At 46.6% G+C, this 137,500-nt stretch overlaps 4 protein-coding genes across 5 annotated transcripts in view; 2 read left to right on the forward strand and 2 right to left on the reverse strand.

Annotated features, from left to right (window-relative positions):
* The first annotated feature begins 37,754 nt into the window (after positions 1 to 37,754).
* LOC144146266 (uncharacterized) lies at positions 37,755 to 59,866 on the forward strand. The gene is made up of 7 exons (XM_077678228.1): positions 37,755 to 37,936; positions 41,441 to 42,582; positions 43,814 to 44,037; positions 51,023 to 51,180; positions 55,352 to 55,394; positions 57,411 to 57,527; positions 59,746 to 59,866. Exons 2-7 carry the CDS (start codon positions 42,229 to 42,231, stop codon positions 59,864 to 59,866), a joined length of 1,017 nt encoding a protein of 338 aa, XP_077534354.1. The 5' UTR covers positions 37,755 to 37,936; positions 41,441 to 42,228.
* A 4,280-nt stretch (positions 59,867 to 64,146) lies between these two features.
* On the forward strand, positions 64,147 to 76,338 carry LOC144147413 (Na(+)/citrate cotransporter-like). Of its 2 annotated transcripts, XM_077679541.1 has the most exons (6): positions 64,147 to 64,221; positions 65,379 to 65,462; positions 69,734 to 69,896; positions 71,842 to 72,009; positions 73,561 to 73,695; positions 75,837 to 76,338. In XM_077679541.1, the coding sequence occupies exons 1-6, from the start codon at positions 64,154 to 64,156 to the stop codon at positions 75,951 to 75,953; spliced, it is 735 nt and encodes a 244-aa protein (XP_077535667.1). In that variant the 5' UTR covers positions 64,147 to 64,153; the 3' UTR covers positions 75,954 to 76,338. The 2 variants fall into 2 exon arrangements, with proteins under 2 accessions (XP_077535667.1, XP_077535668.1); XM_077679542.1 differs by lacking the exon at positions 73,561 to 73,695.
* A 4,524-nt stretch (positions 76,339 to 80,862) lies between these two features.
* Positions 80,863 to 109,207, reverse strand: LOC144145314 (uncharacterized). Its single transcript, XM_077676881.1, has 10 exons — positions 109,082 to 109,207; positions 105,582 to 105,725; positions 103,244 to 103,328; positions 97,311 to 97,397; positions 94,723 to 94,770; positions 93,292 to 93,347; positions 93,127 to 93,205; positions 92,774 to 92,902; positions 91,292 to 91,369; positions 80,863 to 88,135 (listed from the first exon to the last, which is right to left on the reverse strand). The coding sequence occupies exons 2-10, from the start codon at positions 105,683 to 105,685 to the stop codon at positions 88,007 to 88,009; spliced, it is 795 nt and encodes a 264-aa protein (XP_077533007.1). The 5' UTR covers positions 105,686 to 105,725; positions 109,082 to 109,207; the 3' UTR covers positions 80,863 to 88,006.
* A 17,323-nt stretch (positions 109,208 to 126,530) lies between these two features.
* Positions 126,531 to 137,500, reverse strand: part of LOC144145320 (uncharacterized) — a 38,820-nt gene continuing 27,850 nt past the window's right edge. The window contains exons 5-7 of the mRNA XM_077676890.1: positions 136,239 to 136,377; positions 128,908 to 129,043; positions 126,531 to 126,698 (exon numbers count right to left, since the gene is read on the reverse strand). Coding sequence (XP_077533016.1) covers positions 126,604 to 126,698; positions 128,908 to 129,043; positions 136,239 to 136,377 — 370 coding nt within the window. The 3' untranslated portion in view covers positions 126,531 to 126,603. The remainder of the gene's footprint in view (positions 126,699 to 128,907; positions 129,044 to 136,238; positions 136,378 to 137,500) is intronic.

Below are 137,500 nucleotides of genomic sequence, written 5' to 3' on the forward strand. Positions count from 1 at the left end.
ACAGTTAATGCGTATTTCATTTGCTATCGCAGAAACCAAGCATTCATGATTTTTTTAAAATAACGGGACACTGCAAATATCACTTATGAATTGATTTTCTGCCTCACATTTGCGTAATGTTTCGTTCTTGTTCAACAATGTTGACAAGTATGAACATTGACACCGTACATAGACGTTTAGATTTGGCTGTGAGTATACAAGACTATTGCGCAGACTTTGTTTCACTTTGGCCGGGTGGCTGAATCGAGTTACAGACAGACAGACAGACAGACAGACAGACAGACAGACAGACAGACAGACATACAGACAGACCAAAATTTCTGCGTTTAAGTAGCCCAAGAAATATTATCGTCTTTAAAAGGACAGCGTCCACCTAGGACGTAAACTTCAATTGCCCCAGCAAAATGGTTTAACCACGCCTGAAAGAACCCTTCGACACTGTACGAAAGACAAAACAACGTTTGTTGATATTCATGTCATGAACTGAGGTGGTTGTAGGTTACGAAAGTCAATGGGGCCAACTAGACCGCACGAAACTACTCGCCCGAGTACGCGGAGCAGCTTCTAGTAATGATTCTCGCTGCTGCGGTGTGCCGCGTTTGTATAAGAACCCTGCATTGAGGTTCAGGTGCGCGTATGACTAACCAATCGAGAGTAACAGCGACGAAGCATGACGTCACCGAAAACAAGAGGCACCTGTTATCGACGTGGGCTGCTGAAGTTTCCTGTCGTCCGGGCTAGCAGCATGGCCGTGAATTTTTGGGAAGCTCATAGTGCCAAGGGTAACAATACCATTCTTTCGCTTTGCCTGCGATGAGTGCCCACAGGCAAGGATAGAATCACGGTGCGCGCAATGCATGCCGATGGTCTGCCCACTTGCCAAGGTCCTGTTTTAGGGGACCGTATGCGGTGCTGGAAATTACCGCCACTGAAAACGTCTTCAGGCGGATGACATGAATGCAAGTAAAAAAAATATCCAAGCCTAAAATAGCTTATCCATTACTACTGGTGGTAGGACAGGGGTTGTGCGTTTGCTCACGAAATATGCTTGCGTTTCCCTTTTTTTAATGCCCCAGAACGTAATAGTAATTTCCTACGACTAGTAGAATATGGAGGGTTTTCCTAACCACAATGGCAACGATAATGTCTGAGGGACGAGCTCAGCTTATGCACGACAACGTGCTACGGATACAGGCACCCCAGACTAGGTGCACTCACCGAGAGGAAGTGCGTGAAGAGCTCCTCCACGCTCATCACGCTCAGTAGGGGCAAGTCGACGGCGTGCAGGAGGGCGATGGCCGGCTTGGGCGCCGAGTTGCACAGCCACATGAGCGGCACCAGCAGAAGGCAGTAGGCGCACGAACTGGGCTGCGCGGACGAGGACGACAGCGGCAACGACACGTCTTATGCACGTGTGGGCACGCACGTTTGGTGTCGTTAGCGCCGACAGCTCCCTATGGTGTCATGCCACGATTTCGCACGAGGCGTATCGAATAGTGGCAGTACCAATGGGAAGAACAAAAACAAGTGGGGCTGGTAGAAAAAAAAAAACTGTGGTTGATTCCTCTGTCATAGGAATCGGTAAAACACGAAAGTGAAATGTGCAGTGAAATCGGCAGCTGAGCCTGATTTTCGGGTCGGCGGCTGTCTTGTGGGTGTGCTTGGCGAGCGACGTCCGGCTGGCGGGTCGCTTCGGCAAAGGTGTACTGGCGTCATTTCCGTGACGGATATGGCGTCAGTGAAATCTTGGGGTACCGCGGCATAAAACACTTTCGTGTTAAAATACAAAACTCGAAAACGAACAAACCCTAAGTATAACGTGCTCTTTAATACTAAAGGTTGCTTCGCCGCAACAAGACCCGGTGTACAGGCCGCTTGTTCGTTGTACTGGCGTCACTTCCGTGACGAATATGACGACAGCGAAATCTTCGTGTATCCGAGAATAAAACATTCGTGTTAAAAAAGTAAACCCAGTCCCAGCCAATGTGAAATCTGCTGAAACAGTCGAGCATTGGTTTTCTTGTGTCGGCGCGGACGTCAACGGGCGCTCGTCCAGGAACAGCAGCGCCGTCGCCGCGAAATTGTAAGGGTCGCGCAAGGGGATCGGCAGCTAAACTATGGTGGATAGAAGTGGCCACTATAGCTAAACTTCAACGGTGGGAGGCTCCCTCTCTCTGCCCTGTGAGACCAATGCGTCCTCTGTCGGTGGGTCTGGGAACTGGTTTCTCCGAAACCGCCTGTGGTGAGACCACTACACCGTCTATCGGTACCCGCCGCGGTGGCTCAGTGGCTAAGGCGTTGCGCTGCTGAGCACGAGGTCGCGGGTTCGATTCCCGGCCGCGGCGACCGCTTTTCTGATGGAGGCGAAAAGCAAAAACGCCCGTGTGTACAAGATTTCGGCGCACGTTAAAGATCCCCAGGTGGTCAAAATTAATCCGGAGCCCTCCACTACGGCGCGCCTCATCGCCTGCGTTGCGTCGGCGCGTTAAACCCCACAATCAATCAAATCAAACCGTCTATCGGTGGGACTGGAAACCGTTATCTGCGAGGCCGCCGGCTCCGATTGCAACTACAAGCGGCTCTAGGTGTGAAGCGTCCACACATTCCTCAGCGTTGGTCCAGGAAATGGCCCACTATCGTTCACAGGATTATAATGGATCGGCGAGAACACCACACTTTCGCGCTACGAGATACGGCAGTCTAGATGATCCCGATTGTTCACGGTGCTCAGCCAATAACGACACTGCACACATCCTGTGGGACTGCCCTCGCTTGCCCACTGTCGACAAAAAGCCATCAAAAATGTATGATGCGCAAGCCCACCCAGCCTTAATGATTGGCTTAATTTATCCAAGTCGTTCCAATCAGAGCAAAGAACGGCGCCTGCTCACCGCTCTACGAAACTTCCTCGAGACGTCTGACCTTCACCATATCCTTGAATTTCATACCCCTTTCGATGTATCATACTTTTTCCCCAGCTCCCATTACCTAATCCCGCTCCCCTAGACACCAAAATTCGATAAACCGTAACATTGTGTCTTTGTATCCCTTGTACATAAAATAAATGCTTGTTACCACCACCACAACCGATGATGATGATGATGGTGTGGCTGTCCTCTTTATATCGGGTGGACGCAAGTTTTGCATTCCTAGCAGTCGCTTCAAACTATCTACAGGAAGAATAAATTAGTAAAAAATTACGCCCACCTCCCATCGCGGGAACCCTGGTGTGATGCAATGCATCTCATGGAGGGTTCCATTGGCGTTTTTCATCGTATTGATTACGCTTATAGCAGAGATTCTCACGCGAAGGGGAGGTGGGCGGACGACCGTCGACTGAGACCGCCGGAGCGCGGCATGCCGCTTTATATTCACAGCGCCCGAAGGAGAGGAGAGCGCCGGAGAGAGAGAGTACTACACATGCGCAGCGCCGCCCACCAGCGCCTAGCAACGGAGTGAGAGCGCGCTGCGCCAACCCGCAGCTGTTTGGGAGAGAGTGTTCGCTATCGGAGAGAGGAGAGGAGGAGAGGCGCAGCTGTGCGGACAACGCCGGACAGACGCAGGAAGGACAGAGGGGCGAGCATGAGATGCGTTGCATCTAAAAAGGATAGGAGGTTTGACGCGTACCGCGGTTTGGAATAACAGCACGGGGGACAGAAAGATGGGCATGGCCACACCGATGTGCGACAGGAGGCGCCACCGTCCCTGCTGGTTCAGCGGTTCGTCATGCAGCGAGTAGGCGGACGCATTGACCGGCTGCGTTGGGCCGGTTGGGCTGCCCGGTGACCCCGGGCTGAGGCAGGGGCTGCCGACCTCATCGGCACTTGTGCGACACGGTCCTCCTTCCTCGGGCGGCCAGGATGGGGCCGGCCGCTTCTTCCCACTCGATGCGTCGTCTGCAAGCGCACGAGCAGGGGGAGCGCAAGTCTGTCAGACAGGAAGACTTCAACCTTGGCATTGTCAATACTAGGTCATGTTGAGATTGAACCCCCGACCTCACTTCAAATTTAAGCAGCCATGGGCGTCAGCTCAATATTTCTCGGGCACTCAAGTCTGCGATGTGCTTTGAAGGTTAAATCCTGGTGTACTATTGCGACGGGTACCTTTCATATACATGACCAATGCTATTTAACCGTCGTTAATCTATCTTAATTCACCTTATAATAACGCCACCTCAGCCAATTCAATGCACGCCTTAATACATTTTCGTCGACCTTATTCCAACCTTAGTAATCATTACTATCAATCACCAATTCATCGTTAATTACTTTCGATGACCATTAATCATTTCTCCTACATGGCTGCCATGAACTGAGTTCGCTTTTGGCCTCCCCTACATTTTTGTATCGTTCTAGTTCGTGTCGAATAAGGGCCTAGTCTCAGCTTTTACTCTGACTTTGCACCACTAAGATCTGAAACTGGGTCATAGATAAGTATGGTGTGTACTTGAAAATTGTATTGGATTGAAAAAGAACTGTATTTAAAAAAGTTTTAATATTTCATTGAGTGAGACAGTGGGCGGCAGCGAGTAATAATCAGGCGATGCTTCGTAATACAATTAAAATAGAACGTTTCATTAAAATCGCTGCTTTTTGAGTCTTCTAGAGCGACTCGCTTTTGCCAGCTTTGGTCTGGAAAAATCACGACGGATACTGGCGCAACCAGTTCGCCCAGAAAGGGAAGCGCGTGAGATGTGGCAAATAATCGCAACAAAGTTACGCAGCTTGAGGGTTCTTGGATCCACATTGTTCAGGGATATGCTTCGGTTCCATCTGCATGACACTCGTGTAGTTAAAAGGACCCTGCAACACTTTATTCAACTTTTTTCAAAGAAGAATGCGCCGGCAAAATATCCCTATTAGCTAAACCGGCCTCCGGCAGTATGTACACTTCCAGACCCAAAACGAAAACGCTGGTGTCCACATTTCGGCGCACGTCGAAGATTCCCGGTCAAAATGAAAGGCCAACTGCGCTCAAAATTTCCACCTGCTGAAAACACTATTTCCGTATAGTCTGCTGTAAAAAAAAAAAAAGCAAGATTCAAAATACAACAGCTGAAATACGCGCGTGGACGCCGCAAGCGTTCAGCAAAAATCGGCGATTTTGAAACCGAAATCGAGGAGAGCGCGAACATAAAAATGACGTTGCACCCGGCAAGCGAGCGGCCGGACGGTCAGCTGCTCGGGAGCAAGCCTGCGCGCAGGCTCTACGCACGCACGGGGCAGCAAATTGGTGAAGCGTTCGTGAGCTCGACCGGTTCTCCAGCTGCGTGGCTGGCCAGGAGGAGAAGGACCCGTCTACTGCAGCGTACGTCTCAGGCGCGTCAGGGCTATTTACGCGATCCGCCGACAGGTGCAGCGTGGTCTGCGGCGGAGGTTTTTCAACGCTTCTGACTGATTAACGAGGCATTTCACGGGGCTACCACTCGGTGTGCCAGCTGATTTGGTTGCACTTGCTACACATGAAGAATAAATTTGGTAGGGGTGAAATCTGAGTGCAGCTGGCCTTTCATGCTTAACCTTCTACCACGGCGCACCTGATTGCCCGTGTGTCACTTTGGCGCGCTGAAGCTCTAAAATTCGAAACATCCCCTCCGTCGCTTGAGCCGTGGGGGGGCGAACTGAACATCTGCTGCTGATCCTGTGCGTGAGAATTTCGGCTACTAAATAATGGCGTTTCTCGCATCGCATCACAACGACCCTGAAGTGCTGCCTTTTCGACTCCGGAGGGCAGCGCTTCGAAGCTGTGCCTGACTACAAAGGCGGCTTTGCCACACGTGCACAGCTCTACCAGGATCTGAAGGATGGTTCAACGAAGACACTCCGGCTATATCACCCTCATAGCCTCCTACTTACCGGGGGCGGCAGAGGGGTTCTTCATGCGTCCTTCTGAAGCTGTCTTCTTCAATGCTTGGAGAGGCTGTAATGATGACGAGCGTTGGGGTAATGATGGTGGCGCTGCAGAGAAGGCGCTCATACCCTTTCAGGGAGAGTGGCCAAGAAAAGGCCTCTCAACAAGAGGAACAATGCGAAGAAAAAAAATGATGACTGATAAAAACAAGCTACATTAATGCGTCGCTGGCTGTTGCTTTTCAGGCTTCTTTTACTCTAAGCCATGTGAACGCTCCCATGACTTTATTCGCCCGCCATGAATGAGACTTTCATCTCCGATTATCATGGGAGAAGCGCCGAATATAGGCCGCAAAACTCATTGGCGTTCGTGTATTGTACATTTGCTCCTATGCAGCGCCACTTATTAGAGCGATCTATCTACTAATCCAGGTACAAACCCAGAAAATGCTACGTTACATAAATCTGACCTTCAAGCTCAGCCAAGGTCAAACTTGGATCCATCCAGTGGAAAATGAACAGCGGGTAAAGGTTAGTCCTCCGTGCCGCCACCGCCGGAGGCGCTTCCTTCATCCAAGTTTCTTGCACATTCGCGGTGGGAGCCGACAGCGCCAAACAGCGTCTGCGTTTTGTATGCGATGCAATTCTAGATGCGGTGGTTGCCGTTGCAAAAGCGGCCTTCTCTATAAATCAATGGTTTCGTTAGCACAGCAGCTTAATTTAGGCAAGTTGGTTCTGTATATGTACTGTAAAACAAAGCGCACAAAAATTAGCAGTGGCTTAGCTCGGTTATGCCAGGATATACGTAGCGTGAGCTAGGGTTCAGCTGGTTATTCTTAGGTTTCCTGATTGTCTAGGATTAGATGATTATCATGCTTACTGCTGCTAAAACAATTTCCAAGCCAATTCAATCCAATTTAATCCAATCCAATCCAATCGCGGAGGCGGCGGCTCTGGCCATATATTAGTATGAAACTCTATGGCTCCGGCGCGCCAGCTGTGCGCCGTGAGACGTCATTGCTCCTCGCGCATGCGCAGCACGGCTCTCCTGGAGCCATGCGAAACTGCTCAACCTCGGCTAGTGTAGCTCAAGCTACAAAACACGGACGACGCCTTGTTGTTGTTGATCCTGATAATTAATGGCGCCTACCCAATCAGGGGATCGGCCAATCAACAGAGGATGGTAAAAATGAATGGAATTCTTATCAAATCACGATACGCCTAGGAAAGATAATTTAGATCAGTTGGTTTCGAAAAAAAAACTGGAAAATCCAAGCGAGGATGAGCAATCTCAATCATAAAGAGAATCTCTGTCGGGATCGTTTTCCTCTTCGTCCGTGTTATTAGCGCCTTTAGTTTTAATGCAACGGTATCGTCATTTCCCTAAACAAGCCGAACCAAACCACGGCTTGACAAACTTGGTTTAATCGCGTTCAACCACGGCGATTTTCGCGCTGAGAAGAGTGGAAGCTTGATGATGATCGTTGGATGTTTATGGCGCAAGGCAAGAGTGGAAGCTTGGGCGTGTTGGTAATTCATTTCGGAAAAAGGTTCACAGCGCGGGAGACGAGGACGAAGAAAAAAAACAGGACAAGCGCTGACAAGAGCTTTTACATTTCGTGCAAAAGGAGTTTTCCTTTACATGTGTGCTTACAGTTCTCCGTTTCTTAATTTTTGTGTGTGGGATGCTGATTTGCTAATTCGAACACTTTTCGGCATATTCGAATTAGGTTGGGTACTGTTTCCTTTAATACTGCACGGACGACTTTTGAGTCCGTGATGGCGGATGATTTTTGTATTTAGGTTAAGTCGAATAATCAGCATGATTCGTTATCTCGTTATTGAACCTTGTTTGGTTGGTGTATAACGCACAGGTGTGTTCACAGGGATCAGAATGGCGCACAGCTGAATTATATGATGAGGTGCAAGCTTGTTAGCTTCGTAATATGGAAAACTTTCCAAAATTGATTGATTGATTGATTGATTGATTGATTGATTGATTGATTGATTGATTGATTGATTGATTGATTGATTGATTGATTGATTGATTGATTGATTGATTGATTGATTGATTGTGAGGTTTAACGCGCCGACGCCGCACAGGGCATGAGGCGCGCCGTAGTGGAGGGCTCCGGATTAATTTTGGCCACCTGGGGATTTTTAACGTGCTCCGAAATCTGTGTTTTCGCTTTTCGCCTCCCTCAGAGAAGCGGCCGCCGCGGCCGGGAATCGTACCCGCGCCCTTGGGCTCAGCAGCAGAACGCATTAGCAATTGAGCCACGGCGGCAATTTTCCAAAAAAAAAAGAAAGGAATAATGGTCGATTTGACGCTCGTCTGTGGCATGCATGGCCCTCGTGTTGAAAAAACCGAGGCGCGGGCGTGTGGTCGGGAGGATGCTGAAAATATTACGGACGAAAAAGAGGTGGCTACTCGCAGCTGCCTCGTACTATCATTATCATTGTAAAATAGCCGCTTTATCTTCCCGTGAACAAAATCACTCACGTACCCGCGACCCACGCCCCAGTTTCTTCAAAACCTCGTGCTAATGTGGGCTAATGCACACCACAGCGTGGTGATATCGCCGACGAGACCTTTTAATACGGAACAAGGCGTTTGATGTTATCGCCACAGAAATCATTGCCTTTTGCGAGGAAAAAAAAAACGAAAAATCATGGCCTCGCATCCGTGTCATTGTACGCGGAACTACCACATCTTTTACGCATGGAACTACCACATCTTTTACCCCCATTCAGGGGGCCTTATGTGGCGCCCCTATACAAGCCTCGCATGGGGCGTTATTCTTATTTCATACTACGCAGTTTTCCCGAGTTTTTACGGAACAAGCAGGTGAAAGTTTTCCAGCTGTCATTTCCTACCGCGTCGTTGAACCATGCACCATTTCTGCGCAAGTTGTGGCTAGTCATATTCAGAGGAGCCATCGTTGGTAGAAGACGACGACAGCGAGCCCGCCATTCGCGAGCCGCTCCGCGTGCCGCTCCGAGTAACCTGTTCCGAAGAGCCATGAAGCCCAACCGGGAGCCATCAAACGCCCGCAGTGAGTAAACGAATGCGATATTTTAGGCTGCAGTGATACGAGACAGTCACAGCCAAGTGGAATGCATTGCTGCTGAAGAAGCCAAATCCGTATCGGGAAGAATAAATCGAGAGACGTGATATCTACTTCCCCCCCCCCCCCCCCCCCCCATATGAGATACAAAGCGACCGACGACATAAAATCATTAACATCATGGTATTCTTTCACCTTGCTCGCGTTGTAACAGAAGAAAGTGACAGAGCCTACATTGGTAGTGGGATTTTGGAAGCACGACTTGGTGACATGCTTCGGTGTGGAAGCATCGCCAGGGGAATGCCGGTATCATAACTGGTTTAGTCTTGCAGCCTTTACGATCGCGGCTTCGTTTCGAATATATACGGCGTAGAAAAATTTGTCTCGGGGATGGGATTACCCAATACCTGACAACAACTTGTTCCTTTTAAGGGAAGGTACTGTCTATTATCCCGACAACCATGAGGATTGCCGTCAAATTTCTCACGGCAGTCGCCTCTCATTGGCTGAGTGCGCTACGCGGAGGTTCAATGGGATAAATATTCCCTAAAAAGCCGTGTTCGCAACTGTCCCTGTGGTATAGTACTTTGTTCTAAGCGAGAAGGCGCAGGTTCGAGTCCGACATTGCGATATATTTTTTTTAGCTTCCGGAATTTTTTGGTCATCGTGATTTCTTTAATGCTTTTTTTTACTCTGGTTTTTTACTATCTCAAGAGATCGACGCACAGGACGTCTAGAATGGGTTGAGTTACGTTTAATATAGGTTGTGTTCCGTGTCGTGGGGCTGGGTCAGATTAGGTTTATTGCGGTGTCCTGGTTTTGGGTAGGTTATGACGCGTTCGGTTAGGTTGCGCTAGGTTCAGTGAGGTTATGTGATGTTAGGTTACGTTGGGACTTAATATTATTCAGCAAAAATTTTAGGCCAGCCAGCTTTTACGGAAACTGCCGTGAGAATTTCCCGGAGGTAATTCTCACGGCTGCCGTGAGATTAGACGCAGCATTTTTTTTTTTTTATCTGGCCACCTATGTAACAACAAACTTGCGAAGCACACGGGCGTGTTCGACCCGGGAAACTAAATTTTGATGGTGTGAATTTCAATTTCTGGCCACCCTGCATATTCGCGGTATCCGGTATATCTGGTTTTTGTGTCATCGCCGCTTTCACTGCCTCCTTCGAGGTTTCGTGGCCCGACTGAAAGTGAGAAGCCCGCAGAGCCCATACAGGACCGAACTGATCCACACTTTTGTTACGTGCAATGGTATACATGTTAAGAGTCGCGCATTATGAGCCATGCAAAATTTCGGCATGACCACTGAAATTAATAAGTCGCTAGTCAGGTAGCCTTGACAACGACACTTTCCCTCGCAGCAGCGCAAGTAAGGCATCAACTAAACGCGTCCCCAAAGGTGCTCCTTGTTATGCTCTCTATAGGAGTCGTTCTAGATGTTGTGCAAACACATGAAAGGCAAAAAACAAAATCCAATTTTTCGATTACAGTCGAACTTGGTTATAACGAAGTGGTATCGAGGCAGTAATTGTGTTCGTTATATCCGATGTTCATTGTAACAGTAGAGCTAAAAATAAGCTGAAATCAATCCGTAATCTGGTTCCCGTAGAATCCTTGATACAAAAACGTATTATTTTAATCTTTGAACCCACTATAAACAAGGTAACCCTTACCTTTCTCGTTGTGGCATTTCAAGCTCAATGAACGAGCACATGAAACGCGAAATTACAACAGAACAAAATTTATTTCAAAAAAAAAAAAAAAACAGGCCTGCTTTTCTATTTTTTTCAAGGAATAGTGTGATCTTTGTTTGGTGGCAATTGATAGCACTGTGGAGGAAAAACGTTTTCCACAGTGTCCACAAACTGAAGGGCCTTCTCTAATTCTGCAGTTTCGGACGCCGGGAGTTCTTCCAAGTAGCTTCCCATCCTACTGTTCAAATATTTCTTCGTTATATCCGGTGGTGCGCGCGGCTATCACGGCTTTTGTTTCGTTATAAAAGATAAGTGTCATTGAAGTGAAGCGAAACGAACCAAAGTTCGTATTTCGTTCGCTATAGCCGATAATTCGCTACATCAGTGTTCGCTATAACGAGGTTCAACTGCATTTTGCCCTTTACCGTTTCTTTCCTTTTGTTGGCCTCGGCATCCCCCTGACTTAATCTGGAGATGCAATCGTTGTTACTGTCCATACGATCATCAGGGTCAAGGCGTGACTATAGCCACAACTGGAAAAACTGCCTCTTATAACAGCCCCGAGTCAGGGGCAAAGACCCACGCTATGAGTAACTGTTGAATGTTGATGAATGAAAAGAGTTTTGACACCATTGTGACCATCTAAATCTATTGAGAGTGACCTGATCCGGCAGATGACGGCTTTGCACTTGCGGATTTTTGGGCTTTTGGCATGACAGGGTGCACAGGCTAAACTTATAACCTCTCACTGTGCCAGTATCACGTCTAAACGAGGCGACAATAGAATTCACTTGTGCCTGACGTGTTCGGAGGTGACAGTGGTGATGTGCTGCTTGCCGTCGCTGACGCCCGTAAGAGCGGCCAGGAAGCGCGCAGAACCGTGTCCCCGTAAACTTTTGATGGCGTTAGAGCATTCTACCAAGCCGCACCTGGGTTTTTTTTTTTTTTTTTTCCCTAAACGTACTATTTGCTTACAAGCATGACAATAACAAATTGTTGAGGGGGCGGGAAGGCAAAAAGGAGCGAAAGAGAACTGAAACATTGCATAAGCCCCCTATCAGTCACTCAGCGCTCGTGCCGTGACGCCACGGAGAAGCGGCGGCAGGCGGCGCGGCCATCGCGAAGCTCGAGGCGTATATATCCAACAGCCAGCTGTAAAAGTCACATGCTATTAGCGACAGTCGACTGTTATGCTGGATGGCCATCGGCTTCATGAATGGTCAACTGCACATGCATTTTCTGCACCTTCTACCAGGCGGCAGCACAAAATAACTTACCTAGGAGCGGGGCTCGATTCCCGCGCGGTCTAGGTCGATTCGCGGTCGATTCTCGCGCAGTCTTCCTACAGCTTGTTCCGACAAAGGCAATGAAAAGGTATAATTTTGGCGCTATGTTGTATGGTCGCGTCCCGGCCAAGTTGAGAATATGGCCGCTGCTCGCTGTGGGCGCGTTGTGACTTGCTTTTGAAAGATAAGACAAAAACTGACGGTGAAGCTGGAGAGGGTACTGTCAGCTTCGATCGTTTATTTCTAAGCCAACAAGCATCGTTGGCCGACGAACAAAAGCTGGGAGACGGGCACGAAAGGTACGATCTTTCAGTCCAAACAAGGAGTTGTTCAGGATTTATCGTCCATTCGTGCTTTCTTTCCTGCAGAGGACGGGGCCCAGCTTCGTTCGTCTTGCGCAGCGGGTTCCTCGCCTAAAACACGGCGGAAGCAGCAGCGTCATCCGGCGGCTGATATCGAGGCCGGCTCTATTCACGAGGAGCTGAATATGGTGCCGATGAAACTGCGCAGGGACTCGGTCTACTCGTTACGCAAATGGTCGCCTGTTGAGGACGACCGCTGCCGCAGCCTGTCGCACTTGGGCCTGCTCATGCCGATCTACCTGTCGCCCTTGATGCTGTTCGGAACAGCGGTACGCCTGCAGTTGTGTGTCCGAGCAAGAAGGGTCTAACTAGTGTCACTAGATCTGGTGACACTAGGTCCAACCATCCACTGCACCATTTTTACCCAATTGGCCGCAAAATGATAGCCGCGCGCTAATGAGCGTGATCTTCAGTGGATGCGATAACTGTTGTAAATACGTGCACGGTTGTGCCGTGCAAGTCCTGCATTCTGCCCATATTGCACCCATCTTTGCACGGTTAAAAGGCCTAACCTGCCTCATGGAATCATCGCGAAGATGCGTCGTTGTGGATGCGGCTCCCAAAGTGCAGACTCTGAGTCTCAGTTCAGAAATGTAGCGGAATTGTTTCAGGGAAAATGGAGCTCAGCAGGGAAGATGCCAGCGGAAAAAGTGGCGAATAATTGTTGGCAACCGCCCATTTATGCTTCCCGCATTAAAATGACACGATTGGTCCTTTCAGGATATATGCAACCTGTACTTCATAATGCGTAATTAGGAGCTGAAGAGTCGGAAAACAACATGCAAGTGTAAACCCTGCTCCCTCCCACGAACGATGTCATCTAAATCGCCCCGTATTGCTGCGGGTTGTACCACGAAGGCATTTAGAGGGGCCATGCAGCCAACATGCAAGTTTGGTTCATTCGGATGATTCCCTCGTTAGGATAGCACTGACACCACTTTTAACGCAAACTTCCCTAAAACAAGTTATATGTTTAGGAAAAAAGACAATGGCAAGCGACCCACTAGCTCATTTTTCGCACTAGAACCTATGACGTATTATGGGCAGCTGAGCGATTTGCTACGGCCGGCAAAATCCAACGAAAATTCAACGGGGGTTATAAGCTTGCAGAACAGCAATTTGCGCTTAAATTTAATGCATATTGTGACGTGGCGGCAGATGACTCCAACCATGTAGCGATGAAGCGATGCATTTACATAAGCGAAGAACTATTTACATAGAGCCAGGGTTGCCAGATGTGGCTACTTTACGCCAAACTGGGTAGTTTTAGCAGGCCGCGGCGACTAAAAAAAAAGCGCTGGTAACTTGTCTAGTTTGTGGCTATTGTTCTGGCGCTGGTGTCAACAGCTACCGTCGCTAAAATACGTGAAAACATTCACAAAATAGGTGGCGTCTATTTATTCTGCAAGCAACGGCTTCGTCAGAGTACTGATGACTGTGCTCTCTTTATTCCGAAAGCATTTGCCTGCACCGGAAACACGACATGGGCGGCATGACAGCAAGGTTCGGCAACATTGTAACACAGCTTGTGCAGTGTCTTTCTAGCCTCGTTTTGCGTTGCCGGTTGCGCCGTGCACGTGCACCAGGAAGGTATACGCTGGCATACACGGCTTCGCCATGGGCAAGAATGCCACTGCACGGAGGATGTTTCGGCAGCAGACATTGCAGACAGCGCAATGAAGCTCCTTGTTCTACCTATATCGAACGCAGAAGCAGAAAGGGTGTTTTCAGCCGTCGATCTCACAAAAAGTGACTTGCGGAATAGAATGTCCCACGACCGACTCCTCGCGATCCTCAGAATCAAGTTTAGACTGCGGCTGAAAGGAGTCACAAGCTCTACATTTTCGGTGCCGCGGGAAATGCTGGAGAAAGTCGACTCGAGTATGTACACCTGGGTTTTCTGGTCTAGTCGACTCTCTAGTCTAATGTGATGTGACAAAAGTGGTGATTATGTTCTTTAGTGTTTTTGTAATGCGACAAGTCAAGCTGATGTGTGTGATTGTTTTTTTGTGTGTGTGGCCAACGCCGCCTGTATAAACATTGCCTAACGCGTGAGCGAAAAATGGCCAACAGCCACTCTCGTGTTGCTCTCTCCTACCCTTCCCCGCTCCGTAGCCTTCCAGCGTGCTTTCGTGTCCGTCAGCCAGCGCCGCTTCTCGGACACTATGCAAAATAGTGGAAAGTTTGTTTAGCGTTCCCGAGGCGGCGCTGCTACGCCTTCTTGTTTTTCACCATGCCTGTCTGTCTTGGTCTGTCACTGATAAAACTTCCTTTGTCACGAAGCAAAATCCCTTGCGCTGCCCTAGGCTGATGCCGGCTTTGCGCGCTTGAAATTTTCTGAGTGGGGCATCCCACCTCTATCCCCTCCGCATTTAGGTATTGTTTTGACCCCGCTGTTCGCACTCCGCATCTGTACGCACTTCTAAAATTGAGGACTGTACTGTAGAAACGCCCGGACAGCGTGGCAGGATCCCAGCTGCTTATCCTTTTGTTTCCTATAATTTTCTGAAGTTTACAAGCACGCGGTATTATTGGAAAGTAATCGTAGAAGTGAGCGCCTGAAAAAAAAAAACGTGCACGCAATTTTTCCTTCTCTAAATACTCCAGAAAGAAAAATATCAGTAAAATAAAGGTTGCCCTATCTGAAAATATCGTTTTTCTGTTAGCTATATGTCTACCCGACAATCATTATGTTCTTACACTATTTCAGTCCGCCTCCGTCTTTATCTTTGGAAAAATGCAGCAAGTATGAAGCGAGCGACACGTTGAACGAGATCCCCAGTGCGCCACAGAACTAGCGCCCCGTCGCGGCTAAGATGTAAGTGAAACGGCCCTTCAAGCCCAACAGGCAAGCTGACAGACACACGTCGTAGAAGTGGGTGCAGCGTTCGCGACTCGCGAGCAGTGACGTAAGGCGAAATGTCCGCCGGCACGCGCCACATAGCGGATCAGTGCCTGAACTAAGCGCCTACCCTTCCCATTGAAAAGCGCGCGACGCGTCAGGCAATGTTAATACAGGCGGCGTTGGTGTGGCGATGCGCAAACAAGCTTAAACTACACTTGGTTACTTTTCTGGCTCCGAAATAAATCGACCGCGGCCAGTTGGCTCCTTTTCTGATTACTTTGGTCAATTTTCTGGCTACTTTTTTCTTCGAGGATCTGGCAACCCTGCGTGGAGCCGTAACTGAGCCCGGGCTGGCTGCGCCCCGCACACAGATTTTTTTCTCATCGTCGGCGACGAGAATTGTCCACCACGTCCCGTGACATCATGCCCCCCCCCCCCCCCCCCCCTGGTCTAGGACGACCGTCCCGGTCGAGGCCGAAGCAAGCTGGCGATCGGATGCGGATGAGTCTTGCGATGAAAAATGCAGTGACGAATCGCTTGCCGCCACGGATGACGACGACGACGATGATGATGATGATACCTGGCCCCAAATACTGAAATTATCAGTGTGTTAGATACAATTTAGCATTGAAGGATCATGAAACGAAAGTGCAGAATGACCACTAGAACCGCAGTCATGCTTCTCGGCGGTGGCTTTGGTCGGTGGGTATCGATTACACAATGAATTCTTTCGGACCTCAACGGGCTGGGCAACAAGTGGCTAGTTAATCTCATGTACTTAATCTCGTTTTTTAGGGGCGAAGCCCCTGAGGGACTTGGGCAGTCGGTGTCTCCTGTCGTCGTCGTCGTTGTCGTTTCATGTAGTCACGGTAAGAAACACCGCGACACTCGTTTTCCAACGCCTCACGCTAGAAGGCGTCGTGCTTCAGACACGAGACTCTTACAGCAAAGCTGTATACCTCTACCCCCAACGGTTTCATCTCCGTGGGCAAAAACGACAAGGCGCCAAGAAAACACTTATACACTGCATGCTTCCCCCCTCCCCGGGTTTCACATTAGTGGAGATGGCCCGGTTTTTTATTCTAAAGATTATCGTTTAAAGTTTGCGTTAAAATAGCAGCATCGTTATTTCTGCAAAGCAGTTTTCTTTATGACCCAAACTTGTATTTTACCTTTGCGGTCTCTTTATAGACGTACGTTGCACCAAAACGAACTACTAATAGTGGTAGTATACCTGCCTCGTCGCTTCATTGTAATGAGAAACTCAGCCTAAATGTTACTATATTCCGAGTGATGCGTGTTTCCTTGCGCACAGTTCACGGTTTTAAAAGGTTTGTTGCTTCGTCGACAAACCTGACACGATCCTTTACCTCGGAAAACGCTCCGCCGTGAAAGCCGCGGCAATAGGTTACTGGTAAAAAGCGCAAAGGCTCATGGGTACATTGTTTTCCCCGCGGAGTTTCGCCACTTGCAGTTCGGAGCTCTCCTGGCCTCCCGTACGCCAGCGGCTTTCACGCGCGTGTGTACTTATTGTTTATCTTTTTACACCGAAAAAAAAAACGGGTATTCAATAAATACCAGCGATTGACCCTACCAAAGGTTCCTCTGAGAGGTAAGCACCCTGTGACAAATAAACAACACGCACACACGCACGTGAAAGCCGCCGGCATACGGGAGGCAGGGGAGCTTTCGAACCGGAAGTGGCGGGAGCAGACGACGTACCCGTGAGCCCTTGCACTTTTTACCGGCTACCTATCGCTGCTCTGCGGAGTTGCAAACGGCGCGAAGTTTGGCTGTACGGCGGGAGATGAACAAGCAAGCTCGTCATTCGTGTGAAATCCGTGTTCGCTCCGTCGTCGTCCCAATGCAGCCCAGTTCGTGCGCCTACTGCCTTCTTCTGGTGCTGCTCATGTGGGCGCTGAACTCGGCGCCCAAGCCGGCCATCGCCCTCCTGCACCTCGCCAACTTGCCGCTGCTCAAACTTATCGGTACAGAGGAGCTCGCCGCGGAGCTACTCTCCGTGAGTACGACGACGCGCATATATGTTCAGGACGTCGTTTAAAACATTGTGTCCTTCGGCAAGGTACCAAACATGTTCTCTCAAAGCCACTGCTTTGAGATCGGAACGTGGCGGCAACTTTTCGAGGAGGCGAAGCAATATTGGATTGCGCTTTCGATATTATGAGAGCCCTCCTAAAAAGTTCCGTATGCACGTAATTGCGGGATTTCCCACCTAGCCTGACTCAAAGCTGCCATTAAAGGAGGGATATTTTTGACTAACACATTGTAATAAAATAGTGCACACCCTTACAGGCAGTTGGCACCGTTTTTCCTTCTGTATTACTGTCAGAAACGCCAAATCATTGTCAATTTGAATAATTTGTATACGCAGTTACACGGATAACATACGGAGCCCGATTTCGCCCTTTATTGAAGATGAAAACATGAAAAATTGGCCACACATTCTTATTGTGAGACATCGCCTGATTACACTGTATTTGGAAGGAATATTTTCTTCGAAGTTCAAAGCAGCATTTATTCAGCATTGTACTCTCATACAAACTGGAAATAATAAGGGCAGAAACAAAAAGCTGCTAAGAAGCAACTTGACAGGGTTTCTGCCCCGGTTTTGACAGCAAAAGAACAGCAGAAAAATGAATACAAATGGTTGAACTTTTTTGGATAAAAAGTGCATACACAAAAGAATAATTGTCACGTGGATGCATCTGAATACAAATAAAAATGTACATAAGCAGTCATATGTACACTGGGATATACATATATAATAAGAAAGTAGATACGAACATACATTACATATACATACACCCATTTAAAATATTACAAATATTTGTTTAATGTACCTGATGCAGTGGTAGGTACCAAAGAATATCTGTACCAAGTGGAAAAACAAACAACCTGTGTAGTAAAAAGATACAGCCAGAGAAATAATAGGCTCATGTAACAAACTAAAAGAGAACATTTTCGGTGAACGAAAAACAGGGGAAACAAATTGCATTATAGGAAATGTTTCGGAGAGAAATCCATTCAAAAGAATATAATTGCGGCGTGCGTGGCCATCACAAATTTATTAGTGTCATAAGCGAATACCCACTTCTATGACGTGCTCTTTCCATTTTCTGGCGGAGATAATATTTACGTGGATATTTTTGCTTGCTAAATTATTTAAGAGACTGGGCGTACAGTACTGTAGCCTGCGAAATCCATGGTTTGTACGGGAGAAAAAAGTCATCCAAGGATTTTCATGTCTGATATTATACATAACTTCCAAAGGTGGTGTAAGGTTGGATAAAGTGAGGAAACATTTGTTATTGTAGTGGACAGCCTGTTTGTATTTCATCCCAAGATTATATAACCAGTTCAGCTTCTCACGCATTTATGGTTCCACGCATGCCTTTAATTCATCTGCCCTCCCACGTGCAATACGCCTTTGGAACGATCTCCCCGACATTATCGCATCTGTTTCATGCCACGAAACCTTTCGACGCCATTTATCTGATCATTACGCACCGTAATGTTTTCACTATACAATTTTTGTTTACCTTTTATTTTATATGTTTCTGGCTTTTAGCGATATTCATTATCTCCGAAATGCGCATGTTGGCTGTGTCTTTCATGAATTCCTGTACCTTTGATTGTATACATACCTACGTGGAGTAGCTATAATACCATTTTTGTTAACTTCAGTTCACATTCTTGACTTGTGTTTTTCCTTCTTCAAACATTGTATTTGCTGTGTTTTGACTTCTTACTTGTGTTTATTTTCTTGCCTTGTGGCATTTTTTTGTTTCTCTGTCGGTAGTTCCCCTTTACAAATTATGTGCTCCCCCTTACGCTATGCCCTTCCATGGGCCTGTAAGGTATCCTGAATAAATAAATAAATAAGCTCGGCAGAGGCCACACCTCAAATTCTGAAAAAAGGTTCTGCAGTGTGGGCGTCGTATGAAACGTTTGCAATATGGCGAAGTGCTTTCTTTTGCAGTAAAAATAATTTAGTTATGTTTGCTTGAGATGTGGTGCCCCATACAAGATGGCAGTAATTTAGGTGGGGGGGGTGAAAACTGCGTTGTATAGGAGCAGTTTCGTTTTGGTGGGGATAACATGTCGCAGTCTGGAAAGAATACCGCAAGCCTTAGCCAAGCTTCCTCCTACGCGTTGAACGTGTGTATCCCAAAACAAATGTTCATTGAAGGTTACTCCCAGGGTTTTGACTTCTTTTACAACCTCTACGTTCTCGGATCCAAGGTATAGTTCAACTCCGAAGTAATGTTTTTTTGTGCAGTAGAAAATAGTACAGCTTTCGTTTTTCTTATGTTTATTTCGAGGGCGCGCGTTTAACTCACACCACTCCAGGAAATTTTTAAGGGTCATATTGGCTGAGTTTGAAAGTTCATTTAGGTCATCAGACTGAAAAAAGAGGCTGGTATCGTCAGCGTAGACGACATAATGGGCACATTCACTAATATTGAATATATCATTTATAAAAATATTAAATAAAATAGGACCGAGAATGCTACCTTGCGGAACTCCCGCTGTTACGTACCTTAGCGAAGATCTAGTTTCTTTGATCCTGACACATTGTTTCCTGAAATTCAGAAAAGGCTTTATAAGTTCTAGAGTAACGCCACGAAAACCGTAGTGTTCTAGCTTGGTTAACTTAATTTCATGGTTTATCCTGTCAAAAGCTTTCGACAAATCGATAAAAATGCCTAAAGTAATTTTTTTTTATTTTCGAATCCGGTAAGTATGTGTTCTTTTTTAGTTAGCAGGGCGAGTTCTGTAGACATACCTCTTCGGAAGCCAAATTGATTCGGTGATATAATGCAATGTTTCTCACAGAAGGACAGAATGCGGTTACAAATTATTTTTTCCAATCCTTTCGACATTACAGGCAATATAGAAATAGGTCGATAATTGCCAAATTCATTTTGGTTTCCAGATTTAAACAACACCGTAACTGAGGCGTGCTGCATATTTTTTGGAAAAGCACCCGTGGATGAAGATAGGTTAAAAATATGGCAAAGCACGGGCACCAACAGGTCAAGTACAAATTTTAGCGGTTTTATTTGAAGGTCATCAATATCGCGCGCTGTGCTATTCTTTAGGGACATGAAGACTGAATAAACCCCAGAGGGAGTAGTTGGCTCGAAAAAGGCCGAGTAACTGTTTGGTGGACCCAAAAACTGTTTAGAACCGTTTGTATTAAGACTTGGCACTAAGGTTGTAAAATATGTATTGAAACTGTTCGCCAGCTCGACACCCTGTATCGTTCTATCACCGATTAATAATTCAAGTTTTTCAGCCTCCCTTGACCCACGGTTTAGGAGCTTGTTTATTTCACGCCATATGACGTCATTATGGGAGCGAGAAAAAATATTCTCAAAGTAAGTTTTTTTCGCTTTACGCAGGAACTTCGACACAAAATTGCGATACTTCTTAAAAGTTTTGAAATCATCCGGCTTCTTTGTTTCGATGAACTTCGAAAAAAGGGAGTTTTTCGTTCTAATAATTTCAAGGCATTCATTTGTTAATCATGCTTTCCTTATTTTTTTAGATGTTCGTACTGTCTTTAGATTAAAGCAGTTATGATAAACTTCCTTAACTTCCTTAAGACTATGCATAAATTTGTCATAAGCATCGTCTGCACTGTTTAATTGAAATACTGGGTTCCAGTTTATTCTTTCTATTTCCTTCCAGAACTTTACTAAATTTTTGGTACTGGTGGTACTCCAATGGTACTCCAATCACTTTAGTACTCCAATCACACAGCAAACTGTGTGATTGGAGATCAGCTTTTACTTTTCCGAGTGTTTCGTTGCGCTATGAAACATGTAGATGGGAAAATGATCGCTCAAGTCCGACATAATATTCCCAGATACTATGCTATCAGACATGTTATTTGTCACAAACAAGTCCAAAAGGCTTTCAGAGTGGCAGGTGATACGCGTTAGCCTCGGCGCGCTATAATCCGCATGAACTCCGTATTCTCATAATTTCCTATATACGACACGCTTCAGCATGGACGTGTTATAAAATGAAAAAAATCCCGGGCCATCTTCACTGATGTGAAACCCGGCGAGGGGCGAACCATGTAGTGTATAAGTGTACTCAAAGATTGTAAGTCTCTCTTTATCCACACGGCGCGCGATGATTGGGCGCTGGAGAAGCGCCGGTGGAAGAAGCAATCGTGAGCTTGCTGATGCGGTGGCGCCCTCTCTTGCGTTGAACCGGATTTAAGCAATTAACCGAGACAGGCTGGCCGTAAATTGTCTTCGTGTCACACGCCGCGGCATGCTAAGAAATATGCTTTGTAGGAGAAAACCTGGCGTTTGAAACAAATTTCGAGTGAGAATTTAGCAAATTTTTGTCATTAATGCAAATAAATCCTGATTATTCCTGTATTTTAAATCAGTTCAAATCATGTTAGTTTATTCTGAACCGGTTTTACCCATTATACACGTGTTTTTATTTACTATCGCTTGACAACTTGATTTACCGTGACGACATGAGACGACGACAGGAGATGCCGACAGCCCGCGTTCCTGAGGTGCTTCGCCCCTAATATGAAGGTCCAAGAAGCTTGTATACCTCCATAAGACCCCATGCAACGAGTTCCTTTCAAGACATCTTCGCTGCCATACACATGCATTGCTGGGAAGGCATTACTTAGGTGCAATATAAAGGAGTCTTATATCAAACATTTTTTCCTGGACAATATAACAAGTTTTATATTAAAATATGAAAAGCGGTGGCGTAGAGGTAGAGAATCCGCCTCGCGTGCAGAAGGACCGTGGTTCGAATCCCGATGCCGGACAATTCCTATTGTATTTGAAAAAATCCGCGTGTTGGTGGAATTGCAGAATGAGACTTAAAGTGCGGCCTGACCCCGGCGACCGTTGCCGGTAACGCAATCCCTCACCAGAGCAGGATTGACCACCATGGCATAGTAATGACTACAACCTCCCACGAATACGCCAATTAGCCTACGGCCCTCAGTCTCCAGTGGCTGCGAAGCAACTGACCATGGCGGCGGTCAGACCTGTGACACAGCAGAGGGTGCTAAGAATCCCCGGAGCCGGACAGGCCGTCATTGGAATCTGAACCTGGCAGCGTTTAACACGAGAACTTTGACTAGCGAAGCGAGTCTAGAGGTTGTGTTCTAGGAACTAGGGGCATTAAATGGGATGTAATAGGGCTTAGTGAGGTTAGGAGGACATGTGAAGCCTTTACGGTGCTGAAAAATGGACACGTTTTATGTTACCGTGGTCTAGTGGACAGAAGAGAAGTGGGAATGGGATTTCTACTCAATAAAAGCATAGCTGGCAACATAGACGAATATTATAGCATTAACGAAAGGGTAGCCGCTCTTGTAATTAGGCTTAATAAGAGGTTCAAACTCAAGTTGGTACAGGGCTACGCGCCTACATCCAGCCACGGCGACCAGCTATTTTAACGCAATGGCTAAAGTAAAAACACAGTATATATACCGTAGTTATGGGAGACCTCAATGCTAAAGTAGCCAAGAATCAGGCTGGAGACAAGGCAGTTTGGAACTATGGTCTGGGCTGTAGGAATAGCACGGGGGACCTTCTAGTCGATTTCGCAGAACGGAATAATCTACGCATCATGAACACCTTCTTCTGCAAACGGGAGAGCCGGATGTGGACACGGAGGAGCCCGAATGGGGAGCATAAAAATGAAATAGACTTCATATTATGCGATAACCCTGGCGTCGTGCAGGATGTGGTAGTGCTCTGAAGGGTAAGGTGTAGTGACCACCGTATGGTAAGATCTCGAATTAGGCTAGATTTGAGGAGGGACCGCAACAAGCTAGTACAAAAGAAGCCGATCAATGAGCGACCAGTAACACGTAAAGATGAAGAATTCGGGTTCGCGCTGCAGAACCGATATTCAGCTCTAACCGAGGAAGCAGAGCTTAGGACATAGGAAGCCAGTGACAATCTTACACGCATTATCACGGAGTGTGCATTAGAAGTCGGGGGCTCGATGGCCAGACAGGATACTGGTAATAAACTTTCCAAGGAGGCGAAAGATCTAATTAGGAAACGGCAAACCATGACAATCTCCACCCCAGCTGACAGAATAGAACTAGCGGAGCTTTCGAAGTTAATCAATAAGCGTAAGACAGCTGGCATACGGAAGTATAATATGGAGAGTATCGAATACGCTGTAAAGAACGGAGGTAGCCTGAAAGCAGTGAAGAGGCGTCTAGGCGTGGGGAATAACAAGATGTATGCACATAAAGACAAAAAAGGCAATTTCATCACAAATATGGATGAAATAGTCATAGTAGCCGAGGAGTTCTATAGAAATCTGTACAGCAGCCGGGACATCCAGGATAGTGCCGAACGAGAAAGTAGTTCAGAGGAGATAGACATCCCACCAGTAACGACAGAAGGAAGGAAGGCTTTGAAAAAAATGAAAGGGGGCAAAACACCTGGTGAAGATCAGATAACAGCAGACTTCTTGAAGGATGGCGGGCAAATTGTACTAGCAAAACTGGCAAACCTGTACATGCAATGCCTAATGAACGCGAGTGTACCGGAATCTTGGAAGAACGCGAGCATCATCCTAATGCATAAGAAAGGTGACATGAAGGACTTCAAAAATTAAAGGCCGATCAACTTACTGTCAGTCGTCTACAAGGTACTTACCAAGGTAATCGCTAACAGAATTTCTGCCACCTTAAGTTTAAGTCAACCTAAAGAACAAGCTGGGTTTCGCAAAGGCTATTCAACAATGGACCATATTCACATGATCAATCAGGTGATAGAGAAGTGCGCGGAGTATACTGAACCCCTATATATAGCCTTCATAGATTATGAAAAAGCATTTGACTCGGTCGAAACCTCAGCAGTCATTCAGGCATTACGGAACCAGGGTGTAAACGAGCATTATGTAAGAATACTAGAGGATATTTACAATGGGTCCACAGCTATGATCCCCCTCCATAAGGAGAGCAGTAAAATACCAATAAAGAAGGGCGTCAGACAAGGAGACACAATTTCTCCAATGTTATTTACAGCATGTTTACAAGAAGTATTCAGAGCATTGGATTGGGAACAGGTTGGAGTAACGGTTAATGGAGAATACCTCAGTAATCTTAGATTTGCTGATGACGTTGCCTCGCTAAGTAGCTCGGGGGACGAATTGCAAAACGTGCTTTCCGCACTGGAAAAACAGAGTAGAACTGTGGGCCTGAAAATTAATATGCACAAAACCAAAGTAATGATCAATAACCTCTGAACAGCACAGCGGTTTGAGATAGGTGGCGAGGCAGTGGAAGTGGTAAGCGAATATATCTACTTAGGCCAAGTTGTGACCCCGGATCCCAACCATGAGGCAGAGATAATCAGAAGGATCAGAATGGGGTGGAGTGCATTCGGCCAGCATTCTAAGATAATGAATGGCAGCCTACCATTATCCCTGAAGAAGAAAGTGTATGGCAGCTGCATCTTACCGGTACTCACCTACGGGTCAGAAACTTGAAGGCTCACTAAGAGGGTTCAACTTAAATTGAGGACGACTCAGCGAGCAATGTAGCGGAAGATGATAGGTGTAACGTCAAGGGTCATGAATAGAGCGGAGTTGGTCAGGGAACAAACGCGTGTTAAGGACATATTAGTAGAAATTAAGAAGAAGAAATGGGCGTGGGCAGGGCATGTAATGCGAAGGCTAGATAACCGCTGGTCATTAAGGGTAACAGAGTGGATCCCTAGAGAAGGCAAGCGTGGCAGGGAGCGGCAGAAAGTTAGACGGGCACATGGGATCAAGAAGTTTGCGGGGATCAATTGGTCGCAGTTAGCACAGGACCGGGATAATTGTAGATCAATGGGAGGGGCCTTTGCCCTGCAGTGGGCGTAGATAGTCTGGTGATGATGATGATGATGATGATGATGATGATGACGATGATGATTATGGTGGTGGTGGTGGTGGTAGTGGTGGTGGTATGAAAATATGGAGGCTCTAGGGACTAACATTGAATACCTCGAAACAACCCATGCATCCATAAAAAGCACTATACACCAAACTCCTTTAGAGCCGGCTTCGCTACTATACACAAGTGCGTTGCTGAGAAAACATTTTTGTTCCGGAGGAGACATGAAGAGTACGAAAGCATGAGCTCCGGATACATGGACTCGACGATAAAGGGTCGAGTACTGGCGGGTTCAGCTACCTCGACCCCTCCCTCGTTTATATGAACCCCGTTCAAAGAATCGAGGTGAGGGGAGCGGAGGGGTCCCGGAAAAAGATTTACCGTATTTTCACGATTCTAATGCGCACCCTCTTTTGATAAAAGGTAGCCTAAATATTTGTGTGCACGTTATAATCGGGCTCAAAACCGAAATAGGCTTTAAAGCGGCCAGCGAAATTGCCATGCGGTGGACACGAAGTCCTCCAAAAATCCAACGCAATCCAATAAAAACAATCTTTGAACACCACGTGAGTGAATTTCGGCGCATTAATTCCTCAATGGCATGCCGCATACCTTGGTCAGCTGTTGCACATTTTTTGTGCTGCTGAAATTACCCTGTAACGCCTAGAATTATGAAGATCAAGGCACTTGAAATCGCAAACAGCTTCAGTGTTTCCCGCTATAACTTTATTTCCACCAGGAGCTGGGTAAGCAATCTTATGAAGCACAATCATTTTTGGCTTCCACAGCTGCATATGTCAAATAAAATCTACCTCTTCCAGGTACGTGGTATCATGTCTTTTCCATCTGCGCAGTACCGTCAGAGTCAAATTATTTTTTTTTCGAATTTTCCTGCGTGAACTTACCCATGTGTTACGATTGGGGGCGCGTTAGAACCGCGCAAATACGGTATTCTGCTCCCCACGGCCCGCCGACTCAGCCCGACGAACGAGCCGGGAGGTTCCCGTTTGAACCCATTCCCATTTCGCCCTTCCCGCTTGTTCCGTCCCGTTTGAACCCGGCGCAAAACGACCTTCCCGCTTCGCCCTTTCCCACTTCGCCCGTTCCCGTTTGAACCCATTACCATTTCAACCTCCCCGTTTGTTCCTTCCCATTTCAACCCGGGGCGAAAGAACCTTCCGGTTTCGTATTTTCCTATTTAGTCCGTTCCCAGAATATCGTACCCAGTTTATGAAACGTTATAAAAACATTTCCATATTGTTTTTCATTTGGTTACAATTCAAGTCATACCAATTAACAAATATTTTAATCTTGTAAATTAACAAAGCCTAACAAACAAATTAACAGTTAACAAATTAACAAACAAATCTTTTAAATTAACAAACAAATCTTTTAAATTAACACACCAATTAACAACAAATTAACAAACACGTTGCTTATGAAAACGAAAACAGCAAAATACCTAAATGCACTTAACTAAATGTATTTAGGTCGCGAGGGTCGCCCTGCGTCTGCCATCGTTTGCACTTGTTCGGTCGACTGACTCGTCTCTAGCTTCTTTAGATCCGCCCCCAAAACACCAGGCCCTTGAGTTTTATTACATTAAAAGGACGCCATCATGGCCGTGTCCCGAAAGAGTGTGAGGAGGAACTACTAACACACACGATCAACCAAAGGTTTATACACAAACATATATTTTATCCACACTCTAGAGCTAACTTTAACTCAAGCTTCAAGATATTCCTCAAAGGACGAGTAAATAACTAATAAAAACAAATATTTGAACCCCCCCCCCCCTCCAGAAAAGACAACAAATGTTAAAAGTGAACTAAATAAATGAAAACTATCTGATACTCCGTTACCAAAAATGGTAAAATCAATGAGCCCAGAAAAGCGCCGCGGAAGCACAAATAAAAAATTGCAAGATCACCCTCACTTTGAAAGAAATCGTATTTGGCGGGCTAACACATTTAATTGTTATAATAGCGCAAGTGTACATCAGTGTCGAAAAGAAACAGATGAAAACTACAAAAGATAAAAAGATGTATAAAAAAAAGTAACCCTATGTATCGGGATACATAGGTCACATCTGGCTATAAAAAATCGCAGTCATGAGAAGCGGCGAAAATTATAAACTTAGCTTTGCGTTTTATTGATTCTGTTTATTCCCGTCACTCTAGTATACTCAATTTGCATAATAGAACAAACCTTCAGAACCTTAAGCAGCGCCGAGTCGTCTCTAGCCTAATTTTTTTTTTTACTACAGAAACTTAAAATTGTCGCGGGAATACTACCTCCAAGGGCCTTTCAGACGTTTAGCGAGAAGTCATCATAGTAGGAATATTAGGCAGCCAATCAGCTGAATTACTATTCGAAAGTTCTCTTTGTTTCCTCGGGCAATTTCTTGCTGGAATAAGTTAGGTGAACGAACAGGAACTCGGTATCATTAGAAGAATTTTCCCCACGTATTGGAAATGTGTGTTCTGGTTGAATCGTGGTGTTTTAAAATTGGTGTAAGGTCCACTTATGAGATTAGCGGCCAGGTGCCCGGGCTGCGCGTGAGAACGCGCCGCTCTGTCTGGCGACGTAGCACTGCCGACACTGCGCTGCAACCACCGCTAATTCGTCGCGGCGTGCGCGGGAGACGGATTGTCTGGCCCTCCACATTCCTCAAGGATAATCCCCCATTGAGAAGGCAGACTGCGGCGCCGGATTCCAGGAACGCCTGCCAGACCCGCTGGGATTACCGGCGTGTCTCTATTGTTGTCGCGTCCTGGTCAGCATGACGCACTGTCGCCGCCTTTCGTTTTCACCCCGCGGTGTCGCTCGAACCTGCTCGTCTGCGGATGTGCCGTTGACCATTAGCTGGCGGCACCTAAATGAATATTCCGTGGCGTGCTGAGTGACAGCTGTCTACGTGTATTTGGGCACGCCCATACGCGTGCACGAACGCTACAGGGGCGTTCCCGAGAGAGGGTGATCTCGAGGTTTTAAAAGGCCGAACTTGGCCGTTGGAAAGGGGTTCTTGTCTGAGCGCTGAGCTGGCAGTTCCCGGCGAGACAAGGAGTCTCGACCGTTAACGCTAGGTTGGGATTTGTGAGCCCCCTAGTCGAGGTTAAGATCGCGTCGGAGGTTAAGGGTGCAGCGCCGCACCGGGCAACTAGACGGATCTTGCGGCGAGACAGGGTCTCGGCCGTTGTTTCTCGAGCGGTTTGTGGGCGCTCCGAGAGTAGGAGAGTTAGACGAAGCTGAGGAGCTCGAGTGATTTGTGCACACTCGGAGCTAGCGTCTAGCTGAAGTTTGCAGTTTTTCTTTTTATTACTCATGTTCCCAGTTTTCATACTGTAAATAGCTGTACATAAACTTCCGTTTCACTTAATCAACTTCAACGCCTCGAGTTCGTCAATTCGACCGCCATCTCCAAGAACTTCAACACCATCACCCAGCCAGCCTCCTGCCAAATCAACCGGAGCCCGGGCGATTGGGTTCCTGATCGACACCGGACTTCGGGGAAACGATCTTCACTATCGGAATACATTACGAATGCATATCGTTGTTCGGACCCCGTTGCGTTCGGACCTCTTTGCGTCTATTACATATTTATGTCTTTTACTTATTTGTGTTTGGCGTTTTTAAACTACGCCAACCAATACTGATGTGTTTTTATGTTCACTCCTGCATGAGCCCGACCAGGCCGTAAAGTATCGGTAAATAAATAAAAAAATCTGCCCATTACTCACGCAGGAAAGGCATTAGTAGCCAATTCTCAGATTTATGCACATGTTTTTTTTTTAAGTCTCTCCTACGGGCATCTTTGATCTAGATCTCTCGAACCCGAAGACAAAGCTACGCTCCAAACAATGAGCATACTAGAGGCTCATAAATAAATTTCTGCCGCACGTACGAACACCAACTGCAGAAAAATCCAATGCGTGCATTACTCAAGATATTGGGTATCTTTCTAGTACACTTTCCCCGCTACAAATTTTGTGTCAAGAGGGCAGTGTGGTCCTAAGGCATTCAGAAACTTTCGGCCGGAGGCATTCGGCCGGAAATATCGGTCGATTCCAGAAAATTTCCTGCATTCAAGTTTTCAGTGCATGACTCGTTGCTTGTAAGCACATTTTGGAGAACAGTTTCGAAGACGGTAACGCATATTTTCAGAAATACAAATGGGTTGGAACGATGCGGGTTCAAATGAGAAGGGCGCTTTGGGAGCGGGTTGTAACGGGAAGGGCGTTTTGGGAACGGGCTGAAACAGGAAGCGCCCAACCGGGAAGGTCGTTTCGGGAACGGGCGCACACGGGACGGGTCAAGCCGGAAGGGCGTTTCGGGAATGGGTTCAAACGGGAAGGGGTCAAACGGGAATGGGTTCTTTCGGGCTACACCCAACGAGCCAACCCACCCCACCCCCTGCCTCCGAGCCGACTGGACTCGACGCGACGGCTCCCCGACCCAACCCGTCCGCTTATACATGGGGAGGGGGGGGGTGTTGAGTCCAGAAAACCTGTTTATTTCGACTCAACGCGTCCTCGTCGGGTCAATGTAAACGGGGCTATGGAGTCCTTAGCGCCCTGTTTTAATAGAGAGTTTTGGCACTCTGTATGATCCGTCTGTCCCGTAGTTACCGTGTTCACCGGGATCCCACTGCGCCTGCGCGCACGGGAAGGGCGAGGAAGCGAAGCACGAAGCGTTCTGCCGCGAAGCGTAGAAAAACAACTGTGCCCGTATGAGTCCTTTGAGGACGCGTTTTTGCCCATGGAGATAAAACGTTCTAGCGCGAGGCGTAGGAAAACAAGTGTCCCGGTGTGTTCTTTTAGTACGCGTTTTTGCCCATAGAGATAAAACGTTCTAGCGCGAGGCGTTGGAAAACTAGTGTCCAGATGTGTTCTTTTAGTACGAGTTTTTGCCCACGGAGACGAAACCTTCTAGCGCGAGAGAGAGAGAGAGAGAAAAACTTTTATTGAGCGACTGGGGTTAGGGAAGCGTGGTGGCCGCCGGTTGGAGGTCGGCGGCGACGATGGCAGCTCGTTCCACCAAGGCGATCTGAACGCCCGGGTCGGAGCTACCCAGCGCACCCTCCCATTGCTCGTCACGGGTGATTAAAGGGAAGGGATTGGATGGACAGGCCCACATAGAGTGGGGAAGTGTGGCGCGCTGGCCACATGCGGGGCAATGAGGTGAGGGGTAGAGGGAAGGGTGTATGTGATGGAGCACCGCCCTGCAGGGAAAGGATTGAACCTGCAGAAGTCGCCAGGTACGCGCTTGCTCATTGCTGAGCTGGGGATGCGCCGGGGGGTATTTTCGGCGGGCGAGGCGGTAATGTGTGAGTATGTCATGATACGCAATTAGGCGGTCTCTGGCGGATCGGGCCCCGTGGTAAGGAACTAGGCTGGCTCCCGCTCGGATTGTGAATCCTCGAGCCGCGTCATGGGCCGCCTCGTTCCCCCCGAGTCCCGAGTGCGCCGGGGTCCATAGCAGTTCTACCGGGGAAGTTGGAGGATTTTGAGAGATAATTTTGAGTGCCAGTGGCGAAATGAGACCACGGGCGAAATTTTGAACGGCCGTCTTTGAATCAGAGATTACGATCGTGGGGGTCGGCCTTTGTGACAGGGCGAGTGCAATTGCCGCCTCCTCCGCCGTGGCAGGGCAAGGGGTGCGAACTGTGAGGAAGCACAACGGGGGGTCGTCAGGCCGATTCACAATGGCCAGAGCATAAGCATCACGGTGACGGTATTCTGCCGCGTCCACGTATAAAATATCTGGTCTTACAGGTAGGCGTCGCTGAAGAGCCTGCGCTCGTTGCATTCTGCGTCCCGCATGATACACAGGGTGCATGTTGCGTGGTACAGGACGGACTACAAGTCGAGCGTGAATAGCGCGAGGAATGGGGTATTTATGAGCGGGCAAAGTAGGGGCACGAATCCCGAGTCGGTCTAGGATGTGCAGACCGGTTGAGGTAGTGGATAGGCGGGCTATTTGTCCTGTCAGGTGCGCCTCCACAAGCTCCTCGGCATTATTATGGATACCCAGACGGTCTAATCTGGCAGTGGAAGAGTACAGGGGTATTTGAAGTGCCGCTTTGTAGGCTTTTCTGATAAGGCAATTGATTTTTTGAAACTCAGCAGCACTGGCATGAAGGTAGGGGAGGGAGTATGTTATTCTGCTGATCACGAAGGCCTGAATGAGTCGCGATCTCTCACTCTCACAGAGCCCATGCCGGCGGTTGGCAATCCTTTTTATGAAACCAATTGTTTGGACAACATGCTTAGTTAACTGGGTAACGAATTGTGTATTGGATCGATTCCGTTGTATAAGGAGCCCGAGAACTTTTAGTGTTTGAACTTCCGGGACCGAATAACCACTAATAGAGATAGAGATATCTGACGTTGGGCGGGCTGCTCTTTTGGGTGGCAGAACGAGCAGCTCGGACTTGTTAGGAGAACATGTAAGGCCTGCTAACTCTGCTTGTTTAACTACAATATTTGCACCTATTTGTAAGGTCTCTTCAATGTGCGCATCACTGCCACCTGTCACCCAGAGAGTGATGTCATCGGCGTACATACTGAAGCGTAGACGGGGAACTTTCTGTAATTCTTTGGGGATATTTAGCAAGGCCAGATTAAAGAGCATGGGTGATAACACAGCCCCTTGCGGCGTACCTATCGATGGCAAATTCAAGGTGTCTGATGTGATGTGTCCGATTTGGAGGATTGCCGTGCGTTCCGTGAGAAAGCTGCGAACGTAGTTGTATGTGCGCTGTCCCGGGTTTACAGATTCTAATCCGCGCAGAATGGCGGTGTGCGAAACTCTATCAAAAGCCTTTGTGAGATCCAAGGCCAGGATGGCGGCCGAATCGAGCCTACTGGGGGGAGTTATCACCTCGCGGGATAGCTGAAAGAGGACGTCCTGTGGGGATAAGCCGGGGCGAAAGCCAATCATAGAATGCGGAAGCGCGTCTGTGGAAGTGAGATGATTGGTGAGACGCGTGAGGATGACGTGTTCGAGGACTTTTCCCAAACAGGAGGTAAGGGAAATGGGCCGGAGATGTTCGATGGAAAGTGGCTTTCCTGGCTTGGGGATGAGGGTGATTTTAGCATGCTTCCAATCCCGAGGCAGGGTTCCCTGCTTCCAGCAATGATTAAAGTACGCTGTAAGGGCCGAAATTGAACTATCGTCAAGGTTGCGAAGCATTTTATTAGTGATACAGTCCGGCCCCGGTGCCGAGCCGGGTCTGAGTTGGACGAGAGCCCCCCGCACCTCCGACTCAGTAATATCAGAGTCCAGACTGTCATTGGTGAGACCTTTATACTCTGGTAGGGGCTGTTTTTCACCGGTAGGTACGTATAGGGAACAAATTTTGTCTACGAGTTCCTCATCCGTGCCGGGAAAGTTGTGAATGATTGTGGTGAGGCGGTGATTTTGTTCTGTTTTAGAACGACCGGGGTCAAGGAGGTGTTTAAGTAGGGCCCATGTTCTCTTCATGCCTAGGTTCCCTCTCATTTGGTCACATACTTGTCCCCACTGATCGCGGGCGAGACGGTCAGCGTGATCGCGGATTTTGATATCTAATTCTGACAATTTGCGGCGAAGTTTGCGATTGTGCTTTCTTGCTTTCCACCGGCGCTGTATGCTTCCGTATGCCGCCCACAAGTGTTGCAGACGGGAGTCCACAGCGTCTGATGGAAGGTCAGGATCCACCTGTTTGCTGGCATTGCGCGCGTCCGTCAGTAACTGGTGAACCCAGCCTTCGAGGTTGTTAGTATCTATTTCAAGTACGGTATTCTCATCTTGAGTGCGAATATGCCTGAATTCATCCCAGTCGGTGATGTATGACTGCTTGGGGTGCGGCTTCATACGCTGAGCGAGAGTGAGCTCAATCTGAATGATATAATGATCACTACCAAGCGAATGGTCCGTGCAGTGCCAATTAACATTGGTGACGTGATGAGTGAAGGTGAGGTCAGGAGTGGAATCGCGTTGGACGCTGTTTCCGACCCTGGTCGGGACGAGGGGATCCGTTTCTAGAGTGAGACGATGCGCTTGTACTTGATCCCACAAGAGGCGGCCTTTCTTGGTGCAGTGCGAGTATCCCCATGCAGTATGAGGCGCGTTGAAATCACCCACGATTAGGAGCATATGTTTTTGAGATTCTTTTTTAGCAAGGGAAAATAGGAGATTAAAATTGTGGCTGTGGGCCTTAGGATTGCTGTATACGTTCAGTATGTAAACTCTGGTTGCGGACCGCTTAGTGGGATACAGAACAACAAAATCATGAGGGATATTAATACTCTCGAATTCAAGCCTTTCGGCTGGGATATTTCGTTGAATTAAAACTGCCGTTTTAGGGTCATGAGAGCTTTGAAAAGCTTTGTACCCGGGGAGTTTAACGTTCGTGCCGGTTTCCTGCAATGCTATGATTTCTGGGGGTTTCTCTAGCGTTTGGGAATGCATTTGCAAGGTACTGCGCTTTTGTTTATAGCCCCTGCAGTTCCACTGCCAGACGCGTAGGGACTCTGTGGTGTTATTGAAGGGTCTCGTCATACTGCTGGGCGACAACGGGGGCATACGGAATTGGATTATTAACTCCAGTGACCATCCCGCGAATGTACGAGCGCATTTCTTCGATGTTCGCCTGCAGCGTCGAGAAGCTGGTCTGGAGGATTTGACAGATATTGGTATACTCAGTTTTTTGCTCGAGTAACGCCGCTCTGCAAGAATTCTCGATAGCTTCAAATCGAGCATCTATTTGCTCGTCTTGGCGAGGGATCGCAGGGGCGGAATGGGATTCTTCCGTTGTCGCCTTGCGTTTCGGCGGCGGTGGGTTACTGATTGAGGATTCAGCGGCGTTAGTGTCGAGCTTAAGTCGGAGGGATGCATTTTCTCGGCGAAGCGCCGCGTTTTCCTGGCGGAGTATAGTGATTTCTGCTCGTATGGCAGCAAGTTCCTTTAGTATATCGGTAGAGGGGGCAAGGGGCGGGAAGGCTGATTGTGACGAGCTCTGAGAGAGTGCGCTAGAGTAGCTCACCTTCTTGAGTTCTTTGTCGGAGTTCGCTTGCTCTGGCGGTGGCTGCTTCCGGACCTTGGAGCTCCCAGGCGGGCTGTAGGTCGAGTCCCGAACCTCTCGGGGTTGTGATCGAGGGGTGTTTGCGAGCCCCTCTTGTCGGGAGTTCGGAGGGGTAGCGGGTTTGCTGCTGCCGGTGGGTCCGTGGCCCTGGTCTTTTGCTTCCACCTGGGCGTAGGTGGGATTCCGTTTGCGCGGTTGGAAACGGCGAGGACAGTCTGCTGAGCCCGTCAGGTGCGGACCCTCACACACAATGCAGCGAGGGAAACACTCGTGGGGATCTGGCGGGTTCACAGTACCGCACGTGGAACACCGGGTGGTTGACTGGGCACTGGGACACACATCCGGCCTGTGGCCGGCTTGCCAACAGAGGGAGCACGCTTCTGTTTTACGACGGAAAGGCTTGCATCGGTATACGGCAGAACGATAGCGGACCCAAAAAGGAACTTTCTGGCCATCAAACAAGATTTGCACGATGTTTGAAGTGTTTAGGCGTTTAGCACTGAGGATCTTCAAGTCGGGGTTGTAGTTGTGGACACTGTCGAATATTTGCTCGGGCGTGTCTTCTTCCGGAATATTGAATATTACGCCTGTGACCGTGTTGGCAGGCGCTGAAACGTGGGCTGCTACTTCGTAGCGCTTCCCTCGGAGCTCAAGGAAATTAATTGCAGCGTACTTGTGGGCTCGTTCTTCCGAAGGGGTGCTTACCAGAACATAGTTCGATACGTGATGAATGCGGATTTGGTCCATGGGGTTTGGCGCAATGCCCGCTTGATGCATCACGGTGTCGGCCAGAGTAACTTGGGAGACAGACTTGAGGTCGAGTCCGCCATGAGGGCGAAGAACGATCTTGATGTCAGTGCTTGGCAACGGAAGGGCAGGTGGTTGCCGGTGGAAGGGGCGTTGACTTTTTTTCCGATTCAGTGAGCCGGCAGGTTCGGCTGATCCAGTGGTGGCGTGCAGAGCGGCTTGTCGCAGTCGAACGGCGGCCCATCCGGGTTCTTGCAATTCTTCGGGAGAAATTTCCTCTCCTTGAACGGCGTACTCCATGTCGGGGTATTATCCAGAGCGGTGCGCCAGAGCCAGCGCGCGGTCACGTGCAGTCTTGCAACCGGCGAGAGGAGCACGTGCTGGTCTGCCGCCGGCGGGTGATCGCCGGCGTGGCAAGCCTAGGTAGGCTTAGCCAAGTGTTCGGCGGGGGGAAACGTTCAACGATTGGTAACTGACCTTGCGGTGCGCCAAAACCGATGAAGGTGGTATCGCGAGGTTCCCTGGAACGTCGCGGATCCCGTGGCGCTGGTCAGGCCAGCGGTAGATAGTTTTAGCCGCTGAACAGAAGGGTCGAACACGGAGCCGATGTCACACGCGTATGCATCGCTTGGCCCCCTAGCGGCCTTTTTTCTTCTAGCGCGAGGCGTTAGAAAACAAGTGTTCCAGTGTCTTAGTGCCGTGTCTACATGAAATGACGACTACAGGAGACGCCGATAGCCCGAGCACCTAAGGGGCCTCGCCCCTAGATGGAGATGGAATATGCGCTAAGCAGTAATACCAAATAAAACGATACCGGAGCATAGCCATTAATACCTTGAAGAAGGGAGAAGACAAGAAACGCAGCAACTCCCCTGGGGTTCCCCTAGCCCGGTAAAGATTCGGAGGACGATTAAGCTTGGCCTTTAAGAGGGGGATGCGACGGCGTTATCGGGGCCCCGTTCTTATCACCTAAAACATTTCTGAGCGGCGAAACTTTACGCTGCAGCTCACACGCCATCTGTTGGGACAGAGCCTTACTATCCCCGGTGGTTTCAATGGACGCCGCAAGGAGGCGCTACAGGGTTTTCGATCACACCGATTTTTCGCTTACGGTCAACTCAGATCAGTAAAAAAATCCGCGGAGTATAAACTCTTCTACATTGCACTTATGACAAAAAGCGCTTGATTCTGTAGGTACCACTGCTCCACTGGAAGAATTTACGCTGCTCCAGTTCATTTCTTGTTGCGCTGGCTCTTTTCAAAATAGGGAAGTTAGCCTGGCGCTCAAGTATCCACGCGAAATGAAAACAAAGCAGAGCGAGGCGCTGCACATAAAGGTTCGTTCACTCTGGGAATAAAATTACGGTGAAACTAGGTTGTTATTTGCACCTTTTTTTACACACCTTAGACATGTATGGATGTTTGCTCCTTCTCGTGGTCTTCTTTTCACTCCCTGTTGGTAGGATTGCCATTAGGACTTTGGTAATTTGACCAACAGGCTATCACATTACGCCTTCTTGCATGACAGCGCCCAATATATTTTCCATCCGTGCAATCGGCGCTCCTCCCAGCTGGACGCTCTGCTGGTGGTTCTGCTGCTCTACCTTGTGGTGCTGGTGGACGCGCTGACGGACCTGGTCCAGCGGCTGGCATACACCTTCTGCGGCCGGTTCGGACTGCGACGCAACGTCGCCTTCCTCTCGCTCTGCGTGGGCTCCTTCGTGGCCGCCACGATGGTGTCGACGTCGGTGCTCTGCGTGCCCCTTCTGTGCCTCGTGGACCGCGTCTTCTCCGTCATCTACAAGGAGAGCATGGACCAGCAGCTGGCCGAAACATACGAAACCAGCCGGCACTCTGGCACCGCCTCTCGAAACTCGGTGTGCTCGGTGAGCAACGCCGCGCCCCACTCACTTGGCGCATCTGGCATCGACGGACTGCTCGAGAAGCTCGCCGTCGCGGTTGTCCACCGGCCTTGCCCGGATGACGGCCGGACGGGTGGCCAAGTAAGCCCAGAGGCCGGCGGACTCACTTATGAGCACACTCACTCAGACTCAATTGGGCTCAAACTCACGCATGAGTTTGAGTTTAATTGAGCGTGAGTGAGCCCGGGTAGCCCGAGCGAGTTTGAACCCGACTGAGTTTGAGTACGCTTGAGCGCGAGTGAGTTGAGTCCATTTAGAGTTATGAGCCCGAGTTCCAAATTTTTCGCTCGCTGGTAGTTTGAGTGAGCGCAGATGTGTTGCTCAGCAATGAGTCTGAACTAGAGTGAGTGGTGATTCTAAAATAAATTTGGGAGTTTGTTCGAGTGAACCGGGTCAGCTTTGCCGAGGTATGGGTAAGACATAAGAGAAAACTTCAGAACCCCTCCACTCTGTGAAGATGACCACCTGCGGAGGTGTAGCTATGGTGGGTTTTGCTATGGTGGGGCTTTGCAATATTGAAGGTATACGTTATCGTCATTGGCTCACGTCGGCGTTCTAAGCCGGCATGTTGCTCTTCATCCGGGAGGGATTCGCAGCTACTCGACGAGGTGGAACTTGAGGCGACAACGGCGGCGGCTGCACGTTCCGCGGATGGGCGGTTTTCCGCTGTTTTCGCGCCTATTCGAGCTTCTGCGTGTACCGACGATCCTTTCATTCCCGCTCTTCTCCCTCCGAGCGTGGCTAAGGCGTTGCGCTGCTGAGCACGAGGTCGCGGGTTCGATTCCCGGCTGCGGCGGCCGCTTTTCTGATGGAGGCGAAAAGCAAAAACGCCCGTGTGTACGAGATTTCGGCGCACGTTAAAGATCCCCAGGTGGTCAAAATTAATCAGAACGCTCAGGTTACTCCACGTTTTTAAAGCTATCGGCGGGACACGCTGCAGAAACGTTCGGGAACGAATGATTTTACTGCACGGCTGGCTCGGTGCGATGTCAATCTTAACGAAATATGATTTTTCGTCCAATCAAAATAGAGTGCGGAAACAACCACGATCGGGACGAAGCCGCCGACGCAGCATAAGGACGACGGTGCGGACCAAGACATTCCCAGCGGGCCAGCCATGGGAAAATCTGTAACGGTCACTGTGGTTCTCGACGATGGCCACGATCGCACAGGTAAGAAAACGGCATGCGCGCCCAAGGGACTGAAAAACTGAGCATGCGTCATCTCAAGCCATCTTTGTATGCCGTACGTTGCGATTGTCTTCTGTAACGTGAAACGTTCTTAGGCTACTCGCCAACTATTTTCGAGCCGGCGCGGAGTACAGCAAGGTAAATGTAACTTGTAGCGAAGCTTCCATAGAAGCCCATACGTTCAGAAAATTGCGGCTCTTATGCTGCACATGGGGCTTAGCGCCATCTGTGTGAGGAGGGAACACTTCCGGCGGAACAAAAAATAAACATTATGTGACGCAAGATCCGGTCAGAAAGTGACGTCATTTTGGTGCATTAGCGGGAAAATTCGACTTCAAAATAGCTTCAACAGGCCTCTGAGCGCTGCCATTGCAAGCTGACGCAAGTTGGCGAGCCCTTGGCGTGTGTGCTTCAAGTCAACATCAGCTTAACTAGTAGACTCGTGACTAGAGAAACGTACTTAAGTATACTGTCGTATGATTCGCCTCGGTGTTTATAAAAACATCTTGCATTTTCTCTGAACCTTTATTCTGTATTCATGCCTTCCACTGTTGTATAAAAGCAATCAGCTGTTTATTTTGATTGCAGTGGGTGGTGAACCGGGAACCGGGTACGTCCCCCCCCCCCCCCCCCCGACCGGAATTTTTTTTTCTGCCTTGGGATACAGAGCACAAAATGACACTTGACCACTCTCCCCGGCCACCCTTTCATATCAAAAATGTGCCCACTCCTTACCGCGATACAAATTTCTACCAACGCCACTGCTGGGTTTGATTGCGTCGCACATACGCAGGTTGCGTGCGTGCCTTAAGTATAGATCAAGGTTATATAATGCTTGCTCAGTTTGTGCACATCTGTTCTAAGATAAGAAATAACGCATAGTCATGCTATAATCAAGACATTTGAATTTTATTCCAGGATAAACATAAAACAACTTTACCACACTGCACAAAATCAGCACGTATACAAAAAGTACAAAATGTTCGTGGGCACTACATGCATTATGATTTTCCTTACGCGCCAAACAATTGACTTTTCCCGTAACACATAGTATTAGGAGCAATGAAAGCGTCAACAGAACTACGTCGAAACAAGAGAAAAGAACTAGAATGTAGTACCCGAGCTCATTTCAAGCTATGAATTTATTCTCGATAAACATTGTGCGGCTGTGTTCCTTCGGTTTCAGTGGAAATTACAAAAAATAAAGTGCTGATAAAATCATCGTCATCTTTGTATTGACTCTGTTCCAAGCAAGCCGGCGAGTTGCGATGTGACGAACCGAATATTGCATTCAAGCTAATGAGCGAATAACCGCTCACTCAGAAACATTTTTCTTGCGGATTCCAGTTCCCAGTTATTTATACTGCGGCCGAATGCTCCGCCGCTACGAGCAAGATGAACTTAACAGACGACGCTTATCCGCTCCGATGACGCGATGCGCGCGCTGAAAGCATAGCCTCACTCGAGACGCACAGCGCATGCCTGCTGCTTCGCGCATCCCACGGTAGGCTGCTCTGATAGTACCAACGGCCACGCGCTCCCGTGTTCATCCTAAGTGAGCTCACCACTGTACGTACGTCGTCCTTGGTGGAATACATATCGAAGTGGAGAGTGAAACCAGGGAAAGAAGTTAGGACTGAAGCAAAGCAAAGCAAAGAAAGCGATTTTTGACGTATACGTTGACGCGCCTGAAGAGTCATGGCGTATTCGGACTACGGCGTTTGATCACGACCTTGAACTCGGAACAAAAATATTTTGTACCTCTCGCCGGTTTTCATCCACGGGTATCATGATCAATCAAGCAAGGTGCACACGAAAGCGCGTAGTTTTTCTCTGCGACACAAGTTGGGGTGACGGCTGCTCTTCGCGCGTTACATTGAACACTGCGGTCGACAGGGCGCATTGTGCGCGACCCGTAATTGTAACTCTTTTTTATTATATGGAGATAGAGCTGCGTAGACACGTCGTTGTTTTTTGGGGGGTATAAAGAACCGAAGCTAAACTTGGGCTATGAGGCACATCGTAGTGTAGCACTCCGGATTAATTTTGACCGACTAGGGATCTTTAATGTTCCCCGAAGCTAGAAGTTACAGTTTGCGCCACATAAGTGCTAGCGTGATTGGTCTCTATTGCATACATTTCACGTACCGTACACAATTACTTGGTGGAAACTCCCCATCATTTGTTAATGGCAGAAGCCAGTCTTAGGATCAACACGTGGCTTTCGAGACCGTTATTCCTGTTTTGCAACCGGAGAAAAGGTTGACGGGGGCTCGCCGAAGCGTCGAGCGGGCGCTCTACGCTGGGCGCTCTTCCGAAGCGGGTCGCCGCGGGCGCTAAGCACTTTTCACATGTTTACCAGAACAGCCGAGAGCGCGACGGCCGCCGGTCAGACCACGCCACCAGGCACAAGTACCACGGAGGCGTTATACCGTTGAAGCACCCGCTGAACGCGCCGATTGGTTGGAAATTGTTTGCGTCGCGACGTGTTGATCGCTTCCAAAACAACGTAGTAGTTGAAGACTGTGAGGCTGTCCGTGGTATTAGTTATGTACACGTTTGTGCACGTGGTTCAGCGTTGAAACTGCTGCAGCGTTTCTAATCAAATTTGGTCCGTCTTTCATCCGTCCTTTCGTCTGTCTCTGTCTGTTCGTCCATCCGTCCATCCGTCCTTCCGTCTGTCTGTCTGTCTGTCTGTCTGTCTGTCTGTCTGTCTGTCTGTCTGTCTGTCTGTCTGTCTGTCTGTCTGTCTGTAATCTCTCCAAACCTTTTCTGAACTAGCACTACTCAACCACAGCGCGTGCCATGCCACAGGGAGTCGCCACTACTCCCCTACGGACCCATGTCCGTTTGGAAGCGCCTTTACATCGAACATACATTACGTTCAAGGAATATTCATTGCGGATACCGAAAATTTCCACTTACGTGAGGTGGCAGGCTGTGTAAAACGTTTTATGCTTCGCACATTTTAACAAGCTGTATAGAATTTTTGGGCTAGAAACAAGCTCGGCACACTTATTGGTAGATATCGAGCTCTAACCAAACTCAGTACGTGCACACAAAACTGCAACGATCTTGCAACGCCCTATCGACGCCGAAGGTATGGCAGTATATAAATCAACAAATACTTCCATCTTAGTTTTCAGTTTTTAGATGTTCTATTCAAGCTATTTGAGAGCAACGTGAACTTTGGCTGTGTTCGCCGAAACAACGTATGGCGCTGTTCCTAATCGCTCGTAGAACTGAACCGCCTACTGCACACACAAGTAACTAGATGAAGTAAACGCTTTAAGACCGGTCGCTCACCTTCTTGCTCCTGTAGCAGTTATTAGTTTTCTTTTCGCCTCGCGGCTAAGATGTACACCGCGAACATTGGCTCATCATTCACTGGTGAGCTCACGCTCATTGATCGTAAGGGTGTTCAAATTTTGCAGTGCCTTAATCAGTGATTTTTGGACACTGAAGTCATCACCTGTTTGATTACAGCATCGCCACAGAAAACTGACGAGGGCGCCACGCCGTCTGATCAAGCCACTGCAAAGGCGGAGGCCCATGGGAAGAGTGAGGCACCTTCAGCGACGGCAGGCAACGATCGCCAGCCCTCAGCCGAAGGCAAACCAGAGAACCCGTGCCGCGACCAACCGATTGTTGTCATGACGGACACGCCACAACATGTATCGGTTAATGACGACAAACAGAACGCCGGGTGCAAGGATGAATCTAACCCCGAAGCAAGCTGCCCACGCCAGGTTGCGGAAAGCGACAAAAAACAGCCGGCCAACAATGATCAGCCAAGTGCAGCTGTGCATGTTGTGAACAAGGACCTGCCGCGAGTGGTTGACGAATCCAAGTCGCCGCGAAGCCATCACGAAGCCAATAAAAGCCACGCCCATAAAGATGACAGAAGAGAGAGCATCCGTCGGCAATCCACCAGGAGAAAATCTAAGAAGCTTACCGACTTCAGTCCGGGGGGAAAAAAAGGCGCTTCGAAGCCACCCTTAAGTCCTGTGGGCGGTCTTCAGAGTCCCTTACGGGCGTATGAATCATTCAGTCCATTTAGCGCTGAAGCAGTGAGGAGTTCAGACGGACCAGCCAGCCCGGAAGGTGGCTTGAGCAGTCTGTCCAGCCCCGCAGGCCCGGGACCACAGGACAAAACCGAGGGACACGAGGAGGGGTGACACGAGGAGGGGCGACACGCGAAAAAGAGCACTGCCAAGAAAGGCCCCAAGAGCAGCAAGAAGGAAGGACGTAAGAAGAGCGACGCCAAGGCTGTCATGGAGGGTGGCAAGTCAGCCACCAGTTTCGCACACCCACCTGGCAAGGAGGCCTCTCCGCCGTCAACTTCGAAATCCCCTCCGGAGGACGAACGTGTCACTGCCAACCCTGAAGCCGTGTCTCCGCCCAGATCTGCGGAGAGCCCGTTATCGAACAAAGCGAAGCCCCAGCCGGTGGCGGCGTCTTCTGCCTTGTCGCCCGATTCGGCCAACCGTATGTCGACTCCAGTGCCGTCGGCGACAGCCCTCCCTCCGGGGGCGATGAAGAAACCCCAAGACAAGCCCGCTAACGCGATGGACCACCGGCGCACACTCGTCATTATAGAGGACAGTGACGCTGTGGCAGCCAAGGAGGTAAGGCAAAGATGAAGAGTCCTGTCGTGCAAGGCGAGACCTCTGAGAAGTCACCCGTCCTGAGCTCCCAAAATGGAGCCGCTTGTACAGGGTGTTACAACGATAATTGGAACAGATTTTAAAAAAAAATTCGTGAGCGAACCACTGCTCGGTTCGCGCTCAAACTTCACACGAAGGTCGCATTTTGTGGTCTGTATTGTTTGACACCGGGAACAACGACGGTACTAACCTGTTTATTCTGAAAATAAAGAAAAACGATTTTCGCCTATGGGAAAATAGCGGCCGATTTGGACGTACAAGCCAGTGCAAGCTGATCTTGGTGCGACGGCACCACCTTGGGTATGCAGCGCGAAACGGACGACGGGGATTCACGGTAGGAAGAAGTCAAATGAGTTAGCAGACGATCAGAAAGTCTCCTTCGGCCCAGTTTGCCTAACAGCTGGTACCAATCATAATAAAATATTTATTCCCACGGTTCATCGTTGCCAGTAAACGTTGAATTTGTTTCCTCCCTTGCTTTCACATTTTCTGATCGTCTGCTACCTCATTTGGCTCCTCCCTGCCGTGGAAAAATCTGCTTTCAGATTTTTTTATCGTCTGCAACTCCATTTGGCGCCTTCTTCCTGCCGTGTAAGGAGCGTGAATCCCCATAGTCCGTTTCGCTCTGCATACCCCAGGTGGTGCCGTCGTTCCAAGATCAGCTTGCACTGGCTCGCAAGTCCAAATCTACCGCCATTTTCTCATAGGCGAAAATCGTTTTTATTTATTTTCAGAATAATCATGTAAGTACCGTCGTTGTTCCCGGTGTCAAACAAAACACCACAAAATGCGACCTTTGTGTGAAGTCTGAGCACGAACCGAGCAGCGGCTCACTAAGAAAAAATTAGTGTTCCAATTATTGTCGTAACACCCTGCATAAGCTTAACTCTCGGTATCCTCGCTTTTGTAGGTAATACAGATCTGTGCCCCGCAGCCCAAGCCAATTTACGCGGAAAATAGCCTATATCACTTATGGAAGTGCCCGTGCGCAATGCTCACTGCGGTATCGCCAGGCGTCGGCGACCAGCCTCCATTGTAAGCACCTACGTTTAATCAAAACTTTTGCTCTGAATGCATGGCAAAATTGCGTACATTGCCTCGTATTGCGGTAATACAAGTGATGGATTGCGGTCACTTGGAAATCCACCAACGCTGGCTAGTCGTGGAATAAACCGCGCTTCACGGCCCGCAGAAAAAAGCCTCGGAGCCAGCGCTCACATCCCCAACTGCCAACCAGACTGGTTCGCCGGACGACCTGACGACGCCCATGGAGGTAGCCGTGCCCGCGCCGATGCAGCGGAGGGCCTCCATCCTCAGGCAGCCGGGCACAGTTCCCCGAATTTCAGCCACCAGCCGTGTACTGGGCCGCAGGACTTCGGTTGTCGACTTCGGTGCCCACGAGTACGCGTCGTACGTGTGAGTATGCCCCAGGCCAGACGCGCTTGCTCACAGAGCGATTATACCCGGGTCACTACACGGTGGCGCCACATACCACGGGAAACACTCTTCGAGGATGAGCCATTGGGCCCACACTCGATTATTTTTCCTGTGCGCCCGTAGGACCAGAACTAGACACGATTATTACACGTTCATAATAGCACCTTTCATGGTAGGATTGACCGGAAGGCAATGCTTGCTTATGCTTCCACTGCCCAAACAGACACGACCTAGAAACAGGTTTCGCCTGCTCTGGCATACAAAATCGACGTCACAGTAGCGGCTTTTAACGTGACCCGAGTTGAGACATCTGAGCACTGCACAAAAAAGGTACTAAAGAAATATGTAATAAAAAGGAAACAAATCATGATTTTTGTCTTAAACGTATGTCTGGCGACTGTAGCGACCGGGCACTTGTTTACGACCCGCGTCGTGACAGCCTGACTGGCAAGATTCTCGCGTGAAAGTTGACAGAGATCGGGGAACGGGGAGCTGACCAGGGGCAAACTTCAAGCTGTTCGATCCGTGCCGATATGAAGAGCGTAATGAAGGTACAGCACACCCGCCGCACAACAGCAAGGATATTAACACAATCGCATCGACTGTAATCAGAAACGGCTTCGGATGGGTTCTGACAGAGGTTCGAACATACGCGTAGTCAATCCGGTGGCATTACAGATCTCGAGCTGTGCCCAAAATGCAGCCGCCTCGGTGCACTCAATCTCCCTGTTTTGATACGTAAGCGTTGTTTTCGGAGTTTCCGAGGGCTCCAACCGTGTAACGCACTATATCTTCGCAAAAATGCATATTGGTTGCGTCAGCACGTTTAATCGTTCCACAGTCCGTCACTGCTCACTACAGGACGAAGGCCTCTCCCGGAGATTACAAAGCAGTCCTGTCGCGGACTTTCCTAGTAAATGTGCCCCAAATTTTCGCATCGCTCCCTCCTTCGGGTCTTTGTTCTTCCCATAACTCTTCGACGTCCCTCAGTATCCACTCTGCCGAACGGACGGACCCCCGGTTGACCGTCATTTGCATCACATGACCTGCCGGTCCAATTTTGAACTAACAAGTCTGCGACCCGAGTTTGTTGCCTAATCGGCAACTCAGTTGTCTTGTGCATTTTGTATTTAGTCATTATAATAGTTTAAATACGGATTACTAATAAAAGAAAATTTTAGGAACAAAAATGAGCATGTGAAAACTAATATTATTGTACTAATAAAATAAAAAAATTCTAGCTTCTACATCGCCCTTGCACAATTATGAAACAAATTAAAAAAAATTAGAAAACAAACAGAAACACGAAACATTTTTCTAAAAAGCATCAACCACGTGACGCCCTATGTGCGGATTAAAATGAACGTTAGGCGAAGTTTAACACACTTAATCGTTATAATATTGCAAATGGACATTCTTTGCCGCGAGACATTGAAACCAACAAATGTAAAAAAAATGAACTGATGAAATCAAAACGGCCTATCTAATATACCAACTTGGCGATGATAAGGCAAAAATTATAAACTTGAAAAACAAAAACGCAAAAAGTCGTACAGGGTACCAACAATTTAACGCCGTTCATCTGCATAAACGTGCATGATTGACGATGTTGAGAAACTTACTCGTTATACTAATGTACATAAAATTATGGTTAAAAGCAAAAAAAGCAAGAAAAGAACTAAGTGCCATGCATCCATTCCGAAGAAGAATAACCAGCGAGATCTTCCACACACGGGCGTTTTTGCTTTTCGCCTCCATCAAAGATAAGGCCGCGGCGGTCACTTTTCTGAGTGAGGCTAAAAGCAAAAAACACACGTGTGTACGATATTTTGGCGCACGTTAAAGGTTATCAGGTGGTCAAAATTAATCCGGAGCCCTCCACTACGGCGCGCCTCATCGCCTGCGTTGCGTCGGCGCGTAAAACCCTACAATCAATCAATCAATCAATCAATCAATCAATCAATCAATCAATCAATCAATCAATCAATCAATCAATCAATCAATCAATCAATCAATCGATCAATCAATCAATCAATCAATCAATCGATCAATCAATAACCAGCGAGATGGGTGCAGTCCAAGGAGTGCACGAAACAAAACACGCTTGTTTGTAGTTTGCTACTGAGCATACGTCCAAGCTAAGAACTTGAAATGACTATATTTTAGCGGGAAAACACGGGGCTGTCCGTTTCCCTTCCACGTCGTGGGCATCTTACTCTCTGTTTAACGCACCAACTCAGACGTACACGTTGAAATCTTCCACCAGCACAACGGGCATGCCATCGGTGAGCGCATGAAGCCCGGCTACCGACATTAGCCTGGCTGTGTGTGCACGCCCCATAAGCCAGGAGCAGCAAACTATATACCGGCAAATCCAGACAGAGTCCTTTCCGCACCCCCGTCTACTCAACCGCATGTTCCCAAACCAATTCGAAGAAGCTTGCCCAATCTGTAAAAAACTAGGCACTCTCCAGCACATGATAGGAGAGTGTAGGTTTAGCCCGAAGCACCCGCCCCCCTTACCCGGGTCTCGCCCCACCAACCCCACTCTACCCTTTAACGAGAGATGGAGGATCTTGCTGACCAGCCCCGCCCTGGAGGATCAGCTACTACTGGTCACCAGGGGCCAGGCGGCGAGAGCAGCATATGGATTCCCGTGAACAGGGAACCACCTCTGTCCAGTGTGGAGTTCGCAACGAACGACTCTTAAATAAAGTTTCTTCTCTCTCCCCCCCATAAGCCGACAACCGCGGTGATGTGCACGTGCTTAAATGTGAAAAACACCGGCCAAAACGTCGCTCCGGATGCCTTTCAAGCTGGACGAAAAAAACACTGGCTAAAACGTCACTCCAGGAGCCCTTCAAGTAGAAAACACAAAACAGTGGGCCTCCTCGATTTACCAGTCCTGGACGGTCCGCGGCAGTCCGAGGACTGCCTTCGGACCGGAAGTCTCATAGGAATACATGGGAAAATCGAGCGCTTGATCGCGTCCCGGGCAGTCCGCGGACGATCCGGGACTGATAATCGAGGAAGCCCAATATCTCTTGTGCGCGAAAAATTTCCGCTCTATGCCGACTTAGGCGCGCACGTTATACGTGGAAAACGAGGCGTATACGGCTTCGCTGTTCTATTAGAAAGCGAAACAAAGTCGTTCAGTATAGCCCAACGTGATATAAAACCTCGAAATGTAGCCCACTTGGATATTCACAGGCAAATCCGGCTATAAGAAACTGACGAAAAAGACTAACTGCGCAGAAAGCTTCCGCACTAGTACACAATTTGTGCACAATCTCTTGATAGGCGTAAACCCAACCGTCGCCGTCCCGAGTTATATCGCCGCATGCTGGCGGGAAACAAGAGTTTTTTGGCGCTGTGCAACGGTCAATCCTAGAGCTTCTCTACATAGCTCCTGCTGGGAGCTAATGTATAGCTCCATACGGGAGCTGTATAGAGGAAATCTAGTCATTTCTTAGTCAGTTCTTTGCTCCGCAAATGCGCGAGTCGGTTCCACATAAATGGTGACCATTACATGTAACTGATCCGTAACCGTAGCCAAGGACCAGTGAGCAGCGCAGCTCATGCCAGCAGCAGCAACGCACAGCATGCAGTAGCTTTTTCCCTCTGTCGGTCTGTCGGTCTGTCGGTCTGTCCGTCCGTTCGTCCGTTCGTCCGTCCGTCCGTTTGTCCGTCCGTCCGTCCGTCAACTCGGCTGCCCAAGCAAAGTTACAAAAGCTCTTGAACGAGACGATTATACAAGCGAAGCAATTTCCATACAACATCTGGTAGCACGTTTCATATTATCAACATTGTTCAGGAAAAAGAAAAAGTTGGGGACATTTAAGGCGAAACATTAATACATAGCTGATACTAGCAAAATTTCTATAATTAAAAATTGATCAGAACGTACTTCTAGTGCCCAGCACTTTGGCGGCCGTTACAGTGGTTTGGCGGCGGCGACGGCGTCGTAACCGAGCGAGCGAAGGCAGAAAGAAAACTGCAGAGGAAAGTGTGGCGAAAGTGTGAGGGGGAAGGCAGTATGCTGAGCCCGCACGAGACGCTCGTTGGCGGCGACGCTTGGCGGAAGTGTGAGGGGGAGGCTCAACCGCGATTTACAACAACATGCTCGGCGGCGACGACGCGCTGCGGGATAACGGCAGAGTAGCGCGCGCGCCGCCGTGCGTTCGCTGATCACGCGATCAATTCCTGAGACGCAGCAGCTATGCGCCGTGACCGAGAGATCTGCAGTTCGCGCTGCGCACAAATTCCGCATTAGGGAGTATAGGCATTTTTTGCTACAGCACGCAAAAAAAATGAGTTCAAAACGAAATTTTAACCTAGAATACAAAAAAGGCTCGCACAGAAGCCCCGGGCTCGCGGCTCGCAACAGTAACAAAAGGTCCCAACAGATGGCGTGGCAGCAGTGCGAACGCGGGAAAATTGAACTGGATTCAGCTAATCTACCGAGACACTGAATCAGATCATTCACCTGATGAAAAGAATCACCAGCCATATTTACCGGACTGAAGGAGAAGGAAGCGGTGAGGCTGAGGGATGCCCTGATAATTTCCAGGTTTGTATATCACCTTCCGTACTTAAACCCATCACAAGCAGAAAAACTCGAGCTAGAGGCGCTCATCAGAAAGGCTACCAAGGTTGCCTTAGGAGCGCCAATCTCGACTAGCAACGAGGCACTACTCAGGACGGGTACTCACTATACAATTGATGAGATCTTTTCAGTTCATTTAGCAAATCAAGTTTATAGATTTGGTCAACAGATCAAGGAAGGAACGTTCTCAGCAACATAAATTTCGATCCCACACCTCGAAAGGAGCCACAGAAAATCAAGGACCCATTTCTCGACAGCCAAACTCGAGACCTCTTCAAGGTTGCCCCTTTACCCAGGAATATGGATCCCGCAAGGAATAAGGGCAGAAGACGGCAAAGAGTTAATTTTTTACTGAAACTTGTGGAAAGATCTCCAACAAGCCAAGCAATGTACTATGTATTAGTTCCAGCAAGGCAACCACGGCATCGTAGTGCTGAACAGAGACCTTCATACGGCAGTAGCTAGCATTCTCAAAAGTAGCGCCAACATCAACACAGTAGGCATTGAACTCCACGCCATCGCCAGAACCGTTAGATACCACGACACCTTCACACGGCATAGTCTCCATGCTACAAAACTCCCGGTGATCCTTTTCACAGACCCGCCGCGGTGGCTCAGGGGCTAAGGCGTTCGGGTTCGATTCCCGGCCGGGTTCGGAAGCGGGTTCGATTCCCGGCCGCGGCGGCCGCTTTTCTGATGGAGGCCAAAAGCAAAAAGATTTAGGCGCACGTTAAAGATCCCCAGGTGGTCAAAATTAATCCGGATCCCTCCACTACAACGCGCCTCATCGCCTGTGTAGCGTCGGCGCGTTAAACCTCAAAAATAATAAACAAATCATCTTCACAGGTTCTCAAGAAGCATGCAGGCAAATTATACTGAACGACATGAGTAAAGATACAGCATATTTATTTAATAGTTACTGTCATCATCACTGCAATATATTTGGACACCTGGCCACGCAGAGATGTTTGGCAACGTTCGGGCAGACACGCTCACCCGTGAGTTAAGAATCCTGGCACCGAATGTACATCTCCCTGGAGAGGTCCAGTTGTTGTCACATCACGAACAATACACCGAGAGACCTTAAACTGAACAGAAGGGAATTGCCTCCGCCTCACCCTAACCTAGACAGGCAGCCATCAGTACTCCCGAGGCAAGCGCAGACTAAGCCCTCATTCGCACAGCCGTCACGTCAAGAAACTGCGACGGAGACGTAAACGGAGTAGCGTTCGTACTGGAGCTCTCCGTCAGAGTACAGGGTCGTCTGCCTAGTGATCAGTTTAGCCTAGAATTGAGCGTGCTTAATCTGAGAAGTAAAGAAAATGGCTTGTGCTCACTTTTCGCTAAATTTAGCCGTAAAAACTTATTTTCTGATTAGCTGGTTTACGCGGGGCATGGTCCCGTCGCGTTGACGTGACGGAAACGTAAAGCTCGGCCTCCCGTCACCACCACACCATTTTCGGCAAGAAATCGCCCCAAAAACCGTCGCCCATGAGGGAAGACGGTGACGTGACGGTGACATGACGGGGTGAAAAACGGCTTCGTGAATGAGGGCTTACACTGCATGCACCCCAGCTAGACCACATCTTTTCTCTGCAGGAAGGGTACAAGAACCACTAGCGTGCAAACACTGTAATGAATATCCCAATCAGCAACATGTCCAGTGGGGATGCCCTCACAATACTCCAAGCATTCCTGACTTACGTACACCGAGGCAGCTGCCATATCCCATCGACCCAACGTGACTGACTCTCGCCTCTACTTTTGAGGAACAGCTAGCTCTTGTGCGGAACATCAAAAACGCACTAGAGCTGAGTTCAGCATTTACTGAAGACGAACTCTAGTCGGGTTGTCTGAACCGCCTTTGGTTCTAAATAAAGTTATCTGTCTCTCGCTCTCCCGGTCTTGGCGTCCTTCGACCACTGCAGTTACGTCATCACAGCAATGTGGCGGTTATTGGCCGGCTTTCCTTCAGTTGCACCAGTGAACGCATTCGACAGTCATTGTAAAAGGAAAATCACAAGAGCAAAGCAGGAACAGGAGGAGTATCTGCTGCGACGAGCAAATCACGCAGTGCCGCCGCTCCGTGGCAGCGATAACTACAGCTTTCGCAGTGCTTTCAGAGGAGAAGGAATGTGGAAAATTGCTTATCGGAAGTATTGCGAAGTCTCTTTAACCTGAAAGTTTGGGAGTTTTGGTACTCCATTGAACAAAGCGTTTTGCAACGCGGAAAAAGTAACGACGGGCGAAGGGAGGTGACACATGAGACGCGTGCCACCAGCGCTAACTGTTGGGAACGCGCCAAGGTCCGCCTGGATGTTCTCCGCCTATAAAGCACTGCTCGGTGCAAACACGCAGGCCCGGCGACGTGGTGACCAAGCCCCGGATAGTGCCTGACGCGAGCCCGCCGACAATGAGCATGTCAGTGGGGCAGCCGCGGCGAGGGAGCATCTCACTGCGCAAGGGCTCGCGTGGAGAGTCGCGCACTAGCACCCGATGGCCCCCAGCCGCCAACGGTGAGTCGACACCTGTCTTCGTACCATACGTACACGAAAAATGAAATTAAGTGCTTAAGGCCTTAAGAAACTGAATGACATTATTTGGGTGGTCCGTGCTACACGCCAAAACGCAAAGGCATTAAATGTGTTCGGCATGATGGGGATAATGACCAAAAAGAGAAAGGCACACATATTTTAGAAGTCTTTAAAGCGGAGAAAAACTTTTTAGAATGGTTAAAAATGTTTTTGCGAAAGAAAACGAGTGTTTTCTAAACAAATGGTGCGAGCCGTTTCTAAAAGTGGCTTCAGCAGCTGCCGTCGCCTTCCAGCGGTAGCCAAATCCGAAATATTCAAAACAACAAGTAGCGTGAAGTTCTGGCTTTTGCCGCCGTTTTAGTGAACTTCGTCTTCTTCAGAACTTCGTCACCAAGAGGGCACAAGAAATCGTCTTATTTCGAAGTTCAGCTACATTTCTCTGTCAATACTTTGGTGCTGACAGTTTCGTTGGTTCCATTTCGTGCCCATCGCGTTCGAGAGGAGGCAGATTTTAGGCGTTCGTGAAGGCGAATGAGTTGTGCGGAACTCCTTAAACCAAAAATGACATTAGAGCGAATGGAATGAAATTTTAGCGCGTAGCAGCAAATTAATGGCATTAGCACTTAAGGCATTGAGCACTTAATGTCATTTTTCGTGTACGTGGGGCCCGGATATTAAGTCTGCGTTGTAGACATTAAAGAGACAGACAACCGACCTTTGTGGAGTATAATTGCTCTATCCCAAATGAAAGGGTATCCCTTAAAACACCTAACCCTAAATGTTTTTGCTGATAGCGCCGTAGAACCTAAATAGCAATTTTTGGATCCACCAGCCATACGTGTTCCGCCAAGAGGAATGCTGGCAACCATGACGTGAGCCGCGCGGCAACACACTATTAACTGAACGTGAGATCAAAAGAGGTGTTAACAAACTTGTCCCCAGCTGACAGAACGATAATTTTCAACCTTTCCTATTCCTTTATGAGGTTTTTGAATCACGCGTTGAAACGGCGACGTAGTTGTTTGGACACGTAACGTAGTGTCACGTTTAGACGGTACGTGTCGCCGCCTTTCAGACTTCAGAAATTTTAGGGCCAAATTAAAACTATTTCCGCCTGTTTATATGGAAATTCCTTGTGGTTACCCCAGCACACAAAACGCTGGCTTTCATATGAGGTAGAGGACATGCACTCCACTAAAATCGGTTGTCTGTCCCTTTAAGTCATCCATCATATTGTCACGAAGCCAAAGGCGACGCAGTTGTCTTCAAGGAAAACAAGTTTATTGGGGCGAACTTGTGCTCCCCTAAGAACTCAAAGAATACACAGACGGCGAGGCAGCAGTCAGCTAAGTGACGTGCGCAGGCGAGCGTCGACGAGTCGAATGCCGCGGCGTCTGCTCTTGGGGCATTTATCTTCGGGAGCGGGCATTTCTCGAACCGTCGAATTACATCGAGAACACTGTAGATAAAGGAAGACTATTCTACGCCAGTAGCGTTAGGGTGAAACATTCTCCCTATCAAATGAGATAATCCGTGCAGCACAAGAAATAAAGAATGGAACATGCGCTTCACTCGGGGCACAGATAACACATCATCGGCGCAGTCTGGCGATAAAAGCAAAAACATAAATAAACAAATCTAGTGCATGGTTCGCGGCAGTATAATCACTCAACGACTGCTTGCCTGATAATCACTAAATGTGCCAACAAATTTTAAAAACGCAATTTTTCGAAGTGCACCGTAGAGAATGGTCAAAGAAGAATCTCGACAGAGGGGCGTTCCTTAGCAGATATACCTATTGCCGCGGCCGGGATGGAATTGCGGCCTGTGGGGAACGAATTTAGTGACAACAGTGAAGCAAATATCGAAGATAGTTCATAGTTATTGTAGTTATCGTCTTAGTCGTACGTTTATTTTTTTCAAAATGTGTTTTATTATCCATCGGCCATGTCTAGGTGTAATGCGATTCTTAGAGATACACGGGGCCTGCATACTTGCTGTGTATTTAAGTAAACAGATTACCTGCCGAAGATGTGTAGTGCCTTGAAGGATATCTCGGAGCAAAAGAGGCTATCGCTGAGCGTCAATGTTACGAATGAATGAATGAATGGTTTATTCTGGGCATCTGGGCGTAGGGTGGTGGCAACAGCCTTTGGAACCGCTCTTACTGAGCGATTGCCGCCCGACCGAGCTGCCCGGTCAACAACTGCAAGCCGATAATAAGACTTCCACATACCTTATAGTGTTCCATAAACACTGAGGCTTCGGACATCATTCGGACGTCGGCCAGGTGGTATCATTCCGGGAGCGATCCCGGCCATGCATGCATCCCAGCCTGCCCTGTATACATGCTGTTGATAACTGATATTTATTTCACCTTGTATCCGGCGACGTGCCGCAGCGAATATTCCTTGTTTTGGTGATATATCCACAGCCTCGTTAGACCAACTAAAATACAAAAACCCTTGTTACAACCCAAGTATTCGGTACAGAAAACTCGCGTTTTCGTAAGTGGTTTTTCATTAAAAGCGGACATGATTTGCTACCAATTAACTGCGGTGAGGAGACCATAAAACACGTCCAACGAAGCGGGATTTCGTATAAAGGATTTCGGATTGTTTTCCTTTGTATTCCTGCCTACCTGGCGTAATATGTGCATGATTTTCTCGAACACGTGATCGTGAACTGACATTAATTTCATTGCCAGCGCTTCTTGATGCCTGGGACTCTAGACGGTGCCTGCCCTCCCTGTTTACAAATATGACGTTTGCCGATTATAGTAACTACAGAAGGTCAGTTGATCATTCATATCGGTACCGTAAGTTCTTCTTGTATCACAACATTATCTTGAAAACTAGGGTACAGTAATCCCTCGTTAACTCGAAGTCGTAAAACCGCTGAAAATTTCGAGATAAACGGAGTTTTGCGTTAAGCGAAATGCGGGAAATATGTGGCCAGGTCACTGAAGTACGAGATGTTGCTCGTAACAAAAACTCGACTGCACAGGGGATCGTTTGTAATAGAGGCAAAATGATACGTAGAAAAAACTACATTTTTATTATACCGGAAGAAAGAACTGCGTGATGATCGATTGTTTTGCCTTCGCACCTGGTCCTAGAAAAGCGTTATCGAGCTTCTCAAGGCATAGCATCAATTGTTGGTCGCCACCGCTACATTCTACCTTGCGAAGCAGGTGCAGCATATTTGTTTCTGCCGCTGTAGGCATTTTTGGAGGCTCCTCGTCGTCCGCATGATCAGCTGCGTCGTCCACAGCTATCTCAACTATGAAGGCGTCGGAAAGCATTCTGGTAACGGGGACATCGGCCTCCTACAACACGTACTCCGCGTGAAGTTGCCGTTCACGACCGTGCTCGTCGAGTAGTGGGAGCTGAGCATTCGAACACCCGCCGCGGTGGCTCAGGGGCTAAGGCGTTGCGCTGCTGAGCACGAGGTCGCGCGTTTGATTCCCGGCCGCGGCGGCCGCTTTTCTAATGTAGACGAAAAGCAAAAACGTCCGTGTGTAAGAGATTTCGGCGCACGTTAAAGATCCCCGGGTGGCCAAAATTAATCTGGAGCCCTCCACTACATCACGCCTCATCGCCTGCGTTGCGTCGGCGCGTTAAACCCTACAATCAATCAACCAATGAACCAATAAATAAATAAATAAATAAATAAAATAAATAAATAAATAAATAAATAAATAAATAAATAAATAAATAAATCCATCAATCAACCAAATAATTAATTAATTAATTAATTATTAATCCGTCAACCACTCAATCAATCAAATGAGCGTTCGAACTGAGACCTTATCAGCTGCCTTGAGCGGACTTTGCTTTGTGTCCTCTCTCCTCTGTGTCAACATTTAGAAATATCCGTGGTCCCCCGAAAAAACATTTCGAGATGAAGGGGGGCAAATACATAGCGCCTATGGGAGGTAAATGCACGGCGAGAAAAGGTTTCGACTTAACCGATATCTCGAGATATCCGAATTCGAGTTTACGAGGGTTTACTATATGTAGTTTGTACACAGGAGGCTATCTCGAAGGCCCATTTGTAGGCATCATGACACAGTCTCTCCAAAATCAGCTTAGTTTTAAGCGATGTTTATGGCTTTTCAGTTATTGATTATCTGGCGAACCTTGCATTTCAGCCTCTGTAAACGAAGAGATGACGAGGAGGGACCGACAGTGGCAGTGAGTACTGTTTACTACCATTTTCTACAAGCACAAAGCTGACGACTATGCAACTCCAAGATAGAATATGTGCGCCTGCACCTCTTCACTAATTTTTGCGACATCGTTGGGCTATCTTTTCAAAAGAGAGTAAGGTAGCGTGCATGCAATCATTTCTGGTGCCACAATAACGTCACAGCTTACTTGAATCCACAAGGCCCCGTCCTGCCGCTTGCTTGGCTGTTCCTCGAAAGTATAAACGCGCCAAGCGCTTAAAGCGACCCTGCAACATTTGTTTCAGCTGTTTTCGAAATCTTAAATGCTTGCAGAACGTAGTCAATCAACACATCCAGCACTTATATTAGGGGATCGCATAGTACATCAGCCAAAAAGTGCTGCTCTATGCCCGTCAGATAGCTCAGAAACTTAATTTCTCAAAAATTTTTCTCTCTTTCCCGGTCTTGGCGTTCTTCGAACGCTGGAATTACGTTGCTACAGCGGAATAGCAGCTATTGGACGGCTTCCTTTTAGTTGCAGCAATGAACGGATTCGATAGCCACTTTAAAAAGCCGCCCGCATCTTCCCACGGGGGGAACTCGAGTAAATGCGTCGCATCTACTCGAGTCAAGCAAAGCGTCACGTCAAGCGTAAGCCATGCAAAGACGACCTTGACTGAATTCCGAACGCGCGCTCCGCCGCTTATATACGTTGAGGGGACTGCGTAAGCCGGTCCCAGTCGACGACGTTGGCGTACTTGTAAAGCGGCGTGGACTCTAGGTGTTTGAGCCAACCGCGGATGTCGCTTGGCCGGAGAACGGCACACCGGTTATATGCGCAGCGCGCCCGAAGGAGAGGAAACCGAGGAAGAGAGAGTACTGCACATGCGCCGGCCCAAGCGCGTCTGCCGCGGCTATGACGCAACGTGCCGCGGCTATGACGCAACGCAATCCAACACAATCCACTTTAATCCAATCCAATCCAATCCAATCCAAATCCAATCCAAGCCAAGCCAATCCAAGCCAATCCAATCTAAGCCAATCCAATGCCCCTCGCGAGAGAGTGTTCGAATCCAATCCAATGCCCCTCGTGAGAGAGTGTTCGCTTTCGCCTCGACTCGACGCGCATGCGCAGTGAGCGTGCGGACTACGGACGCCAACGCGGGTGACATCGTGAGTTACTGAAATGCTCTGCATTTAAAAAGAAAGCCACAAAGGCAAAGTTGAAAAGAAAGGCGTATCTGCTGCGACGAGCAAATCACGAAGTGCCGCTCCGTACTGGCGATAACAATAGCGTTCGCAGTGCTTGTAGACGCAAAGGAAAAAAAGTGAAAGCATTTATCAGAAGTGCTCCTAAGTCCCTTTAAAGCCACATCCTGAGTAATAATTCTACATTTTCAGTGCGCCCACCGTAACCGGCATGATGTCTATTTCGTATAGACCGATCTCACCGCTGTTTACGCCACATCGCCACTCTCGCAGTCTGCTGTGTGCCAGTAGCTTTTAACGTTATATTGGATGCGATTTTAGTGGTAAGCGTTGATGTCAGAGGGTTATTGCAAAAGTCAAGGTGACTACCACAGCGGCTCGCGCAAGTTTACTGCCTGTCTTCGGCAGCAACAAAAATAAATGTTCGAAAACACCCAAGCACTTCTTATGAGTGGTGAATGCGGAAGCATGCATGTCCAGTCAGAAGCCTGACACGCCTTGCTTCCGCCTCGCGGTGTCGAAAGGCTTTGTAATGTTGCCGCTTTATTCGTTTTGCTTTGCCATCGGCATTAATGCTTTCGAATGGCTTTGATCCGTTTCCTACACGTCGCGCAGCTGCTCGTTCCTGCTGCCTTGTATTTGAAGTGTTGTCAGCGATGGCGAATTTTGTTGAATTCGTTTGTTAGGCTGCCCTTTTCCGCACCCTTCATCTTCAGGGCTTCGTATATTCAGCGCTTCAAATATTTCGTGCCCACTAAATGCTTGAAAGATATGCTTTAACGCATGCGCCATTTGCGTGACGTGCCTTCTCTTCTGTGGGTTGCGGTCGCAGGCGACGGGTGGACGTCCACAACGCGTTTCTGCTGGGGCCGGCGCTGATGATTGTGCTCGGCAGCGTCTCCAGCTACTGGACCGGACCCTCCTTCTACGCTTTCCAGGAACTCGCAAAGTACTGCATCGGCGCATGCGCACCCTCTCTCATGCAGCTTTTCCGCTTCCCCAAATAGTTGTGTCACACACTACTACCGCCTTGTGCGTCATTCTAAAGGAAATGTGAAGGCCTTCTAAGCACTGTCTACACCTACGTATCGCGGAGAACGAATTAAGAGGAGAATAGAGTCTCAGATCAAAAGCTGTATGTTATTCATGGTGGCCAAAATTTGGGGACATCATTAGTTTCTTCTTCTGGTTGTAGATATAAATTTTGTTCTTGCGTAAAAGGACTATTTCGGAGATTTTTGGGTTTTTAGATTGTTTTGTCACAGGTTTAAAAAGAAACTGCTGAAAAGATGCAACGCGATGTTTCTCATCCCGTTAGCTAGAAAAATCCGCGAGCCGTGCCACAGAAGCCAAGAAACGCAAACCGTGCACAAGCCACCGCCACTTCGACCTCGTCACATCGGCCGAGCCGCCAGAGACCCGTACGCAGCGACAGCGCAGATAACCTCACCGACGTCACCCCTGTCCACACGAGCTGTTTTGTTTTATGTCCTTCTGACGCACTGTGTCCGCGGACCAAGAACGAAAACTTGTGCCCTGTCCATTGCTGACGCAATAAAAAACAAAAAAAAAGAAGACGAACGCGACACATCCGCGCACATACCACTCAAGTTCAGATGCGTTTTCTAGGGAAGAACGACGTGCAAATCTGACACACCGAAGTTTTATGGTTACGCCACGAACACGTAAACAGTGATCCACCAATCACGGGAGCACCGCCGGACGGCAAGATGCAAAACGTGTAGGACCAATAAAAAACAAGAAATGGAGCTTACGGGGTGAGGATCTCGGCACTCTTGAAGCACTCTAGTCGTGGAAGCCGTCATTCGCCGTGCCGGGTAACCGTCAAGGGCATTTGGAAACCTAGCAATACGGGAATTAGTTGCAAAGCGTATTGCGTGCTGTCTAACATTGATAATCGCTACATAGTGCATAGTTGCTGAATGGTGTTATTCCCGCAGCTTCCCTAGTCATCTGCTTCTACAGAAGAGAATAGCTCAGTAATTTGCACGGAGTTATTGCACTTCCCTGTACTATATATCTATGGGATTCATCGGTGCTGTGAAGAGCTGAGGAGGTCGTTCTGTTCTGTCAACGAAGAAATATCTGCAGATAAGATCTTTATGTTGTGCCTTCAATCAGTAGTTACCGATTGTGCCTCTTCCACGAGAGCCCGTTTTTACCCCCTAAAAAACTCGGCTAAGGACGGAAAACTACTTCAAATACACTCGCCAGTGGTACTAACAGCATTGCAGACGGCAAAAGTGTCGCAGTCGAAGTTATATTCGGACGCTACACTTCAACGTGACTTGGCACGTTCGGGTGCTTATTTCAACCTTAGCAGAAAGCATTTCCGCTGCTGAGAGCTTGGGCGCCACTCTAACTAAGAATGCTGAGCTCATTTCGAAGGTCCAGGGCATATCCGCCACCAACCCCAAAGGGCCGGTTGCTTATAGAGCCATTCCAGTCTGAGAATCTGCCATTCTGTCTGACAAAAATTCCTGGATTCGTTGTGCTATAAGAACTCTCGAAGGTTCTGAACACCACCAAACCTTCTGATATTCTAGTAGGAATCAGGTCATGGAGCGCTCCGAAGTACACGCACGCTCCCCCAACTTTGGTGAACGTTGAGTGTTGTAATTATCGACCGAAGTGAGGTGCAACTTCAAGCCGCAAATCGTTAGGATGAGTCTGGCTTTTCATGGCTTTTAAGCTTTTTTTTTTGTTGTCGAATCACTTTGCATGACACGTAAATCTGTTAAAATCACAACTCATGAGTGGCTAATTTTCACGAAGAAAATAAAATTACTTTCCACACAACACAAAACTTGTCCACAAGTCAGGAATTCGTAGTAAAATATGTTGCTGAATTAAATACAAATTGAGATGTGCCTAAAAGACAGTATTTGGTCTTGAAAATGCCTGAATTGCTCTCTTCAGTGCCTTTTATAGGTGCCTAAAACCTCTATTTCTTGTGCCTAAAGTTTCGGTATCTAGTAATACCATCTCAATACACGTATTTATGTGATTCACTGCATGCGTTATGCTTCATCATTGGTCTCGAAGCTGTATCCGCCCCTCCCCTCTCCCCAGAAAAAAAGTTGTATTTATCGTCTGCGTCATGATCAATATAATAATTGACTATCAACGTTATTGTTTGCGTGCAGAACGTTGGCTCCTGAAAAGAAAATAACGGCTATTTCCTGGTGTGTCATGACACTTCCGGGCTCCTTGCTGTCGGTGGTACTATGCTTTCTCTACCTCTCCTGGGCGTCTGTGCAGCCATAGTGAGTACAAATGTCTTGTGCTCTTAGTGAGTGGCCATACTTGGGTAACCATACTCCACGTCTTACTCCCTCAGTCGGTGGCCATTGTCAGCGGTTGACGCACACGATGGCGCGTTCGATTATTGTAAAGAACTGTGTTTATTAAAGCGAAAGCTTTCTCAGTGGCACCGATGTCGTTCTGTCAAAAAACTAATGCCTTTCCCCATAGACTGGTTGCTGGGCCGCAAAGCTCTGATAAGACCTCTGGTGTTACATTGGCGAAGGCGTCCCCGAGCCGAGCTCCGTCGCGTCCGTCATGTAGTGGTAGCCAGCGGCAAACAAAAGCTGGTGATGACGACGAGAAGCCGAAGGCAAAACTTAGCTGGTTTACTGCATAGCGGGAGGTGACCAGCGACGATACAGTAACATCAGCCTTCCGGGCGAGCTTACAGCATGGCTCGAATAGAGTGACAGCGGGATCCGATGTTGTCAATCGAATTCGTTCTGCGCTCGGAGGAACCGCGTATTTATCCCCGAAGCGCTAACGGTCAATGCTAAATATCACCATCATCTGCCCTGAAGAGGAAGAAGACCAGCTCCTCGCAGCGCGAGCACGCGATCTGGTTTTGTCAGCCATTAAAGAAAGAATGCGAACGGTTCCTCGGCCTCTCTCGTGTTTACAAGTGCCTCTTCAGGGCGGTTGGTGGTGATATTTAACAGATTCCCGCCCGCCAAAAGTGCGCTAGGATGGTCTGTGGGGTGCGTCTTTCAAGCAGTCAGCTTTCCTAGTGCTTTGCACGCGGCACGAAAATAACACACACACGCACTCTTTCCTGAGTTCGTGAGAGCAGGAAGTAGCGACGCTAGTTGAGTCTGAGAGACAGAGGGGGGATGAGATCTCGGCTGCGGCGTCCGCTTCGCAAGGGCAAGTCTCAACAAGAACAACAATTTGTTTTGTATTTCGCAGCCGCCGAGGTTGAGTCGCCGACAGAGAGGCGCTCACGCGGCGGCCGTTCTCCGTCATGACGTAGCCTGAGAATAACTTCTTGCTGGGCTAGTTGGTGAATAGTTGCCATGATTTGAAGCGCAACAAAAAAACACGGACGAAGAAACAGAGTAGACGAGACAGACGCTTAGCGCCTCTGCTCTGCTATCCTCTGCGCGCATGCTGCAAGTTTTGTGTACAGCTGCAGTGCTGTGTAAGAAAGCCTGCCTTCTTCGGACAGGCTGCGTCATCATGATTTGAAGCACAACAACAACAACAACAAAAAAAAAAAAAACACGGACGAATAAACAGAGTAGACGAGACAGGGCGCCTACTCTGTTTCTTCGTCCGTGTTTTTTCTTTTTTTTTCCGCTTCAACTTATGATGACGTAGACTGTCCGAGGAAGGCAGGCTTTTTTACACAGCACCGGAGCTCTACACAAAACTTGCAGCACGCGCGCAGAGGATAGCGGCGCGCTGAACCGTAACACTGAACACACGGCGCGTGCATGAAATCGGTCTTCCATTGCGTCAAAGTAGTTACTTCAAAATCGCGTAAAAGTAACAGCTATAGATAAGACAATACACGCATTGATCATGAAGGTGCAGTACAACAGTATACCTTTGTCTTGTAAACCACGTACCGGTATACAGTTAGACCGTTCATAGATGCGTATACTTGGTGCGCGAAAAATCATCGCATGGGTTCGTTCTTCTTTTGCGATTTTGGGTCTTTAAAGGTTTGGCTATTGTCACTAGATAAGATTACCTAGTGACACTAGGTTTGACGATAGATTGGGCGCACTTTCAGCAAAGGTCGTACGCGCTGTTAGCATTCGCGCTTCTCTCAACTTTCTTTAGGAAGGGGTGGTCGATTTTTTACGATCATTACACATTACATGTGCAGACATCTGAAGCCCAACCCGGCGCGCTAGCTCAGTGGCTAAGGCGCTGTGCCCCTGAGCCCAAGGACGCGGCCCGATTGCCGGCCGCGGCGGGCGCTTTTCTGATGGAGGCGAAAAGCGAAAACGCCCGTGTGATCGAGATTTCGGCGCAAGTTAAAGATCTCCAGGTGGTCAGAGTTAATCCGGAGCGCTCCACTACGGCTCGCCTCATCGTGTGTGTACCGTAGGCCTCATCGCCTGTGTAGTCAAGACATTTTCTCAGCTTCCGACGAGCGCTTTTCCTCCGGCCTCCCCGTCCCGTCACCTCACGTGATCTCTCCTTCCCCCTTGAAGCGCCATTCTCTCGTGACGTCTACCCCACTCGCCAATAGAGGGCTCCAGTTCCTTGGCTAACACCATGCTTCACTGTGCTCCAAAGCCAGCTTACAACGAAGCTTACGCCACTCTTGAAAGTCGCCTTCTCCTCTAAATACAATGCATTGCAAGGAAGTATTTGAAAATTGTACAGTGGCAGTAAAAAGCGTCTCGTATCAAAATATAAAGGACATATTATTTTTTATCAACTTTTTTTTTCAAGCGATGAAAATTGGTCTACGCACGGTCTGTTGACGAGGCGATCTGCTGGATCCTAGGCAAAGACATCTTCGGTGTAAAAAAAGAAAAGCTGTCTCAAATACCTCCCTGTGGCACTTCTGCTGTTACGTTAATACTCAGGGGTCGGCAGCCTACGGCCCGCAGACCTCATGCAGCCTGCTGGGCACTATAATGCGGCCCCCAGCATGTCGTCAGAAGCCCCACCCCTCCCCCGGTCACTTCCTATCTGAACGCCGACACGCCAGTTTTGATCTCAGAAGGGGTTATGGGAGACAAGAACAAAGAATCGATCGCTTCCAGTTGTTATCGTCGTCCATCTTGACGCTTAGCCAGGCTGTTGTGAATTACTGTCAGATTATTGTCGATTCGCTGACTTTTTTATTCTTGCCTGCAAAGCCCCCCTCAGCCCCCTCCCCACCCGATTTGTAATCCAGCCCTCCGCCGTGTCGGATTTATGCAACTCGGCCCTACACCAATAAAGGTTGTCGACCCCTGCTATAGCCGGTCGTTTTCACTTGGCAGGACAGATCTTCCATACTTTAGAGGGGCCATGCAGACAAAATACCTTTGTTTTATTCGAAAAATTTTGTGTTTATAGTGCCCCCAGCGCTTGTCCGGAAGCAAACGATGCTCTATTCACTGAGAAAATGATCAACTTAAGTTAAATTTTTGATTCTCCCTCCAAACCGTGTGTTTTATGACGTCTGAAATGACATCACAAGAACAGGTCTTCAAGATGCTGCGAAGCCTTGTTTACCGTTAGTCAACCTAGATGCCGCCACCATACCTTGGCAAGCCGTTTTCTGCATCTGGTTTGTTTTTGACTATTTGAACCTGGCTCGTTTTTGTTAAGGTAAAAAATATTCATTTCGTGAAACGTGGTGCTCACTCGACAAATATGGTCACGTAAGACACCGTCGCTTACGCCAATCGGCCAGTGTCGTCTGAGACAACCCCAAAGCACCGCAGTGCTGTGCAGCTAAAACAAGCATAGTGCGCGCAGTACCAATAGCAGTACGCATGGGTACTTCTGTGTTCTTTCGTAACTTCCACTGTTTACCCCACCATTCTTACTGCTATGAAAAGAATGTTCCCTGAATTTACGCGCAAATAAATCGTTCGGCAAGCTTATAAGCCCTGCCTAATTTGCATTTGCTTTTTCCGGCCTTACCCACTCGCAGAGCTTGCACATATGACATCATAGGTTCTGTTGCGGGAAATGAGCTAGTGGGTCGCATGGCCATTTTTTCCCTCTAATTACATAGCTTATTTGAGCGAAGTTTACGTTAAAAGTGGTATCTGTATGATTCTAACAAGGCAGTCTTTCGAATGAACCAAACTTGTGTTTTGTCTGCATGGCCCCTGTTAGGGGTCAACAGGGAGGTTTCAGAAGCTGCAATGCTCCAGCTTACGGAATAAGGCCCTGCGATTTACACAGACTTGTGAAAAAATCAAAGGTACAGGTGAGAAAGTCTGCCAACATTGTTCTAAGAGAACTCTAGTTTTTGCTCCATATCCGCAGTATGATCTCTGTATCGGACATGAATGTGCCTCGAACGCCAGCTGCTCGCGTTTGATTTCCGATAGAAAGTTACAGTTGCGGTAAACATGATTACTGTTCGTTTGTTTCGAATACAAGCAGGATACCTTCATATGTGATTGATTGATTGATTGATTGATTGATTGATTGATTGATTGATTGATTGATTGATTGATTGATTGATTGATTGATTGATTGATTGATTGATTGATTGATTGATTGATTGATTGATTGATTGATTGATTGATTGATTGATTGAATTACCTCCACAGTGAACCCGACAATATGAACTTCGAGCACGCTGCCACCATGCAGAATGCATTCCTCAAGCTGAAAGCACTTGGGATACGTTCGTGAGTTCCTGCAAACTCTTGTATTTATCGGCACATGTGTAGTCATTTTCACGGAGAAAGAAATGAGTTTATTGGTAACTTTTATAGCTGCTCTTTATTTTCACGGAAGCTGAGTTGGAAAGGGTCACCATAACCATATGGTTTGATGATGCAAAGAAGTAGTTCTTACATAAATAACAACCTGTTGTTTCTGCAAAGAGTGGAGTTGTCAAGTAGTGGAGAAACTGTTTTATCATCAGTGCATCAGTGTTCTGCGCAGCAATGCAACTGTTTTTGAGATGGGAGTGCGCCACTCTGAGTGTATTAGGAGCCCATCGAAAAAAAAAGAAAGACATTTCGCTCTTGCCACTTAATGTCACTAATATTCTCGGCAAAGGCACGAGATATGCTCAAAAACTGCCAGTAACTAAACACAGAGCGGTGTTTGTAGCAAAATTTCTAGGATAGTACCATTCTCCCTGACAATTTTGTTTGACTGAATGAGTTTGCTCTCATTTTCAGCAGTGCTAACCCACTCGAAAAGTTTTCCAACGTGAAAGCTACTCGGGCATTCATGAACGTGAAAGTACCCATGTACATGAACTTGTGAACATGAATTTGTGGACTCGTGAACACATGATAGGCAAACCCTGTATACTTATGCGCGAATATTTCGTTGCAATGAGCCTTCACATTCTTTTTTTAAGTCATTTCGGTATTCCCCGAAAAAGTTGCAGTGATGTCGCTGGGGCCTCGTAGCCCTCACTATCACCATCGAAAAAACAAGCTATATAGCTTGTTTATTGTGAAAAATGGAAACAGCATCTCTAGCAAGAAATCATAAGTTTCGGCTTCATTTCTGACTAGATTATTAGATTCTAGCTGGAATCGACAGCTTCCAACTAGAAAAATTCTTAGTCTAGGTAGAGACGATTATTTCCAGCTTGCGGGTTTGTTTTCTTCTAGCTGGACTGACAGATGCTAACTGGAAGTAAATCTCAATCCAGCTAGAAATGAACTAGAAACTGAATTTCTAGCTGGAAATTCTGCCTATTTCTAGCTACAATATTTCAAGGTAGAAGAAAATTCTGGCTCAATAATCCAGCTATAAAAAACATATTTTCACCTGGCGATATCCCTCCCCTTGTTTTTTTATTTTTGTTTTTTCTCTCCCCCAGGGACGCAGGTTTTTTCACCTTGCACACTGCCGCCTTTGTGCTCATAATCTGCGTGCCAGCTGGATACATAGGACTGGACATCAGGTAAACATTCATTGTGCGAGTAACATGTAAATTTCTAGTCCAACCCCCCCCCCCCCCCTCCCCACCACCACCCATTCACTTTCACCTTTGCGGTATCTTTACTTTGGCGTCGCATTAAGCATCGCGTTATTTGGTGTAACTTACGCGAAATGTAAATGTACTTGAACGTGCGCTTTGAATATTAATTATGCGCACCCCAATTATTATCTTACTATGCTTTTCCTGATGTCGTGTCAAGTATTTAGCCGCGCATGCATGTGTCATCCTGCTTGTTATATAAAAAACACATGTGCACTGATATTTAATAAGTGACGCTAAGAGAACACTGAGACAGCTCCGAAGCGATATTGGCCTTGTGCTTAGTTAATTAAAACTTCTTTTGAACAAAACACTAGGATCACCAGAGCTGGAATATGCGGTGTCAGTCCGCTAACCCTGTCTCAACCTCCCACGACACAGCATGCGTACAAGGGCCCTCCGCTCGCATAATGCATAGTATGCTATCAATGCTAATCAGGCATCAGAGATTTTTTCTTAATTTGTCCGTACATATTTCATATATGATGGAATCGCATAGCCCACAAAAAGGACACTAAAAGGAACAATTGATTCCTGAGCATGCATGATTGACCCTCACGAGATTGGCAATCCTTTGTGCGTGATTATGTATATCATCAGACGCGTAAAAGCGCAAATCTTTTTCCTCTCGCCAACGCACAAATAATGCCCCTGTTTGTGCCGCTCTTACAAATTAATTGTTGTCCTATAAAGCTGCGTTATGCATTGACGTCTTGTAACTCGAAAGCTTCGAAACGTGAAAGGTGTATTAGCGGCAACATCAATGCTGGAAAAGTGCGCCTTTTTCACCGCAGAGCTCCAGATTACAAATTTACATAATTAAAATTGTCACAGAAGAAATCTACACTATAGGTTAAAGTGTATAATGTGTAACCCCGATGTCTACCTTTTACACCCTTTTCTCTATGAGAAAGCACGTTCAAATGCACCGCCGGAAACTTGTAATTCAACAAGACTGGCGCATGAGTGGGGCCCAGTATAGCAGATTGCAAATGCTTCTTATTTCACTGTACATGAAAGAGAAAATTGACGTTTTAAGGCCAGGTAGCATCAAGCCACATTGCAATCCGGCGTTATGTCACTGCTGAAGATTCTGAGGTGGCTTTGAAGGATGTCTGGTGCATTTTTTTTATCTTCACAGTAAAATATATTGAAACTACAGATAACATGACGTCAACTACACAGTGCAGTGCAGTGTTCTTTCAGAAAGCTTTCATAATTTGCCTTCCCAAGAGTCCGACACATTTCACGACAGGGTACATCTCAAGGCCTGGTGCATTGTTATATACTTCCATTGTGTGGCTTGTCATGCCTCGCGTTTGGTTATGACTGCGAGGACTGTGCACAAAGCACAAACGCAAGGACAGGACAAAAGAATGAACGGTTTCTGACTGCGCACACAAACACGCGTTTCATGCGACTCTCTAGATGTAGCTGCCTCGATGCCTTACATATCAGCTGGTTAATAGAAGAATGGTTAAAGCGAGGACAACCACCGCAATCGTATGCCAACGGATGATTAGGCGTTTGAGCAGTCTATTATCAATGCAGAAATTGTGTTAACCAGCATATCTTCATCTGTAGATTAGTGGCACTCAGTAAGCAACGCCATTTTTTGTGCGAGAAACTAGATCGTTATGGCTCGTGACCGACCATATTTCACACAATGCTGCTACAACTACAGTGACCAGAGTGCATCTTTTTTATGGACGTGCGTATTCATGCGAAAGCATTAGTTGACTCAGGGAGTCCAAGCAACCACCGGACCTCTGTCGGCCGTCCACCGAACGTCCATTCCGGCTCTAGCGGACGTCCGTAGGACGTCCGTTTCAGGGCCGACGGACGTACTATGTGCGTCCGTGGGAAGTCCGGATTTACGTCCAGTCGGACGTCAGAAATTGGGTGCATTTTGGGTGTTCGGTAAATATTTCCAGAATCACATAACGAAAAGATTACGTTCCTACAACGAATACTACACCGCACAAGACCAACGCACTACCGGGCAGACAACATACATGAACACAGTGAACCTGCTTCACACGTTTCGATAACGGTTCTCAGTTTTTATATATCCTTCTCCAAAGAGATCATCGTTGGAGTCGGTGAGATGCTCCAAAAAAGTAAAAAAGAAATGGCCTTAGTTTTAGAAATATGCTGATGAAACTTGCAACATACAAGTCAGGGTGTTGATACACAGGATCCTTTTAATCGAAAAGGAAAGTTGCTTTCTCGTTTTTGCTTTTATACTCAATGTAAGCCATTATTTGAGGCTTCGTAGTAACTTTGTAAGTCCACTGGCGGATGTCATTCGAACTTGTACATCCGTTTCTGTACGTCCGAAAATGTACATCCAGACATGGACGTACGGTGGACGTACAGTCGCTGTCCAAACTGAGCATTGGATGTTCGGCTGTATTTGAGGGCGTCCCACGGACGTCAGTGGCTTCTTTGGCGCGAACAATCCGGCGTCTTCTGTAGGCTAGAAATGGCACACAATGTGGCCGACAGACCGAAGTGAATAAAAGTAACGCGGCTGAGTTTTAAAAATCTAAAATCCCTTCCTAAGAAAAGTTGAGAGAAGCGCGAAAGCGACGATTTCTCGAGCACTAAGTAAACGCATCTACGAACGATCTACGTGTATACTGATACGTCATTTATGAGATACAGGTATACTACTGTTCTCCTTCTTCACGATCGATGCATGTATTGTCTTATCCAGAACCGCTCCTTTTTCGCGATTTTCAACTGACCATTTTAACACAACAGAAGACCGGTTTCACGCATGTAGAGTCATCTTAGCGGGTTATTGTCATGTAATTTTTTTTCGGGGTACCTTCGATAACACAAGAGTTACAGCCTTTTTCTGTTGCCATACTCTCTCCGTGGATGGTCATGCTTCACTGCAGAACATGCGATGTGGGGAAGCCTGCTTACAAAGACGAAACTTGCAACGATATCTTGAAAGTCGGCTTCACCTCTAAACAAATGCGTTGCAGGGAAGGTATTTTGACGAAAGCAGTTTAAGCTTTCTTATACCAAAATATGAAGGCCCTAGGACCTTTTCTTTTATTCTTTTATGAGAGCTTTTCAGTCGGCCAGCAAGTCTATGGGGAAATGCATTAGTTTTTTTGACAGGTCGCCATCAGCCCTACTAAGAAAGCTTTCGCTTTAAAACTCGTGTGCACTCACCAAAATCACACGATAGTGGAGAGCCCCGGATAAATGTTGACCTCCTGGAGATATTTTACGTGCACCGAAATCTCATCACAGGGGCATTATCGCTTTTCACCTCCATCTAAGATGCGGTCCCCACGGCTGGGATCGGGATCAAACCCGCATCCTTAGGCTCAGAAACGTGACCCTTTGCCACCGAGCCACCACGGCGGATATTAAAAAAAATTGGAGAAAACACAGCAGCATCTGAATCATCCGCATCGGCGGAAATTGTTTTACAAAGCTGGCTTTGCCGCGAAGCATTTTCTAGCGCACAACATATCCTCTATTCGCATCCTTAAAGGGGCCCAGAAAAGCCTTTTGTAAAAGTTACAAAAGGCCTGTAGTGTGGCGCAGCACCAATATAGCGATGCAATGCCGTTGGAATTATTGATATACATTCAGTATTAGCTGCGCCAGAAGCAATTAAATGCACCTCTCCCCCCTTGCCGATCGATTCCCTCTCCCTCTCTGCTTCTTTCAAAGCAGCTGGAAACACTGGGATTAGCCATGCGACATCGCGACGCTCGACTTCCGTTCTGCGCTAGCTACATCCCTGCGCCTAGGCACGCGTCAATCGCTGCGGACCCGCCTTTGCCCCGGGATCGCGCAGGAGGGAGGAAGAGCAGCCGGAAGCCAATGGCAGTGACGTTGCCGGCGGCCGACCTTGCCAGCGATTGGGTAAATCAGGGGGCGGCTCGCCGTTGCGTCAGCAGCGATCGGCTCGCTGCGGCGTCGCGCTCATCGGCTGAGAAACGCTATCTTCGAAAATTGTTTACAAATTATCCTTACAACGTATGGGGCTCACACGCGGCTCAAAAATCCCCCGTTATGTGTTCTACCACCTGAATGCATTTGATTGCCACCTTCACAAAGCTTTTCTGGGTCCCTTTAACTCCAGCTGCAATGTTGTAAGTTGGTCATTGCAGGATGCCACATTGCACTGTACCGTTCCTAAACAGCCAACTGAAAACCCGCAGGCTGACGTTGGTGAGTGTTCTGACGTGGGCCACGCTGTTGGTGAACGCGGCCGGCTCTACGTTCAGCAATACTAGGACCACGTTGCGCCAGTGCTGGTCCCGGATCCCCTGGGGCATGGTGTTCGTGTTCGGCGCCGTCCAGGCAACCACTAGGCTCGTCGAGGTAGGTAAACGGAACGCGCCCACCCACTTCAACGATGTTCACGTAAAGAAAAAAAAATGTCAGCTGGTCTTGCCATCTGACAATTAAAAACAGACTCCGACCAGGAAAATTTATAAAAACGAACGCGTTTCGCTTCCCATACAGAAGCCGAAACGTCTTTGCTTTCATAAACTTTCCTGGTCGGAGTCTGTTTTTAATTGTTGTGATGTGTTTTCTCGGCCAGGTGGGATTCCATCAATCTTGATTTCAACACGCCGTGTGACACGGCACTCAGTGCTTCACTTATACAGCCAAACCTCGATATATCGAACACGGGTATATCGAATTATTGTCTATATCGAACACTTTCTATATCACGCGGGAAACTACATGCGTTTTTAATTTTTTATTTCGAACTGGGACGGACATGAAATGGGTATATCGAACTCCGCCACCCCAGACTGCCCAGACCGCTCGCGCTCTGTTGACAGGCGGCAAGCTATCCCGCAGTACCCTCGAGGATAGCGGTGGCGCGATGGGCGTTTCCGACTGCTGCGCATCGGTTGCACCGAAGCAGAATTGGACGGTGCAAAAGAAGAATGCGAGCTTGAAGAAACCTGGTGCCAGCTGGAGCGCTTTGTTGGTGCTGAGCCACGAAGCATGTGCATTGATGACTTTTTGTTGGCGGTGACGACAGCACCGGAACGACGGCGGAGCTGACGGATGTGGAGATCCTGGCGGGGGTTACTACTGAGCGCACAAACGAAGACGCTGCCGAGGTTGTACCCGCAAGCGCTGATAGTGCCCCGCTCCCGACTTCGACCTAGGCTTCAGCGGTTTTGGCCCTACCGCACCACTACTGCAGCGCTATAGAAGGCACCGGCCTGTCGCTTGTGGAACGTTTGGACTGCGTTGAGGAAGTCGTGTATAACATGCCAGGCTACCTTGCTGCAGTACGTTAAGCCAAAAGAATAAATACTTTGAAGCACCAAGTGAGTATTTACTGCACAATTCGTTAGGTTATTGATTTGTACCAGTTTATGACGCGTTTTTTACGTGATTTTATATATTGAATTCTGGTTATATCGAACTATTTCGCGGGCACCGCGCTGTTCGATATATCGAGGTTTCACTGTATTAACACTTTTGCAAACATCTTTTTTTTTGTGTGTGAAGCCGTAGTACTTTGGCTGTACATACGGGGATCTTGACGACGGAGCCATTTAAATTTGTTCTGCCTTTGGTCACGCTCTCTCTCGCGAGCAAAGTTTAATTTTTGTAGTGCACTGACGGAGCGATCACGCTGTCGCAACACTTCCTCTGATTTGGGCGTCCGCGCCTTGCACGCAATAGCTGGCCAAATACCGCCGATAGTCACAGCGAACTACAAAGCCACTGCAAATATTGCAACATATCTTGCCATGTGGAGCTGAATGGTTACTGTGTTAATTTACCGTATCTTCGCGCATATAACCCACATCAAAAATGCGAAAATTTCAGTGGCAAAGTAGCGGTGCGGATAAAACGCAGGGTTTTTTCTTAGATGCAGCTTCACGGCAATGCGCGTTGTGCCGTGAAGCTCCAGCGCAGTAACACTAAGGCTTCCATGGCAGCGATTGCGCAAAACATACAAGGACAAGGAAGAAAAAACAAGGACCAGCGCACTCTAACTGAATATTATTAGTAAATTGTGACTTTTGCCTTGCAGTCAGTGCATTCTAATATATAGTATGTGATGCTCGAGCAGTAGCTTCGGTGCACTCTTTCCTGTATCAAATGTGCGGGCAATACGTGAAGATTTTTTTTTCTTTTCCGGCGGGCTGAAAGTGGGGGTGCGGATTATATGCAGGGGAGGGTTATACGCGCGAAAATATGGCATACTGTTTTCACTGTAACTGAGCGATGTCCGCCCCTCAGCGCCAGTCGAATTGAGTGCGATTTCAGCGACACACGTGGCTGCACGCAGGCCTACAGCTTGCTGCCAGAGCTCTTCAAGCTGTTCGCGCCCGGTTTCTGGGCAGACCGGTCTCCGGTCGAGGTGCAAGCCATCCTGGCCACCATCTCGTCCGTGCTGGCCGAGGCCACCAACAACCGGACACTCAGCGTCCTCATGATGCCCATCGTGCAGAACATCGTGAGTCCACCCTGCCACCCACCCGGTGGTGGCGCCTTGGGCCGAACGATGGTGGCCGACCAAATAAACACACGGCAGTGCTTCCAATGAATGCCATACGTGGCATTTGTGAACTTGGGACTTGGTAGATAATCAATACCATATAGCTAAATTTGCATTGAGCTAAGGCCGCATAGAGCTGGAGCTGCAGTCGGTGCTGAGATACAATTTATTGTTAGCGCTCGGTGCATGGGCCTGGGGTTGTTGGCCGGGCATTTCAACACCCGCCCAGGTTGAAATTTTTCTTTCAGACTCGAACAAAAAAAAAGTTTTGTGGCCACAGCGGATGATTGAAAAACTATCACAGCGATGTCAAAGTAGTTTATTTGAGCTGTAGTTACAATAACGCTATCTCACTGTCACCATTCCAAACAGTAAGATGCACGACGTGACACCGGCAGCAGCGGGAGCTTTACATAAAGCAACATGGCATTGCCATTACTGCATGTCGCGTGGTCAGGTCCAGTGAGTACGGGTAAAATAGAACAAAATTCTGCTCAATATCTTTTATGGCAGTAGTGAAGGGAGCATCCAACGGTCTGCCGCAGTAGGTAGCAGCAGTATGGATGGACCAATAATGAACTTAACCTCTGCCCTAAATGATGTCCGAGAGCAGCAAAGACGGGTGCGGGATGCATACTGGAACATGTTGCTGCCATGCCATTGCAGCATGTGGCGTCAATGCCATTGCCACGTCAACGCGCAGGAGGAGTGTTCATCTGCATGAACAGCCCTTGCCGCGTACTTTTCCTATTTAGTCATTGTTTGGCATGTTTTTCCTATTTATTCATTGTTCGGCATGCTGCCAGGTACTTGGCACTTCAGGGGCATAATCAGAGCCTAAAAGGGATGATTCGCCTCACGGCCACATGAATAGGAAATCGTCCATGTTTTAGGGGCGAAGTACCTTAAGGCCTAGGCTTGTCTGGCGTCCGTGCTCATGGCACAGCACCGTATAAATCGAAAAATCTGTGAACAAAAGGTTCACAAAAGGTTAACAAGAACAAAATGAAAGGGTCACAAAAGGTTAGAGAGAGAGAGAGAGAGAGAGAGAGAGAGAGAGAGAGAGAGAGAGAGAAGAAAGAGGGGGAGAGGGAGAGAGAGACGCACAGCACCGTGTAAATCTAAAAATCTGTGAACAATAGGTTCACAAATGGTTAGAGAGAGAGGGAGAGAGCTCCTGGAGAGCCGTGCTGCGCATGCGGGAGGAGCATTGGATTGGGTTGGATTTGGATTGGATTAAACTGAATCGTATTGGATTGGATTGGAAATCGCTTTAGCAGCAGTAAGCACTCTCACGGGTGATTTACTGTAAGAACGATCCTCAGTGCTTCGCCCACTCGTCATGATTCACTTCGTGGAGATGTGTGATTTTCTTTTTCAGTGCACATGCATAGAAGCCTGAATTCTTGACGCAGTGATGGCACTCAGTTCTAAATTATAAGGAAAATTTTTCATTTCTTATGCATATGACACCATCAGTTTATTTGACTGCTAAAGTGCGCATTGCAGGCCGAGACGAAGAACATGTTCCCTATCTACTACGCCATTCCCGTTGTCGTGGGTGCGTCGAGCAATGTCATCATGCCCGTCTCCGTACCCATGGTGATCATGCACGAGTTTGGACGCGTACCAATGTGCAGGCTGGTACGTGTACGCATACAATTGCCATTTTAATTCATGACACCTTTGGGCTGACTCTATTCACAGTCTATAAGAATGTGGGCTCTGTATATCTATTGCTGTTCCTACTACAGGGCTGGTAATGACTGGGCGCCGAACATGGCGCAGTCCACGAGATCGCTGTTGTGTAGCTACTCATGTCCAGCTATTCATGCCATCGCATTACTTTTATCATCAATTGCTGGAAAGGTCTCGAGTGTCTCAAAACGTTCTCTCGTACAGCGAACACATAATTTAAAACCTTACTCTGAGTTTGATATAACCTTAAAAGAGGTGACTCTTCAAGCTCCCACAGGACATCACGTTTTGAAGATTATAAGTGCACAAAGAAATTTAAGTGATGTCTACCAAGTTTTTTTTTTTTTTTTGTAGACATGCAAGCATACGATTTGCAAAACGGTTTCACGATGTTTCTAAAAGTAAACCTAATGCTAAAAAAAAAGCGCAGTGTGAGTGCGATATACACAAGATGAACATCCTGTTCATAATTGGTCACAGACACAGGCGCCTTACCATCCATAACGCGGTTTCAATGCTTATTTTGTGGTTTCCTTAAACGAATACTGAGCTCTATGCTGTATGCCTGATCATCCTGACGCATGCGCTCGGCGTCTTAGGCCTTGGCGTTTTTTGCCCACGGCGATGAAACCATTGGGGGGTAGAGGTATACTAAAGCGTTGCTGTAAAACAAAAACAAAAAAAACAGGTGGCTCACGAAATTCGAGCTGCCAGCATACATGACTGTGAAGAGGATACATGAACAGTGTGCCTCTGTGAACATTTTGAGCAAGGAGACAAATTTCATAAACCAGTGTGCGCTCGAGTGTGGGTGTGCGCATGTGTGTGCATTTGAGGCGGGTTTTTTTTTTTTTCCGAAGTGAGCCAGATCCACCTAATGCGATTTTGAGAAGCAAGTGGAAGTTTGTTACTATACCTATATGCAAAGCCGTCAACGCTATTATACGATATATTTTACATGTCAGCTAGGGGAAATTTATGCCCACAAGTAATTAAAAATTATGCTGTGAATTTGAGTAATATTGGGATGATAAGTTTGGATTTGGCTCATATTGAATTTAAACACTCAAGTTGATGCGGCATTCTTATGAAAACTTTATTAAATTGACTATCAGGCCTGGTGCAATTGAGTTTTGGTGGAAATGGCACTAAAAATATGCAACAGGGCTTCAAGAACCCTAGAACTATACCAGGAGAGCAAGTCACTCCTCTTGCCAGTATTAGCCGCTCTCTTCGAAATTTCTCTAGGATAATTTTCTTGGGCACGCCTGAAGGCACTCATAAAGTAAGCAAGCTCTTCATTGCTTTGCCACGAACTTCCAAAACGCTTCACAAGAAGGCTGCTATATGAGTCTTCTTTTTCACCTTAATGAAGTGGTTCGTACTGTCAGAGGGAGGTGGGGCAGATTTGCCAGTGCTTGTAAGTGGCGGCTATTTAGTCAAGTACTAAAATGGTAAATATGGGAGTAAAAAAAATAAATATAGCTAGAGTTATTCCGTAGGGACAGGTGAGACGAAATGAAATCATTGTTTGACATCTCTGTTTCATTTCGCTCATTTTTTCTTCCATTCACTTCGTCATTGACATCTGGGGTCAGATATTTCGCCGATCTCCAAATGGCAGTCTGAATTCATAGGCCAGCTTCGAAAAGCAAAAAAAAAAAAAAGTTTCCGGAAACACCCACGAAACAATCTAAACAGTCAAGCCAAAAAAGCAAACTCCCATTTTGGCAAATGAATTTGGCTCATTTTGATCCGGGAACGCAAGATCGGGCTCATTTTCTATACGTAGTTCTTACGATCTGCGTACACGTTTTCAGGGCGTTATTTCAACTATTTTATTGCCACCCCTTTGTTAGGGGAAAGTTACCGAGCTTTTCTTGTCAGTGCAGTTTTATCCGACTCAGCTTCGGTTTCTGGATCTGGCTTATTTCGAAAAAAAAAGACGCCTCATTTGTTCGTACTACTGTGTGCTTGTATATATGCATGCATGTGTAGATAATTTTATGTGCTTACCAATTATTTCCTTGTATAGTTACCGATTACTTCCCTGCAGAGCTGTTATTTTCTGATCGCGCCATGTGCAGCTGCTGCTGGGCCTGGTGTTGAAGATGGTGCTGGTTGTCATGGTCCTGATCACCGTCAATGCCATCGGCAAGAGCATCTACGGATGGGGCAGCCAGCAAGTCGGTGCTGACGCCTGATCGGCCCACTGCTGTTCGCCGATTTTTCACTGACTCCTCCACTTCTCGAATATTGTTTTTTGTCGACGGCTAAATACTGTAGGGGGGGAATTTAGCTCCTAATTCTACAAGGAATTTCGCTTCAGTTCGTGTCTTATATTCGTATATATGTACTTCCCTATTGCTTTTGTTGATGTCTCGCTCTCTTTAATAATATTGGTCTACAATGATTTGAAAAGTTTCGAGGTATCTCCGGAACTGCATGCCAAGCAGTGCCCATTTTGTACTGTTTATCACATACCACGTGGATCGACCACTATTGGCATCAGGTGCGATAGCTGTGCCTGATTTGCTGAACCAACAATAGGCTTTTTTTAGCTCTTACATTTTTGCAAATAAACACATAATTGGAACCATCCAGGTCTGTATTACAGCAAAGGTATATGTGGCTTCTTCTTTGGATATTTTCGTGATGTGGTTTATCAGCTCAAAATATGCTTTGCAACAAAACCAACTTTCCAACTAATGCCGTATACCTCTCAACATACTTAGGAAAAAATATGCTCCCTAATGCGAAATTTGTGCGCAGTGCGAACTGCAGTCTTCTTGGTCACAATCTCGGTCACCAGCAAACGCACGGCGGCGCGTGCTACTTCGCCGTTGTCTCGCAGCGCTTCGCTGCTGCCGAGCATGTTGTGCGGAAATCGTGTTTGAGCCTCCCCCGCAAATGTCACGTGGTTCGGATGAGCCACGCAATGAGGACACGGAAGGACCCGTGTCCGAGCATCGCAGCACATGCTGGGCTTCTGTGGCGCGGCCTGTGCATACACACTTTCACCATACCCTCATCCCCCGCTTTTCTGCGGGCTCATATTCGGTTGCGTCTTCGTTCTCTCGGGTTATTTCGTAGCGCGCGCGTTGCCGCCTGGAAGCGTCGTGCCTCCACAGCATACCGCCCTCCCCCTCAGACTTTTGTCACACTTTCCTCCTCAGTTTTCCTTCTGTCTTCAGTGCACCTTCGTTCGCTCGGGTACAAAGCCGGCGACACCGCCAAACCACATTAGTGGATGCTTAAGTGCGGCGCACTAAAAAATCACACTGCAATCAGCCGGTAAGACGACTGCCATTCTGCCAAGTTTTATTCACCGCATAGTGAAGGTGGCAGTAGTCCAGAGCGAAATGTTTCAAGCAAGCTTTTGTCTCAGTGCCACTTATTTCCGATTGTCAAGTTTCTCATCTGTAATACCCTCTGAGACCCACCATCTGTTTTTCACGGACCTGGACGACAATGGAAAGAGGCTTGATCCGCGCAGCTGTACAACTTCCCAGCTGGAATGTTGTGATCACATTTGTGAGCGGCCACCACTGTATGCAGCAAATCATTGAGGGAAAGGCAGCTGGACCTGATTAGTCAGTTGCTCGCACTAGCTGCAAGGTGGCTGGTGGCAAATAGGCAAATGGGTCACACGGATGTTGCGGTGCTGTATGGCGGTGCCGACGGCTGTGGTGTATGCAGAAAAGGGGGTTGCCTTGCTGAAGCTGCATGCGGAAATTTTTGTAACGTTCGTCACGGCAGGGGTGGTAGTGCTGCACCATTTACACCACGCTGCGCCAATCTGCTTTTCCGGCGCCATCCTGCTCCAAAAGGCAGTATTGCACCAAAACTGCTCCCATGGAGGTGCAACAAAGTGTGCGGCAACTGTGAGATGATGTTCAATACCAGTGTCTCATTTCGCTAGGAGCAGTAGGGAATCATTGAGTACGTGGCGCGCTCCGGCGGACTCCCTGGAGTACCAACACTCCGAGTCACTCGTCACAATTTCCTGGTCTCCAAGTGGCGCCGCGGTTTCACGAGACCTGGGAGTGATTGGGGTGCGGGCAATACACAAATTTTGCCCCTAAATGCAGTTTCACCGAGCAGCGCAATGCGCCGTGATGCTTGTGTCACCAGCAGTCGTTGCAATCTTCCTGCTAATTGTCAAAAGCAAAGCATAAAATAGTTTCATTGTTCAGTCGACCTTGTTCATTTTATATTATTGCGAGCGCACTTGCCATTCCAAAGATCACATGCCGCCACGAAAAAAAAAAGCATACCCTTTGGCAGGTCCGATGCCGCCGACCACCGACCTTTCCAAATGGCGCCTGTTTGGGTCAAAGTGCTCAACGTGGTCTGACACATCTTGTTGTGGGAGGCCGCTTCCTGTGTGGCGGTACTGCGTAACCTATCATTTGAACGTTGAAGCGCTTGTCCTCGTCTGCTGTGTCCCTGTTTTTTTCTGCACTTAAGATGAACGTTATGGAATACCAACTAGCCCGAACGCAAGCCCTATCCTTTGAAGACATACTCCAGTGCCAATGAGTAGTTTTGCATGAGCTGTGCCAACTAGCAAGGATGACTGGCTGTTCCGTTCCGCTGTGCAGCGGTGAGCAAATGACCCAACATGGCGACGGCATTTTAGGACAGGATAACAGGCGCGGCCCTGGCACAAACGAGACGGGCGATTCTGTTAATCTAGGAGATATCTGCAAGTAATTAGCTCGGTTGGTATGTCTAGCCGTACAGCACTTACGTTAGGATATTTTCTTTGTGTGAAAGTGAAGTTTTTATTTCTCCATAGTCTAGTGGTTTCTTTCTCTTAAAGGGACCCTGCAACATTTTCGATAAGCGCTTTCACTCTTTCCTTCGCGTCTGGAACCACTGCGAAAGCTGTAGTTATCACCAGCACGGAGCAGCACTGCGTGATTTCTGCGTCGCACCAGATTGCGTTCCATTTCTGCTTTGTTTTTGTGGCTTTTTTTAAAGTTGCTATCGAAAAGCGTTCATTGCTGCAACTGAAGGGAAACCGGCCAACAGCTGCTACATGGCCCTAGTGACGTAAATCGAGCCGTCGAAGAAGGTCAAAACCGGGAAAGACAAAAATTTTTGAGCGAGTTTACAAGTTATCTGATGGGCATAGAACGGTAATTTTTGGCTGAGGTACTTTGCGACCCCCTAATCTAAGTACTGGTTGTGTTGGGTGACTGCGTTCTGCAAGCATTTAATATTTCAAAAAAAAAAAGTTGAAAAAGTGTTACAGGGTCCCTTTAATTCTTTCTTTGCTCTGGCTAGTTCTTTTTTTAATATTTGTCTAGAGCCCCGCTAGGTGTAGAATGAAAGCAACCCTTCAGTCTTCGATGCAAGGGCGACCATTTTGCCTATCTCTTGTGTTCTCTCGGTTATTTCTTATGGCTGTAATGGTGTCGTAATAACAGGAACATTTATTTTTCCCTTGTTCACTTATCTCTACATCTTTCTTGCATATTTTTATAACTTATTGAAAAAGTGGTCGCTCAGTATTGATTGAATCTTGCATAAAAGCCATTTGAATTTGTTTTCTGTGCCAAAACTCCCCTTTTACTGCTCCAAAGCTGCTCCAGAACAGCATTATTCCTGCTTCCTGAGCTGTTCTGAAAGGCACAAGCTTGCTTCCACCCATGTATGTCCCATCGTAGTTTCTCGAGCCCAAAAGCACGACTTCAAAGAAACATTTACCAGCCGATAGGAGATAAAAGCTAGAAAAAATGTTCAGAAATTTCAGAGCGGTGTGTATGTGTGTGCGTGTGTAATATACACACTGGGCCCTTTAAAATTGGCTTCACTACACAAATGCATTGGCGTGAAGACACTTTTTCAGGGTGCAATGTAAGCAGTCTGATATCAAGGTACAGATGGCTTCAATTAAGGCCTTTTATTACACACCACCATTGACCCCATGTATACCGTATTTACATGATTGTAAGTCGACTCGAATGTAGGTCGACCCCCAAAAATTGCATCTTTCAAAAAAAAAAAAAAAAAAGCGAGTGCCGCCTAGAAAACCGTATCACAAAGAGCCCTTCCATCAACCCACACGGCGGCTCTACCATCATCGATGCTCCCACAAGAGCTGTGCGCTCGCGGTATGCGCGGTAGATGTTAAAAAGAAAAGCTTTTGTATAAGCACCCGGAATAACCATGCGCTGTGGGTTGAGCGGGAAGAACACATTCGCTGCGAGATGACAACCACTGACGCAACCGGCAGCGGCCACTGCCGCACAATACCAAAACAAACAACATGGTAGCTGACGAAAGTGGCGGCGCGCGCGCGATTTACTTCTAAGCGACTAACCTCCCACCACTGCGTTCGGAAGTGTACTGAACAACGTGTTACGATTTGGGCTACGTTAGCGCGGCGCATTGAATTAAGGGATTCGCTAATACTCATTTTGTTTGTTAGAGACGAATAAAACGCTTCTTGACGCGTTTTGCACACGATTCGTGCGCATCGGCGTTGCGCGGGCGACTTTTTCACGTCCGTGTCGACGATTCCGCGCGCGGCATCTTCTACTGCTTTCAAGTTCTACCACACGGCAGCGGGAAGAGCCTGACGACTTGCCCCAATGCCGGCTGGCGCCGCCGGAGATGTTTAGGCTTATCACGGTGGCGGATATTTGATTGGCCCTTTCCCTCGCGGCGCGGATAATGCTTTATAGTGTCGTTTTCGACCACATTATCAGATCCCTTCCTGCACAAACGTCTTCGTTTGTGCCTTCAGTGGAATGTCAAATTGGAATGTCAAATTTGAAAAAAAGTGTCGACCTACAATCGTGTAAATACAGTACCTCAGGAGTGCCATATTTCGAGCCCACTTAAAGTTGTCTTCACCACTATGCTTAAATGCATTGCTGAGAAGAGATGTTTTTCCGGGGCACTATATAAGCAGTCCTAAATGAGAATGTTAAGGCTTTAGGTCCTTTTATTAAAGCATTTTCTAATGCAACTGAGACACTGAGTCTCGCGGGACAGACGGATTTTGTGTGGACACCTTTCCACTCAAGGCAGCAGCAGCAGCAGCAGCCAGGCCGTGCGCTAGTGAAACAAGTGAAGGAAGGAACAAGCACCTGAACACGGTTGTTGCATGCAGAACAGCTTTAATACACACATATACATACAGAGGCAGATCTGCACTGACCTCCAGGGGGGCTGACAACACTTGTGGGCATGGCTGAGAGGGTTCAAGACAAGCACTGCACGCCCGGTAGCCTCGTCACGAAGGCCCAGGGGAAAGAGAGTGCAACCGCCCCTTCTTGGATCCACTAGTGGGTACATCCAACACACAGACACACGCACTTGCATATACATACTTAAAAAATAAAAGTGTATTAAAAATAGAGCTATACCGTTGCAGAATTCGTAACCACTGGCAAACAATAAATACCTCTATAGATTCTGCTTGTACATTTATATGGAGATCCCTTATAGTAAACAATGACATAGTTACCCATACCCTTCCATTCGTGTGGCATTTGTTCCTTTAAATGCAGTCAAATCCGACCCTGGCTGGACTGCCAAAGCCTGACGGAATAAGCAGAAGTCTAAAGACACAACTTCTGACCCTGACAGGACTACTACAGGTGGTCAGACTCCACAACAAAACCAAATTAACCATAATGGACGTAAGAACATTTCACTGCAGTGATTGAAACACAAAAGTTTAAAAATGTATCAGAACTAGCAGTCTAAATCAATGTAACTGTGCTTGAAATGTCAAAGTAACACTGGCATTGGTCCAAGATACCACATGAAGATATAAAATTCTCCACTTCACTGATTGCAATTATCCCGGTTGTGCAACTCCTTAAAAGTGTGCGTCAATTGTTCCTACATGATCAGGCCATCATGCAAAGACTATTTAACGCCAAAATGATAAGTACAGTCACAACTATAACACCAATACGTGCTACCACAGCAATGACACATGCAAGCCTCTCGAAAAACACCCTAATGGGTAACAATGTTCTCACAACCTGATTGCCCGATTCCCCTTGCACACTGTATGCTGCAATACTGCACATGATAGCCATCATTGCTCAGCATGCTTATGAGCGAAAACAACACTGACAGGCTACGTTTCACATTTGTTACAAAAATGTCCCTTTGACAGGAATCAGGAATGGCTGTTCTGGCACGAGCTGTATAATGGGGGAAATGCTTCCCTCTAGGGAAAAACAATTTCCCTGGGGAAAACCAATTTCCCTGAGGAAAACTAATTTCCCTAGGGAAAACTAATTTCCCTGGGGAAAACAACTTCCCCAGGGAAAATGTTTGACATGAGATTGGTCAGTATGTGGTGGGCAAACATTAGCCCGGCCATTCACTCCAGATGTGTCATAAGAAGTAGTTGCAGCTTCAGACAAAATAGCCAGGGTGGCTATTTTACTCACCCATGCTGGACGATTGTTGAATTTGCAGACAACACTGCACCACTCAGCCTGTGTGTTCTTTTCAACAGCCCATTACCAGCTCACCAAAACAGCTGATTGTTTTCGGTTACTCTCATAGCAAGCCCTCTTATAACCGGGCATTAAAAAGCCACACAGACACGACTACACAAGACAAAGTGAGCCCGAAAATTTGTAAAGCATGACAGTTGCCCCTGAGGATTGACCAGAGATAAGGCAATAAAATAGTTCGGAACATAAAACTTCGCAAACTGGGCTTAATGTGTGCACCCTGGAATAAACACCCTGTTGTGTGACAGTACAAAATGTCGTTCATAGCCCGAAAAGCACAGGTACAGACAAAAAGCACAACAGTTTTTGCAACAATCAAAGCTAGATTTGTGCTCGCAGAACAAGTGGGAGGCAAGTCCGCTCTTTTCATTTGTGCAAAAAAGGAGCAATGATCGAAGACAGCAACAACACTGCATTAATTACCAACATAACTATCTATGAGACCTGTGTGTGTGCCCACTGGCATATATACCACGGTAACTTTGCCTTTCAAGTAAATATTTTTCAGAATAAACTCCCAATTCCACAGTCAAGAGTATTTGTAGGCAGAATTGAACTTCCAATGTGAATGGCGTGAGATAAATATTGATATTTTTTTTCTCCCCACATTTAGTAGGTCTCTTGGTGCAACATCATTTCTGCGTTATTCTCTCGTACAGAACGACAGCATTGACAACTTAATTCACAAGTCTCAGTCCACAGAGAAAGAAGCATTTGGGTGACGCAACGTCATGCTCTCCCGCGACATGAGAAATACCAGTGGATGGCACAGCAGCAAAGTGCCACGTCACTTAATGCACAGGAAGCCAGTGTCTTTTTGCTTTCTCGGCCTTCCCCATAGAGAATTCCCGAAGTGCTGCTCAACAGGCTTTAGCTCTTTACACTGATGCAATTTCATGCCGTTTTCCTGCCCCTTAGTGCACGAACAGTTTCGTTTCCAGATATGTGTGTTGTTCTTGACGCCTGGGCGCTGTAGTGTTAAGCGGTTCACCATTCACTGATCATCTGTTTCAATCACCAAAAGGATGTGCACCATCAATGTGCATCATTTATAGCAAGCGGTATGCTGTCATGTCTACTGTGAATACCTGCAGCTTTCAATGCTGAAGAGCAGCCATGGATGAGAACACACGCATGACATCATCTAATGCACGGCGCCTGAAGCCGCCATTTTTTTCCCATTCTATATGCTTTTTTCCCTGGCTCAGCTAAGTTTTCACTGTGCGTCGAAAACATATTTCTTATCCCGAATGTGCAGTAAGTGACATGTATACTGAAATCACAAACGACTGAATGACAGCTGCAGTCCACTGTGGCAGGTAAATCATACGGAAAACGTATTTGGGCTTGGGAATAAGTGCAGGGGTGCTGCCTAAGGCGTGCTTAACCAAATAAATACACCACAAGAAACCATTAGCATCAGCTGTTGCACCAAGCATTACATAAACTTGATCCTAATGTGCAAGCAAATCCTGCCATGTTGGAATTATTTACTGCCTATTTAAACCATCTGAGTATTAAGATATATGCTACAAACCTTCTACGGAGCAGTTGCATGAGAATAAACAATTTTTTTGTAACTGACATGGTAAGCGGAAAGGGTAAAATGCTGCTCACGATACTCCCTGCTAAAAAACAAACTGCGATCGGTTTAAAAAAAAGCGATTCCTTTTGCAGCAACCATGTTATCAAACTGGAATTGATAATTTATAGCTATGCATTGGCATGTAAAAAAGTGCAAGCGACTGCTATTTGCAACGATACCAAACCACGCATCATACCTTTCAGCCAATTCAAAGAAGGCAAGACATTCACTTGTAATGACAATAATTCTGTTTAAAACACCAGCTGATGCCCTTCAGGCATTCAAATCTGTCACATAAAGCATTTCTATGAAATGATAAGCTCGCACAAGGCAGTTTGAGTTAGGGAATGGAAGAACCACACTGCCTGACGGTATGACCACCTCTGCAAAGGGAAGTCATTCGTGTGAAGCAATTTGCCAGCCCCTGACAGCGTTCAATTCGGAGACCATACAAATATACAGTGAAATCTCAATAGGTGGAAACTCAATAGGTGGAAGAGCTCAGTAAAGTCCATCTCCCAGCAGTTTCATCTAAAAGGTTCGCCGAAGACTCTGTTTGATGACAGCAACTCATTAATAAGTGAAGGCATGGAACCAAAGCCCACATACATCAGTCTTTCGGAGTGTCAGTTCTTATGCTACTCACAAGCGAAGCAATACTTGTATTTCAAAGCACACTCATTATAAACACCAAGGGTATCGCCTGCGTGCCTACTACACTGGCGATGAAAACTGTGCGGTAAATTATGTACAGCAAACAACCCCACTTTACCAGCAAAGGCTTCGTGCACACAACGTCCTTTCAAGCACAACAGACAAAGCCACAAAAGCCCATTAATAGTGCAAGATCACCTACTACATAGAAATTATCAGGAATACAAGGTCTGGTATATATAAAATATGTTTCTAAATGGTATAAACAGGGAGACAAGAGGTAAAACAATGAAGTGCCACTCCCTGTGCTCCTTCAAATTTTGACAGAGACTGTGTACAAAACAGACCTCGCGACTGGGCTTACAACAGTAGAGGTAGAAAATAGCGGGGGGTCATCCCTTGCAATCAAAGTAATGCAGGCTCACATTATTTGACGTCAAGCGTGCACTGCAATTGGTCACTCATTAAAATGAACTTCGTTGGTGAAAGTGCTTGTTCAGCTTCACTATGTTCAGCTTCAACAACCAGCTATAATGTCATAGCAAAATTTGCGGGAAAATGCTTACTATCTTGCACATGTATGCATAAATTTGGGCACAAGAAAGGGTAATGTTTTTAAGAAATGTTGAAGACTTACTACCAAAGAAATTCTCGCCACACCAGAAACCAACTAAATGCTGGGAAACTTTTCAACGTACAGCTACGGCCGAGTTTCCATGCTTTCTCAGCTATATAATAAGTTATGGCACGAATGCGAAGCTGCCACTCTTACACAGTTCCTTGCAGAATATGCTAGAGGGGAACCTAGCACTACAGTCTGCACAAATCAGCCTGTGTGGGAATAATAAGAAACGTAAGTATTTGTATGTCAGCATCCCACCTGATCTGGTTTAGGATGTTTTTGCCAGCAGCGAAAATACGTCAATGCTGCAATAACACGGTGAAAGGCGCTAGTTCACATCAGACAATATTTGGAGAAGTGAAAGTTCTCCACTAAGGTGAATGGCAATGGTAGCGCTTGAGCGTTGCTCCGCCCACTTGCTTATTCTTGGTTTTCTTGTGTTTTTCTTCATTTTTTAAATGGTAGTTTCACCACTACTTCGGGTTTAAGGAATGCACATTGAGTTTGACATCATTTACGCCTTTGATCAGCTCAACGAGTGCGATTCAGAGCATCGATACCAGTCAAAGTACTTGGCCCATCCATTGTCTGGAATTACTTCAAGATGACAAACACAAAATGATATAGCCACGGAGGCCAAAACACATTCCCTAATCCCCTCTCCACACTGTTGAACTCAGTGCAACCTGTGCAGGTGGTGGCTGAAACATGACTATAAAATCGCTAACCACCTCTCCATACTGTCGTCCTCTGTGCATCCTGTACAGGTATGCGCTCCCCATTGGCACAGGCAGCAGTGGCTACCTGGCATGGGCACTAGCCACCTTATCTAGTTCCAAAGTGGTCACAGTGCTGAGTACAAAGGCAATGGCGTAGAAAACATATGCAAATATTTACACCTCTCATTATTCCCACTTTGGTGGAGGCTGCAGTGCCAGTTCTCATCCCTATTTTTGAATGAAAGTCTACGGGCGTGCCAAACTGCAGCGCAGCTCTATGAACAGGTTGTATCATTTGGAGTTTGCCTATGCAGTGTACCCAGCGCCCACAAAGAGCTCGCTGTTAGGATGTGGTACAATTCAAGAATACAGATACAGTGCCTACTCTAGAGCCATTAAAAATGATTAATTCTTAGGATATTGCATGACAATGCGATATCAACTAATTCTATCATGCCCCATTCCACTCTTTTTTATTTTCTGTCATTCTAAACTACTAAGAAGAAAAAAGGACATTAAAAAGAAAAGAAAGAAAAGAAAAAGAAAGAAAAAGGGACATTAAGGCTTGATTAAGTCGTTGTTTGAACTGAAAGCCTTTCCAGCTTTTGTTCGATGACAAATAATGTTTTTGTTTATTTAGAAAATAAATTACCCAGTATCTCTACCACATTTTTGGGAGCTAAAAGCGCACGCTACAATGTGCGTTTGGGCAAGCCATGGGTGCTGCCATCTAGGGGGGAGGTGTAAAGGTATGCCTTCAGCCAGCAAGACTAACAGTAAAGTGGTCAGCCAGCTTGGTCCCCTAGTCGCCATCCCCTAATAATCGTGTACGTGTGTATACAACGAAGGCCAGTCCACTGACCAAAACGTCGTTAAAAAGCTCTGTTCTTTTTCACGTGTCAAGCCCTTTCCTTCACTCCATACATATGCAAAAGGAGCAAGAAGGGACAACAGCTCTGATGGTCACCGTCAAAAACCTTCAAACTACGTTCGGCACTAACATAAAGCATTTCACCAGAATTGATATGGAAACAAGGCTCAACACCAGCGGCAGTAAGGTAGCCTGTTTTGGCAAAGTTCACTTGCTACAGTTCGTGCCTCTTTAAAAACTTGTGTGCATCAAAAGTTGCCACATACATTTGTTTAACCTTTGCCTCTTTCTTACAGAAAAAAGTTCAAGCAAACTCCGACATTCACAATTTGTGACGTCACGGCGAGGAGAAATAAATGAGGTGGTCATACCTGTTCCTAAGCTTCTGGCATTTTATGCATTATAACACATCTACCGGTGCTGCTGCCACTGCGCCTGCAGTAATAGACTCGTACTCTCGGCCCTGTAGGCCAACAGATTCTCGCACTTTGGTGTCCTTTTAGTCAATCATCGTGTTACTTCCATTGTGGCCACAGGTAAGAAAACAAACAAGCACCTTCTACATATCACAGGTTGCTGTTAAGAAGCCAAAAGTTGACTCCTCCAGAATCACTCCATCTCACCACAACTTGGCAACAAGAAAGAGTTACGGGATGGTACCACACCGAGTAAAAGACTCTCCTGGGTTGCAACTTAATCTGCAGATATTTCATCTCATCAACAACCTCATCTTTTTTTGCCCGCATATTTCTAACCCTAGCTTTTAGTAAACGGAAACAGTATCTTTTTTTTTTCACCTCTGACTCGGTACTCTGCCATGATAGTACCGTTCAACACTGCCTGTTCCGCCACAAATTGAAAGTATTGGGCCCAAGCACTGACGCAGCAAAAGAACTGGACAAATGCAATGACACCTCTGCAACGCAACAGCACCCTTCCGCGAACTCGCTTGCAATTTCTGCATCACCCAACATGCAAAAACAACAAACGCAAAGGAGCCAGAACTGCGGATTGCTTGCCTGAAATGATTCACGACGTCTCCCGCTCCTGCTCTGACTTGCGTGGAAGGCAGGGAGACACTTGGAAAGCACCAGTCCGCTGCATCATTGAGGGTGACTGAGTTGGCTGGCTGGGGCTGTAACTTTCTCAGCATGCCTAGACCGGGCAAGACCGAGTACAGCTGCAGAGTAGAGATGAAAGCCGCTTGGGAACCACATGGCCTGAGAGAGGGCTGCCCCTCTCGTCCTCTCTGCGAGGCAGTGAAGTGGTGCTCACAGGATGTGGTGCTCTTCATCGCTGACTGGGGGGCTCTCACATACCAGGACACACATTGGAGTCCTGCATGTCAGACCCTGCGGGTGGCACTGCTGTCTTGATGAGAAAGTGCGTGTACTGTCCTTCCTTCGGAAGGAAAGCTTCGGGCCCTTTCATAGATTTTTCCTGGAAAACAAACCAGGATTATGATCAAAATCAACAACAAAAGAAGCGTACGAACGGCTAGCGTTACAGTCATTTCTTCACAATCATAAGAGTACGCATAGTAGGAAAGGCAACAAGTTCAGGTGAACAGGGGTGAGACAGCTGAATCAGATTTGGGAGCAGTTTTTGGAGCAGCGAAATATCTATTTTGGAGCAGAAGAACCTTGATTTGGAGCAGAAGAGCGACATTTATTATGTCACCTTAGGAGCCTAAAAAATCCAATTTTTGGCAACAAACGGGGGGGAAGTGCACTTTTTAATCGGTTTTGAACGTACATAACACTGAAACAGCCTTTCAATAGTTTTTCTACCAGAGTATCACAAGGTACGAACTGCACTACCTTTTCACTAGCCATTTTTAAATTCTTAGGCTCTATCACTGATATTATCGAATTGAAAAACTAAGCAATCGTAAGGCATTATTATATGAATGCTGAAATTATTATTTTTGTAATCCCAGACTCGTCTTTACGCACAAGTGTAGAGCCGTGGCCAAAGCTGCGCAAAGCGAGGTTACAGTCGTCGCACCCCACCAGCCCTCCCATTTCAATCCCCAAGGTGCGCGTTCACTACGATCGTAATCTGAGTAACGTTGGTATGTTTAGCCACCTCCCTTTTGGCATTAAATTTGACTTCAGATAGATGAACCATTATTACTAGCATGCATAGCGTGCAGTAATAGCCCGTCCCGCTATCGGACACTGCTTGAACATTTTGCGGCGATGTAGCCTGCACCGCCACTTCTGCAGCGTCGATGGTCCCATTCCCGTCGCTCGCAAGTCCGCTGGGAAAGGCAGCAATAACTTAGCGTTTTATAACACCGCAATGAGTCCTAAATTTCACTTCAAGCACGTACCGGCCTCTCACTCAAGGCCGAAACACGGCGAATTCGCGGGTGCCATGTTGCTTTTGAGGAGCTCCCGTCTTTTGAGTCGCGCCCCTTCCCGCAACCGATCAAACGACTAAATGTAGACACAGCCACCCCCATAACTAAAACCAAGGTAGAAATCGGCGAAGAGCGCTCTGCCTGAACCACAAGGAACTGCTTCACCCGGCGGCCATGTTTTCAAATCTTCACCACACCAAAATAGCGGCGCCCAGTAGTGTCGTTCCATTGATACGGCGCTCGAAAAATTGCAGTTTTTTCATCAACTTGCACAAGCGGTTTGACGCCTCAGCAGACATCAGCATTTTTTCGACAGGACTCCGCAATGGCTTTTGATGGGAGAATTTTCAAAACGCACAGAATATAACATGTGCAACCCGACATTCTGACTTTCAAAAAAACTACCTCGGGGACAATTTTATGCAGGTTTTTTGTGGAATGATCAATCAATTAAACCTTTACAACCAGCATCACCTTGGGGGTGTTGGAAAATTATGCCGTCAGTAAGCATTTTTCGGCGCTGGAACTGACGGGAGCATTAATCTCAGACTGTTTTGGAGCAGTTTGGCGCAATTTTTGCAATTTTCAAGCCTTTGGAGCAGCCTGGCGCAGGAAAACAAATTGGTATCAAATCTGCGCAATATGCGCAGCTGTCTCACCCCTGGGTGAACCCTGATATAATGAAATACACAGTGCATGCTGAGAAATTCGCAGGACATGGAGACTGCTGTTGTGTATTGGGAACAAACTAGATTTCAAAGAAAATGCGAAAGCTTTGTACAGTATTACAAAAAACAGTACAAGTGGCATGCACTCACGCATAGTTTGTAGAAACCATGCAGAAGTTACAAGTTATGAGCACAGTTTGCTTGTACCAGTCATGCAAGAATGTGCAACTTAACCAAGCTATGCTTCAGTAGAAGGGCATTTTTTGGGGGGCATGCAGCCCATTCGGTGGCACGACTTGTACATTGGAAAATTTCATTTTTAAAATAAATAGTAGTGCAGAACTGAATTTGTAACATCAACTTTGCAGCAGGCAAACACAGTTCCAGATTCCTGCCCCTCATAGGTAGGGTTGTTCTTTTTCAGGTAAAACCCAATTTTTCACGATTTTTACCACCGAACACGCTTCAGGAGCATCGGGTTAAACTTGACTTTTTCCCGAATGAAACTTTTCAAAGTAGCGACTTCAACGACCCTGCACTAATGGTCCGCCGTTCTTCACAACTACAGTGCTTGCTCCTGGAAGCAAGCTCCACAAACACTGATTCAGAACTCATTGAGTATTGGCATGACTCTACCGCTCGCTACCTCAGGCTCGCAAATGCTGCACTGACATGGTTGTGCCTAGTTAATGGATGCTGTGATGTCGAGAGAACTTCCTCCCAGTTGAGATACATTCAACGATCAGACAGGTCTCAAATGGAGACGGATACGTTGTGCATGCAGATGATAATGTATGTAAACGAGGACGAGTAAAAAAATCAATAGCCACCTGTCGTGAATAAAATGTTTCCTTCCTTAGAAGTTATCAATGCTCTTTACTGTCATTATTACCAATTCATTTCCAAACAAAGGCCAAAAAATTCGGATAGCATTTGCTAGAAAATCCTGACGTCACCCCGATTACCAGCGTGAAACAAACACCAGTTTCAATGCATTAGAGTTAAGCAGCTCGTGATACCTTCTAAAATAAACTAAGTGTACCACTCGGTACATTACATCTGTAAATTTAAACAAAAACAAAAAAACCCGAATTTTGCAATGGTCTTACAGAAAAACCCAATTTCTCCTTGATTATCAGTTTGCAAAATAGCAATTGAATTTTACCCCCAAATTTTAAACAAATATAAAACCGAAAAACAAACAACCGTACTTAGAGGGTAGCAGTCCATTAAACATGATCTCCAGCAAGAATGAAAAACAACGGTTTTTCAGCACAAAAATACAGCGCCTCTATAAAACAAGGTGTGTGGTTCTCAGCGCCGTGTAGGACATCACATGTAGCGTTTCAAATGGCCATAGCTGTCAGCAGAAAGAACACCTGCCCAGCATCTTAAAATTATTAATAAGGGGGTAAACTGCACTGCAAAGTTTGTCATTTTTCCCACCGACATGTGTCTAGCACCACTGCAAATATTTGAACAAAAAAAAGATTTTGTCAGGTGTCGCAACACTTCTAAGACGGTACGCTGCGATAAGTGAACGTGATGGCTCTCTCCCCTTACCTTGATGAATGCCACAACCTCGTCTTTGTCTATGGTGCTCATTTCCAAGCGGCATCCCCAAGCAACCAACGCCAAAGGCTGAAACACGTACAACAGGCAAAACAACACTCGTCAATACCACTCTGAATTACACTGAACAGCACTTGCTCATTCCAAATGGTTCACAACTGCTGATTTCTTTGTCACTGGACACAGACTGAGAACCGCTCTCTCATTGGGTGATGTTGTGGACTTAATTAAGGCAACAGTGGCAATTGAAAAGAATTTGCAGCACGAAATCGAAACCACAGAAAGACAACAACTCAACAATGTGAAACAGTAGCAGCCCAAACTGGGCTTATGTGTGTGCGACTAGAACCCTGCAATATCCCACGTGAGTTCCACCTTAAGCCTGAAGATGGTGTGTATCCTGCAAGCATCATGCAAGTGCCCTTTACACATTTCCCTGTATCTAAATTTTCTTCCACCTTAGTGCAAGAGTTGTACTACCGTATCGCAAAAAATAACGGCCCCTTTTCAGCACTCCTGCAACAAAAGCAATGTTATATATCGTGTGTAGATCCTAGCCAATTTTTAAGGGGCTACATTGCTGCACCTAAAATTGGGAAGGGAAAGGATTTTTTTTTTTTTAATTTAATACGGTCACATTCACAATACCAGAACTGTGAAGCCACGGCTTAGATGTTGGGGCAACTTGTATTTTTGCCGTACCAGTTATACGCTGCCTACATATAGCTGTCCACAAGGTGGCACTTGAAATCAATTGGTTTCAGCATTCCTAGCAGTTAAGTGAGCATTCCTTGATCAATTCTTGCGCAGTAAGACCCAGAGAGTACACGTTAAGCTCATTAACAGCCACTGCAATTATTTAGAGCAGGTTGCACATTTTACCCGCAGACAGACTGCAAGCTCCATCATAGATTATAAGCTTACCGTAGAACCCGATCACCGGAGCAAAAGCATTTGTTTTCTTTTCATTGTACTAAATGGAAAATGCAAGCTGCATATATATAATGCTAATGCTCTCCCAACCAACATTAAAAAAACTCTAAGCCTAAATGTTTTACAAGCTACCCACTATCAACTGGTATTAACCAAATTGCAACTAGGATACAATCAACCTGCAGGGAATTTTCAAATCACTCCTGTCAGAGAGAAAAAAAAACAGTACTGAGAAAAAAAGAGCTATGCAGGGAAGCTATCATAATGTACAAGACATCGATTAATGTGTGCAGAAAGTACAGGAAAGAGTAAAAAAAAAAGAACATTAGGCCAGAAATATACAAAACAATGAACAAACTGCAAATGATATTTGCTACCCAATTCGGATTGCAATGAACTTTCACTTTGTGGATTGCTGGGCTGTTTTAAATAAAATGTCGCAAACAGAACCAGTATGAATAAAAGTTGACATATTTTCGCACTAAAAGGCAGCTAAAAACAAAGATGGAACAACAACAAGAAACAGGCACCAATCCTCACCCTTTCCGGGCTCAAGTGCTTGTACGGCGTGATGACATGCTTTCGGATGCAGCCTGTGACTATGTTGCGAAGCTGCGTTACATAGTAGGGGTGAGTGCAGGGGTGGTACAACATGATAACTGCACCGTGCTGGAATTTAAAAAAAAGTAAAAGGAGTCATGTATTGCGTGAAACATGTGCAAAAGGATTGTGCACAAGTGAACGCTGAATTCTTTTATTGCACCATTTTTTTTTTGCATTTATAATAAAAGCCCGGCCTTTTAGTGCAGTTAACAGCACAAAACGGAGCTCCCCAGCGAAAACCCCCCGAGCCAAACGTCCTCATTCGAACCAAAGGAAGAATGGTCACCCACCTCAACGTTGTGAAGCCAGCGCTGTGGCGGGACGTACAGATACTCTCCAAACACAGGCCAGAGTGGCCGGTGCCCTTCGCTGAAAAAAAAAAACACAGCCACATGCCGTTACACGTTTATACATCCCTTCCGTGACAAATGTAAGAAGGAATCCGTGGTGCTCACTGCGTTGGCAGGTAGGAGTCGTACTTCACTCGCTGGTTCATGCAGTAGTGCCTGGGCTGAAATGCACACACAAAGGGAATGAGACGCCGGAAGAATGCCAAGGAGCCACGAAATGTCCGGCTGAAGCTTGGGCAAGTTTGTAAATAAATGTGCAGATCATGTCATGCAGTGATAAAATTGGTCTCCTGGCTTGCGAGCCGTGAAATCAACAGAACACCGACCCTAAAGTGAAATGTAGTGTAAGAACGATTACAACAACTCATCTGCCTGTGGGATCTCCATCGAATTTGGAAATTTAGGGGCACTTTTGAGATGCCACTGGCAAAGCACCCCCACCCCAGTCAATCTTGTATGGCAAGTCCTTTCTCAGGTGTACAAGACCAGCAGCTTTCACACTACTGAGGCACTTTGGGCAGTAGAGTTGGTTGACCGCTTCTCAGCAGCCATGGTTAAGGTAACAAAACCTCAAGATATGAAACAGCCAATAAAGAACTACCCTTTTTCACAGTATCCAGGTTTACCTGTATATACAACAATTTGTTCTGGGTAGTCACCAAACAACTTTACACTAATTTTAACAGCAGCCCAAATGCCAAGATCAAAAAGTAAAAGAGCGATTTTAATAAAATGCATAGGCACAAACAAAGTGGCTACTTCTGGTTTCAGAAAGTAAGTGCTGATAGCTTTGGACCATGTACACCCTTCTTTTATTAAAGGCCAACTGCAATCAAAATTTCGACCTCTTGAAAACCCTACTTTCGTATAGTCTGCTTAAAAAGAAAGCAACATGCAGAATACAACAGCTGAAATACACGCGTGGACACCGTAATCAGCCTGCAAAAATCGGTGATTTTGAAACCGAAACCAAGGAGAGCGCAGCCGTTGCAGTGACGTTGCAGCCGTCTAGCGAGCGGCTGCACGGTCACCAGCTCGGGAGAAAGTCTGCGCGCAAGCTCTACGCGCACACGGGGCAGCAAATGGGTGAAGCGTGCGCATCAGAGCTCGACTGGTTCTCCAGCTGCGTGGCTGGCCAGAGGAACGTCACAGGTGCGTCATGGCTGTTTACGCAATCCGCCGGCAGGTGCAGCGTGGTCTGCGGCGGAGCTTTTTTAAACACTTCTGACTGATTAACGAGGCATTTCACGGGGCCACTTGTGTCCCAGCTGATTTGGGAGTAATTACTACACATTAAAAATAAATTTGGTCGAGGTGAAATTTCAGTGCAGTTGGCCTTTAACATTTCAGGCGTTGTCATTTTTAGGTACCAATTGTGAGGTTAAATCTTTTTAAATCCTTTTTTATTGTTTTCTCTTGTTCTTTTCTCGCAATTTTCACCTCTGTTTTATTTGATTCCGAAGAGACCAAATAAGCACCTTTTCTTCTCAATGTATTCATTAAAACACTGCTGCTACATCAACCAGTTTTACTCACATGGTAGCCTGCAGGTACAGTGTCACAACTCTGCTTTGAATGGCCATGCTGAAAGCAAAAAAATGTATGTCAGTGGAACCAATCATATGGTAAACTTTTGTTTCTGGCTGGCCTCTTCTGCCTACTGCCTGCGATATGCTACAGCATACCCTGTTTTATTGCTACGTTGTAAAAATGCATTTAAAAACATTCGTATGTCTAACATTACATCCAACGGAACCCTAAATAAAAATTAAAGTTACTTCCGACCTAACTTTACCCCAATGTCTCGGTCCCGTCCAATGTAACCTGAAATGAAAATCAAAATTATGTCCGACGCAACCCAAACTTAGAATTGGGGTTATGTCCGATGTAACCAAAAGTAAAGAATCAGCTACATCTGACGTAGACGCAACTAAACTAAAAGAATAGCATTATGTCGAATGGAAAGAGAAATAAAGTTACATCTAATGCAATCTAGACAACTTTATTGTACTGTTTCACTTCAGAGCCCAGACTTGACATCAATACAAAAGTAATGCATAGTAGTACTGTTACATCCGATGTAGCGTTATTACATCAATTCAAATCCTGACGGTAAACGCACTTTCACGTTGGCTGAACGGTACACAGCATGTTGCTTGTGTATCAGGGTTGGTGAAGCAGGTTGGTTTGGCGGCCATTACAGACGCCTTTTTCTCTCTCTCTCTCTCTTACACTATTTATGGAGTATTTTTTTTATATATAAGAAAGCACTTCTTTCTATCACACAAAGGAGATGGAATACACACAAGATGTCTATGAAGTAGAATCACAGAACCGGGAGCTTGTGCTACACCAGCGTGTAGCCTGGCTCAGGCCACAGAAAGTTTGTATGGCTTAGGGCAGAGAGCTTTTTTTAGCAAACACAAAGATTAATTCATTAGTGGTCATAGCAAAAGGAACATCCTTACGTTTTTGTAATTCTTTTCATGTCCCTACAAAGTAGAGAGGAAAGAATAAAGTATCTGTGCGAACCACTTTCTTCAAACAAAAAAAAAAAAAATTTCAGCCTCAGTCTTCACATAGCTTCCCATAGAAGGTGTCCCAGAGTACACATTGGCCCCACATTAGAATTGGGTGCAAAAACCAGCGAAGCAATATAAAATTACAAGTGTTATCAAACTCATTTTTCCCAGGTCAGATAGCGTAGTCAACATTTCTAGAGATTTTTTTCATTAAAAAGAACGAAAGGGCACCAGGAAAATCATTTTAGTACTACCATTAATAAATTGGGAATTGTGTTGGTTAAAATAAATTCATTGCCCAAGCAGTACCAACTTTCTTCTCGGCCCAAAAAAGGCTACAAGCTGGAAAAGCACACGCGGCAAAAGGTTCCGTTTCACAAACTTTATCATTTACTTCACTGCTGTGCGTCGCATACATCAAGAACTGCTTTTTATAAAACACATCTCCATAAAGTTCGAAAAAATAAATCAATAAATAAGAGGCGCCCCTCATGGGCATTGAACCCGCATGTCTCCAGCAACTTCAACATAAGAGCACGCGGCCAACCAGTATGGTAGTTTTATGTTTTGCCCAGTAAGAATCTGGTCCACCATAGCGATGTCAACCCATTTGCCTGTGCTGCGCCAGGCTTAATACAATAATATGTTGTGTTACTTTTGTATTGGCATCAAATATGGACAATAAAGTGGAACATCACAATAGGATTGCGTAGGTTATATAGGACACAACTTTAGCTTTCATTCTTGGACCCATCAGATGCGATTTTATTTTTTGTGAGTTGAGTGTACGTCGGACGTAGATCTCCATTTTTTACTTGAACTTAAATCGAACGTAACACTGATTTGCATTTCGAGTTAGGCACGCCTCAAACACCAACTCTTACTTTGGTTTACGTCGGGCATAATGCTACACACTGCAAAAAATTTTTCTTTCTTCACCCTGCAAGTTGGCTGTTTTTACTTTTTTTTTTTTCAAAAATGTATTGTGGCCTTTAGCCTTGTTTGTTTATTTCATGTTGGCTTCAAACCTGGCATAGCCTTGCTGGTGCTGGCATTGTTCACCACATTATTTTCTTCGTATGATGGAAGAGTGGAACACAAAATTTCTAAAGAATTTAATCACGCTAGCTGACCAGGCCGTCTACATATTCTCTTCCACTTCTCCAGCGAAAAATAACCGCAACACAAAAAATAAGACATAATGAGCTCAATACAATAGGAAGAACATCCCCCTGAAGCCCTTGTAGAATGTTATAGTGTCAAAGCTTTCAAAGGGAGAAAAGTAGCCACTCATGTAATAGTGATTCATTAGCTACGAACCTTCTTTCTTTATGAACCCCCTCCTTTTCTGACCTTTCTCGTCTGACAATGAATTCAACAAAATAAATGTGGCAGACATTATTAATGCTTTCATGGTGTGAAATGAAAACACTGAACCCCAGTTATAACTAATGAGGAAACTCAGCATGGCAATAACCAGTTTATTTGACAATTTAACGCATTGCGGAGTTCATGGAGCCATAACATTGTTGTAACTACAATATTGTTGTAACCAGTATTATTATAGGTGGGTGGTACTGTATACGGAAAAAACTGGCTCACCGTTACCGTTCCAAGTGGATACAATGCTTTGGGATGGTAGCATTTGTAGACTGTGGGATCATCCAAGAAGTCCACCGATATGTTGACCTGGGCAGGGGCAGTAGTAAGAAACCAGTTAGTAATCCTGCCTCCTGCACGACGCAAGAATGAAGTGAGACTCACACTCTACAAAGCCATAAATGCTTCCCAACAGCCATTAGCCATAAGGAAATTGAAAACAAAGTCAAAAATTCTCCAGAAGCTTAGGTCTGCGCATGTGTTTTTAAGGCGGAAGCCTAGCAAATAAATGGACACCGAAGGCAAAATAAAAGTTACTTTAGGTCGATAGATTAGCTCACCAAGAACAGGAACATACCACTCTTACAATAGCTTTTCTAAAATAAAGTAGAAAACATGAAGACAGGTGTTTCCATCAATGGCCATATCGCACAACTTGCACCAGAATTTTAAAGCGCAGAACAGGATGCCGGACAACAACACAGTGCGCGCTGCGCGCCATTTTTGTGTTGTCCGTCGTCTCGTGCTGCGCTTTAACACTTCGCCATGTTCCAACTTGCCCAAACCACTATGACGAATTTTACAACGGAAGTGGTTTAAATTTCACGACAAATACTTTAACAATACCCCTTCACAAGCTTATAAACACTTAACTGGAAGTTTTTGTAGTGTCATGTTTGAACGTCGAAGCACAAAAAGAAAGCTAGAAACAATATGATGGGAGCCCAGCCGATGGATCACGTGGCGATCCCAAGCACCAAGAAGCCAACAAGCGCGCAAGCGGTTGGTTCAACGCCATCATTCACCCGGCCTAAAAAGGACAATGTGCTTTTCTTCAACAAAGCATCAATACTGATCATGGGTGGCATGGAGAAACATTTGGCTTAGTGGTCTGGAGCAGCAAAGGGCGTGGAAAAGCACGACTGGTTTGACTGAAGCTGGTGTAACCGCTTGGTACGTGGTAGCAATGTATTCAGTTGCTTCTATACTGTAATACATCACCGCTGCCTCTCCTGCTTCCGGTTTATTGTGACACGAAGAGAAGCTGCAGCAGTTGCTGTTTGCGTCATGAAACTGTTGCGAGGGAAATGAGAGTGGAAAATACATTTCATTAGCGATTTCTCATTAAGGCATTTTTTGGCACCGAATCAATGCTGAAATGGCAATGGGAACGTCAGACTTTGAAAACCAACTTGGTGGTTGCCTTCAGTGTTTAACAAAGACTTCTTAACTACTAGTATATCCTGGTTGTGTCTTTCTTCCCAGCAAAAAAATAAAAACCATCAGAGGTCCAATTAGGCCTGCCAAAAAGCAATATTCGACCAATTAGAACCAATTGGGGAAGCCATTGGTTCCAATTGGTCCAATGGTGTTTTCGGCAGGTCCAATGGTTTTTTTTTGGCTGGGTTTGCCTTTGTTTTGACTTTTGTTGCAAGTTACTCTGACAGGCAGACTGTCTGCAATTTGTATGGCCTCCTCTGAGTGCACCCATTCTACTTGCATGCCATGACGTGCACCTCTCGAGGCGCATGCATCACGGCGCATGCATGCATCAGCCTAATTCTTTGTTCCATTCTGGCAGGACGCCGGATGAGCACTGTGGTCAGTGTACATGGCTGCTGCTCTGACCTGGGCTCAAATCCCACATGAATCCAATTTATTTTTAAAGCGAAGCTTTCAGCCTATCACTGATGTTGTCTGTAAGGCCACCGAAAACTCACCGCAGGGAGGCTAACTTTCTCTGACGGTGATGATGATCATAGCTGAAGTGAAGAAAAATTAAAACATGTCCCGTGGTCGGATAGAACCTGGGTCCTTCGCGTTATGAAGCCGAAGTCTATCCAATTTCGGCACAGTCAAAGTAGTTTAGATTTGGAGAGGGGCACATGGACGTGCCAAATTAGACAGAAAATTCACCCCTCCATCTAACAGAATGTCTGGATGGTGGGAGAAGCCATGGAATGCCCACATCAGTAAAGCACTAGAGAGAACAGTTGCAGTGCAGTAAACCGCCCCGATTAGAAGCAGGTGCCCTTCTGGGTTGGTTCGTTTGGTGTTAGACCTGATTTTGGAAAGCTTCGCGTTCCACCATCATTGTCGTTTCGACAGAAAGGTAGTTGATTTCTCTTTACAGCAGCGTCCATTTTGGTATTATTCATGTTGACATCGACTACGACTACGGTCACTTTTCACCTTTGATGAGGCACCTAAAGCTTTTGACTTAATGATGACACCTGTGGCCACACTGGCTCTTGCTCATAAGTCAACCTGCACTAACAAGCCTTCACAAAGGAGTCTATAGCCATAAGTGAATGTACTGACTAGTGAACATGCATATGCTCAAGCATACTCATTAAACAAGTACGCATTTGCAGGCACGCAATCACATACTCCCATTTGTATTATCCCTCACTTTTTCTTTCTGGGCTTTCACTCAGCACAACACTCATGATTTTGAGTGCAACCGAGTACGGGCAAGTGCAACTGCATACGAGTGAGTGTAGTCATGAGTGAGCATGCCGCTCAATCCAGGCTGTGAAAACAATTGCTAACATCAAGCAATTTAAGTAAACATTTTCGACGGCGTCTAATCTCACGGCAGCCGTGAGAATTACCTCGGGAAAATTCTCACGGCAGTTTCTGTAAAAGCTGGCTGACCTAAAATTTGCCGAAAAATATTACGTCTCAACGTAACCAACATAACATAACCTCACCCCGAAACCTAGCATAACCTAACCGAATGCATCATAACCTACCCAAATCCAGCCCAACTGTACCGTCTAACCCAGCCCAACGACATAGAACACAACTTATTTAAACGTAATTCAACCCATTCTGGAAGTACTGTGCTTCGATCTTTTGATATAGTAAAAACCAGAGTAAGAAAAGTATTAACAAAATCACGATGACCAAAAAAGTTCTGAAGGCAAAAAAAAAACAAAACAAGAAAAACATTGCAATGTCGGACTCGAACCAGAGCATTCTCATTTAAAACGAAGTACTATACCACAGCACTACAGGGGCAGCTGCAAACACTGCTTTTTAAGGAATACTCATACCTGCCAGATTTGCTGGGATGGCATTAGGGAGATCTTACCGGGGGCGGGGGAAGGCGGGGAGGAAGGGGGGGGTAGTAACAACAACAAAATGGGTAACTTTACACACATTTTTTTTATTTACGTACAAGATAGCAGGAAATAAACTGTTTCTTCGCCCAAACTACCAACAAGGTACACCACTTAAATGTTCGACGTTGCTAACGCCGCCCTTTTCAGAAAGTCCTGGAAATAGTACTGCAAGCACAATACAAAACAGCAGGAACTGAACTGTTTTGTTGTTTCGTCTAAACTAACAACAAGTTACACCAATGGAGACTTGCTAAACCTTTAGAACGGCCGTGCTCGTGCGTAAATGAAAGTTGTGGCGGCGCTGCGGTTTCTATGAACAGTAAACTAACAATGGGACGAACAGGTTCACCGTCTGCACATGGCCGACTACGCTTTTTCAGCACTTCACTGCTAACGATGCGAAATGGTGTCGGGTTGGATTGTCAGGTATACCTCCAGCACATTGTGGCCACACTGGGAAAAGGATTAAGCCGAAGACGGGTGCGTTTTCGGGAGATTTTTGTTTCGGTCGTACAATCATACAAAACCACGAAAATTCGGGAGTCTCCCGGAAAATTCGGGAAACCTGGCAGGTATGAATATTTATCCCATAAAATCTCGGCGTAGTGTGCTTAGCCAATAAGAGGCGACTGCCATGAGAAATTTCTGACGGTAATTCTCACGGTTTCCGGGAAAATAGACACTGCCAAATTTTAACATCTTGCTTTAAATAAAGCAAACATACTTTTTAGCCTGTTTATTTTGTTTTGCTCTTTTAGGAACTATACCACTGTTCACTCAAGCTGCTCAGTTATTCCCGTCATGATTTGCAGCTATCGCCTAAGTATCTGGGATGTGCCACATTTGCACTGCTAAATTTTGCTGTAATTTTCTAAATTTAAAATGCATGAGTACAGTAGTTTGCCCGTCCCATGTACTATTCACTCTTCGAATATCCCATTGGCAATTTAAAGCAAATAAATGAAAATATGGCAGTTCACCACTCCCTCAGAAACTCATCGAGTGCATGCGATGTGAAGCTTAATTTTGCCACAAAGCAAGCGTGGAACCGGGCTATCAAAAAGCAAGTAAGCTTCACTATTTGTCAATTCCTAAAGTGGGCATCTGCCGTGTGTGCATATCTAGATATGAAAATGAGGCCAATAGCTTTGCAGGTCTATCTGACAAGTGGTTGGCCTTTCCATTTTTTCCAATTCCCTCGCCCGCTCATATTTTTTAATTCCCTGCTTCAGCATGGCCATTAGCGTGGCTTTCGCACAGCCACAGCATGCGTTTCTGGTGCTGCTGTGCACAGATTAGACGGAATATACAATGTGAAAACTTTTTTCTCTCAAGCCCAAAACACTCAAGTTACGTTTCCATTCCACTGAAGAATCTAATACCCATGCTACACGAGCGTTTCGAAGGCCTTTGAGTCGAATGTCATTTGACTCGAATGACACCTTTGAGGTGCTACACGACATTTTTTTCAAAAACCTTTGGTTGAAATGCTATTTGAGTCAAAGGAGCACCACCAACAACCTTAGAGGTTCTCAAAGGCCTTTGAAACGCGAACGGTCATACTCTCAGGCGCAGTTTCTGCATGCCGTATTTGCAAAATAATTATTTACGAGTAAAACTTGGTGTTTAAAGTACACAATCTTCATAATTTTTCCCTTGTTTTTGTTCTCCACCACTCGATCTACGATTACACAGTAACTTAGTACTCTACACAGACGATGCGAAAAAATAAAAAAAATAAAAAACTCGCTGTTTTGTGCATGTTTTGTGCCTGCTTGTAGATTGCTTGTAATCAATTGGTCAAGTAATCAATCAAGTAATCAATTTGATTACTAATAATTGTTTTGTTTACCCATTTTAATTCTAAAATTAAATTTTTCTCAAGAACGAAACAGGGCAGCAGTAGCGACACCAAAACACGGCGGGTGAACGCGGAAACTTTCAACTGCCTTTGAGAATTGCCGTGTAGATCGGTGGAACTCCTTTCAGTTCGAATGGCATCTGAAATTTCGAAGGCCATTGGACTGAAATGTCCTTTCAAACGCTCGTGTAGCACAGGTATAACCAATGAATTGAAGGTTGTTTCAAGAGCCCGAATCAACTTCACAAAGAGCTCTGGCCACTGGTTTGACTCAAGGGCACTCATCTCAGCCCAGCAAGCTGACATTGAATGCTAATGTAGGCCACTGCAGTATCTTCATGTCTTGACAATTTGCTATGAAGCAACACCACACAGCACTGGTGACAGCACATTGAAACACTTTGGCATTATGCTCAGAGTTTTGTGCAGCACAATAATTCCATGTTTGGTGGATATACAATGCACAACAGGCTTCCTGCTACAAAATTACTATGACCAATTACTAACATTTAACATTAAATTACTAACACTAGTCATTTAAAATGTTTTTGGGAGATACCAAATGAACAAAGCTCTTAGAGCTATCTTGACTGCAATCTTTTTGTCTGTTGTTAATAACAACAAAAAATATCTCAATAGACTGGGACACGCTTGCATCCAGCTACAGTGGGAAATTTACAGTGAACCTATCAGTGCTACAGTGATTTTTTGTGTACATCATCAAAGGCAGCAAAAACAAAGAAAACATCAAATTTACCTAGGAACTGTTTGTACTCAGCTGGAATTAGTGCAAGTGGCTCATTCACTCATCTAGCCAAGAATGAAGTTCTTTGATAAAAGCTTTGCTGTATCATCATGTGTTACACTAGATTTGTACGACCAAGCTCTTCAAGCTGTACAGGCACCTTAGACATGAACACTTCCCTCCTATTTTAAGTTCTACCAACCTTGGCATTGTCGCACGCTGGGTTCACAACACCCATCTTGATGCCATGGACTGGATCCTGCAACTTTTCTGGCACCATTGCAGGGCTGGAAAACGTTGGTAAACTTTCTGTTACTTTCATCGCTAAAATTGAAATCTATTTGTCCATTGCACCGTTAAGTGTTCCACTCAGGTTAACTGCACCTTAAAGGAGCCATGAAGACAAAATACAAGTTTTTTTTATTCGAAAGATTTCGTGTTTTACAGCGCCCCCAGCGCTTGCGCGGCAGCAAATGATGCCGTAGTCACTGAGAAATTAATCAATTTAGGTTAAAATATTGATTCTCCAACCAAATCATGTGTTTTGGTGAAAGTCTGCAATGAAGTCATAACGGCGTGTATACAAACAAACTTCCACTGCGCCATTCGGCTCTGCAGCCTTGCTACCGTCAAACCTCCCAGATGGCGCTAGCATACGCATCACTGCGCCGTTGCTTTGTTTTTGACTGTATTTACACCTGGCTTGTTTTTGTTATGGTAGAAAGTAATCACTTCGTGAAACCTGGGATGTGCTTGACAAACAGTGTTACGTAAGGCAACTTCGCTTACGCCAATCGGCCAGCGTCGTGTCAGACAACTCCAAAGCGCCGGACTGCTGTGCAGCTAAAACAAGCATAGTGCACCCAGTACCAACAGCAGTGCTCATCGGTACTTCTATGTTTACGTGTATTTTCGTAACTTTTGCTGTTTCCCGCCCAATTCTTACTGCTGTAAAATGGATATGCATTACATTTAGGCGTAAATAGCTCGTTCGGCAAGCTTATAAGCTCTGCCTAATTTGCGTTTGCTTTTGCCGGCCTCCTCAAATCGCAGAGCAGGCTGGTATGACATCATAGGTTCTGTTGCGGGAAATGAGCTGGTCGCACGGCCATTCCCTTTTTTCCTAATTATGTAGCTTATTTGAGCGAAGTTTATGTTAAAAGTGGTGTCAGTACGATTCTATCGAGGCAATCTTTTGAATGAACCAAACTTGTGTTTTGTCTTCATGGCTCCTTTAAACCTGCCAAAATTATGGTTACAAAAAGCAGAAACATACAACCTTAAAATGCTGCTTAAATTGGCACAAATATCTTTTTTTTTTTTCTGCGAGTTTCTGCCCACATGCTACATGATTTCTGCAGCATAATCACCACCTGCTTAACCCTTCACAAGTGCCTCCCACCATCAGCAACTCAAAGCAAAATAAAACAGAATATAAATAGGGCTGTTCGTTTTCGGGTAAGGCCCGATTTTACCTGATTTTTACGCCCCAAACGTGTTTCAGGAGAATGGGGTTAAACCCGATTTCTCCCCGAATGGACCTTTTCAAAGTAGCAACCTGCACGATCGTGCGCTGACAGTCCACCGTTCTCAACCAGCACTTGCTGGAAGCAAGCCCCACAAACACAGCTTTCGAACTCGTTGAGTGTTGGCACGACTCTACCGTTCGCTACCCCAGGCTTTCGAATGCTGCACTGACATTGTTGTGCCTAGCTAACGGATGCTGTGATGTCAACAGAACTTCCTCCCAGCTGAGATATGTTTAATGTTCAGACAAGTCTTAACCGACATGTTGCGCGTGCATATGATAATGCATGTAAACGAGGACGAGTAAATAAATCAATAGCCACCTTTCGTGAATAAAATGTTTCATTCCTTAGAAGTTATCAATGGTTTTTACTGTCATCATCACTGATTCATATATCCAAAGAAACACCAAATTTCCGAGAATGCAAGAAAACACTGATTTCCCTACGATTACCTGCTTGAAACTAAGACCATTGTTAATGCATTATAGTTAAGACACTTGTGATACCTTCTTATCAAACGAACTGGGTGTAACACATAGCACGTCTGTTGATTTAACCCGAAATAAGCCGAATGTCACAAAGGTTTTACAAATAAACCCTGAATCCTCCCCCCCCCCCACCCCCACAAAAAAAAAAATTTTTAAATATATAAATCCCAAAAACGAACAACCCTATATATAAAGAGTAACATTCACGAGGTCTCGAACAACTGGTTCCACAAACTGCTACTTCACTAAGTAGGCACATTTTATCAAAAATAAGTCACAAACACATGATTAGGCAGGCAGCACGTAGAAAACCAAAAAGAGAGGTCTCTAGGTGCAGTACGCTATAAATGAAACAAGAAAACGGAAGCCCAAATCTGCACATACGCAATTTTAAAGGGGTCGTAAAAGGGGGTCATGAAATTCACCTCATGGGTGATAATCTGCGTCCCTCCCCTGCACTCTGGTAATTTGACAAGACTGTGCGAATAACGATGCCCCTGGACAACATTGGCTAGAATCTTACTTGTTTGGGTCGACCGGTTCGGCCACCTCTCCCCCATATGCAGCACGAACGACGCAGATGGCAACCACCACAAGCAGCCATGGCGCTTCTCGATTCAGTATCATCTCACAGCTGATCCCACGCTTTGTCTTGCACTGCTGCTACCTGCACGCACAGTTATAACAAACATTCATGCACACTTCAAGCTGCAAAAGTGCACTCGGACAGTTGCTTATGAATTTCCAGTTCTTCTCACACTCCGTGTAATCGATGTCAAGACCCACAAACTAATACCTGCCCACTTGCCTCATAATCGCAATTTTGTAACAATGAATGCTTTTCGTGAGCCTGGCAATGAAAGCTATGCAGGAAAAAGAAATTTACAGGGGATGCCTGGAAATTTCTAAGGCTGTGAAGGTGAAAGCCTAGTTGGGCCTTCTGTTGATGTGCTGTAGACTGTCTGTTCAATTTTGCAGCCGCACCCGTCACCCGTCAACCATCACACTGGACAGCACATCCCAAAGCTCGTTCTGCTCACTCGCCATCACCAGGAGCCTGCTGTTCGCCCCTGAGGATACCTTTACCTCTCAGGACAGCTTTCTTTGTGAGCGCGACAATGGTGTACCCTCCTCCAGCATGCACCGCATCACCCTTTCTCAGAGCCCTCCTTAGACACCACTAACGCATGATCTCTGGCTTGCACCTTGCGACTTGATTTTTTGTAAAGTTATGTGTACCTCATGAAGAATTTGTGAATCTCGCGCATAGCTCGTATAAATTTCGAATAAAGTTGTGTGTTGTCACTTCAGTTCCTCTAATCTCATTTGCAATTGGTGTAATGTCTCGCTTGTCATCGTAAGTGCCAAAATGTCAGGCTATTTTATCTTTTTTCTTTGCCGTTAGCAAGACAACCTATATTTTCCGCAGACTATAAATAAAAACATTTCCCCTATTTTTCTTCTTCTTTGTGATTTTATTGGCTGGTTCTTTCATACACAGTAAGGGCATCCTTACATTCAATGTTACAGCTGCAAGGAACGTGCCCCAGTTAACAAGTAAAACATGGCGAAATGAACATATGGTTCAACGTTTAAAGGGAACATGGCAAAGTGGGGTTTGAGCTTAGCAAGACGTCTGCTGTTGCGAACATGTGCATGTACAGAAGGCGGAAAGCCATAGTCTGAAGATGTGCTCTTCAGCACAACCAGACACACTCAATGTGCTGACAGTTTTTGCTGTCAAGTTAATTCTGAGGCACATTGAGTGCCTCTGTATCGCAGCTTGTGGACTGCAATCTACAAGCGTCGGCCAGGTACACACTCCCGTGTTCTTTTTGATACCCGTGCCGCACGTACACGAAAAATGACATTAAGTGCTTAATGCCTCAAGTGTTAATGCCATTAATTCGCTGCTACACGCAAAAATCTGTCATTCGCTCTAACAACATTTCTGGTTTAAGGAGTTCCACACAACTCATTCGCCTTCACAAACGCCTTCAATCCGCCTGCTCTCAAACACGATAAGCACCAACTGAAGCCAACGAAACTCTCAGCCCCAGAGTGTTGATGCGAAAATGTAGCTGAACTTCAAAATAAAACGATTTTTTATGCACCTTAGTGGCAAAGTTCTGAAGAAGACAAAATTCGTTGTGTTACTCGTCGTTTTGAATTTTTGGGATTTGGTTACCGCTGGCAGGCGACCGCAGCTGCTGAAGCCACTTTTAGAAGCGGCTAACACTGTTTTTTCGAAAACACTACTTCTCATAACATTTTCTTTCACAAAAACATTTTTAACCCTTGTAAGACATTTTCCTCTACGTGAGAAACTTCTAAAATATGAGTGCATTTCTGTTTTTGGTCATTAACACCATTATGCCTAATACATTTAACGCCTTTGTGTTTTTGTGTGTAGCACGGCCCGCCCAAATAATGTAATTGGTACTGACTACAGTGACGGGGCCCCGTCACTTTAAAATCTGCACTACAGTGACGGGGCCCCTAAAGTTCCGTCCAGAGGAAACACAACTCGCATTGAGAGCAGTCTCTCTTGATTTTTACCCAACCGGCCAAACCACTACCGCTCACTGACTAGCCAGAATCACTGATAATTATTAATCATTATTAATGATTACAGATGGTCGGACTAACTCTAGCTCTATCCGAACGGATCTCCAAGCCGCCACTCGACGCCCACTTCACAATATTTCAGCGAGAGCAATCGGTCTTGATTTTTACCTAACCGGCCAAACAGCTTCCGCTCACTGACTAGCCAGAGTCACTGTTAATTATTAATCACTGGTAATAATTACAGGAGATCGGGCGTAACTGGCGATGGCTACGTCGGCCTTGGCTCCAGTGAGCGGGAGCGGTTCGGCCATTTGAGTAAAAAACCAAGACCGACTGCTCTCACCGTGTGAATTGTTTTGCTGTTACAAAACGATAACCACGCGGCCACACACACACACACAAAAACGGAGCGAGAATCGAACCACGGACTACGACGCCCGTAATCAGTGTCTATTGACAGACAGGAGTCAACAGTGATGCTAAAAACCGGGAAACCTTCGTAATTGGAGCGAAAAATAAAATTGCATCGCTTAAAGCGCCAAAATTCAGGAACTAACTATGCATATTGATTAAAATTATGCTCTTTCAGGTTATAGATTGAGAAATATAATTTTAAAAATTGTCCAGGGCTCATGTTAGTTGATTTGGTGTGCAAACAAAAAAAAAACATGCATTTCACAGCGTCAACTTACTGACTTTACTGATCTACGTGGCAATAAAGCTGTCACGCAAACTAAACCCTCAATCGTAGCCTACGAAAACGGCATAAGACTGATTATTTCAGCGGGAGCTGAAAACACACGTCACAATTCTCTGGCTGTGGTTTTTGAGGAACCTACGCGAAAATGTTTTTTTTTTTTTTTTCATTCAACTCAAAATATTAGAGTGCGTTTCCCACAACGTTATCACCCCAGGAATTAACAATTGGCGGGCCCAATGTAAACATTAATCGACGAATGACAGCCCGCCGGTTTCGACACGGAAAACATACCAAGGTGTACACACGATTGACAGGGTATGCACAAACATAAGTACACACCGCTACAGGGAGCAACGCACGGCCCCTCATTTCGGAGATTTTGATGCCTTCATTTGATTAATTCATTAATTTGTAAAAATGAATACACGCGGTTATGGATTTCACAACCAAAACAAGTGAAATACGATATAGTTATGAAAAGCGGCAACCCTGTTGCATGTTCTCCATATGAACATCTCATCGTGATTAATAACTATGATTAATTGGGTACTAATCTGGGTACTAAAACATATTTGCAAATTCTTGCAGGCTTTGGTGGCCAAAGCGAGTAGTTGCAACCTCATATGTCGCAATCAGTACGCACCATTTCTTTGCAGGAATTCCCGGATTCCGAAATAAATCTAGGCACCAAACATCACACGAGCCGTGCAGCGCCAAGCGTAGAGATCGCTCCCGGAACGTAGCTGACTTACCACCGCCTTTCAAGCGAGTGTGGGAAGCGACACAAGGCGTTGGCGTGTTAGGTAGCGCAAGCAACAGATGCTCTGACGCTCCGTACTCCAGCCGCAGGGCACAGCACACGCAAGAGCCGCGGGTGCCGCGGGCCGAGAGTTGAACGAATAAATAGAGGTGGCGAGTCACGTTGCTCGCGCGGAGGACCGTCAACTGAAAGAGGAAAAGGAGGAAGGTGGTTGCCAGGCGATAGAGCACGCACATTTTTGAGTGCGCCTTACTCTCGCCATGAAAAACGGTTTAAATACGGAGGGAGTGAAAAGGGCGCGCTATTTTTTTCAACTCTGCTAGGGATTCTAGCCACCCTAACTCTGCTGCGGTGCGCTTGGTTTGCTTGGGTCCGTCGATCCATTCCATGCATGACGTAAAGCCAAAGTAATTAGTACCGTTACAATAGGCTAATGGTACTGACAAAAGGCACACAAGAAGGGTGAAACCCCGTTGAAAAATATTTCTAGCATTGACTCCGCCATTCGTTTCTGTAGATGTTTAAAATACGGGTGTACAAGTCAGATGCGATTTTGGTACAGGTGAAACAGGGTAAACTCAAGTTTTTTAACAGCGGAGCTGTTCTAGGGCTTTGCTTGACGACAATTTGACTTGCTATCATGCCACGCTACCCCCGGAACAGGTTATACGCCCCGCACAAGCCGGTTCCCCGTAAAGAAAAATGTCGTTAAAATAAAACAAGCTCCTCGGTCCTTCATATTTTGATAAAGACGGCTTATATTGCCTCTGAAAAATTCCAAGCAACGCATTTGTGTTTGAAGGTAAAGCCAATTCGAAAAAGATCGGTATAAGCTTGGTCTTAAAGCTGGCTTTCCCACATTGCCTGTTGCGCAGTGAAGCATGGCCATTTACGGAGGGAGTAAGATTACAGGAAACGGCTCTAACTCTCGTGCTATCGAAAGTATCCATAAACAAATTGTATAACAATTAATTTGTGAGAGGAAGAAGGAAGCCGGAGTTAGACGGTATCTCCGTAAATATAACCCTCTGCTCCGCTGTTCCACACTGGGTGGAACTGGGTTAAATTTTTTGTGCCGTCTTCTTTAGGATTCGAGGTTCCTAAGCGCATGTTTTGTCCTTTCTTTAGCTTCGTCCACTGTATGCTCTCTAGAACCATGAATTCCTTAGTTAGCAACCAACTTGTGCAACTTCCCGCTTTAATCGAAGTTCCGCTTTATTAACAAGAAAATATTCGTCACCCACAATTTTATCTTGAAACTGTATACATAAACGGAAGTGCACCAAGGAACTAACGCGAAACTAGTTTGCCCAGCTGGGGCAATCTCTACAGGCGCCTCTATAGAGATTCGGGAAGACATTCTCGCCACATTACGATGGAACATGGTCGTCGGCGAGGGCGTGCATAAGGACTATGCTCCCGAAAAACGTGACATTTGTGCAATAGTAGAGAAGATGGTTCTAAAAAGACTTAATGTATAGCATTGCTCCTGGTGAATTGGCTTCCCAGGAAATCATGAGTGTAAAGACCTGAACTCGACTTTAAATGTACCCTGTCACCCTGCAACACTTTCGATAAACGCTTTCACTCTTTCTTTCGCGTCTGGAAGCACTGCGAAAGCTGTAGTTATCGCGAGCACGGAGCGGCACTGCGTGATCTGCTCTTCGCACCAGATACGCCTTCCGTTTCTGCTTTGTATTTGTGGCTTCTTTTTTAAAGTTGCTATCGAAAAGCGTTCATTGCTGCAACTGAAGGAAAATCGGCCAACAGCCGCTACGTGGCCTTAATGACGTAATTCGAGAGGTCGAAGAACGTCAAGACCGGGAAAGAGAGAAAAATCTTTTGAGCGAGTTTCCAAGTTATCTAAAGGGCATAGAGCAGTAATTACTGGCTGAGTTGCTTTGCCACCTCCTAAAGTTGGGTGACTACATTCTGCAAGCATTTGGTATTTCAAAAAAAAGTTGAAAAAAGTATTGCAGGGTCCTTTTGAAGGAGCTAAGTGTATTGCTGAGCGACTGGAAATAATACGTTCGGATCAGTAGATAATTCTCAAAATTTCTGTACCGTTATTTGTCCCTGTTCGAGTCCCCAAAGTTGCAAAGTTGCCGTCTGTCAGCTGCGTGTGTACAAATGCTGGGAACAGAAGTGCGGTGAAGCGCACTTCCAACCCAGTGGTACTAAGCAACAAAATCGGCGCACCCGTCGATATTTGAACGTGGATGTAGGCAAGCCTCCTTTGTACGCTCTCCAATGTGCGCCCCAAAGCCATTGTACATATCGACACTTTATATATAACGGCACCTCTTTGCTCTCTCTTTAGAGGTCCTGGCGGGGCGAAGTGGCCTGTCTTGGCCAGTCTAGCGATTTGGCGAAACAGACTAAAATCTCACCGCTTGTACACCCGTCCTAATGCATGTCCTATTTTTGCTCCCAATTGTAGATGCGCATTATGACCGATTGGAAAATACCTTCGTCAGCATGAACTCAAAGGCTGTGTGTGTAAAAAGGTACGTGGCGAAACTTTTTTAAAAATTGCTGGCTGAGATTTAGCAATTCCAGACGTAGTTATCCCTAGCGAAAGCAAAGACTTGCATACAGTGTTTTGTGAAAGTTTGCCTTTCGATACTTGAGATTTCGCAGTCTGCCGTCAAGCTATATCTAATGGATGGTTAGATTCAGCCTTTCCCTTGCGCTGAAGGGAACCAAGGCTGCGGGACCAAGCGCCAGCGAAGCGGCCGTTAAACCTTCGTCTATAGCATGGTTCGCTTGCGGTGAAGCGCACGCACAGGTGCCCCAGCCGGTGCTAAGCGGTCAAGCGCAGGCGAAGCAGCCGTTTTATCCTTGCCCAGTGACGTGGTACCGCAGCAGCGAGGTTCTGAGGGAGTATGTCCTTGAAGTATGACCCTTAAAATGTAGCGTAATAGACCTTTTGTTCTAAAAGCTGCGGAAACGGCGGCGGTGTACATGTCACCAGGATGTGTTGGGTTTTTTTAAAGACGATAGTCTTTCTTGAGCTACTTAAACACAGAAATTTTGGTCTGTCTGTCTTACTCGCTTCAGCCAACCGACCAAAGTGAAACAGAAGCTGCGCGACAGTCTTTTATACCCACAGCCAAATCTCAAAGACCAGTTGTGCAGTTGTTTCGGATAAAGGGTGCTTTGTTGCCATTCCCCAGTGAATGTTCAACAAAAAGGCTATAGAGGCGGTGGAAAAGAACTTTAAGCCCGTAACAGAAAATGCCTCCAGCATTAAAAAGCGCGCCCTCGCCCTCCTCACTGATCTGAATCTGGAACATTTGCATACTGGAGTGAAATCGGCCAAGATTCATGAGCTGCAAATCTTTTTCACAGCGAAGGCTCACAAGGCTGGAATACCCTTCAGAGCCATAGTAACAGAGCGAAATTCCTGGCAGCATATTGTGTCGGGTTTTTTACAAAGGCATTTGGAGGCACTGACCATTATTGATCCTTTGGAGGTGGTGACTGTGCTAACCGAACGCAACCCAGCAACATGTTACGCGTTCAGTGCGGTCATACAAGACCTGTTCTATTCGCTGCCCCACAACCACTTAATGGCTTGTGTTAAAGATACTATTTGTCAGGACAATGACGAAGTGACTTTCAGAAACAAGTCTGGCATTCCTGTGGAAAGCTTCCTGGAGCTGTTATGGTTTTATTTATGCTCTACAGTCATGTCTTTCGGGAAAAATCTTTTTGTGAAGAAGTCAGGGGTATGTATCGGCTCCACATTGGCGCCTGTGCTTAGTAACATTTTTCTGGGTAGGATTGACAGAGCCTTGGAACAAGACTTTGAGGGGATCGCACAACATGTCTTCAGATATGTGGATGACTATTTAGTGTTCGTGGACCGTGCGCATTTTACCCGGAATATGATCGATGTATTGAAACTGTTTAAACAAAGGGGAAAAGGCCTGACTTTCCCATCTGAAGTTCCAAAAAAGGATGTGTTGCAATTCCTAGACCTGTCTTTGCAGTTTCAGAAGGACCATGTTTGCTGGTCATATCTCCCCCTATCTGTAAAACCATTGTTAAGTTTTCATTCTGCACACTCAACAATTGTAAAAAAAAAAAAGAATCGGGTTGGCCACTTTGTGTCTCCGCGCAGCACTAAAGAATTCATGTGCTATATAGTGCCTAGTATATTCTAGGCACTATACATGTGCACATGTCGTGCAAGCAGCTTTTCTGCGCCAAGTTGCCAGATTAGAAGCGGCAGGTTTGCCGCGCCTGGCTCTTGCGTCTGTGTCGCAAAGACTGTTTCATCGCTTGAAGCGAGAACAAAACACTGGCCAGGAGGCGGCAGCGCCGCTTTCAGATAGGAGAAAACGGTTCGCCGTAATTCCCTATCTACATGCTGTTTGACACCGCCTCAAAAAGATTACCGGGCAGTACGACGTGAATGTCGCCTTTCGAGCAGGCAACAGGCTGGGGAGTGTGTGTGCTGTGCCAGCATTGATAGAAAGGTGCAGGACGGAGGAGCGGCCCGCTGTGATAAGTGCTCCATAAAGCACGAAAAGCGGTTCACTAAATGCATCTGCGGAGTTGTGTGCTCCATCCCACTGCTTCCATGCGGTGGCCAGACGGGGCGGTGCTTAAATGTCCGATTGAGAGAACATGCTGAGCCTCTCAAGGGAATGCCGTCCTCACACCTGTCCCGCCACTGCCAGGAGTGCGGTTGCGCTCCGGACTTTGAAAAAACGGTCGTGGTGATGAGAAGCAGAAGCCAGCGCACGAGGGAAATTGTGGAAGCGTATAGAATTATAAAAAGCGGTAACACGTGCGTGAGCCACCCGTCTATCGCACTAATAGATAAGGAAGTAGATTTCCTAGACAAGTCGTGTGTGTAAATGCGTACGCGATATGTGTGTGTGACTCGTGTATGATTTCATCATTTTTTAAATCTCTTCTTGGTTGCTTAAATAGCATGTGTTCTTCCAATAAACTTTCAATTGCTAGACAGCGCCCGTGTCGTTCATTCCCTTCTTCGTGTGTTCTTTCCGTTCGTCGCTGACCAACATGAAATCGTGAGAAACCCGATCAAACGCTTTTGTAAGGTCAATTTGTATTAGGGCCACCTGATCTACCGAACCGGACACGCAATTGATCCAAGACAGAACGAGCAATATGAATATTTGTGTGAATACTCCTGCCCCGAATACCGCACGTTTGGTGGGACCCCGCTAAACTAGTGATTACAAATTGAAGACGCCCTTTTGCAAATATTCTATTAGTCAACGTTGCAGAGGGAGATTGGTCGGTAACCCTCTACATACCTTAGTTTCTCTGCATCCGCAGTTTCGGGGATTAGCACCGTGCACCCGACAGTCAAACGGCTTGCTCCCTCGCCTGTAACGGTGCGGAGTACCTCAGGACCTCCCAATGTCCGCCCGCGTCCATCCATGAGCACACCACCACCAAGCGAAAATCAAGCGAAACTCGATTTGAGCCGTGAGTTGCAGTTTTATTTAGGGAATAATCAAGGTGCAACTCACGGCTGAAATCGAATGACGGTCGGGGCGCAAATCAGATGTCACTCGGGGCACAACTTGGATGTCCTTTCGAGTCCCAGTACTCCGCACCCTTGACGTCATCCACGGAGTGCAGATGCTGCCATTTTTAGTTGGCTACACATGAGCACTTGCTCCTGTGGTTTCACGGCGCCGTCGTCCCTGGTTGTAACCGAGCGAACGAAGGAGACACCGAACACAAACGAGCTAGAACGAGCAGGAAAACGGAGAAAGAAAGTGTGGCGAAAGTGTGAGGGGGGGGGGGGGGGGGGCGATATGCTGAGACGGCGCGAGGCACCTCTCTGGCGGCAGCGCGCTGCGAGATAACCGAGAGAACGAAAAGGCTAACGAAGATTGAGCGAGCAAGAAAACGCAGGACGAAAGTATGGCGAAAGGCGCGGGACATGGTGCGACGCGCCACGAGACAACGCTTGACTATATATCGCGCTTTCGTGCGTTCGCTGATGCGGCGAACACTTCGTTAGATGCAGCAGTTGTGCGCTGTTACCCTGAAGACTGCATCCTTGCGCACAAATTTCGCATTAGGAAGTATCGAAATCATTAGCCAATTTTTTTTTTTTACAATCTTCTAACGCTTAATCACTATGCGCATCGGCAACAAAAACAAACCCCTTTTGTCCAGACCTCTGCGCACCAAAATTGGGCACATTGAAAAGCGCGCGTTGAACAGTGGTTTCCACTGCCGGTTTACGCAATCCTATAGCTACGTGCATATTTTGCGTAGCAGGAGGAGGAAACAACATCAAGGCCCCTCTCTTAGGAAAAAAAAACTGTGTGAAGCTTTCTCCTATGCAACCTGAGCGAAAGCCCAAAATACAAACTACCTAGACCGTGTCAGAATGGCGTAATCGTGTGGACGTCGGCATCATAACGCGAGGTACCCAGGTTCGATTCTGGCAACGGAAAGCGTTTTTTTTTTCTTTTGGGGCGCTTGATGTGCTTTTGCGAAAACCCGTCTTCATCATTCTGTAAACTTGGCTTTGCTGCAGTGCGTTCTTGCGTACGGTCGCCATCATAGGGGCAAAGAAAGTTTCGCGTTAAAAACGTTTACTGCAGCCGATAGCTGAGACCTCAGAAATCCGCGGGCTACCGCTGCTGCTCGGGTCCGACTGACCAGGGCTTCCTGGTCCTCAAGCCGCGAGCAGGTACCAGCCCGCTCTCCCACTGCTGTGGGGAAAGGGAAAGTACGGGGTATGGTTAGTGATGATATCCCATACGCGGTTGTATGTAAATACCGATACGTCGCAGGCAGGGCAGTTGTAGGGGTATGCTGAAGGAGATATGCGGTGGAGGACAGCGAATTGTAGAAGGTATAGGTTTGGAGTTGTCTCCACATACGGGCGCCTGGTAGCAGAGTGACGGGGGAGGGGGGGGGGGGGGGGTGAAAGTGGTTACTCTAGTCTAGTCTCGTGGTAATGCGAAGGATTTCATCGTGACGGAGTGAGATTGAAGGGTAGGTCGGGAGGGGGAGGGGCTTCCGTTCCTGTGGGAACGCCCTGAGCTTGAGGTCGCGGGCCGCAGCGTAAGCTGCCGTGTTCCTTTAAAGGGAGGTGTGACCTGGGTTTCATATGGCTTTAGGGAGGAGAGATTCTTGTTTTCCTTGCGAAATTTGAGATCTCGGGTGACAGCAGGGGAAAGCAAGAAAATAAAAGGACGACCTGTCACAGATTCGTTCTGGTGCATAAGGTGCCCAGGTGGCACATTTGCCCAACGCGCCGAAACGAGGACTGACGCTCGCAACACCGCGTGAGCCACGCAGCGTCATACCACACCCATACAACGGCCTCCGCGATCAGGTCCGTCGCCGCAGCGTTTCTGATCGCGGAGGCCGTTCTTTCCTCCATGCCGGGCGCATACACGCACCCAAACACCCGCGCGCCGAGCTACGCGCAGGAGCGCCGCCATGCTCCGTCACTGCGCCGGCGTGGCGCGTGCTATCATCACGCGTCATCTTTCCTTTCGCTGTGCTATCGTTCGCTCGCCTCACTGAGGCTTCCCACACGGGTCACACATACTTTTGTAGCGTGAGCTACACTGGCCGAGGTTGAGCAGTTTCGCGTGGCTCCTGGAGAGCCGTGCTGCGCATGTGCGAGGAGCAGTGCCGTCACACGGCGCACAGAACGTTGCTCGCTGCCCGGCGTCTCTAACACACCCGACGCGCTCAGCGTCTTCGCCGAACCCCGTTCCGCACGTGGCGGCCCTGTCCACTTGATGATCATGCGAGGGGTGGCCGGGTGTGCAACCGATGGCTCGTGCGTCGCAGCAACACCGGCGTGCGCCTGTGCAACCGGCTTAGCTCTAGGGCGATTGGTGACGCTGCGCCGGAGCCGCTTGATAAATATACCTGCGTCACATAATTCGTATACCTGTGTGTGTGTGTGTGTCACTGAAGCAGCAGTAAGCATGATAATCAAGCTAATCCTAGACAACCAGGGAAGCTAAGAATAACCAGCTGAACCTTAGCTCACGCTACGTCTATCCTGGCATAGCCGAGCTAAGTGCACTGCTATTTTTTTTTTCGCTACTTGAACCTCCTGTCCTTACTCATAAAAGAAAAAGTGAGAGCTGCGCTGACGTCTACATCTTGTACCTCCGGTACACTCCAGCAAAACGTGCTCTGCTATAGTTGCAGTTAGCACGTACGAATCTGTGACGCTCGTATATAGGCTGCATAGCGCCTAGAGCGCTGGGAAGGACGAACGAAAAAAAATTACTTTTGATAAGACTTCAGCAGCTTGCTAGTACATTTTCTTGGTGAGTGTTAGATTTGTATACTAACGCACACATAACAGTAGGGTTGAAGTCAATATGAGGTCGAGAAAGCGTATTAGAGCTTCCGGTGACGTCGAAGCTGGTGGGGACGGTCTGCTCCCCTATTTTTGTTGCAAATTACCTTTGTAAGACTCGGAAGAAGCGGAAGCAGAGCGAAGTAACACGAAACCTGTGCGTTGCATGCTTTAATTTTGTCTACGGCAGCTTCTGAGTGTCGCTGAACGCTGAAAGCAAGGCCAAAAGGGAAACTGCGTATTATGCAGCACAAAAACAAAGCAGGGCCATAACAAGGACTACCTTTTAACGCAGTTGAAGCCGCACGATCGGCCAGGAGGGCGAAAAAAAGCTTAAGAGAATCATGGAGAGAGAGAGGGGGGAGAATAAACTTTATTTTCATCCCTTGTGATTGTGGTCAGTGCGGACAGCGGAGGGGGAAGTGGTTCAGCCGAAGCTGAATGTGGAAGTCTGAGCCCAAAGAGAGAGGTGCCCAATACACCGGTGACTCTGCTTTGCCCCAATCCATGCAGTGGGGCCAAGCAGAGTGGGACAAAGCAGAGTCACTAAGCAAAACCTTACGTAGTGACACTGGGGCAAAAGACGCAGTGGGTATCGCATGATCGTATGGTGTGCATCGCGCATTGCATGATCTGCGTATCTGAAGTGATACGTCCTTTTGATGGCAATATTGTGTCGGAAGATAGCTGGCCCGCGCCCTTCGTCGCCCAGCGAGGTGGGTAGGATGCATACTGCGAGTATTAAAATAACGTGGATGTGTTTCTGTATAGACAATGGGATTTTGAGAGAGAAATAGGTCACCGACCAAGCAGTGAAATTGAAAAACTTAAACGACGTTTCGGCCCCCGCATCGGAGCCTTGTTCACAATTAATTTATTGCAGACAAAAAACGGCCCTAAGTTGGCTTTAAAACGTGACGTAGGCAGCGTGCATACATTGGGTGCAAGGTTCCGCTGTAGCGATTCAGGGTGTTAGGTGTTGTCTGTTATGATGGTATACCAGCACTGTTGTGATGTGAAAACGAAAAAAGTGGCGTCGAATGCCCTCGCCGAACATGCAGAGCTGACGAGCCACGAGGTAGACTGGAAAAATGCACGCATCATACGGAGAAGAATTTGGCCTCAAGATTAAATTTAGAATCTCTAATAATACAGACAACGCCTAACACCCTGAATCGCAACAGCGGAACCTTGCACTTAATGTATGCTCGCTGCCTACGTCACGTTTTAAAGCCTACTTCAGGCCGTTTTTTGCCTGCGATAAATTTATTGTGAACAAGGCTGCCGTGCGGGGACCGAAACGCCTTTTAAGTCTTTCATTTTCACTACTTGGTCGGCGCCCTATTTCTCTCTCAAATGTAGCCCCCCCCCGACCAAACGGGCGTCCGTCAAACCCTTGACTTCAGACAATGGGATGCACAGTCTGCGTTGGGACACCGTATAGGTGGGGAGTATTTAAGGCGTACCAGGGTCGCCCGTCCACCATTGGTGAGTATGTCACAGTCATTGAAATTTAAAGTGCGTTGTGTCTCAAAGAGCTCTTTCCATGTGTTGTGTATGCCCGGTTGTAGTTGCTTGTAATAGTTGTTAACAGCCAAAGAAAAATAGATACACCGAAAAAAAAATTGGACGAAGGGGGTATTTTTGACAGAACTGGTTTAATTTGTATACTCTGGTCTGACAACGAAACTCTTCTATAACCTACCCTTAATGAAGGACCGTAAAGCTTCTGCAGTATTGACAGAGACTTTTAAAGGTAGCGAATGAGCCATAGATGATTTCCTATCTTAACTCATTGCTTTTATGATACCAATGATCACCACCGTTTTTCACCTGAATTTACAAGGGGTCATACCGTCAACTACTGGGTTTAATCCCGTGCTTATACTAAATACTAATTAAAACTGCCTATCAAGGGCCTATTTTAGGTACCGCAGTGATAACTAGGATGACATCACGTTGATAACCCCTTTTGAATGCTGTTTCCTTATTAATATCATCCCTTTAATAACACCCACAGCTCGTAGTTAACTTTTCCACATTGGCCGCCCGATACAACAATGAACTAGTTGAGTTGGAATCAAACACTCCGCTTAAATTGTCAAGTTTGCGTGGCAGCTTCCCCCATTTAGTTTGCCATCCATCATCTCGTACAACACTTACACCGGTTTTCTTATATATAATCCTTTCAAACGCTTTTCAGTGTCTACGAACGGACCATTTTTATTGCTTTTGTGTCATGTATATCTACGTATACAGCACAAAACCATGAATGACTTGTCCTGCATGCATTGTTCTGCATTTAAAAGAACGACCGGTGAACAATGCATAATCCATCGATCTAGGCCTTGTCATCGCGGAAAAAAGGGGCATCTTAGGGGAAGACGAAAAAGTAAAATGCACGGTTATTTTTGGTCCTTGGTGAGTGCCGCCACAGCTACAAGTACAGTAAAAACAAAATGCTGTTGTTATTCGGCACGAAATTTTGCACTGCAGGTACCGGGGATAAATTTGGGGGTATATAGAAATTTGTACAGCATTGTAGCGTAGGGAGGGCCACATATTTTATTATTTTTATTTCTCTTGGCCACTGGGGTTCATTGTTAGATAGCAATATTAAATTTTATTAAAGGAAGAATACTTCTGAAATTCGGGCATATTCTGTTGCTTTGCGCAAATGTTGCAAGTGTGTACTAAGAGATGTAATTCACACATAGGTATGGCGATTTCTTGCTCGAAGTTTGGTATTTATGAGCGTTATATATATATATATATATATATATATATACATATATATATATATATATATATATATATATATATATATATATACATATATATATATATATATATATATATATATATATATATATATATATATATATATATATATATATATATATATATATATATATATATATATATACATACATACATATATATATATATATATATATATATATATATATATATATAGAGAGAGAGAGAGAGAGAGAGAAATAAGGATTGGCAGTCAAGAATGCAGAGGAAAACAAAGGGGAGAATTGGGTAGGTCATTTATTATCGTTGAAACAGATGCAGACTTTTGAAAGACAGAAAGAAAACGGAGAAAAAATGCCCGCCGGGTGGGATCCGAACCTACGACCTCCAGAATACGCATCTAGTGCGTTGACCACTACGCTACCGGCGGGGCTATTTTCCCCTCCCCTTTCTCGATTATTTATGTCAAGGTATTTGTTTCCTGCGCTTGGATGTGGTAGTGTATTCTGGAGGTCGTGGGTTCGGGTCTTACTCGGCGGGCATTCTTTCTCCACTTTCTTTCCGTCTTTCAAAAGTCTGCACCTGTTTCATTTTCAACGATAATAAATGACTTACCGCATTCTCCCCTTTGCTTTCCTTGGATTTCTTCACTGCCAACCCTTGTTGCTGTCTTAATTCAACGAGCCCCTCATTTCCCATTCTGATTTGCTATATACCCTGTGTGTGTGCGTGTGCGTGTGCGTGTGCGTGTGCGTGTGCGTGTGCGTGTGCGTGCGTGCGTGCGTGCGTGTGTGCGTGTGTGCGCGTGTGTGTGTGTGTGTGTGTGTGCGTGTGTGCGTGTGTGCGTGTGTGTGTGTGCGTGTGTGTGTGTGTGTGTGCGTGTGTGCGTGTGTGCGTGTGTGCGTGTGTGCGTGTGTGCGTGTGTGCGTGTGTGTGTGTGTGCGCGCGCGCGCGCGCGTGTGTGTGTGTGTGTGTGTGTGTGTGTGTGTGTGTGTGTGTGTGTGTGTGTGTGTGTGTGTGTGTGTGTGTGTGTGTTCGTGTTCGTGTTCGTGTTCTCTGAACGTCTTGCAAGCGCATGCATGATGACGCCCTCCCAGTCCGTGCAAAGAGTATCTTCAATTGATAGTCATTTTTGTACCCTCACGTCGAATATCGTCACGTGGCCAAGGGTGACTAACGGTTCTTGAAAGAATAAAATTTATTGGAGGGCACTTGTGTTCTGCAATGAAATTTAAAGAATACAGGAACGTCAAAGGAACAATCAACAAAATGGCGATCGTCGGCGAATCGAATGCCGCGGTGTTTGCTGTGCACGCAATTATCTGGAAGGTTCTTGCTTCTGGTAACGTCGATTTAGATTGAGAACGTTTTTGATTAAACAAAGACAGTCTAAAATAGGGACCGTACAACTAAACCCTCCTTCTATGAAATAAGCATGCCGGTGTGGTATGCAATAGAGGTATAGTGCGCTTCAGTGGCGTACGCAGGATTTTGTTTCAGAGAAAGTCAACACCTCTCTACCCCCCCCCCCCCAACAAAAACAGAAACCGAGGGCAAGCATCAAAAAAAGGAAAGGTAAAAAGAAAACAAAAAATCCCGCCATCTCCACGAAGTGAATGATGATGACAGGGGCGAAGCTAAAATGCTTATCGGTAAAACCGTGAAACATTCGCCCACACATCATATAAAGACTCGACACGTCAAGCTTTCCACCGCTCCGTTGACAAGCCCGTCGACGACGTCGATGTTTGTGATGATGATGTAGGGCTTGTTTGGGACGATGAGAATCTCCATGGGTAAGTTGGCGAATTCGGTGTGTGACATTTTAGCCACCTTGGCCGTCGCCTTCTGCAGAGCGTCTTGTGTCGCGTACCCCCGGTACGTGTCTTCAGCTCGCAGGCGACGAACGACAACCTCTTCTTCTTCCTCTCCTCCTTGTTGGGTAGCAACGAACGCGTTGAACGTTTTGACCTCTTCGGCCAATCTTTGGTTGGCCAATCCCTAGGGGATCCTGTCACAATCATCATCATTCCGCCGTGTACGGCCGGGACAGGGCCCAAGCAAGAGGAGCTTCGCCCCTAAAACAAATCTGAAATATATAAAAAAGGAAGAAAAAAAGGTAACGGAAAGGCAGGAATGTCAACCAGGCTTTGGCCCAGTTTGCTATCCTACACGTGGGTAAGGGGAACAATGGGGAAAAAAGGTGAAAACGAAAGAAATAAAATTTTAAAAAGGACTTAATGGGGCCTGTCTAGTTAACTTCCCAATATATAATTTTTTTCAGGGGCATTGAAAAATGGCTGATGGTTGGGTTAGAGCAGAAGTCGAATTTCCATAAACTTCATAGATGCGTCAATTACGACAAAAAATAATGCTCGGTAGTCATCATTAGATATTAGGCAGAATAAGTGTCCTATCAACCCCCCAACTCAAAATTTCGAAGGGGGCCGCTGCGTTTTCGGCCGCCCCTTGCGTACGCCACTGCTGCGCTTCGCTTCAAACGCAGATAACATAGCCGGGCACAGTCAGGCACTGAAAACAAACAAAACATTAGTAAACAAACCGGAAGGAATAGTCCGCGGTAACATTATTAAAATGTACCATTCAGTTCATTCGCTGCTTTTGAAACAAGCTTAAAGTCCTAGCTATTGCAATCATGTGTCACATTTCACTTATTCTAAGGAAGAAAAAAAGAAGCACCATATTTTTAGGGTAGTATCTGCGCTCTCAACCAGCGCATCGATCTTCGAGTTACTCTGATAATTTGTGCAACTGATTTAAAATACCAGCCTAATGCCGCTCGTTCTAAACGAACTATGCATAAAATGTACCCCCCCCCCTCCCCCAATATCAATATTCCCGTACAATAACCAAAAGAATGTCGTACAATTCTGAGCGGTGTAAATCTTGGTAACTTGGTAACTGTGTATCAAACAGCAAGTTATTTGTAAACATTCCAGCATAAAAAGGCGACAGCAAATATAAATCGTAAGGTCTCGTGATTTTTTTTCTTAGCATGAATTCCCCTCTCCCATTAGGCGCAACTGACATATGCAATCTCCTCTGACCAGAGCAATTCGGCCGGATGTCCCACCCAGAATTAAGTGCGCGCGGAAGCATTCGCTTGTCATGCGGAAGAACAAAAGCTGGAAGAAGAATATTCATTTGCACAAACAAACCCAGCGAAGTCCCCCCCCCCCCCCCCCCCCCCTTCCCTTCCTTGCCCCTCAGTCACGTCCTTTCATGCGGCATTTCGTTTCCAATGAGACACAGCACTACCCTGAACGTGTTTTTCATTCTTCCGTTGAACGACGTCCATTCCCAGAACCTTGCATCACTCAGAGCTGACTCCGTGCTAAATGGCTTCGGATTCCCAGGCACGTACGAGCGTAATCATGAACGACTGAGTGAACGCGTGCCCACAGTAGAGCACTGCACGGGCAACGGTTTGTCGGCGGGCCCGGGCTTAATGCCGCTGGACTGGGCCGGGCTCGGGCTTGAATTCGTGGGCCTGACTTAATATTTCTGACGTGAAGTGTAGAAAATAGCGTTAACAAAAGGGATGCTGGGAGTTTATTTCCACGCGCCTCTTGACATTAGTTCTATGCATTGTTCTAAAAACGTGTTTTCTAGGTCTGGTAGTCTCTGTAATTATATCTCATGTACTGCATCAACATTTTATATTTTGGGGTATAACGTACCAAAGATACGATTACAAGGAATGGCGTAGCGCGGAAGGGATTAATTCGGACAGCCCGGAACTCTGCATCTATGTCTATGTGAACGTGTTTTACATGCACCGCCCGATGGAATGCGGCTGTCATGGCCGGGAATCGATCTCGCGTGCTAAGGAAACAGAACCGCAGAGCAAACATTGCAGGAAAAATATTTCCATGCACGTACATACGCGTGGATTAAAACGCGGCGGCAAAATTTCAGCTTACCAACTTGTGTCCGTGACAACAGGTGAAGTTGCCAAGAATCTGGTCATCAAATGTGGTGGTGTCTCTAATTTAAGAACGCAAGCTATCATTGCGCAGATGTGACGCCAACTGAAGACACTGGAAGAAAAGGTATACTTGCATATTTAACTCCAAATTTTTTGCCTTGAATTCATGACATGCTTGTACTTGGCTTGTACAGACTGGATGCTCCGCCTTATTTTCCGCTGCGAAGACACTCAACCAACTATATCGTTTTTCTTCGTCTTCTTCCTCTTCTGTTCTTTCACTAGGCTGTGCGAGCCACTCTGAGCTGCCACGGATGGCCGCGCTTCTCTCTCGCCGTTAGCGATTTTCTAGAATTTGGAGATTTTAACTGGCGCAGCCACCTAATGGAACCCTGAAACACTTTTTTCGACTTTTTTCGAAATCTAAAATACTTGCAGAACGTAGTCAACAAACACATCCAGTACCTAGATTAGCGGGTCGCAAGGTGCCTCAGTCAACAATTACTGCACTATTCCCATTAGATAAAGTGGAAACATGCTGAAAACATCTTTCTCTCTTTCCCGGTCTTGGCGTTCTTCGACCTCTGGAATTACGTCATTACAGCGGAATAGCGGCTAATCGCCGGCTCCCCTTCAGTTGCAGCAATGAACGCATTCGATAGCCACTTCAAAAAAGAAGCCACAAAAGCAAAGGAGAAACGGAAGGCGCATCTGCTGCGACGAGCAAATCACGCAGTGCCGCTCAGCGCTGGAGATAACTATAATAGCTTTAGCATTGCTTCTTGACGCGAAGGAAAGAGAGAAAGCGCTTATCGGAAGTGTTGCAGAGTCCCTTTAACCACGTGGTTGGCTCTAATCAGGAGCCAGACCCTCCTCGCCGGTGGAAGACACGCACACATTCATGACGTGCACCCTAGGGCAATCCTGTGGCTAGGCTTCACCACAATACACGCTCTCGATTTATCTGCGCGCTCAACGACGAACTTTCGACGAATGGCGATGTCGAGCACACGATTTGTCTCAAAATTTCTGTCTATACTCCGTGTCATCACGCAATGTGAAGTCACAATTTTCAAATCAAATGGCAGGAGCGTTGCTGTATTCGCTGAATTCGCTTCGTTCGCGGCACGAATTGGTCCCTCGAATGCATTCAGGTGAAGCTGAACCCCGGCATTGCTATAGAGTGTTGGAGCGTTTTGAAGCCTGCACAATGAAACCACGAGGGATGTGCACTCTCGTTTCGCGTGTCTTCCTTAGATGATGTGGACCGGCACGTTGATTTTTTTTTCAGCATTTCGATCTGGACAACGACGGATTTTACAAAAAAATGAGGCATATATACGGCTTTCGCTCTAACATTTCACCGCGAGACGGTACGGTACCCGGTAGGCGGTCGGTGCTACTGCGCATGCGCAGAGGTGAAAAACAATGGTTGTGCGCATCTACAGGTGCACCGGTTCTTCGCTTTGCTATAACTCTCTAATGATTTCGCCTTCCTACCCGTATGCAGCCCCAAATGTCTCTGCCGAATTTTTCACGAAGCAAATCAATTTCTAATTTTTTAGACGTTGCCACTTTTCTCAATTTGCCTTATTTCCAGTTTCTACAATAGTTTTGACCTTCCCTGTCGACTTGATGAACTCGGGTTTCAACTGTGTGCGTATTACGATTTTACATTCAACCTTCTGCGACAAATAACAAGGAACGACAGTATCGAACATCCTGCATCAAAGTGTCCCTGAACGAGAACTCTGTATCCTCCTTGCCTCGTCTTTGTTGCGGAGCACCAGTGTGGCGCCCTTGAAATGACGTACCGTATTTATTCGATTATAAGGCGGTCGCGATTATAAGCCGAGAGTGCTGTTTGGAGAGTAAAAGAAATCGCCACATATGTATACTGAGCGTCGAATATAAGCTGGGTAGGACTTTGATACTACATATTTTGGGGGGAAAACTTCGGCTTATATTCGAATAAATACGGTAAACGCAAGGTGCATGTGCACTGTGAGGCGTTGTGCCATTGACTGAAAGAGGCGACTGTGGGTCCGTGCTACGACGGGTCGGAATGCATTGCGAAGAACTCTACAGCTCGCACTTTTTTACCACCAACGAGTTGCATACTCGTACTTTTTAAGCCTAATTACCGGGTTATGGTATTACGATGCAAAGCAACGCGATCTGCATTTTCTTACCTGTAACCTCTTCCGAGCACCACACACCAGTGCAGGCGGTGTGCAGTGCACACGCGCGCTATCGACGCCTGCGTCCTTCTGTTTCCTGTTTTCGTGCAGGCAAACGAATAAAACCGGAGAAAAGGCAGGATGTATGAATGCACCCACGGGCCAAAACAACCACCACCAGTCATGCCAAAACCACGCACGAAGTAAACAATACGTCCGTCTTTATTTGGTCGTCATCTTTACTTTTAATTGTCCTGTGTTCAGCTTAATCAATTAACTGTGCGTGAATTGTTTCAGCCTGAAGTCAGGCCACCAGCGGCGAAGGCCATGTTTTCCGAGTTTTCCCCAGGAAGATAAAGCACTTTCCATAGCTTGGTATTGACCGTCACTGAAAAAAAAAAAAACACCGGAGACAGTTATTACGCAGCGTGGGAAAAGGAGGGCGCATTCACTGAGGCCTTCATGCCGGGTGCACAAGTTCTTGCCTTTAAAATGCCTTTAAATACATTGGAACTAGATTTGTACGCGGTTGTGTTTTATTTTATTTTTAACCCGAAAGTGTTTTATTCCCGGACACAGGAAGATTTCGCTGACGTCATATCCGTCACGGAAATGACATCAGCACAACGAAGCAAGCGGCCTGTAAAGGGTGCACCCCTGCACACAGGGTCTTGCTGCGAGGGAGCAACCTTTAGTACTAAAGAGTACGTTATATTTAGGGTTGTTCGTTTTCGGATTTTATATTTTACTACGAAAGTGTTTTATGCCGGGATACATCAAGATTTCACTGACGTCATATTCGTCACGGAAATGACGCCAGCACACCTTGGCCGAAGCGACCCGCCAGCAGGACGTCGCTCATGAAGCACACCCACAAGACACCTGCCGACCTGCAAATCGTGCCCATCTGCAGATTTCGCTGCACATTTCAATTTAGTGTTTTACCGATTCCTACGACAGAGGAATCAACCACAGTTTTTTTTTTGTACGTGTTTTTTCCAGGCTGAATATGAAAGGAGGTTTAAAGAACGGAATAGAGAAGAAAGTAGGAAAGTAAGAGAAAGAGGGGGTATGAAAATCACAGATAGTGAGGAGAGCGATAAGAGTGGTCGAGCCTATAGGAAGGCATGCAGTCCAGTTTCGAGTAGAAAGTTCAGAACCGAAGGAGGTAGGAAGGATATTTCGTTGTAGACTTGCCCTATTCGCCGTGCATAGTTAACTAAAGTTCATACCACAAGCTACGTGCAGCACTGTGGAAGCTACATTTTGTTCAACAGTCCGCCCACTGAGGGCGCCTAACTCATCATGAAGGTGGCCCTGAAAGGACCTGTCCCTCTCCCCTCTCGGCAGGTGGGACCGCAAGTCTCCGGCGCCTTTTGTCACTTCCTTCGCGGTGAGTTAGGCCCCCTTAGTGGGCGGGCTGTTGAACACAATGTAGCCTCCACAGTGCTGCACGTAGCTTGTGGTATGAACTATAGGCACGTACTTAATATATACTAGTAAAGGCAAATTGGTGTGGCTACCTGAAAGAAAAGTGTAACGAAAGGGGTGGAAACAGGAAAAGGAGGAAATGGGAAGTGTAGTTGGGTGAGTAATAATTGGTAAATGCAACATTTGGGAGGGAGGGGTGTAAATAGAGAAGGGGGTGTAAAGAGAAGGGACACGTTGAAGGGGGAGGAGGGATGAGCATAAAAGAGGGAGGGGGGAAGGGGAGGGAAGCCAACATCACCTGAGTGAATGGAGCACGAGTAGGAAGGGAAGAGAGGGTGTCGACATGAAAGGGAGAAAATGTGGAGGGGGAGATGGACTTGGGTAGGAGGAGGGTAAGATTGAGATAAGGTTGAGGAAAGGGGAGGAAAGAAAGAGGAGGAGAGGGCAACGGGTAGGGTCGAAGCGGGGATAGAAGGACAAAGAGGGCAATGGATAGAGAGAGAGAGAGAGAGAGAGAGAGAGAGAGAGAGAGAGAGAGAGAGAGAGAGAGAGAGAGAGATCTTTAACGAAGTCTGGCGATGTTAGCCGGGCTAAAAGGCCTAACCTCCTACGCCAGTTGATGACGTGATGAAGATGATGGCGATGTTGTTCGAGAACTTGATGCGCACAGCAACGGCGAGTTATTCACAGCGACTGGTCTAGACCTGTGTGTTGCACGTACTCTATCAGAGCTTTTGTAGCCCGTAAAGCACGTTTGGGAAAAACCCATGGTCCTAAAACGTCCTTTAGCTGCATGTCCACGGAAAGCGGCAGTCCCAAACACACTGCGAGGGGCACTTTTTGAGCACTGTATCGTGTGAAGGGCAATGGGAAACGTAGTATCGAGCCAAGGGTAGTAAATGCAACAGGGAAGCGGTACAGAGATAGGTGAATCTAAGAAGGGAGAAAGCGGGGATAGGAGGAAACGTTACGGTGTAGGGACGGCCTAAACGTTATCGTCTTTCAGCGCCATTTGCAGGGACGCAAGCAGATACGTGGCTCATCTTTTTTAGTTAAATTGCAGAGCGCAGCAAGTGGATTTCCCAGCCACTCTATGAGGACAATGCCGGATTTTCCGACTCGCGAGGCACACAAGGCTTTCGCATTCATAAAATCGCCGTACTTACGTATCTCTCGTGCTTCTAAAAGGAGCTCCAGCTCAGGGCATATGTCGGAACAGACGTCTTCAGGCACGAGTCGCACGTAGTTGAGACCTTTCACTTGGGCAAGCCACACCAAGTGGCTTCGCTCTTCCAAGTAAAGCTGTACGGAAAATGTGCACATGCATGCCCGCGTCGTTATTGCCACGTAAGGTAGAAAGCCTCGCATGACGTATCCCACCGCATTGGAAAAAGAAAACGCGCAATAGGGTTATGCCGCGACGGCGTGTACTGCATGTTTGAGCAAGGATCAAGTCCCGCTACCTCATTGTGAACTATAGTGCTAAGTTTGGCGAGTTGGTTGCTAACTAAGGAATTCATAGTACTAGCGAACATTAAGACAGGGACAAAGCTAAAGAGCAGATGAAACACACCCTGGAACTTAAACTCAGTTTATGCCACAGAAACAGAGAAGAACAAAAATGTACATGATATTTGAAAGGTTTAATTATCATAAAACACAGCGAAAACAAACAAGACAGTATCGCTCATATCACAGGCCACATTACTGTTTTGTTTGTTTTTGCTGAGTTTTTATGATAACCCTTTAAAATATCATGTAAATTTTTACTTTTCCCTGTTTCTGTGGCATAAACTTAGTTGAAATTCTAGCGTGTGTTTCGTCTCCTCTTTAGCTTTGTCCCTGTCTTAATGTTCGCTAGTACGATGAATTACTCACTCATTGCGAACACGCATTTTGCAAGGAATCGCCGTTCATCAAGTGCACGACTCGCACCTAAGAAGCCGCTTCAGACCTTACCACGCGTAACCACACTTTTGAGGCCTCCATCTAGAGGACGCCTTCCCGACTATCATTGGTGGAACTAACTCAGCCAGCTCTGCTCCCAACAATACCTCGTATGCTTCAAATAAACCAGCCACATCTTCGAGATTACTTTCTTTAAGCCATCGTGCTTGTTTCAGCAAAAAATAAACACCAATTTTCGTCAAAACTTCCCGCAAAACAATATAAGAGATAACCGCACACGCTGGGCAGTTGAAATGCTTCAGGTAATAAAGGGTCAATGCAAGTTTTGTTAATTAGAAAGACGGCATTGTCGAAATAACAATGATGTCAATTTTATCACAAACTTCAAAAAAGACGGTGGAGATATTAAAGATAACATGTGAATCAGTGGCGCCTCCCTAGCCCCTTTCCGGCAACTTTTCTATGACGTAACAGAATCTTGGTTGTGTATTTGGTGGCCGCCGAACTAACCCATCGCTAAGACACGTGACTGGACGATTGCAGTGTGACCGCTGGTTCCGTTCGATCGCATCATTTGAATGTTAGCGCGCAGTTACAGTCAAGCCCGGTTATAGCGAACCCGGATTGAGCGAACTGTGCTACATATCGAACAAAAACAAATCAGTCACAAAAATACATGCGAAACATATTCCTTGTAACATAGTTCACATCTGTTGCAGTAGACTCTCGATAAACGGGACTTCAACGGACCGAAAAAATTAGTTCCGTTTAACAGGAGTTCCGTTTATTGAGATAGATGTGTAAAGCGCAAATTTATGTGCGTACACACTATTAATACCATTTCATGGAACTCTAAGCAGTAGAATGTGAATGTAGCTGATAGTTTTTCAGAAAGCAAGAAAACTACAAGAGGTTTAGGCACAGCATTCACAAAGTTGATTTGGCAACAATGAGTCGCTGTGCACTACAAAATTCATCAATTATTTTTGTTTGAGTCCTTGCAACTGCCTCTTCACGGAGGCTAGAAGCCTCAACTTCACAGGTGCTTACGAGCCACCGTATTTAGAAGACGGCAACGCGGCAGTGAAGCGCGAATAGCACCACGATTGTATGAACGAGGCGGGAGGAGCCGGGCCCTCCTTTATAACTCGACGTCTTAAATTGAGGCCGAGCGACTGGAACAAGAACTGCGATGTTGCATTCGTTGTGCTAACACTGCTGACCACTAACGAGACGAGGCGTACGAGGCCAACGAGGCTAAAAAACATGGTGAAAGAAAAAGCAACAAAAACGACACATCTGGAACCGTAAAAAGCTGACTCTCATGCCAGTGGGTTTCGCAAGAAGTTCCGTTTCTAGTTCCGTTTACCCGGTGAAGCGGAAATTTTTGTTACGATTACCGAGAGTTTTTTTACGTTATCTGTCACGTTTTACGTTTACATCAACCAACTTACAGGCTACTGTTTCGTTTAAGCGACAATTCCGTTTAAGCGATTTCAGTTTATCGAGATTCTACTGTATATCGAACTCGGCGCGCTTAGAGTTGCCGCCGAAATGCATGGTCTCGGAGTGGTGATTGAGATGTTGATCGGCCGCGATTGAGATGTTGAGCCTCGCATGGAGCGACGTGACGCCCGACACTTTCCGCAACTGTTTCCGACGCGCGGGAGTCACGACGGAACCCGCCGAGTCAGTGCGTCCGGACCAAGACGGCAGCATCGGCGAACTGCGCGAAGAGCTCTCCGACGCTCCCGATGCTGTGCTGGAAGGAGCGTCCTTCGAGGATTTCCTGAGTGTCGACGAACGATGTTGCCGCCACTGTAAGCCCCTCGGACGCAGACACCGTCGCCGATGTAATGGTAGCTGGTTCTGGGGAAAGCACCGAAGAGGCGGAGGATGCCGCGAGTGGAAGCCAATATATCCGATGCTTAATGAAGCGGTTTTGGCAGACGATGTGCTATGTCAAGATTGCTTCGATACTGAAGGACACGGAATCTAAGTGGTTCAAACGATGCCTCGTGTAGAGTGTGCTGTGCTAGTTGACGCCACCAAAACGAAAGTAAAAACCAAAAACTGCTGTTTTTTTTTTCGAAGTAGGCAGTTAAGGCGGAAAGTAGCTTTATTGGTTGCAATAAGTGGATTGTTTTGTTTATGGTAATGACATACTTTATAGTGTTCATTTCTGCATGCGGGGATGGCGGGTAACAAGAAACTTGTTATAGGCGGGTTCGGCTATATCGATTTAATCACGGCGCGTATTACAGTTCGCTATAACTGCATGGGTTGACTGTAACACGCTGAAAATTATGTCTTCAGTGCTGGCCAGTATGACGTGTCTCGTGGCCATAAAACGTCACTGTAGCGCGAAATTTGAAAGTTTTTCAATACTTCTTTTGTTTTTTCCGATTAAAAGGCGAAATAGAACTGAGTGAAGTGCTGAAGCCTAGATATTTCAAATTAAACAAGGTTGTATTTTGACTTCACAGCCCATTTAAGCTAGCTGGGAAAGGCAGCCTGGAAGTTCTACATTGCTATACACTCTAAGCCCCAATGTGCTTAGTGCTAAACGCCGGCGAGGTTTTACTTTAACACAACACAAACGAGAAGGCGCCAACTATGAACTGTTTATTCTTTATAGCGCGCCTCGCATACGGATGCGAAAAAAAAAGAAAGTGGAGATCTATATAAAATGAAAAAATCAAAGCCCCTCTTTTTAAAGAGAAAGGCGGTTAAAACGAAGCTTTCTCCTTTGCAACCTCAAAGTCCGAAATCCAAACTGCTTCGACCGTGTCGGAATGGCGCACTCAAATATACGTCGGCTTCATAGCGCGAGGGACCCAGGACCGATTCCGAAAGCGCCGAACGGCGATACCGACCACGGGGAACGTTTTTTTTTTCTTGAGGCGCTTGATGTGTCTTTGTGGAAGCCCATTGTGTAAGTTGACTTTCTAGCAGTTTGTGCTGCGGGCAACAATTTAGATTTTGGACTTTGACTTGGGACATTGGCTTTCGATTCTAGAAAGCTTCGCGTTTCAACCATTTTTCACTTCACGGCCATCGTCACCACCAGAGAAAGTTGGCTTTCCAGCAGTGTGTGCTGCGGACGACAATTTAGATTTTGGTCTTTGACTTTGGACTTTGACTTGGGGCATTGGCTTTCGATTCTAGAAAGCTTCGCGTTTCAACCATTTTTCACTTCACGACCATCGTCACCACCAGAGAAAGTTGGCTTTCCAGCAGTGTGTGCTGCGGGCAACAATTTAGATTTTGGACTTTGACTTAGGACATTGGCTTTCGATTCTAGAAAGCTTCGCGTTTCAACCATTTTTCACTTCACGACCATCGTCGTCACCACCAGAGAAAGTTGGCTTTCCAGCAGTTTGTGCTGCGAGCAACAATTTAGATTTTGGACTTTGACTTTTGACTTTAACTTAGGACATTGGCTTTCGATTCTAGAAAGCTTCGCGTTTCAACCATTTTTCACTTCACGACCATCGTCACTACCAGAGAAAGTTGGCTTTCCAGCAGTGCGTGCTGCGGGCAACAATTTAGATTTCGGACTTTGACTCTGGACTTTGACTTAGGACATTGGCTTTCGATTCCAGAAAGCTTCGCGTTTCAACCATTTTTCACTTCACGACCATCGTCACCACCAGAGAAATCTGGCTTTCCAGCAGTGTGTGCTGCGGGCAACAATTTAGATTTTGGACTTTGACTTTGGTCTTTGACATGGGGCATTGGCTTTCGATTTAGAAAGCTCCGCGTTTCAACCATTTTTCACTTCACGACCATCGTCACCACCAGAGAAAGTTGGCGTTCCAGCAGTGCGTTTTGGAGCAACTTCGCCATCAGTGAGGCATACATAGAACGCTTCGCTTTAGTAAACAGTCGATAGTTTGCACCTTACCGTTTGTGCCTCGCCTCCCTCCGTGTTTTGTGCAGCCTTAGCCGCGCAACGTATTCCAGCCTAAGTTCAACGTGCACCAACTATAGCCCAAAGAAGTGCTTTACTGACCGTCGTGAAAATGCTCTTACAAGATATGATTTATCTTAAAGGGACACTGAAGTGATTTTTTAAAGCTCCCGTTTTTGCTTGCACTGCGTAGACTGGCTCAAATTAGCACACTTTTCATCGTTTATCCGGTTGACTAATCGATAATTATTTTACAAAGCGCGAAAGAAGAAAAACTACCATGCGCGGTTTGCGGCGGCCGCACCAACTAAGCTGTGACGTTGGGAGGAGGGGGCACCGTGATTGGACGATGCCCAAGGTTAGCAATCAAACAAGTTTCGGTTTCGGTTTCGGTTCTGTAAAACAACATGTTTGACATCCGATGGCATCGTTGGATGGGCATTCTCAATATCACAGTAATCGTAGTACCGCGCTTCTGCCATGTTGTCGACTGTAAAATGCATAAGATAAGCCTCCCAGGACGGCTTGAAATCGTAGCATTCATTGGCTGAGCCCTACGCAGTGCATGAACGCCCTCCGCGTCCCCGCAGACGCTCAAATGCATGCGCTTTTCCCCCATATTTGGAGCTTGCCTCACTCATGCCTGTATCGTAAAAAGCGTGTTCGCACCAGTCCAAGGGTCTGTTGATTCTGGCCTGGGCCCACTGCCTGCATGCAGTCGGTGCATATGGCAACAGCACGCCAACGAGAACTCGCTAAGCGCGCCAGGGCCAGCCTGCGCGAGTTCTGTGGACTAGTTCGTGGAGCAATGAACGTTGCGGCCCCCAAAAAGGTGAACCCAGTATAGAAAACATCGGCGAAAAACGAAAAAGTGAACTTATAAAAAAAAAGCAGGTAACCGCGGAAATTCGAACTTGTGACTGGCAAAACAATTCGGGCGACATACCTAGCGCTCCAGACTACTACACTACAAAGGGGGCGATGCCGATGATGGAAATATAAGCTATATAATGTATAACCAGTTTACACTTTTATTGTTTTAGTATTTCAAGCAGCTTAGGTGACTATTTGTTGTATTGCGCTCGTGCAGTAAGCGTCCCCCGAGTTTCCACAATAGCTCACGTCTAGCATTTGCATTTCGTAGACGGAAAAGCGTTCGCAGATGCGTAGTCGTGCTGCTGACCGCTGTGCTTGTTCGCACAGCGCAAAAAAGTGCTTCCCGCACCCTAGCTTTACGCTGTACGATAAGAATATCAGTTGATTTTACTTCCTTAGTACCTATATTGACTTCGCTGACTCTTCTCCCCCTTCAAGAGGCCTTATATTTTCCTACTTGCGTACCAGTCAGCGAAGCGTCGCATGTGCGCTGCTGCAGCACTTGTGTGAAGCGACCTTGACTTGGAGCTAGATACAGAGTACAAACTAACGAAGTAAAGAAAGGCACATTCGTCCATTCCCGAACGTGTTGTGGCTTAGTTTCAACTGATCAAGCGAATTGCGACGACCCGTCGGCGGCCGGCGGACTAAACGCTGGGCCGACTGACTCGGTCGCGAAAGGTCGGCGAGCCGTGCAGTAGCGCAGCCAATTGCCAGCTCCCCTCCTGCTGACGTCACACGAAAACGCCACAGAAAATGGGCGAGCGTAAAGATAGGAGGACAGCATTTTCGAATTGATTTTTCTGCTAAATAAATTCGCGTAAACGCGCTCAGAGTGGTCGAAACAGGGCCTAGGGACTCCGGACTACAATTTGCGCTCGTAATCCCGCATTGTTTACAAATGACTTCAGTGTCCCTTTAGCCTAGGCTCCGCTGCTTGAAGGGTACTCCTGCGTGGCCTTCATGGACACATAATTTCTTTAACTGTGCTACTCCTCCCTTCCCTCCTTCCCCCTCCCCTACTTTTGGCCGCATGGCCTTTCCTTCATCAATAAAGGACTACAAGAACAACATCTGGAGCAGAAACACCCCGTTAATTCGAATTTCACGGGACCGGAGAGAATGTCCGAATGAACCGAGTGTCCGAATGTCCGATTATCGCGAGTACGTTCATAACAACTGAGAAAAGCTTTCAAGATCACCGAACTTCTATTTTTTTTTCCGTGATTGTCGTTTGCTGACACAATGACACAAATGAAAAAAAATTCGTGGTCGCCGTAGTAGTATGCTAGACTGATGGCCACAGCTATGGGAATTCCGCCTTTCACTTTGTTGTAAACCAGTGCCACGCGATTTTTTTTTTTTGTGCCTCCGAGATGTACACAAGCTCTTTCATATCCTGTTCTGATCTTGAAGTTTTGTAGGTGCGCCTTTAATTTCTTCTGTGAATCCGAATTAGCTAAAGCGCGGCATCTGCAGAATGCGCTGCTGTTTCCTCACCGGAACTAGCTGGGGAGTACAAATTTAACCGAACTGCGGCCGAATCCGTCCGAATCAGTGAGAGTCTTTAGCCACAGAACAATGCGGATATGGACGGGACCAGACGCTACGTCAGAATTAACCGAAAATCCGAATTAAAGGGGGTCGAATTAACGGCGTTCTACTGTACTTGGACGCTAACACGGTCGTAGCAAAGCGCCGAAGTGTGGCGCGCGCAGCTTGGGGGTGCACGGAATAAGCCACGCATTGTGCGGCCGTTACGTGTGTTGGCAGGTGTAAAGGGCTGGCCGTTGTTCGCACCTGCTTGAAGCGGCGGCCGGCGAATCCGCTTGACGCGATGACCCAGTTGGGGCGCGTCAGCTCCACGGCCGGCGGCAAAAACGACGGCCGACGGTAGAACTGGCGCAGGTGCTTCTGGCCGGCCAGGTCGCAGTTTTCCCTGCGCGGCATGGACTTGTATAGCATTACGATCTCGCTGATTTCGAGGACAACTTTGCTAAAAAAAATATGCGTAATTCAAAAATAACAAAATAAGTAAGTAAATCCTGGTGGTCGTGTTTCTTTTCACAATCCCGAAAGCTGCTTAGCTGTTTTCCTGTATTTTTAATTGTTCTTACTATTGTGATTTTTATTATTATTATTTTCTCTTTTTTCTTATTTCATCCATATATTTGTCAAAGTTCTGTTTTACTTATCTCTCTTTATCGTCTGCACTTCATCTTGACGTGTCCTCGTTTGCCGTGCATTGTTTTGAACTTGTATCCCTCTGTGCACCAGTACTAAGACCTCAAGGCTGTTCCTGGGCACAATGAATAAACATTATTTATTTATTTATTTATTTATTTATTTATTTATTTATTTATTTATTATTATTATTTTTTTTTCCGAATTTTTCCGATATTTAAGTCTGGTGATAAGTCAGCCGTTTCTAACTATCGCCCGATCTCACTCCTTTGTGTCGCCTCAAAACTCTTTGAGTCAGCTCTGCACAAAGTTCTTGCTGCCTGCGTCAAGAACGTTGTGATACCAAATCAGCACGGCTTTTTCTCGGGTCGATCGACGGTCACAAATCTTGCAAGCTTTATGACACAGGCTTCGGCTGCAGTTTGTGAAAACGGCCAGTTGGACGTTATTTATTTTGACCTCAGTAAGGCGTTTGATGTGGTGAACCATCAGTTATTAATTAACAAGCTTGCTAAGTCCGGTGTAGACGCAAGCCTTGTTGCCTTGTTGTCCAACTATCTCCTTGACCGGTCCTTTTATGTAGATGTTAACTACAAAAAGTCTAGTGTTTACCCTGCAACAAGTGGTGTACCCCAGGGTTCCGTGCTGGGTCCCTTATTGTTTTCTGTCTTTATCAATGATGTTTCAACAGTGTTAACAAACTCTTCTTTTCTTCTCTATGCTGATGATGTCAAACTATTTAGGCACATTAGCGGTGTTCAGGACTGCTGTGCCTTGCAGAGGGATGTGTCGGAATTATCGGTCTGGTGCAGGAAAAACTGCCTAATTTTAAACCCCACTAAAACAAAGGTTGTCACCTACAGCCGGAAAACCCACCG

This window comes from Haemaphysalis longicornis, unplaced genomic scaffold, assembly GCF_048455015.1.
Source record: "Haemaphysalis longicornis isolate Haplotype H1 unplaced genomic scaffold, Haemaphysalis longicornis Haplotype H1 scaffold_7, whole genome shotgun sequence".
Lineage (NCBI taxonomy): Eukaryota > Metazoa > Arthropoda > Arachnida > Ixodida > Ixodidae > Haemaphysalis > Haemaphysalis longicornis.

What these genes read in the sequence shown, in the direction of transcription:
- LOC144147413 (XM_077679541.1), top strand. Translation starts at nt 64,154, where the DNA reads ATGAACTTCGAGCACGCTGCCACCATGCAGAATGCATTCCTCAAGCTG. An exon ending in TACATAGGACTGGACATCAG is followed by an intron (nt 65,463 to 69,733) that starts GTAAACATTCAT and finishes GAAAACCCGCAG; the next exon opens with GCTGACGTTGGTGAGTGTTC. An exon ending in TGCCCATCGTGCAGAACATC is followed by an intron (nt 72,010 to 73,560) that starts GTGAGTCCACCC and finishes TGCGCATTGCAG; the next exon opens with GCCGAGACGAAGAACATGTT.
- LOC144145314 (XM_077676881.1), bottom strand. Translation starts at nt 105,685, where the DNA reads ATGATACTGAATCGAGAAGCGCCATGGCTGCTTGTGGTGGTTGCCATC. An exon ending in ATCCACTTGGAACGGTAACG is followed by an intron (nt 94,771 to 97,310) that starts GTGAGCCAGTTT and finishes TTTTGCTTTCAG; the next exon opens with CATGGCCATTCAAAGCAGAG. An exon ending in CTGTACCTGCAGGCTACCAT is followed by an intron (nt 93,348 to 94,722) that starts GTGAGTAAAACT and finishes TGTGCATTTCAG; the next exon opens with CCCAGGCACTACTGCATGAA.
- LOC144146266 (XM_077678228.1), top strand. Translation starts at nt 42,229, where the DNA reads ATGGAGGGTGGCAAGTCAGCCACCAGTTTCGCACACCCACCTGGCAAG. An exon ending in ATGGCCCCCAGCCGCCAACG is followed by an intron (nt 51,181 to 55,351) that starts GTGAGTCGACAC and finishes CTTGCATTTCAG; the next exon opens with CCTCTGTAAACGAAGAGATG. An exon ending in AGGAGGGACCGACAGTGGCA is followed by an intron (nt 55,395 to 57,410) that starts GTGAGTACTGTT and finishes TTGCGGTCGCAG; the next exon opens with GCGACGGGTGGACGTCCACA.